Source organism: Rhinoraja longicauda, chromosome 42 (assembly GCF_053455715.1).
Source record: "Rhinoraja longicauda isolate Sanriku21f chromosome 42, sRhiLon1.1, whole genome shotgun sequence".
NCBI lineage: Eukaryota > Metazoa > Chordata > Chondrichthyes > Rajiformes > Arhynchobatidae > Rhinoraja > Rhinoraja longicauda.
The window spans coordinates 5,641,665-5,785,843 of NC_135994.1; the positions used below are offsets into that span (position 1 = coordinate 5,641,665).

At 45.9% G+C, this 144,179-nt stretch overlaps 2 protein-coding genes across 12 annotated transcripts in view; both read right to left on the reverse strand.

Annotated features, from left to right (window-relative positions):
- Positions 1-429: 429 nt before the first annotated feature.
- racgap1 (Rac GTPase activating protein 1) lies at positions 430-110,210 on the reverse strand. 5 transcript variants are annotated; one of them, XM_078431417.1, is made up of 21 exons: positions 110,021-110,210; positions 105,866-106,204; positions 92,554-92,775; positions 77,541-77,624; positions 64,758-64,876; positions 28,242-28,330; positions 26,810-27,012; positions 21,296-21,435; positions 19,453-19,522; positions 16,797-16,850; positions 15,163-15,228; positions 12,723-12,840; positions 11,497-11,636; positions 10,987-11,151; positions 10,434-10,529; positions 9,652-9,850; positions 8,619-8,724; positions 7,060-7,192; positions 6,339-6,465; positions 4,340-4,451; positions 430-2,491 (listed from the first exon to the last, which is right to left on the reverse strand). In XM_078431417.1, the coding sequence occupies exons 2-21, from the start codon at positions 106,190-106,192 to the stop codon at positions 2,416-2,418; spliced, it is 2,646 nt and encodes an 881-aa protein (XP_078287543.1). In that variant the 5' UTR covers positions 106,193-106,204; positions 110,021-110,210; the 3' UTR covers positions 430-2,415. The 5 variants fall into 5 exon arrangements, with proteins under 5 accessions (XP_078287543.1, XP_078287547.1, XP_078287544.1 ...); XM_078431421.1 differs by lacking the exons at positions 64,758-64,876; positions 77,541-77,624; positions 92,554-92,775; positions 105,866-106,204; positions 110,021-110,210 and adding an exon at positions 32,519-32,572; XM_078431418.1 differs by lacking the exons at positions 430-2,491; positions 4,340-4,451; positions 6,339-6,465; ... (11 more) ...; positions 26,810-27,012; positions 28,242-28,330 and adding exons at positions 53,509-55,247; positions 84,811-84,934.
- A 6,278-nt stretch (positions 110,211-116,488) lies between these two features.
- Positions 116,489-144,179, reverse strand: part of csad (cysteine sulfinic acid decarboxylase) — a 49,624-nt gene continuing 21,933 nt past the window's right edge. For all 7 annotated transcript variants that reach the window (XM_078431575.1, XM_078431574.1, XM_078431572.1 and 4 more), the window contains 12 exons: positions 143,295-143,385; positions 141,938-142,044; positions 138,479-138,594; positions 136,116-136,195; positions 133,585-133,639; positions 129,310-129,426; positions 128,249-128,313; positions 124,552-124,633; positions 122,161-122,360; positions 120,875-120,926; positions 118,400-118,489; positions 116,489-116,840 (listed from right to left, as the gene is read on the reverse strand). In XM_078431575.1, the coding sequence (XP_078287701.1) occupies positions 116,652-116,840; positions 118,400-118,489; positions 120,875-120,926; positions 122,161-122,360; positions 124,552-124,633; positions 128,249-128,313; positions 129,310-129,426; positions 133,585-133,639; positions 136,116-136,195; positions 138,479-138,594; positions 141,938-142,044; positions 143,295-143,385 (1,244 nt within the window). In that variant the 3' untranslated portion in view covers positions 116,489-116,651. The remainder of the gene's footprint in view (positions 116,841-118,399; positions 118,490-120,874; positions 120,927-122,160; positions 122,361-124,551; positions 124,634-128,248; positions 128,314-129,309; positions 129,427-133,584; positions 133,640-136,115; positions 136,196-138,478; positions 138,595-141,937; positions 142,045-143,294; positions 143,386-144,179) is intronic.

Consider the following 144,179-nt stretch of genomic DNA (forward strand, 5'->3'; position numbering starts at 1 on the left):
AGCTGGAATCTAGAACAAACACAAAATGCTGGAGGAATTCTGTGGTTCAGGCAGCATCTGGGAAGGGAATGGACAGGTGATGTTTCAGGTCAAGACCCTTCTTCAGACTGAGTTGTGTGGAATAAGTGACTAGAGGTGAAAGAGAGACAAGAAAATATCAGATGAGAGGAGTGAAATGTAAAGCTGGAGGGAGGGGATGTGGGTGGAAGGGGAGAAAACAGCATTTGGAAGTTTGGCAGAATAACATGCAGATTCTAGAGCAGGACAGACCAGACCCCATGTTCAGCAGAGTGGATTTCCACACAACTCAACATTGGGATATTGACAATTCCCAGCAAGCATTCAAATTCTATATATACACCAGCAATTTATTTTTTTTTAATCAAAATAACACATACCATTGTGAAAATGCACTGGTCAGTGCTCCAATTTATTGAAGCAGAGGAACTTCAGGCAGAATTTAGTTCATTTACACGAGAAGACATATATCCCAGTTAGGATGAAGTGATCCCACAATAAATGGAACAAATAAAAGCAAATGCAAGAGTTCATCGCTGCAGTTATTTAACCAAAGTTTTTGAAACATCAGGGAATACATTACACAGGACCACAATGAAAATGACCTACAAAGCATTTTACTATTTAAGATGGCATTCAATTTGAAGTACTGTATTAATCAATAAAGCTGCAACAATCTCTCACAGATATCCTCAATTGGTTATGAGCACTTCAAAGACAAAAGCCTTTTCACTTTCACAGAATCCTATGGCTTCTGTTGCAAGCAAAATGAAAATGCAAACAAAAACATTTGCAGCATGCCAAATACAAAGTTATTTAACAGGGTGACTCTCAAAGTTTGCAAAGGACAAAAGTTTGCACAGTTCCAAAAAATGGGTTATTGACAAAGGATTGCACTGCCAGGGCAAATTTGAAGTGGACAAGAAATCTTTGGTGCAGGTCATTTTATAATTAATATCAAATAACCATAAGAGCTATTTAAAACAAGCAATACAGATGAGATGTTTACATGTTGTATAAAATCGACATTAATGTTACGCCATAATCTAGTTTAGAATTTCGACATATATATAACATGAGCCAAAGGGCTTTTGGTTAGAGTATTCTATTCTAGGCAAATGTGTTTGACAATGGTGCACAATATATTGCAGATGTATATTGCTGCATATTACTTAAGTATATCAATGTATATTTCAAGTCATAAAGATAAACAGAATTCTGTGCACAAATGCTGCACTTCAATAGAGACAATGTTAGAATGTTCACATACATACAGTCATTATAGCACAGACTGAATATATATATAATGGATACAAACAATTTCTTCACCAAAAACCTTTGGTTACTAATGGATTAGAAAGTATTTGGATGAATGAGAATTAAATTTGCTACATCAAACATAGCATCATACAATTAGAAATCAAAGGTTTTGCAAGCCAACTACTGTTAAATGGTAGGGTAATCTTAAATTTGAAGACTTTTGGATCCAGCAAGACTGAGAGTGGTGTAAAAGTGCATTTATGAGACATTTCTCCCCTTTGATAGTTCAAAAATATATATTGTTACATCCAAATTGTTAGCACCTCATGCACCTGTAGCCACTGATGATTCAATTGGCTTGACAGCTACCGATTCAAAGCTACAGCTTTGTAACAACGAATAGACTTAAAACAAGGATGTTTTTGTAAATGGATAAAAACTGCCAGAAGTCAGTGCTTGCCTGCAATAGATTGAAAGCCTGCAGGTAACAAACTCAATTCAATGGCAGTTTGCCTTGTGGTACACTCCCACTAAGGTACAGAGGAAAGACATAACCCAAGTCAAAGACAAGGAACAGCTAACTGTGTGCAATTGCACATAATTACCCTCAAAATGCCTTTAACCTTCAGAGCTGCTAAAAATGCAAGCACTCACGATATTTTGTATGCACTCTGAGCTACAAGCAGCACTTTTGAAAAAAGGTTCTATTTATTATCTTCACAAGCTGAAAAGAAAATTCTGGCAGACCTAGACAAATGCGCAGCCAGCAGCAAAAATTTGGGATTATAGTAATCTTTTGATTTACCTGCAAATATCTAGTTGTGCATTTAACAGCTCCCACAACCTTGGACTGAGAAACAAGCTTTTACTCTGACCGTTTAATTAATTTCCTCCCATAGCATCGGTTTGCACAAGTTTCATGTCCATTTAAAGTCTTTTTAAAAAAAGTACCAACGCTAACTACATCAACAACATTTAAAGGATTTCCAACTATACATTATCAACATCATATGGAAAGTATAAACTAATGTATTAGAATAGCTGTATTATGCAGCAGATTATGAAAACTGCAGTTAACACAATTGGTTAAAGTGATGTTCCTAGGAACGTGACTGAGCGCTTTTGGTTACTTTAGAATTATTTCAACATTGGAGATGCAAAAAAGGTTCCAGTTCGATTGAAGTTGATTGACGCTTTGCTTTTGCTTCCAAACCTGCAAGAAATGGAATTGCATTAATATGGGTAAGGACCTTTCCTAGCAACTGTTTATGGTTTTTCCAATAACATTTACAGCCTTGAAATCTAATCGCAGACCTTTATAGATCAGAGTTTTAATCCCCTTAAAAGAGCAGGACTGTTACAAAACTGCATACGTATACTGAATCATTGGTCACTTCTGCTAGGAAGAAACCATTGAGCCATGCTCAGAACATCAGGTCAGGCCCCAATGATCTACAGGGCTCTCTGGGTTGCAAAGGCGCCATTTGCAGATATCCAACTTCTTGTGAATTCTACCATACACTTTTAAAGCACTTTCCAAGCTAGTCAAGAAGGATTCTATGAATTCATTAATGATTGGATACTACATACTCCATTTATTATGTGTTTGGGTGATTATTTAATGATATTAAAGAATGATGGCACACCCATGCAGAGCAATATGATAGAGTTTCACATAAAACTGACATTCCCAACTTGCGGAGAAATGAGCTTATGGATATTTCTCAGGAACAGAATCCATAACCTGGGGACTGCGTACACGTTTTAAACAGCAATTCAGAACATGGATTTTGTTTTGAATGCGGCGTTAAAATATCATTCTTGCTATTGAGGGCGTGCAGCGTAGGTTTACTAGGTTAATTCCCGGAATGGCAGGAATGTCGTATGTTGAAAGACTGGAGCGACTAGGCTTGTATACACTGGAATTTAGAAGGATGAGAGGTGATCTTATCGAAACGTACAAGATTATTAAGGGGTTGGACACGTTAGAGGCAGGAAACATGTTCCCAATGTTTGGGGAGTCCAGAACCAGGGGCCACAGTTTAAGAGTAAGGGGTAGGCCATTTAGAACGGAGATGAGGAAAAACCTTTTCAGTCAGAGAGTCGTAAATCTGTGGAATTCTCTGCCTCAGAAGGCAGTGGAGGCCAATCCTCTGAATGCATTGAAAAGAGAGCTTGATAGAGCTCTTGAGGATAGCAGAGTCAGGGGGTATGGGGAGAAGGGGTACTGATTGAGAATGATCAGCCATGATCACATTGAATGGTGGTGCTGGCTCGAAGGGCCGAATGGCCTCCTCCTACACCTAATGTCTATTGGGAGAGAGATCAAGGATCCTTTGCTCATCTCTAGCTTTGGGAGATAAATTGCTGGGACAGTGCTCAAATTCATTGGATGCATCGAGGGAACAAAGATTCACTTGGAAAAGTGATCAAGAAACAAAAACAATATCAACGGGGGTTGACAATGATCTACCTGCATGCCAGTGAGCAGGTTTATCTTCGTTCCAACACCTTATTTAGGGTGTGGCGAAGAAAATGAGCTGGTGTTTGGTAATAGGAGATAGCAGATCAACCCATCATTGTAATTACACTATAAGATTTGATATATATTATTCAGTATTTGAACCAATTGACCAACCAACAATTTTTTTAAACAGAAAATACCATATTTAAAGCCTGAAATGGAGTTGTGCAGATTTTTTAAAAAATCGTTCAGAAGGGAGAAGTGGCCTTGGTCTTGCAATATTGCCAATTCCAACTGTTACTACAGAACATAACCAAATGGAAGTCAACAATGCCGCAAAATTCAGATGTGCAGTGGAAGGTAGGCCAAGGGAGAGGAAAGAAGCTTGTGTGCAAATACATGCAAGACATTCAAAGGAGAACACTATAAAGATCATCTCAAATCACTTGGATGCAACACAGGCAGAGCCATTTGAGTGCAAGCCAACCATTCCTTGCCCAAGAAGTGCCCCAAAGCAGGCATATTATATGACAAGAAAATACCAAGCTCCAATTACCATTTCTCCATGGACTCCAAAATACAGGAGTGGAAACTTACTTGGGAGTGGTCTTGGTCAGACTGGATTTCACTCGTGCTGATAAAGAGCTGGATGAGGGAGTCTTGCCAATCATTTGGTGTTCAGGAGTGGTTAGTGGTCCAAGCATGCTCACTAAGGAAGTAAAAGATGAATTAGAAGATGCAAAGATCAGGCCCAAAGTAAAAGCTATAGGCTGAAATTTGAATGAGTTTAAGTTAGTTACTTTTATTACTCTCTGGAAATTTAATATCACATGTCTGCATTAAAAGCAGGATCTGCTCACAGACAACCACTATACCATGGGTCAGCTCCATCAGGTTAATCCTCTGTACTTTAGTAGAGTCTTGGTCTGGAAAATCTGCAGTGCCTGCACACTTCCCGTGCATTACTGGAGCAATTCCAGAGGCAAGCAAATTTGAGATCAAATGTGAAATAAATGATGAGGCAAACATATAATTTTACTATCAGACACTTTTGGCAGCAAATTAAGATGCGAGTCAATGTGCATTTGAAATGATCTTTTCAATCCACCCACTTGGCAGATACTACCAAACCAGACTGGGATGCATCCCGATAAAATGCCTTCTACGGCGCATTTGTAGAAGATGGTGAGGGTTGTTGGGGACATGCTGAACTTCGTAAGTATTCTAAGTAGAGGCGTTGGTGTGCTTTCTTGGCCATAGCTTCAATGTGGCTGGTCCAGGACAAATTGCTGGTGATATTTATTCCAAGTAACTTGAAGCTTTTGAACATCTACTTCGGCACCATCAATGTACACCAGGGTATGTGTACTGCTACGATTCAAAAAAATCAATCCCCGTCTCCTTTGTCTTGCTGACATTGAGAGATTGTTGTCTTGGCACCAGATTACAAGGTTATCAACCTCTTTTCTGTACTGCGTGTCATCATTATTTATTATCCGGCCCAGCACAATGGTGTCGTCTGCAAACTTGTTTTGGCTCCACAGTCGTGAGTGTATGAGCATTGTAGGGGGGCTAAGAACACACCCTTGCAGGGCATCAGTACCAAGAACTATCATAGAGGATGATTTGTCACCTATTCTCGCTGAGTGTGGTCTGTTGATCAGGAAGCCAGGGATCCGGTTGCACAGGGAGTGCTGACTCCAAGTTCCACGAGCTAGGAGATGAGCTTGCTTGGTTGTTCACTTCAATCAAATCTCCTCTCAACCTTGCTTGCCCCGAGTCTCTCCAGTCTAACCGTACAGCTGAAATCCCTCATCGATGGAACAAGTCCAGGAAATGTCTTTTGCATTCTCTCACTTTCATACCTTTCCTAATGTGTGCCGACTAGCATTGTACAATATTCTGGTTTCACCACAGCTGAGTCACCAGGCCAGCAAGTGGTCTGCCTTGCTTCAATGTAACTTAATTGTTTTTGCACTCAGTCAAATGTCTGCTGCGACTTCTGTCCATTCAGCCTGTCTCTCTCTGCCCAATCCAATCGAGTTCAGTCAAGTTATGCCATAGTTGTCATGTGGGTACCCCCAGAACTGCTGTTAAATGACAGCCTCATAATGAATTGGATGAATAATTTCTAATAGAATGAGGCCATTCACATTACAGACGAAAATTAGAACATCCCTTCTCATCTTTAGGAGACAAGCGATGTGAACATTTCCTCTCAAATACAGAATAAATCAGTTCACCAACTAATGGTTACTTAATTTGGCAGAAAATAATAAAACTGCTAACACAACCAGCTGCCTATCAAGATGGAAAACGCAGATTACGATAGCAACATGTCAAGTCAAGGGTTTGAAGACATCACACTTGAAGACCCCCACCCCCACATTGGTGAACAGCAGATATTATGCATACAAAATTCCACAAACAAGCCGATTGATCATGGTACAAGATTGATACTTGATCAGTCGGTGTATAGTGCCACGAGATCATTTAAGCATCCCACAAATTATTTCAACCATTAAAAGATGTACTCAAATGCACACTATAAAACAATGCAGAAATCCATTCTATCAGAATAAACATTAAGTGGTACCTTTTACTTCAGGAGTGCTGTAAGCATTGGAATTTTCAATGATATGATTTGGATGCATGTTCTCCTGCTCCACCATTGTAAACTGGTTCCAGTATTCCACTGGCAAAGACAGCAAACGTTCAACCACCTAACAAAAAAAAAAAGGATCTTCAAGGGTCCTGACTAGAATTGTGGTCTTTCTCATTCTTCCCCCCCCCCCCACCCACCCCACCAGATGTTGCCTCCAGTATTTATTTATTTTTAAATATGCTTTTGATCGGCCAAGTTCTAAAAGAGATGCACTCACAGTGCCTACTTGCGATCATTTTGTCAAACCTTTTGGCTATGATTAACGATCGCACCAATAAAACTGCTAAATTAAATTCTGGTCAAAAGATTTTGCTCGAGTAATTCCATTAGCCCATAGCAAAAAGGCAATGTTCACAACAATTTTTTATTTTATTTTTACAAAAACCAGCATCATTCCCAAGAATATTGCATGCGGCACTATGCACAAAGTGGCAACGTTAGATGGATTTCCAACAAGACGACCCAGAATGTCATCAGCCTTGTGCCGAGAGTGCACACTGAAACGGTGATGGCAAAATGTTGGAAAGTTAGCAGTGCAGAGAATTTCAGATTTTGTCTCCTGCACGCTTTGTTCAAGACCAAATTCAAAAGCACAATCATTTTATTTCCCTCTTCCTGAACCGTTGTTGAAAAAGCACGATAATTTATGTACCTTTGGTTGCTGCTTGGTTTCCTGCAGCATCAACATGGGAGCTGGATCAGGTGTGGAAAACCCCACAATTGTAGGACCAAAGACCCTGGCCAGGTTGGATATGTCCATCTTGCAGTGCGGACTATTGGCTACTCTAGAGGAAGAAAATGGAGTTTGGATTTTCATATCAAAGGTGAACAAAAATTGGCTTCTTTACAACACGACACAGGTCTGGAGGCACTTAGCCAGTTAAGAGATACATACAACTAATTAAGATAAGTTTTCTGCTGACTTTTAAAAACAACTTCAATTAAAATGACGCACAATGGACCTCAGGATAAAAGGCTCTGAATATGCAGACAACACATTTCTGATGAAAAAAGTTATAAATGCATTAAAAAAATGTTTCAAGCACATTATTTCAAAGCAGTGAAACTGTCCAAATCTGCACAACTTTATCTAAAAAAACATCATTCCAAGAAATCCGAATAGACAGAAAAGATTCAATATAGACTGCATAAAATATCCAAATCAAACTATAGAGGTTGGAGAATTAGAACAGAATAATACAGCACAACAGACCCTTCAGCCTACAATGGTAGACACAAAATACTGGACTAACTCAGCGGGTCAGGCAGCATCTCGGGAGAGAAAGAATGGGTGACGTTTCGGGTCTCGACCCAACAGGGTCTCGACCCGAAACGTCGCCCATTCTTTCTCTCCCGAGATGCTGCCTGACTCGCTGAGTTACTCCAGCATTTTGTGTCTACCTTCCATTTAAACCAGCATCTGCAGTTTTTTTCCTACACTTCAGCCTACAATGTCTGTGCCGAGCAGGATGCCACGTTAAATTGATTTCCTGTGATCTGCCTGTGCATGATCCATATCCCTCTAATCCTTGCACTTCCATGTGTCTACCTAAAAGTCTCTTAAACGCCACCATTGAATCGGCCTCCACCGCCAACCCTGGCAATGTGTTCTAGAAAAGCTTGACCCACACATCTCCATTCAACTTTCCCTCTCACCTTATAGCTATGCCCTCAAATGTTAGACATTTCCACTCTGGGAAAAAGGTTTAACTGTCTACCCTATCTATGCCTCTCACAACTTTATATATTTCTATCAAGTCTCCCCTCAACCTCTGATGTTTCAGAGAAAAGAATCCAAGTCTCTCCAGCCTCTCCCTGTAGCTGAAACCCTCTAATCCAGGCAGGAGATTTGCCACTTTAACACTCAGCCAGTGAAAGCAAGATATCAGAACACTTACAAACTACACCCTCTCACAAGCAGAGGGGATGGTGAAAAACGTCACGGGACATAGAGGCCTCCGACGCATCACTATTTCACCAAACTCTCAGTGCTGCATTCACTCCTTGCAAAGACTAAGCGACAGCAAGAGAGGAATAGAGAAAAGGCGAGGAAAAAAACATACATGGCCAAAAATGAGAATTTGGACATATCCAATTCTGTATTCTACAAATGTTTTGTTCATGAGGCTCACTCACTGGCCAAGACAGATACTGCAAAGATCTGGGGGAAATAGAGTCAATGTTCCGAACAGGTAGCAAGCCTGAACATACCTCTGCAGGTGATTGACCAGAAATGCCATCGTATCTCTATTGGGCTGTGGCAGCTCACTGATTGTCTGGTACATGGCTGCAATGCTGTTATCATCATCGGAGATTTCTGCAGAATGGGGCACAACATTGGTGAAATAATGAACACAACATCGATGCCCATGGCCACAGACCACTCAGAAATGCTGAACTCTTACTGGAGAAGTGAATTACATATGCATCTCCCAAGACCGAACACATGCAGTTTCAGTCTACATTGCACAGCTTCATCCCATCACCTCTTCAAAGGAACAGAACAAATGATGCATCACATCGCCATCTGGGATTAAAGGATCAATTTTAGGTGGGCCAAATAAACACGTGGCTCCCCAAATATAACGTGCAAGCTTGCATTTAAAAGCAGATTTGAAGATCTTTAAAATAAATGCTTAGACAGCAAGGGAAAACGGGAAGAGCTTAACGAAACACACAACTGCTTTCCATTTAGGAATTGATATTCTATATCTTTTGTACCTAATGTTAAAAATTGCAAACTAGGATGAAAGCATGCCTTTAAATCAAGTAAATAGCAGCCTAATCTGCCTTTTTTTGAACTTGAATGCCAGCTTTACTTTAATTCGCATCAAGTTTCCACGATATGCCAACCAGTCATCACTCAGTCATGCCAACTCCTCTCTGGGGTTTGAACAGAAGCAGGAGCTAGACTTTGGGTAGTTTGGCAAAAGGCTGTTTCTAAAATGCAAGCAAGCTATCCGAGCCGGATCCAACCACAGGACGCACCACAGCCAGTCAGAATATCAACACATACAGATGCTTCCCAGCAATATCAAGAATTTGCCTTGGTTGGCTATCCCTATGCTAACTGAAAAGAGGTGAAGATTAATTGCAGTCATATTAATTCACTGTAATCGAGATCTGGCAGCATTCACTCAACTTCAAACCTAAGAACTTGGTTGAAAGAGAAGTTCCATTTCTTTGAAATGACTGATGCTGTTCATTTCTCAATGATCGGCATTATAACGAAAGACCTACAAACCTGCGGCCCTCACAAATGTCGAATACAGTTTGAAAGTGACAAGAGGTTCCTTCAAATTCCTTAGGAAGTCCTTCAGAAGCCCACAGATGGCATGGATGTCATCCACTTTACTGAGCAGAGGCAAATTCTTTCCTTTCAGGTACTTCTCCTTCAGTTCTTTCACGGTGCGGTCACATCCAGAGATTCTGTACAGACCAGTCTAAAGGAGACAAGAGTTACTTGTACAATACATTGAAACCCAACCAATGCTTCAAACTTAAAATTAACTTGGAAATCTTCAACGTGCTTTTCAAAGGGTGCATTGCATTGACAAATGGCTCCATTAGCACTAAAGGTTAACAGAATGCCAATGGTATCAAAATGGAGCCAGGAACCCTGGTATCCCATAAACCCTATTGATGATGCAGGTGGTAGTTTTGAAAGGTACCAATTGTTGATCGTTCAAGCCAAGTGTCCCTTAAGATGGTAGTCCATTACAAACGTCCACGAGCTTGTACTTCCAGCACAACCCAATTATGCACAAGGTCACAACCAACGCAAGTGAAAAAGTAATTGTTTTGAAAAAGCTCCGTGGATCAGAAGTGTTCCACCAGACTCAAAAAAATTGTCCGTGCACTATAAATCAGAGTGGCAAGGGCCCATCAATGTTTCACCCCTATAAAATCTGATTTCATCAGGCTTGAAAAACTATTGCATGCAAGTGCTAAGAAAATGTAATACCAGTGTATGAAAATTCAGTTAGGAGAAACGATAAGGAAATATTTACAAAAACGTAATCCTACCTCAGACAAGCCTCTCTGTTCAATTTCATTGATACAATGCACCACAATAGAAGGTATCATGGGAGAGGTTTGAGGGGTGAAGTCAGCCAACACTCCCTAGAAGCAACACAATTTCAATGAATAATATTCCAAAATAACTACTAGAACATTAAAATATAGGACATTTGAGAGTACTTGTACATTTGAGTCAAAGGAACTGTAAATACACAGTGTAGTGTAAGAAAATAACTGCAGATCGAAGTTATTTATTCACAAAATGCTGGAGTAACTCAGCAGGTCAGGCAGCATCTCAGGAGAGAAGGAATGGGTGACTTTTCAGGTCAAGACCCTTCTTCAGACACACATCTTAATACACACACACATCTTAATTGGTAAACTATGGACATCTTTTATCGCAATGGACCATTTAAAACACCTTTATATACTGTAAATAGTTGACATCTGTGCATTTGAGAATAAGTAGGACTAAATTGGTTCTACATTATTTTTCTCTTATTGTACATTTTGATTTCAAATGGAGCATTGTTGTTGAAGTTTAGATCGTAACTCCTACCTCTCCAATTCTTACGGGCGTTCCCGACATGGTTGGGATGCAGGGGAGTGGGCAGCGATCTCTGCACTCTGGGTGAGATACAACTCTGCAGTCTCGACATTTCAAGGCCAACTTCCCAAACTTGATCCTTTTGCCACAAGGGACACATGACTCGGGCTTGATCACCTACAAAAAAAAAGCAGGTTGGCACAGGGCACTGGATACGAAGTTTAAGATCATAGCAGCAGGGTATAAATGCAAGGCCAATTTCAACTGCATTGCTGCACCGAGGAAAACTGACCATGTACACCTTCAAATGGTCTCTCCAGAGAAACATGGACAAAGGCCAGTGACAATGGAGAATGTGTTATTTATACTGATCCTCAAGAGATTAGAAAGCAGCATTGCTCACATCCAAGAAGTTAAGTCACTTCAAGATTTGATTATAGCCTTAAATCTCACAATATCCTTCAATTTTAAAATATTGCAATTAATAGTAAAAATTAACGAATAAAATAGAATTAGGAATACCGTCTTGGAGACAAACTCGTGGGTCCTCAAACCACCACCGCCAGTCTGAGGTGTACTACAGTGATCATATCTGCTGACGGTTGATGGCGTGCTCGAGGGAGTGTCTGAAATGGCTTCAAGATCTTGAGCCTTAAGATTTGCTGCAGGATAGAAATTGGAAACACAAAGTCAGAGGATCTGCATTCAAAGGGAAAGCAACATTGTCCCAGTTATTCTACAGTTCCCGCCACATAACTGTAAGCAGGAGCACAGCAACATTACCAGCAACCATGCAGGTCTGTGGGGAGTGCTGCAAGAGACAGATGACAGCTGAGCAAACAAAGCAACAGCCACCAAATTTATGTACAAATTCACACAGCAAACAACCGATTAATCAGAGGAAACTCTGCCCTTTCTCAAGCATGACGACTACACCTCAATGGGTAGATTCTAGAGTGTGTCAAGCCCACAGAGCTGAATGCCCCACCATCCAAAAGTAGATGCCAAAACAAGCAAGCAGTGCAATGATCACAGCTATTGTATCTTCTAACTGGCTCCATTAAATTAAACAAAACTACTGAGTGGGATGAATTTTATTTACACAGCAACCGTACCATTAGGAGACATGCTTCTGCGCAAATTTATGGAACGACATTTTAAAATTACCCGCAACTAAAACAAAATCAGTTGCTAAAGCTAATTATATGGGCTTCCCCAACAGTTCAACTGATTAAAAACATGACTAGCCGAGTGAGAGATAGTGAAAGCACCCAAGTCTAACAATTGGCCTGTGAAGAGCTTTCATTGGGACAAAGCAACGTGCGGAATATCTAAAGCATACACATATCACCATGTCCCCAACCATGACTTCCAACTGAAAGGACACACAGATGTCAGGAGAATTGGGCCGAAACAAAGCTCTCTTGCTTCAGTTGCTGCTTTGCACTAGCCAGAGTCACCCTGAAAAGAAAAGAAGCCACTTGGCTGAAGTTCCACAAGCCATAACCTGGCAGTTTGTTTTTGGGATGGGAGAACAGGGTCAGTAGCTATGGTGGGACAGGAGAAAAGACCAAGACACCATTATAGAAATCCCCCACCTTGCCTAATATCCAGCTCTCAGAATACCCATGACAAACACACCTATGAATCTCAGGGCAAACCCACTGCTGATAGATGAACCCTTAGAACCAATTGTTATCAGGAACACTGCCTTCCAAAACGACAAGTATTTTGTCAGTGGGATTTACCTGTTCGCCGTCTACTTCTTGTCCAGTACGGCACGGTCTCGATTGTGGCAACTGCTTCAATTGGTCCGCCATTATTAGGCAATGTCAGAGTCGTTTTAGCCACAATGGAGTCATTTCCCTGAAAAGATCAAGACAATCGCCATATTGACATTTTTACCTACAAAATGTCATCTTTCTTTATTCCCGGTCCTTCTCTCCCCACCCACATAACAGAATAGGAAATTGGAGTGATTTTTTCTCCCCTGTAAACTTTTGGGATTCGCTCCTCTAACAGTGTCTCAGGAACTTGAGTGAGATTTAGTTTCAGTCAAGTGGCAGACCAAAAAGCTTGTCAGGGCAGTCAAGGCTCAAATCCTCTGCTTGTTAGCTAGAAACAGAAATAGCCACGTTCTGATTGCAGCCAGTTGAATATTTGTCCTTTCAAAAAGTTTTTTAATTGGCCAAAACTAAAACGGCAAAAGCAATTTTACAGTGAAAGTGAGCAATATAATTGCCACTTTGAAAAAATAAAGATTTTCACAAACAAGGTGGTTTGCTTGGAGTTCAGAGTCGTGCAATGCTCAGACAAAAATTAATTGGAACGGGGGATTAGGCACTGACCAGCAACTTCTTAATGGCAGATTAAAGAACCTCAAATGCAGCAATTTCTGGATTTTAGAACATGTTGATATGCTCATGTTGATCTGCTGTTTTACCTATGGATCTGATTTCTGATGGCCAATCCAAATAAAAATGAGCAATCATTGACCAGCCAGAAATGAAACCACTCCAGTTTTAGGCGAATTAGCGCAGCGGTAGAGTTGCTGCTTTACAGCGAATGCAGCGCCGGAGACACAGGTTCGATCCTGACTACGGGTGCTGCACTGTAAGGAGTTTGTACGTTCTCCCCGTGACCTGCGTGGGTTTTCTCCGAGATCTTCGGTTTCCTCCCACACTCCAAAGACGTACAGGTATGTAGGTTAATTGGCTGGGTAAATGTAAAAATTGTCCCTAGTGGGTGTAGGATAGTGTTAATGTACGGGGATCACTGGGCGGCACGGACTTGGAGGGCCGAAAAGGCCTGTTTCCGGCTGTAGATATATGATATGATATGATATGATTTATTCAGCAAAACTAATATTGTATATAATTAACACCCTGAAGTGGTCATAGCAACATTTAATTTGGTCAATCGCAAAATTTAGAATAGATGCTCTATTCATGAAATTCAAGCTTTTTGGGTAAAAGATAGAAACTTGTATACCACTTTAAATGAACACAATTGAATTAGCAAAATGTTTCAGTTATGGTTAGCATTTGCAGGCAGAGCCCACACCCATCATTAATAACTGAATTCATTCAGCTGTATCTAAATGCAATTGCAAAACATCTGTACAAGAACTTGAGAATCTCAAATAAATGGATATTGTCCCCACATCAAGCTTTTCATGCTATTCTATTACAGACAAGCCAAGTTTAGTTTAGAGATACAGTGTGGAAGCAGGCACTTTGCCCCATACACTTGCTAGTGTAGTTAGCTAGCAATTGCCCTACCCTACACACACTAGGGACAATGTGCAGAAGAAGCCAATTGACCTACAAACCTGCACGTCTTTGGAATATGGGAGGAAAGCAGAGCGCCCGGAGAAAACCCACTCGTTCATAGGGAGAACGTACAAACTCCATACAGACTTTCCAGGCGAGACAGAGGTTCACCTGCACCTCCTCCAACCTCATCTATTGTATCTGCTGCTCTCAATGTCAACTTATTTACATCGGTGAAACCAAACGCAGGCTCGACGATCGTTTCGCTCAACACCTTCGCTCAGTCCGCCTCAACCAACCTGATCTCCCGGTGGCTGAGCACTTCAACTCCCCCTCCCACTCCCAGTCTGACCTTTCTGTCATGGGCCTCCTCCAGTGCCATAGTGAGGCCCACTGGAAATTGGAGGAACAGCACCTCATATTTCGCTTGGGCAGCGTGCAGCCCAGCGGTATGAACACTGACTTCTCCAACTTTAGATAGTTCCTCTGTCCCTCTCTTCCCCTCCCCCTTCCCAGTTCTCCCTCTATCTTCCTGTCTCCACCTATATCCTTCCTTTGTCCCGCCCACCCGACATCAGTCTGAGGAAGGGTCTCGACCCGAAACGTCACCCATTCCTTCTCTCCCGAGATGCTGCCTGACCTGCTGAGTTACTCCAGCATTTTGTGAAATAAACTCCATACAGACAGCACCCGAAGACAGGATTGAACCCGGGCCTATGACGGTTTAAGGCAGCATCTCTACTGCTGCGACATTCCAAGGATTGAAGTAGACATTTGCCCCCTGTTGTATCCCTGCTGTGTCCCATCGTAGTAATTCTCTTTTCCCACCCCCCCCAAAAAAAAAAATCAAGTAGTGGCACAACTTTTATATCGGTGCAGACAATTACACCATGTGGTGTTGGTTACTAATGCCCACCTTTTCAGTTGACCGTGACCGCTTAGCTGGTGCAGGCTGTACATCAACAAGAACTCTGGAAGAACGCTGGAAAGTAGTACAAAGTTTCTTTATACATGGCCACAATTGATTGATTAACCAGCAAATTATCTGGTACACTGCAGCACTCTACAATAGCATATTACATTTAAATCTCTTTACACAAATTAAAATGGCTTTTTTTTTTGACAGACACGAGTGGATGTAATTAAGTAGATAGAGTTTTTAATCTATATGTAAACAAATTGCCTCAATTTACAGAATTAACCAGAAATTCTTCACTGAAGAGGAAAACAGTTTATACCAAAATATTGTCATACAATGAAGAGAAAACACATGAAATGAAAATATTTTTTCTTTCGGTTTAACAGGACAGATAACATGACCCTGTACTGCCCGAAACAGGAGCTTCACAAGCCTGATTTCACACAAATGATTTTCAACAGGTGTTTATAATACACATTACCGAAGAAACAGCAACAATTGCATTATTTGCCATGGGAAACCTAATTTATTTGAAGGAAGTAAATTTATTTGAAGGAAGCTGTGAGGAGGATGCTAGGTAGCTGCAACGCGACTTGGATAGGTTAGGTGAGTGGGCAAATGCATGGCAGATGCAGTATAATGTGGATAAATGTGAGGTTATCCACTTTGGTGGCAAGAACAGGAAAGCAGACTATTATTTGAATGGTGGCCGATTAGGAAAAGGGGAGATGCAACGAGACCTGGGTGTCGTGGTGCACCAGTCATTGAAAGTAGGCATGCAGGTGCAGCAGGCAGTGAAGAAAGCGAATGGTATGTTGGCATTCATAGCAAAGGGATTTGAGTATAGGAGCAGGGAGGTTCTGCTGCAGTTGTACAGGGCATTGGTGAGACCACACCTGGAGTATTGCGTACAGTTTTGGTCTCCTAATCTGAGGAAAGACATTCTTGCCATAGAGGGAGTACAGAGAAGGTTCACCAGATTGATTCCTGGGATGGCAGGACTTTCATATGAAGAAAGACTGGATAGACTCGGCTTGTACTCACTGGAATTTAGAAGATTGAGGGGGGATCTTATAGAAACTTACAAAATTCTTAAGGGGTTGGACAGGCTAGATGCAGGATGATTGTTCCCGATGTTGGGGAAGTCCAGAACAAGGGGTCACAGTTTAAGGATAAGGGGGGAGTCTTTTAGGACCGAGATGAGAACTTTTTTTTCACACAGAGTGGTGAATCTGTGGAATTCTCTGCCACAGAAGGTAGTTGAGGTCAGTTCATTGGCTATATTTAAGAGGGAGTTAGATGTGGCCCTTGTGGCTAAAGGGATCAGGGGGTATGGAGAGAAGGCAGGTACGGGATACTGAGTTGGATGATCAGCCATGATCATATTGAATGGCGGTGCAGGCTCGAAGGGCCGAATGGCCTACTCCTGCACCAATTTTCTATGTTTCTATGCCTCAGACTGAAGGAGCGCACATGGGGACTTAGTTTCTTAACAAAAAATTAATTAGACTGACTTTTACTTGCATTGATGCACCCATGTCTATTGTTTATGGACTACTACAAATCCTACCGATTGTACAAAGGTACGCAGAGCTGAAGCATAACTTGAAGAATGAAGGTATGGAACTTACTCTCTTCTCCCTTTTCTTTAACTTGACAGTCTTAACAATGGAGGAATCCCAGTCCTGCATTAAGAAAAGAACAATTTATTCTCAGTCAACCCAAAACAAATTGATGAACGGTTCACTTATGCATTAAATTCAGATGCAAACGTCAAACTTGCGTTTTATTAAAATCGCAAATGGCCCATCAGTGATACCTGACCAGCTTGAGAGCACCAGAACAGTGTTCCCACAAGGTCAAGTTGAAGTGTGATATCGCAGATCCATTTATTTAAGGCAATTATATCCTCTAACTATAGGGTATCATCATCCATAACTTGAAGGTGTACACAAAATGCTGGGGTAACTCAGCAGGTCAGGCAGCATCTCAGGAGAGAAGGAATGGGTGACGTTTCGGGTCGAGACACTTCCTCAGACTTCAGCCTGCCTTCATCTAACCCCAACCCCCACACTTGCTGGGTGTTCACCATCCCCCCTGACCTCTCCCTTTCAGATACCAAACGGTCTGTCCCCAGCAGAGGCCACACCTTTGTCCCCCCCGCCCCCACCTCAACGAGTTCCTGGTCCGCTACGATGTGGAGCTCTTCTTCCGTAGCCTCCGCCTCCGAGCTTTTTTCCATGAGAAGGAGTCCTCACCACCCAGTGATGACCCCTTCTCCCGCGGAACCCCATCTCTTGGACTCCCCTGGCTGACCATCTACCATCACTGGACCTTTTCATTTCTAACTGCCGGCGTGACATCAACCGCCTCAAATGTTCCACTCCCCTGACTTACTCTAACCTCTCCCCTCCTGAACGTACTGCCCTCCACTCACTCTGCAGCAACCCCGACTTAGTGACCCACTGACAAGGCAGGTGCCGTGGTAGTCTGGCGCACTGATCTCTATCGGACTAAGGCCAGACGACGACTCTTAGACACCTCCTCCTACTTATCTTTGGACCATGACCCCCACTGACGAGCATCAGACCTTAATCACCAACACTAATCTCACCAATTCCAGCGCTCTGCCCTTTAATGCCTCTAACCTTATCGTTCCCCAGCCCCGCACGGCCCGATTTTACCCTCTCCCTAAAATCCACAAACAGAACTGTCCTGGCAGACCCATTGTTTCTGCCTGTTCATGTCCCACCAAATTAATTTCCACCTACCTCGACTCCATCCTATCCCCCCCCCCCCCCCCCCCCCCCGGTCAAATCCCTCCCCACCTATGTCCAAGACACCTCACATGCTCCCCGTCTCCTCAATAACTTTCTGTTTCCTGGCCCCCACTCCCTCATCTTTACCATGGATGTCCAGTCACTCTACACCTCCATCCCACACCGGGATGGTCTTGAAGCCCTCCGTTTCTTCCTCGACCGCAGAACCAGCCAATCTCCATCTATCAATACTCTCCTCCGCCTAGCAGAACTGGTTCTTAACCTCAACAACTTCTCCTTTGACTCCTCCCACTTCCTCCAAATCCGAGGCGTAGCTATGGGCACTCGCATGGGTCCTAGCTACGCCTGCCTCTTTGTAGGGTACGTCGAACAATCCCTGTTCCAGGCGTTCACCGGCCCCATCCCCAAACTCTACCTCCGCTACATTGACGACTGCATTGGTGCTACCTCTTGTACCCATGCACAACTCACTAACTTCATAAATTTCACCACTAATTTCCATCCTGCTCTTAAATATACCTGGACCATCTCCGACATCTCCCTACAGTTTCTGGATCTCACCATCTCCATCACAGGAGACAGACTAGTGACCGACATCTACAAAAGATCAGTCTGAAGAAGGGTCTCGACCCAAAACGTCACCCATTCCTTCTCTCCCGAGATGCTGCCTGACCCGCTGAGTTACTCCAGCATTTTGTGTCTACCTTCAATTTGAACCAGCATCTGCAGCTATTTTCCTACATATGAGCCATAACTTAATCTATTAGCCAGTTGATAATGGTTCAGGGAAGGAAAGATGGATTGTTCTGATTTTCTTCCTCTTGCTGGAGAGTGACATGCACGAGCTTGTTGCCTACTTATGTTGGAAAATAACTCAATGTGGAAATGCAGACAAACTCCATATTCTGCCAGTGCAGCACCTTGGAGCCGACATGCAGTGTCATTCTAATGATTATGTTTTCATTCTAATGACAATGTTAACACAGTGCAATCCAACGCACAGAGAACTGGGTCACTCTACTACCCTCTATTGGACTAATCATAGCCCTCAATCGTTTACTCATCTTGTTTCAAGATTTAAATTAAAAGCAATTAGCTGCAATCAATTTTAATAAGCCGATGGTGCGTGGAATATCAAAAACTAAAGACTAAAGTTCAGACGTTAGTTGTAAAAGTATTTCCTCATTGCACAAATAATCATAAAATAAATAAGCTGCTCTTTACACGGTACAGTGCTTCAAAGGAACTTCACCACCAGTTTTTTGTTTTTTTTAAATTCTTGCAGAAATTACCTATAACTTCGAGCCAGCCTAAATTCTGGTCGCTTCCTGCAGCTTTTTGCATACATTGGCAATTTGTTTTGAATAATTCAACAATTCATAATTTTGCAATGCAAATAAGAACTGAACAATACAACACCAAATCACTTCAGATTCACAGGCAATGCCAGATATTTCACATTAAAGTCTCACAAACATAGTTTCAAGATGATTATAAAAGGAATTACCAAGGAGTCATCAGTCTTGTCGTAGCTAATGTCAGAGTGAAATGATCCAGACTCATCAATTGTGGACAGTCTAATAAAAATAGGAAAAATATATAGTAACCATCAATACCCAAAACATTTGACCCCAATTATACACACACTGGAAGATCTTTGAAACCGCACATTCCCACTCCCCAGAGTACTTCAAACACCACCCTTTAACCCCAAATTAAACCATTAAAAACAAAGCAGTTAGACTTTGGTCTCCCACTGGGCTCAAAATAAATGTCGATGCTTTCAGCAGACTAAAAGATCTTTTATTTGCGCTTTCATCTAAGTCAAGGAATCTTTAGGATTGAATACGTTAATTGTAAGAGGATGTGCCAACTCATAGCGAGGGCCAAAGTTATGCCAAATGACAAAGCAAAGTATCGTGTCTTTCAAGAACACTTCAGATGTAGTCACAGTTGCTTTGCAGATAATTGCGGCAGTTAATTTGCGCTCAGCAAAGTCTCAAACTTTGAATGAATAATCAGTTAATTTATTCTGGCAACGAGGAAATATTGTTTTGATCAAGTCTTCCTGCCAAACAAAGCCAAGGAATATTCAATATCCAACGCAGGAGACAATAACCTTCAGTGCAAGATTGCACCTTGAGCAATGCAGCACTCCCTCAGCCTTGTAACAGCCTTGATAATAGGTTCAAGATCAGGAAAGGGGATTGAACCGATGTACACACTCAGAGGCATGTATTACGGGCACTAATGAACTAAATTAACACTAACAACTCTGGATTGCAAGTGTCTCATCTAAAACTCCAATTAGACTCTGAACCATTCATAAGCGGCCACATTGGCGCAGCGGTAGAGCTGCTGCCTTACAGCACTTGCACGGTGGAGACCTGGGTTCTGTCCCGACTACGGGTGCTGTCTGTACGGAGTTTGTACGTTCGCCCCGTGACCACGTGGGTTTTCTCCGAGATCTTCGGTTTCCTCCCACACTCCAAAGACGCATAGGTGTGTAGGTTAATTGGCTTGGTGCAAGTGTATGAGTAAATTGTCCCTAGTGTGTGTAGGATAGCGTTAATGTGCAGTCGGTGCAGACTTGGTGGGCTGAATGGTCTGTTTCCGCGCTGTATTTCTAAACTAAACAAAAAAAACATTACTTGCACAAATATCTAATTGCGCAATAATGGCTTTGCTATGGGTGTATTTTTGAGTGGATTGCCTGCTTTACATTAAAAACCTTTTAGACTAGGACAACTTGACAAATCCTGAACACTCGAAATGAACTCAGAGTGCTCCATGGCAACAATTAAATAAGCAAAACCTGAAGGACAACGTCAGCAGAAGTGAAAATAGGTTTGAGTATGCCTTTCAAAACTAAACTCAAGTAAATGGTTTTCGCTGCTGATATTAAGACGTCAACACAAAGTATGGACCTTGCCTGGGCTATTGTGACTAGTGCCACTGCAACGAGGATCTGAATGCACCCTGGAGTGGTTCTATTTGCCAGAGACAAAACTTCAAAACGAAGCTGGAGTACTGTTGTGAATAATTGATCTCAAATCCACACAGGCTGGGAAATCCACACAGCCTCCAGGGAGTGGACCGCTTGTAAACGTGACTGGATTTAAATGGTGCCTGCAGCTGTTTCAACTGTGGGGGAGGTAGGGTGCTCGTTATAACTTCAGTTACTTGAGCAGTCAAAGGAAAAGGGTGTGGCCATTGGGTGGCATCCATTACTTCAGGAAACATGGTGCTCCTTTTACAGAAAGTTTACATACACATCAATAATTTCCCCAATTCTGGTTTACCCTAAAACCAACAGTGAAAACAATTGTTGGTGATTTTAAAAGTACTACCGTCTGTTGGATGCATATCCATTAGGATTTGAGCATTTGGGGTTGAGAAAAGCAAGAGCAGACTTCTGTTCTTCATTTAACTGAATGCTGGACGAGCCTTCTGTTATGAGGAGCTCTCGGATTAGCTGAATCTGTCGTTCCTTAAATGAAAGAAAGCAATTACTACAAATAGAAGAGAACCGCTGGCTCATTAAATCAAAGTTTAATGTGGTCACAGCTTATGATTATTCTCTCCATGCACACAGGCCAGTGAGGACAACATTGCACTTGGCTACAATAGTAAAACTATCTGCCATTGCTCACACTATTTAAACTTGTGCATGAAGAATAATCATAGGGGCAAGATACCAGTTTACTCCAAGATTTCTGCTATGGGTTCACTGCCATCAGGGAAAAAAAAACAAAAAACTACATCACGTGAGGAAGCCAACAAAGCAAAGAGTCTTGTGTGACATTCATTTACATATCGCTGGCAAATAAATATATTAGTGAAGCAGGAGACTAAGTGAGGAGAAAAATCCTTGCAAATGACTACCAGGGTTTTTATTTTGAGTTTTTTTTTTTTTAAACTGTAAAAGGATTTTAAACAAAAACCTCATTCACAGGAAACAAGGTCAGCATTTGATGTCCACCCATAATTGCTCTTGGACTTGGTTTCTTTTTATTGAAAGAATTTCAATGTTCCTTTTCAGGACATTTAACGATAAAACACTCTTGACTGACAATAATATTGTAACCTCAATTCATAATGGCAAAACGTGCAGGCAGATCACAATACCAGGTCCTAAACTAGCGCCAAGCAAGAAAAAAGTCCAATGTTACAAGCAGCAAATCGAGGTGCAGTAAATGAGATCAGGATAATCCTACATAGAGTCATATGGCACAGAATAAGTCCCATCGGCCATGAAGCACTTCTCTATCCCCAAATCATGTTTTGTTTTATTAAAGCAAAGGCTTCTTCCCACAGTGCAAACATCGTCAAGGCTTGAGTGCTCACCTCCTCACCTGGGACGCAAAGACAAACTTCGATCAAGACATTTGCGCTTCAGTGCCCCTTTGGTGACATTCTGTTTGGAATATCCGCCAGAGCCACATAGCACAAATGCATATCTCAGAAGCAACGTGGTGGCAAAGTACAATATCTATATTCACTCTTCTGCAGAATTGAAGGATCAACTGCATAGTTTATGAGGTGGCATGGTTTGTAGTACATTAGAACCATGACATTGAATAAAAAGCAAGGCTTACTTTAAATTGATGTTCGGGTGGCACCTGAGCACTAGCATCATGTCAATGACTGGTACTCCTGAAGACCCCACCACTGGCCACATCTTCCCACCCCCCCCCCCCCCCTTTCTGCGTTCCGCAGAGACCATTCCCTCCGTAACTCCCTGGTCCACTCGTCCCTTCCTACCCAAACCACCCCATCCCGGGCACTTTCCCCTGCAACACCTGTCCCTTTACCTCCCCCCTCAACTCCATCCAAGGACCCAAACAGTCTTTCCAGGTGAGACAGAAGTTCACCTGCACCTCCTCCAACCTCATCTATTGTATCCGCTGCTCCAGATGTCAACTTATTTACATCGGCAAAACCAAACGCAGGCTCGGCGATCGCTTCGCTCAACACCTGCGCTCGGTCCGCGTTAAACAAACTGATCTCCCGGTGGCCGAGCACTTCAACTCCCCCTCCCAGTCTGACCTTTCTGTCATGGGCCTCCTCCAGTGCCATAGTGAGGCCCACCAGAAATTGGAGGAACAGCACCTCATATTTCGCCTGGGCAGCTTGCAGCCCAGTGGTATGAACATCGACTTCTCCAACTTTAGATAGTTCCTCTGTCCCTCTCTTCCCTCCCCCTTCCCAGATCTCCCTCTATCTTCCTGTCTCCACCTATATCCTTCCTTTGTCCCACCCCCCTGACATCAGTCTGAAGAAGGGTCTCGACCCGAAACGCCGCCCATTCCTTCTCTCCTGAGATGCTGCCTGACCTGCTGAGTTACTCAAGCATTTTGTGAATAAATACCTTCGATTTGTACCAGCATCTGCAGTTATTTTCTTATGGTACACCTGAAGAGGTCACCACTTTTTTCATGCATTGCTCCAAGGTGACACCTTTATCAGAAGCTGGACAGATGTTGCAAAATGACTACCATCTAGAACCACTAGGTACAGAGAGGAAACCCTCTGCAGCAGAGGAACACCATAGCTGTCTTGGGCACCAAGTGGTGGGGCAAATAGCTCAAATATAATTATAGAGCGTACAAGAATTCTTTGAACAAAACTTGTCAAGGCATGTGGAACAAGTCCAAAATTGAGTTTGCCCCACATTGGAAAAAGTGGTCATACTTGCTGCCTTCTTTGAGATACCAGCTTACTACTAGTGAATTTCACAGCCAGGTACTAGGGAGCCAAAAGGACTGCCCTCCATAATGTTGACACGCAGCACTGACTACACGATTTGGGACACTCTTTGGTAAATCTCCTCCTGCAAGACTTCTAACTCTGAAGAGTTGCAACGCTGCCCATCTTCCAATTCCACAATGAAGCAAAAAAAAAATTGCGCCACTGTTACCTCTGCGTTTTCAGTAAGGTGCAGTCGATTCAATTGTACAATTAATAATTATATATTCTGTACACCACTCCCTCCAGGATAGCTTCTCTTTTGCTTACATCCTCATCATGTTGGGCGTGAAGAGAAGGCAAGCAGCGATAGAAAACTGGGCACAGATTAGGGTTACACAAGACTCAAGATTGGGGTTAAAGTTGGACACACATTGTTGCAATATTTGCTGCAGGCATCAGATTTTGCAGCTGGAGAACTAGTTTGCCCATTTGTAATTGGCCCTTGCAGTACTCGTTTAGCTGGAACCCAGTTTAAAACAAAAAACCCTCCACTAATACTGCAGGGCATCTTTCATTAGATACTGCAGTGTTAGGAATTTGAGATATTCAAGATGGAGATAGAGAGATATTTCAAAAGTCAAGAAGTTGTGTTACAGGGAACTGGCACAGAAGAGAAGTTGAGGGTAGCACGGATTAGGCACGCCATGAGTTTAGGAGTATGCAAAAAGGACAGTATGACTAACTTTAAGTTTTTCAAACAAAAACTTCACATCCAAAAAATTAACCACTCGTCTGCATGATTGCTGTTTGACTTGCTTAATGCTGTCAGAAATTTCTTGCTTGTTCTGATTTCCAGCAAGTACGTTTTCTTTTCAATCTTACTATATTCCAGTGCCATCTTTGTGATGTCATTTACTTCCAGATTGGGGCAGACAAGCCAAGGTGACAACAGGAGTACAAAGACCATCTTTCCAATAATGAGCCATTAGGTAAATTAGAAAGAGAAATTGTATTCATTTAAGCAGCCCCTGGTTATATCAGGCCAGCTCGAAGGGCCGAATGGCCTACTCCTGCACCTATTGTCCATCTCCAATGCAATACTTAAATGGAACCACCGCTTTGGTAAATGCAACTTTTGACACTTTGCGCTCAGCAAATCTCCAGCAGCAAATGCAATTGGCAATCTGAAAAAACAACATTGACTGAAGATGGAACGTAGCCTGGATGTTAGAATTCTCTCTGTTCTATGAACATTACCATGGAGCTAGACAAGCAAATGGATATTTTATTTAAAAGAACGAACCTCTTCCTCAGCACTGCAATGTAGCGCCATTTCAAAGCTTCCATTTCAGTAAAATGATTGGAAGCTGGAGAGCAAACGACCGAGGCACGTGTGTAAAAGAAGCGAAATGGGCCAAGGAAATATGCAAAGTGCACTCAGCTATAATAATGAACATTTCAATAAGGTAGAACCATATTTAGCATCTGAATTTTATGAATGTTTCAAAAAAAAAATTTAAATACAAAAACCATTTTATAAAACTTGCAGCCTTATGGGGAATTGAAACTTACATTATCGACACACAAACATGCAAGAAATAGCACAAGACAGTCAGACTGTGAATCCAAGGAACCCATCAAACGTTTTGGAAAGCAAAATGTGGCTTGCCGGCATAGAAACCATGAAGACGTTCTTTCAGTGTCTGCACAACTTTTAATCTACAAGTAAACCTGGATCCAGTAGTCTTCCTGTGCACACGTTTACAAGCTGATTTTACGGTATGTAACTTCAGAGGTAATGGAAAAAAGTGGTTGGATATTCCAGTCTGTAGCTAACTCATGACCCTGCAAAGCCTTTCCACCATATACCGGGCACGCCAGGAGTATGAAAGAATCCTCTCCACTTCACTGGATGAGTGCAAGTGCAACACCCAGGCCAAAGCAGCGTGGTGAACTGAAACCACATCCACCACCCCAACATTCATTGCTTTTACCAACTACACACAAACAATAGACAATAGACAATAGGTGCAGGAGTAGGCCATTCAGCCCTTCGAGCCAGCACCGCCATTCAATGCGATCATGGCTGATCACTCTCAATCAGTACCCCGTTCCTGCCTTCTCCCCATACCCCCTCACTCCGCTATCCTTAAGAGCTCTATCCAGCTCTCTCTTGAAAGCATCCATCGAACTGGCCTCCACTGTCTTCTGAGGCAGAGAATTCCACACCTTCACCACTCTGACTGAAAAAGTTCTTCCTCATCTCCGTTCTAAATGGCCTACCCCTTATTCTTAAACTGTGGCCCCTTGTTCTGGACTCCCCCAACATTGGGAACATGTTTCCTGCCTCTAATGTGTCCAATCCCCTAATTATCTTATATGTTTCAATAAGATCCCCCCTCATCCTTCTAAATTCCAGTGTATACAAGCCTAATTGCTCCAGCCTTTCAACATACGACAGTCCCGCCATTCCGGGAATTAACCTAGTGAACCTACGCTGCACGCCCTCAATAGCAAGAATATCCTTCCTCAAATTTGGAGACCAAAACTGCACACAGTACTCCAGGTGCGGTCTCACCAGGGCCCGGTACAACTGTAGAAGGAACCGTAGAAGAATCACAATGTGCTTCATCTACAAAAAACACTGCCAATGATGCTTCAACGCTGCATCCCAAACCCATGACTTCTAACACCAAGTACAATGGCAGAAGAAACAAGAGAACTCCAGCAACTCTAATGCACATACCTCCGAGAATCAGAAACCTATTGCTGACCCTTGATCATAACTCTGTGTACATCGTGCAACTCCCTTCTCAAAAGCACTGTGGGAGCGCCATCACCAAGGAATTGCAGTGGTGGCTGCTCACCACTACATTCAAGAGGCAATTCAGGATGGAAATAAATGCTGCCCTTGCCAGTGACACCCATAATTATGGAGGGAAAAAATGCTAACTCTCAACCAATAAACTAAAGAGATGGGTTTTGCCCATGGTGGCAGGCCTACAAAAGTCAATGCAAAAAGTTCAAACTGCAACAGTGTAATGCTATGTGCACAGCAGCTTCAAATGGTACAAAGTGCCAACATGGTCTAATTGTTAATTATCCGTGTTGAGGGAAAGGAACCAGCTAGAACTGGCAGCTTAAAATGCAAATGTACAATCACCCAGACATACCAGCCTCTCGCAATCAGTTTCTGCTTTCTGACGACGTTTCATCTCAACGTCAACTTGGTTACGAGCGTGCTTCAGCTTAACATCAAGGGCACTCCGCTCTGTTTCAGCTTTGGTTAGGCACTCTGCAGCACAGGACAGTTCCCGCTGAGTTTTATGCCACTTTCGTCGGCACTCTTCAAAGTTCTTAGCCAACTGAATAAATTCTGCAAGGAAATATTCACAGATATATCAGTTTTCCTTTTTTGTTAAAAAGAGGTTTTGCCAAAATCAAGATTACTGTTCATTAATAAGAAACATCCCTATTGATACATTTTTATGTTGATGTAAATTTGACTCGAGTGCTATTTAAAATTAATTTACCATTTTATTCCCCAAAAGGAAGTTAAAATATATACAGCACTGTCAGAACTTAAACATGTTCTGTGTAAGAAGGAACTGCAGATGCTGGTTTAAACTGAAGATAGACACAAATAGCTGGAGTAACTCAGCGGGACAGGCAGCATCTCTGGAGAGAAGGAATGGGTGACGTTTCAGGCTGAGACCCTTCTTCATGTTCTGGATGGGACATAGACAATTATCCCAGTTTCATTTACATTCCACCATCTCTCGTCAATCTGCCCTTAATTCTTTTTCTGATGACTCTTTTATATCACCAATTTTTACCCCTTGAACTTTGAGCCCAACGCCTTGTAAATGGTCTACACTGGGGGCAATTCCAGCTCACCGGCACAACTCCACAGATTCAAGATGAGTCGGGTCATGAAGAGATATATTCAAGCCACAAACAATTCTAGCAGGTATGCAGGAGAAACAACTTAGGGAGTTTGGAGGAGGTGGGAAGTAAGTACTAACACAGCACGAGTCATTGATTTGAAAAACCAGCACGTGGATGAATGAGTGCACATCAGCTAGGGCTACTACATGGGGATTCTGGGACCAAGGGAGGCATTTGATTCAAACAAATGAAAAGTTGAGCATTAATAAGTGTCTATTAATTGCATTGGACTGATACAAAAGTTGTGCAATGGTAAGGGGGTCAGCTACCCTTTAGCGACCGTGGAAATTAAAGATTTGAATCAAGCAATATAGGGAAAGAGAAAGCACCGAAGGCAGAGAAAAAAATTGACGATTAATCTGCCTCAAGGCGGCTCATTTCTGCTTGTATTTAAGTTTTAAGGCACAAGTAAGTTACAGATTTGAAAAAATAAAATACAAGTTACATTCTCATTTGGTATTAAGGTGATGAGATTTGACACAAGAAACATCAATCCATACATTTCAAAAGAATTAATTACTTTAATGCTATAACTATCTTGAACACATCACTAAGCAGAGATTAACCCATCCCATTGATTTTACACCTGTATTCTCAGTGTCCAAAATTTCACTGATCACTCCCATACTTCATTATGGTCAAGGTAAACATGCTTACGAGGTTCAATTCCTTCATTTAGTACTTCCATCTGTCGGAGCATCTGCTCAAACATCCCACGTGGAGTCACCTTTGTGGATTCCATTGTCCTGAGATGAAAGCATTAGTTTTACAAAATAATGCAACAACAATTGACAGCTTTCACCATGAAATATCTCCTTGCAGATACAAGGATCATAAGGAGGGGAAAAAGGGTCAAGTCTTGGAAATAACACTGCATAAAGGGGCACTGGTGGATGTAGAATACTGAAGTTTGCCAGAAGATATTTAATAGGGCACCATATCAGTTAAATGGGATTTCATGTTATTTTTAATATCTTTATACCAACGCAGCCCTATCATCCCCGTCAAGGTGTTGTTGTATTCTTCATTAGAGATTCCAAGATTGCCCCCAAGCATTGACATCAGGTTAGATAAGAAACAAGCCATGAAGTGGACACAGTAGTGGCAAATGATATAGATGCCAAAGAAATAGAGCTGCAGATGCTGGTTTATACCAAGGCTACACACAAAGTGCTGGAGTAACTCAGTGGGTCAGGCAGCATGTCTGGTGAAAATGGATAGGGGCCATTTCAGGTCAGGACTCTTCTTCAGAATCTGAAGAAGGGGAATTCTCTGCCTCAGAAGGCAATGGAGGCCAATTCTCTGAATGCATTCAAGAGAGAGCTAGATAGAGCTCTTAAGGATAGTGGAGTCAGGGGGTATGGGGAGAAGGCAGGAACGGGGTACTGATTGAGAATGATCAGCCATGATCACATTGAATGGTGGTGCTGGCTCGAAGGGCCGAATGGCCTCCTCATGCACCTATTGTCTATTGAAACGTCACTTATCCTTTGGTATAAACCAGCATACGAGAAAGAGTGAGATTGTTTTTAGGTTTTTCCAGCCAAGAAAGGGGAATGTTATTTAAATGGTGCATAAAGGAGATGTAGAGGGATCAGGGGGTCCCAGTGTACGATCTGCAAAAGGCAAGAATGCAGGTACAGCAAGTAGGAAAGCCAACATTATGCTTATTGCTAGGGGACTCCAATGCAAGAGTAGAGAGGTTAGACTTCAGTTAGAATGGACAGTGATGAGACTATGTCTGGAGTACCATGTACAGAAGGTAGACACAAAATGCTGGAGTAACTCAGCGGGTCAGGCAGCATCTCTGGAGAGAAGGAATGGGTGATGTTTTGGGTCGAGAGCCTTCTTCAGACTACACATTTTGTCCGTACCATGTACAGAAATTGTCATAAGGAAAGGTGCGAATGCTTTGGAAGTCATTCAAATTAGGTTTACTGGACTCGTACCTAGAATGGCTGGTTACCTTATGGAGGAACAGGTTGGGTAGTCATAAGGTAGATTCAGAACATTTCTCCCCAGTATGGAAATGTCAGACTAGACGGCATTGCTTTAAGGTAAGAGGGGCAAAGTTTAAAGATGTGGGGGGGGGGGTGGGTGCCTGGAAAGCTCTGCCAGGGCAGTGTTAGAGGCAGATACAATAGTTACGTACAAGAGGCTTTTAGATAGGCACATAGATATGCAGGGAATGAAAGGATGTGGATCACGTGCAAGCAGATAAGATTAGTTTATCTTGGCATCATGTTGGACACAGATGTTGTGGGGCAAAGGGCCCGATTCCAATGCTGTACTGTTCCATGTTCTAGGCTTGAGGCCACTGCAAAGGACCTCTCTGTAACACCAGGTCATGAGGGGCTTTGAGAGTGAATGTGGAGGGAATGTTTCTTCTCATGGTACAATGTCACCCTTGATCACTTGCGATTGATCATCACAAGTTTATCAAAATGTATTTGGCTGCATCTAATCAAATTTGTCTCTTAACATGACTAAAATCTTGGCAAATGAATTGCTATTTCAGCGTTTAAAAGTGAAGACACCATGATGTTCTTGTCACCCCTTGCCTTGAGCTTAAGGGGGGGGGGGGGGAGGATCACCATTTAAAAAGGATTGCCTGTTTGAGAGGCTTTAGTTGAGGAATGGTTGATGGAATTTAATACAGACAAGTGTGAGGTCCCTTTTAGAATATTGTGTTCCGTTCTGGGCACCATGTTTTCGGAAAGATATTGTCAATTTGAAAGAGTTCAGAAAAGATTTACAAGGATGTTGCCAGGACTAGATGGTGTGAGCTATAGGGAGAGGTTGAGTAGGCTGGGTCTCTATTCCATGGAGCACAGGGGGATGGGGGATCTTACAGAGGTGTACAAAATCATGAGGAATAGATCGGATAGATGCAGAGTCTCTTGCCCAGAGTGGGGGAATTAAGGACCAGGGAACATGGGTTCAAGGTGAAGGGGAAAAGAGTTAATAGGAATCCGAGGGGTAACTTTTTCACAAAAGGGTGGTGGGTGTATGGAACAAACTGCCAGAAGAGGTAGTTGAGGCTGGGACAATCCCATCGTTTAAGAAACAGTTAGACAGGTACATGGGTAGGACAGGTTTGGAGGGATATGGACCAAATGCAGGCAAGTGAGACTAGTGTAGCTGGGACATTGTTGGCCAGTGTGGGCGAGTTGGGCTAAAGGGCCTGTATCACTCGATGACTCCATAAGATTATCTTTCAGATAATTTTTAAATTTTAAGTCGTCAGTATGATTTTTTTTTACAGCAGGTGTAAATAGATATTTGATAATCAAGAGTGTAGGAAGGAACTGCAAATGCTGGTTTAAACCGTAAACCCAAAAAGCTTGAGTAACTCAGCGGGACATGCAGCATCTCTGGAGAGAAGGAATGGGTGATGTTTTGGGTTGAGACCCTTCTTCAGACTCCAGTTGAAAGGATACCACAAGTAGGTGAGAATGCAGAGTTGCAATTACAACCGGATCAGCTATGACCTTATTACATGGTGGGGGAGACTCGAGGGTTCAAGTGGCCTATTGTTACCCTCAATGCCCATGTTATTCAAAAGGCTTAATTTTAAACTTGGCTATTCAGGTGAATGTTTACCTACTTCCCGTCTCTCCCATTGCTCAAAGGCAATAGTTGGCTGGAAATCTCAAATGCAAGATATTCAGCTTAATTGAATAAAAGAAAACTCCAGATGGTCCCTTGAAAAATATTATAAAATGGCTAACTGCCCAAAGCTGGAGATCACAGCTGTTCAGCAGCACCTTCTGCAGATCAAGGAATTCTAGCTCAAGACAAGGATGACAACGTGGAACATTAACTTTAAAACAGCAAGTCATTTCTGACAAGACTTCAACTGTAATAACACAAATTTGATTTGATGGTGAGATGAAAATAATTTCCAGTGACTAATTGGATACAGACCAACGGGATCAATGGATCTTTCATTCGACCAAAGACAATCCCAGTTCAAAAATATTCAGCCAACGCTTTGAAACTGAACAAAAGCAACTCTCTCATCTGTTCAAAAATACAACGGCGCTGAACGACAATTGGACAGAAGCCCAAGTTAAACTGTTAGCGGATGAGAAAACGCACTCGGCAAGAATGTGTAACTGGTGCCTCTCAGATGCCACATAGAAATAAAGCATGCCTGCAACAAGCTCAAACTCAGCAATTACACAAAAGTATTAAATACCAGACCTTCTCCAGTCCCCTCTGGAACCCAGTATGATGACAACCCCAGAACTAAAGTATTATAAACTGAAATTCCACACCAAGACAAGACTGCTGATTTATCATTTTGTTCCATACTGTACGGTGTCCTTTCACCACCATGTCCACCTCCCCACACACACACCTCCCCTCCCTACCCATCCTCTTTTCCCCACCACCCCCCTCACCCCTGTGAAACCCCATTCCCCTGCCACTTTGACATCAGCGCTGGGGGCGGAAGGGCAGCCGCGTCTGCACGGTCGGTGTGCTCCGGGTCAACGCGGACAGCTCCGGGCAGCTCCTCGCCCATCCCGACCTTGCAACCGCTGCCCCGGCCCGGGCGCGGCTGAGCAACGGTCGAATTGTCGCGACGATGGAAGGAAGGAAGGAAGGAAGGAGTGGGGGGGGGGAGGAGGGAAGAAGGTCGCCAAAGCCGACGAACACCGTGATTTTACCGGGATCTGGGGAAAACACAACCAAAGGAATTTAAAACGTGAGGGGGAGAGTGCAGCAGTCACAGCGGCAGCCCCCGCTCCAGGGCCAGTACTCAACTGTGGCAGCAAGGATGGAGGCGCCGATGCGATGGAAAGCCGGCGGCAGGACGGGATTTTAATTTGGGGGGGGGGGGGGGGGTAAAAAAAAAAATCCCTCATCCATCCACGGAGCTAAAGTCAACATTTGTTCCTTAGATCTGCCTCCCCGGGGCGCCCCCATACCTGGCGGGTCCGGCTGCTGTCCACTGCGCGCTCTCTCTCTGTCGCCGCGGCGCTCCGACCCAGCGGCCGTTATTTTTTTGTTGCGCGGGGCCGATTTGAAATCTCCCCCAACGGCCAATCAACGGGCGCGCTTGCGTGGAGCCCGCCTCTGCCCGACGAGTGACTTTTATCGCCCGATGCGCGGCGTCACCGCCCGCCTCTGCCTGACGCGTGGCGTGACCGCCCGACGCGTGACATCAATGCCCGCTTCTGCCCGACGCGCGGCGTCAACGAACGACACGTAACGTCTCTGCCCGACGCGTGGCGTCACCGCCCACCTCGCGACCGACGACACGTCAACGACAGGTTCACCTGAGCGCCGAGTGGGTGGTAGGCGTTGCTTGACATGTGCAGGAAGGAACTGCGGATAGTCACAGAGTGATACAGCGTGGAAACAGGCCCTTCGGCCCAACTTGCCCACACCGGCCAACAGTGTCCCATCTACACTAGTCCCACCTGCCTGCGTTTGGTCCATATCCCTCCAAACCTGTCCTATCCATGTACCTGTCCAAGTGTATCTTAAACAATGGGATAGTCCCAGCCTCAACTACTTCCTCTGGCAGCTTGTTCCATACACCCACCACCCTCTGTGTGGAAAAGTTACCCCTCGGATTCCTAGATCAGATGCTGGTTTACACCGAAGCTGGACACAAAATGCTGGAGTAGCTCAGCGGGTCAGGCAGCATCTCTGGAGAGAAGGAATGGGTGACGTTTCGTGTCGAGACCCTTCTTCAGGGTCGACTCCGAAACGTCACCCATTCCTTCTCTCCAGAGATGCTGCCTGTCCCGCTGAGTTACTCCAGCATTTTGTGTCCAGCTTGTGCTTGATATAGTGAGTCAACATTACCCCAAAATAACACTATTCTTGTTCGTTTGTGCATTTGTGAATGTTCTTGGTTTGTAATTTTTTTAAATAAACAAGGTTCCACCCCCACAAAATAAACTTTATTCAGAACAGTTCAAAAGGTCATGTTATTGTCATTGTAATTAATTTATTTCCCACGTTTCGGGTGAATAAATACCTTCGATTTGTACCAGCATCCGCAGTTATTTTCTTACACTAATTTATTTGCCAAGTATAGGAGCAGAATTAGGTCATCCAACCCATCGAGCCCACTCCGCCATTCAATCATGGCTGATCTATCTCTCCTTCCTAACCCCATTCTCCTGCCTTCTCCCCATAACTCCTGACACCCGCACTAATCAAGAATCTATCTATCTCTGCCTTAAAAATATCCATTGACCACGCCAACCAATGTGCCTCATCTACAGTTGTCCTGTCTGCCTGCGTTTGGCCCATAATCCTTCTAAGTAAAACATGATGCAGGTCTATAGTTCTTTGGTTCGGCTGCATTTGGAGCATTGAGTGCAGTTCTGGTCGCCGCATTACAGGAGGAATGGAGGATTTGGCGAGGGTACAGAAGAGATACTTGAGAGGGGCCGATACTTGAGCGAGGAGCAGAATGAGCGAGGAGTGCACGCTGGGAGTATCCCGGGGAGCACCGAGGACCCGCCCGGAAGTTCCAGCTCTTCCATCGGAGACCGGGGACTTACCCAGTAGGCCCGCCCCACCCGCTGTGGCGTTGGCCCGCGTTGCAGAGCACAACCCGCCCTGTAGAAGCATAGAAAATAGGTGGAGGACAAGGCCACCAGCGGGCCACAGCGGGGGGGGGCGGGCCTACTGGGTAAGTCCCCGGTCTCCGATGGACGAGCTGGAACTTCCGGGCGGGTCCTCGGTGCTCCCCGGGATACTCCCAGCGTGCACTCCTCGCTCATGTGGTGTACCTCGACTTTCAGAAAGCCTTCGACAAGGTCCCACATAGGAGATTAGTGGGCAAAATTAGAGCACATGGTATTGGGGGTAGGGTACTGACATGGATAGAAAATTGGTTGACAGACAGAAAGCAAAGAGTGGGGATAAATGGGTCCCTTTCGGAATGGCAGGCAGTGACCAGTGGGGTACCGCAAGGTTCGGTGCTGGGACCCCAGCTATTTACGATATACATTAATGACTTAGATGAAGGGATTAAAAGTACCATTAGCAAATTTGCAGATGATACTAAGCTGGGGGGTAGTGTGAATTGTGAGGAAGATGCAATAAGGCTGCAGGGTGACTTGGACAGGTTGTGTGAGTGGGCGGATACATGGCAGATGCAGTTTAATGTAGATAAGTGTGAGGTTATTCACTTTGGAAGTAAGAATAGAAAGGCAGATTATTATCTGAATGGTGTCAAGTTAGGAAGAGGGGATGTTCAACGAGATCTGGGTGTCCTAGTGCATCAGTCACTGAAAGGAAGCATGCAGGTACAGCAGGCAGTGAAGAAAGCCAATGGAATGTTGGCCTTCGTAACAAGAGGAGTTAAGTATAGGAGCAAAGAGATCCTTTTACAGTTGTACCGGGCCCTGGTGAGACCGCACCTGGAGTACTGTGTGCAGTTTTGGTCTCCAAATTTGAGGAAGGATATTCTTGCAATTGAGGGCGTGCAGCGTAGGTTCACTAGGTTGATTCCCGGAATGGCGGGACTGTCGTATGTTGAAAGGCTGGAGCAATTAGGCTTGTATACACTGGAATTTAGAAGGATGAGGGGGGATCTTATTGAAACGTATAAGATAATTAGGGGATTGGACACATTAGAGGCAGGAAACATGTTCCCAATGTTGGGGAGTCCAGAACAAGGGGCCACAGTTTAAGAATAAGGGGTAGGCCATTTAGAACGGAGATGAGGAAGAACTTTTTCAGTCAGAGAGTGGTGAAGGTGTGGAATTCTCTGCCTCAGAAGGCAGTGGAGGCCAGTTCGTTGGATGCTTTCAAGAGAGAGCTGGATAGAGCTCTTAAGGATAGCGGAGTGAGGGGGTATGGGGAGAAGGCAGGAACGGGGTACTGATTGAGAGTGATCAGCAATGATCGCATTGAATGGCGGTGATGGCTCGTAGGGCTGAATGGCCTACTCCTGCACCTATTGTCTATTGCCATTCGGCCCTTCGAGCCAGCACTGCCATTCAATATGATCATGGCTGATCCAAAATCAGTAGCCCGTTCCTGCTTTCTCCCCATGTCCCTTGATTCCGTTAGCCCTAAGAGCTATATCTAACTCTCTCTTGAAAACATATACAGATGTCAACTTATCTATATCGGCGAAACCAAGCGCAGGCTCGGCGATCGCTTCGCTGAACACCTGCGCTCGGTCCGCATTAACTCAACTGATCTCCCGGTGGCCCAGCACTTTAACTCCCCCTCCCATTCCCAGTCTGACCTCTCTGTCATGGGCCTCCTCCAGTGCCACAGTGAGGCCCGCCGGAAATTGGAGGAGCAGCACCTCATATTTCGCCTGGGCAGTTTGCGGCCCGGTGGTATGAACGTCGACTTCTCCAACTTCAGATAGCTCCTCTGTCCCTCTCTTCCCGTCCTCCTTCCCAGATCTCCCTCTATCTTCCTGTCTCCACCTATATCCTTCCTTTGTCCCACCCCCGACATCAGTCTGAAGAAGAGTCTCGACCCGAAATGTCACCCATTCCTTCTCTCCCGAGATGCTGCCTGACCTGCTGAGTTACTCCAGCATTTTGTGAATAAATCGACATATACAGTAAATTGGCCTCCACTGCCTTAATGTAGCAGAGAATTCCACAGATTCACAACTCCCTGGGTCCTAAATGGCCTACCCCTTGTTCTGACCGCTGTTTCTGGACTCCCCCAACATCGGGAACATTTTTCCTGCAGGCCCAGGTCGGCCCAGCCCGCCCGCGGCAAACCCGGGACTCGCCCTCCGCGGATGGTGCGCCAGAACCGTGGACCAGAACCAGCCCGATTGAGGGCCCACGGGAATCCACCTGGAGGGCCGGTAAGCAGACCGGCTGAGGGAGGGAGTGCGGTGCCTCGACGGGGGAGTGGACCGCTGGTGGCCCTGCAGTTGCCTGGGGCACCGCTCGAAGAGGCCGCGCATGTGGTCCGCACGCAGCCTGCAGCGGCGGAGGACACCAACAGCTGCGCTTGGCCAGGCCGACCTTGCAACGTCGCCATGACAACGGGCCTTCATGGTCAGGTCAAGATCCCCGCACTTACAACAACTGGGACTTGGAAATGGCGCCAAACTGGCGACGCTGTACACTGTCAGTGGACTGCTGCTATACATTTGTCCCCTGTCTGAGATGCTTATCGAATATGTATCCAAGTGCTTATATATACTGATACTTGTACTGAACTGTAAGAAAATAACTGCAGATGCTGGTACAAATCGAAGGTATTTATTCACAAAATGCTGGAGTAACTCAGCAGGTCAGGCAGCATCTCAGGAGAGAAGGAATGGGTGACGTACTGAACTGTGTACAAAAATGAATTTCACTGTACCTGTACAGGTGACACATAAAGTACTTGGATCTCCAAATTTGAGGAAGGATATTCTTGCTATTGAGGGCGTGCAGCGTAGGTTCACTAGGTTAATTCCCGGAATGGCGGGACTGTCGTATGTTGAAAGGCTGGAGCGATTGGGCTTGTATAAACTGGAATTTAGAAGGATGAGGGGGGATCTTATTGAAACATATAAGATAATTAGGGGATTGGACACATTAGAGGCAGAAAACATGTTCCCAATGTTGGGGGAGTCCAGAACAAGGGGCCACAGTTTAAAAATAAGGGGTAGGCCATTTAGAACGGAGATGAGGAAGAACTTTTTCAGTCAGAGAGTGGTGAAGGTGTGGAATTCTCTGCCTCAGAAGGCAGTGGAGGCCAGTTCGTTGGATGCTTTCAAGAGAGAGCTGGATAGAGCTCTTAAGGATAGTGGAGTGAGGGGGTATGGGGAGAAGGCAGGAACGGGGTACTGATTGAGAGTGATCAGCCATGATCGCATTGAATGGCGGTGCTGGCTCGAAGGGCTGAATGGCCTACTCCTGTACCTATTGTCTATTGTCTATTGATTACAGGGTATTAGATGCAGGGAGACGTTAGGCAAAATTGAATTGTTTTCTCTGGAACATCAGAGACCTGATAGAACTGTATCAATTTGTGAGAGGCATTGGTAGGGTAGATGTTCGAAATCTTTTTACCAGTGTGGAAACATCAAAGACTGGATGAAGGGGGACCTGCTGTGTGTGTGTGTGTGGGGGGGCTGCTGCCACGTGCGGACAGAAGATAAAACTGTTCAATGAACTTTTTGTTGTAAACTACCCAAGCAGAATATGAGGTGCTGTTCCTCCAGCTTGCGTCAGGAAGAGTCTTTTGCATACGGCGACACAGTGGTGCAGCGGTAGAATCGCTGCCTCGCAGCGCCAGAGACCCGGGTCCGATCCTGACCACGGGTGCTGCCTGTACGGAGTTTGCACGCTCTCCCCGTGACCTGCGTGGCTTTTCTCCGGGTGCTCCGGTTTCCTCCCACACTCCAAAGACGTACAGGTTTGTAGGTTAATTGGCTTCTGTAAATTGTCGCTAGTGTGTGTAGGATAGTGCTGGGGTATGGGGTGATCGCTGGTCGGCACGGACTCGATGTGCCGCAAGGTTTGTTTCCATGCTGTATCTCTAAAGTCTAAAGTAAAGTTTATGGACTATTCCCTATCTGACCAGTAGCAGTGCTAAAGCAATCCCTAAAGGAGTTTAAATACTGTTAGTCCAGCTGTACACTGTTGAGACAAGACTCGATCACGTTGCATCAATAACAAAACCCGACATGGATTTTAATCTTTAGCTTGTTCTCTTTAGGAACTGAAAGATATACTGGGACAGGAAAGGAAAAAAACAAGGTTATTTTGCGGCACAATGTACTCATTGCGATCAGAAGAATCAGAATCAGAATCAGAATCACCTTTATTTGTCATCCAAAAAAACAAGTCTTTTGGACGAGATTTCGCCACCCACAGTCCAACAGTAAGAGCAATAAAATAAGCAATTACACAACCACAAACCAACACAAAAGAAACATCCATCACAGTGAGTCTCCTCCAGTCCCCTCCTCACTGTGATGGAAGGCCAGAATGTCTTTTCTCTTCCCCTGCCGTCTTCTCCCACGGTCAGGCTGTTGAAGTTGCCACGTTCCAGGCCGCGCCAGACGGTGAAAGGTCCGCAGCGGGCCGACCCAAGCCCCGCGATCCAGGGCTGGCGAACACGCTGCCGCTGCCGGAGCTTCCGATGTCGGCATCCACGCGGCCCAGGTGGAGGCCGCCAGCTCCAGGTGTTTGGCCGATGGTAGGCCGCAGCGGGAACGGAGACACGGCCCAGAAAGCAAAGGTCGGGTCTCCGTTTGGAAGAGACAAATTTACAATTTTACAGTCCCCCCCCCCCCACACATAGTACACAACCACAATAAACACCACATCACATCTAAACACTACAATTAAGACAAAAAACAACAAAAAAACACAAAGACAAACGGACTGCAGGTAAGCCGCAGCTGCTTGGGCAGCGCCGCCATTTTGCAGATATGCAGCATTTTGCAGAATAATGTGTTTACAATGCGGATAAGACATTGTACTGACATTCGTCTTCATTAGCAAGGCTTACGCGCAGATATGTGTGTCTGGGGACAAGTCTGCAGGATGTTATAAACTCAAACTGCAAAGCTTGAAAATTTGCAACCACACCTTTTGAACATTGTGTTCCAATCCCGGTCTCACCTCACATGCTGAAACATAGAAAAAAGGTGCAGGAGGAGGCCATTCGGCCCTTCGGGCCAGCACCGCCATTCAATATGATCATGGCTGATCATCCACAATCAGTACCCCGTTCCTGCTTTCTCCCCATATCCCTTGATACCCTCAGCCCGAAGAGCTCTATCTAGCTCTCTCTTGAAAACATCCAGTGAATTGGCCTCCACTGCCTTCTGTGGCAGGGAATTCCACAGATTCACAACTCTGGGTGAAAAAGATTTTCTTCATCTCACTCCTAAATGGCCAAAGCCTTGTTCTTAAACTGGGACCCCAAAAGTCGCAAAAATGTATTTTATATTTTTGCCATGGTTCAAACTTTAGAATCTACTAAACCAAGTGGACCCGTTGGGCCCAAACCTCTCCTGCATTGGTGCAGCACCCTCTCCTCCCCCCTACTCCATCCCCCTCAACTCCCCTTATCCCTCCCTCCCTCCCCCTCCCTCCATCGCCCCCTCCCTCCCTAGGAGATAGATTTAAACTTTAAAATGTGAATAACTTAAAGAATATAACACCAATTTCAATGAAACTTCTTCCATTATCACCAAAGGGACGACGGTGAGTTTTAGGTGGGCCTAAAATTGTCGCACTATCGTGTACTGTTTTAGCTTTAGTTCAGGAACAAACAAACAAGAGTTTTAGTGTATAGTTGGCAACATGGAAGACCACTCACAGGGGAACTAGTTTATGGTAGAGCAATATTACACAAAACATAAATTGTGGCCATATCGTGATTCACTGAAATAGGTGAAAGGGAGTGAAGAAAGCTCAGAGCAAACTATGGAGGTTGCCTTCAGAACCTAGCCTCAGGTTGATTAAATTTCATTGAGTGCAACTTCTAGCAAACTCAATGGCAAGTGAGTGGAAGGCCGTGTGTGTTTTCAGTAATTAAAACAAAAATGAGCAACCTGCAACCCAGTTGGTCGTGGCTTGGCATTGCACACGTGGGTGGAGTGGAGGGAGGAGAGGGTCATGAGGCTGAAGCAAGAGCCGAATGAAAATAGATTCAGTTCTCAGTTTAATTTATTGTCACGGGTACCGAGGTACAGTGAAAAGCTTTTGTTGCGTGCTAACCAGCCTGTGGAAAGACAAGATGGGCGCAAAATGCTGGAGTAACTCAGCGGGACAGGCAGCATCTCTGGAGAGAAGGAATGGGTGACGTTTCAGGTCGAGACCCTTCTTCAGACTGATGTCAGGGGAGTGGGGGGTACATAGATAAGGAAGTGTATAGATAAGGAAGTTTAAGATGTGAAAACAGGACAAAGGGAATGGAGATCAGGGAAAATGTAGAATTGGTTAGATGGGAGAAAAGGTAATACATGATTACAATTGAGCCATTTACAGCGAATGCAGCGCCGGAGACTCAGGTTCGATCCTGACTACGGGTGCTGCACTGTAAGGAGTTTGTACGCTCTCTCCGTGACCTGCGTGGGCTTTCTCCGAGATCTTCGGTTTCCTCCCACACTCCAAAGACATACAGGTATGTAGGTTAATTGGCTGGGTAAATGTAAAAATTGTCCCTAGTGGGTGTAGGATAGTGTTAATGTACGGGGATCGCTGGGCGGCACGGACTTGGTGGGCCGAAAAGGCCTGTTTCCGGCTGTATATATATGATATGATATGATATGATAAGGGAATACCGTTTAGTGCAAGGTAAAGTCAGCAAAGTCCGATCAAGGATAGTCCGAGGGTCACCAATGAGGTAGATAGTAGTTCAGCACTGCTCTCTGGTTGTGGTAGGACGATTCAGTTGCCTGATAACAGCTGGGAAGAAACTGTCCCAGAATCTGGAGGTGTGCGTTTTCACACTTCTGTACCTTTTGCCCGATGGGAGAGGGGAGAAGAGGGAGAGGCCGGGGTGAGACTGGTCCGTGATTATGCTGCTAGCCTTGTGGGGTATAATTGGAGTCAATGGAAGGGATGTTGGTTTGTGTGATGGAGAGCAGAAGAGGTTGAAGTTTTAAGATACCTGGAACGTGCTGCCAGGATTGGCGGTGGGGGCAGATACAATAGTGGCGTTTCAGAGACTTTTGGATAGGCACATGGATATGCAGGGAATGGAGGGGATATGGATTATGTGCAGGCAGATAAGAGGTGGTCTTGGCATCATGTTCGGCACAGGCATTGTGGGCTGAAGGGCCTGCTCTTGCACTGTACTGCTCTATGTTCCACGTAGCAGTAAACATGTGAGAAAACAGTAACAGTGGAACGTAGGTTGTGTGTGTTCCAAATAAATAACAGCCCCATTGTCTTGAACTTGTTGATGCCAGTCCAAGGATGACTCAGTTGTGTTCCACAGCTAGTATATGGACAACGCAGACAGGCAATTAACAGATGTCCGGAAAGTCAATGCATTAAACACACAACTGTGGATAATTGACTGCCATTGAAATGACCCCTCCACAACTACGTAGGAGCAGTATCAATGACAATATCAGGATGGAAGTGTCAAGTTGAAAGTGCACCTTCCAGTACAGTAAAACAGCAGCATCATTGGTTGTAGTGGGGTATAATTACTGTGTGATGGGTGCTTTTATAAATATGACACAGGATTTATAATGGAAATTTAAAATTAGAACCAAATGTGTGCATTTTCACCTGGTCCAATTACCCAACCTGTGCCTCGCACACCAAAGAAAGACACAGAGTGCTGGAGTAACTCAGCGGGTCAGGCAGCATCTGTGGAGAACATGGATAGGTGACGTTTCACAGAGTGCTGGAGTAACTCAGCGGGTCAGGCAGCATCTGTGGAGAACATGGATAGGTGACGTTTCACAGAGTGCTGGAATAACTCAGCGGGTCAGGCAGCATCTGTGGAGAACATGGATAGGTGACGTTTCACAGAGTGCTGGAGTAACTCAGCGGGTCAGGCAGCATCTGTGGGGAACATGGATAGGTGACGTTTCACAGAGTGCTGGAGTAACTCAGCGGGTCAGGCAGCATCTGTGGAGAACATGGATAGGTGACGTTTCACAGAGTGCTGGAATAACTCAGCGGGTCAGGCAGCATCTGTGGAGAACATGGATAGGTGACGTTTCACAGAGTGCTGGAGTAACTCAGCGGGTCAGGCAGCATCTGTGGGGAACATGGATAGGTGACGTTTCACAGAGTGCTGGAGTAACTCAGCGGGTCAGGCAGCATCTCTGGAGAACATGGATCGGTGGCGATTTGAGTCGAGACCCCTCTCAGACTGAGAGTCAGGGGAGAGGGAAACTAGAGGTATGAAAAGGTACAGAACAAAGCAGACTGCTCCGATGGTCAAAGAGCCCACAATGGTCTATTGTTGGCCGAGAAGGTGAAAACAAAGGGATAAGAACAGTGAAACTAGCAAGATGATTAGGGTGGGGGATGGTCTAAACTTGGACTTGACTCTGAGGATCGTCAGTATTAGACCAATTCATTGATTTTGGCTTTCAGCAGGCATCAGACAGATGTGGTAGACCGGTTTCTGACCTACGTTGCCTTCGAAGATGGCCCTCGGTTAACAGTCTTTAATTTACCATTGTGCCACTCACAACAGAACAAAAAACATCAGTCCAGACATTTGAATGGGGAGTGCATAAAATCTACATTCACTATTACACTAATCAAAGCCGCATTAGGGGTACTACAGCTCATCTCAGCTAGCTGAGAAACTAAAAATCGCCAGCATTCTTGATCTTTATCGCTGCCTGCCGGAAGGTGTGGGTGTGAACACTGTTCACATGTAAACAAATTGCACCCTTCTATACATGTGTGTGAATGATGTGCATTGTGCATGTGTCTCTGTGTGCTTCAGGTGATGATCGCGTTGGATATAGCTGTCTCAGATCAACCAGCTCTCAATGTATATATGCTTATCCATCTAAAAACGGATGTAGAAACATAGAAAGTAGGTGCAGGAGTAGGCCATTCAGCCCTTCGAGCCAGCACCGCCATTCAATATGATCATGGCTGTTCATTCTTAATCAGTACCCCGTTCCTGTTTTCTCCCCATATCCCTTGATTCCGTTAGCCCGAAGAGATAAATCGAACTCTCTCTTGAAAATATCCAGTGAATTGGCCTCCACTGCCTTATGTGGCAGAGAATTCACAACTCTCTGGGTGAAAAAGTTTTTCCTCATCTCAGTCCTAAATGGCCGACCCCTTATTCTTAAACTGTGACCCTTCTGTTTTAGGCGGGTCCTCAGAGGACTGGTGACCCCCAATGGAAATTTGCCTCAACGCAGGGTCTGCACGTTCAGATCAAACGATATGGAGAATGGGAGGGAGCGGCACGGTGGCGCAGCGGTAGAGTTGCCGCCTTACAGCGAATGCAGCGCCGGAGACTTGGGTTCAATCCTGACTACGGGTGCTGTCTGTACGGAGTTTGTACGCTCTCCCCGTGACCTGCGTGGGTTTTCTCCGAGATCTTCGGTTTCCTCCCACACTCCAAAGACGTACAGGTTTGTAGGTTAATTGGCTGGGCAAATGTAAAAATTGTCCCTAGTGGGTGTAGGATAGTGTTAATGTGCGGGGATCGCTGGGCGGCGCGGACCCGATGGGCCGAAGGGCCTGTTTCTGCGCTGTATCTCTAAAAAAATAAAATAATAATCTGCCCTCACTCTCCAATAGGCGTGGGTAGTCCAACCAAGTTTCGGCTCCTTGGGGATTTTGTTCAAATGTCCCCTATGGTGTGATGGTACTGTAACAAAGCCGTTAAGACGCATTTCTGGGTGTTTATGTCCAATTTCTGGCAGGGAAATTATACCTTCGCTCATGAGATGTACTGAATATAAGTGCAACTGTTAAACAAAACCACATTTTATTAGTAGATTTGTCTATTTTTAATAGTTTTTATAGGAGAGTTTACAGAGAATGGAAGGCTTAAATTGAAAGCTGGGAATTACATTTCGTGAGGGGGGGGGGGGGTCGTAAAATAGCATACTCCATCATTGTACCACTTTGGCCAGCAGGACGTCGCAGTTCACACTGGCTGACGGGAGACATTGAAATCCGAAAACTCTTCAGCATTAAATACCTGGAGGCAACTGATCTCGGTGCTTTACTGATAAAGCTCACTGGTTTATGGAACAGCCAGGCTAAAATATGCAAGGAAGATACAGTATATTGCAGATTAAGGCAATAAATGGTATTATTTCAAAAATGGATCACTCGATCGAACAGAAAATCATTGGCTTCAATGCAGACTGGAAGCCAAGTGTGCTGTTGCCACAGTGCTATGTACGTGGGTTGTACCAGCTCCCTATCCCACCCCCTTACCAATATCCACTCTCTTTTCCTTAAAGAAGCTGAGATCTTTGGTGGGGGGCACAGACTCTCCATCAGCTGGTCAGGAGCAGATCACAAACTATTTCATGCAATATCTCCGTATGAGCTCTTTGTTCAGCCAAATGTGACCCAGATCCCATAAAAGAGGCCACGTCAATGAATATTTCAGTGGATTCCCTGCCTCGCACGTTTGTGGGTTCGAACTGCTGGCTGTTTAAAAAAAAAAAAGAAAAACTGAATCCAAAATTGAAATCCCAGAAGCCTTTAAATATTGTTGCCAAAATCCACTGTTCCATTGGATACACGAATTCAACAAACACTGCAGGACTACAGCAGCCAATCAACCCACAACACATAGTGCATTCATTTATTACAGAGTGGGAAGAAACAGGAATTGGAAAGTTTTGAACATTTTAGCTACAAAACAGGTCTAAATTGTTAATGGGGGCTGGTGATTCACCTCTGATTGAAGAAAAGTACGCCGTATGAAGTGCTACGTCTAACTGCATAACACATTTTCTTACATGTATCGAAATAAAGCTACTTACAACTTCGAAAAACAAAAGATGCAACACATTTGTTTGTCCATTTTCCAAAGTAATGGTACAAAGCACGACTAAACTATTTCCTTAAGTACAATACTCAGGCTACTTTGAAATCCCAACAGAACTTTTACACAAGAACTGTATTTCTGAACTGAAGTTATTTCAGTGAAGTGTCTGTTCGACCTTAAACTGAGATTTGACTTTTGTTCTGCATGTTATCGTGGCAAAGTATTCCAAATTTTTCAAGGTCTCCAATGCTACATCTACACTTGCTTTCCTTGAATTTTAGTGGGTGTGAGACTCCTTATGGACCTCCCCTTCCTCTTGGCCCATGACCCCACCTGAAAAAAAAGTTGATCAACAGATCAAACGTTTGGAGTACCAAACGATTGAGGAGTGTGTGGCATGTGTGATACCTTCAGAAGGCAACCTATGCAACATTATTCACTGAGTAGTTAAGAGCCTTTAGACTTTAGAGATACAGTGGGGAAAACAGGCCCTTCGGCCCACCGAGTCCGCGCCGACCAGCGATCACCCCGTACACTAAACTACGCGCACTAGGGACAATTTTATAAATTACCAAAGACAATTAACCTACAAACCTGTACGTCTTTGGAGTGTGGGAGGAAACCGGAGCGCCCGGAGAAAACCCACGCAGGTCATGGGGGAACGTACAAACTCCGTACACACAGCACCCGTGGTCAGGATCGAACCCGGGTCTCTGGTGCTGTGAGGCAACAGCTCTGCCCTTGCCCAAAGGATTACAGAACGGGTACAGCAAATAAAGAGGCCAATTTGTTACTTTGAGTTCGGAGCAACTGTACATAAGAGCAACCCTCACCCCCCCAGATCCTCTCCCCAGAGGCCTGCAAAGTCTTTCCCTTCATGTAGATAAACATCTCCTGTTGAATGCTGCAATTGAATCTGCTTCCACTACTCCCACCGGTAGTGCATCCCGGACTCCAGCCACTCACTGTGTAAAAATGGTTTCACCTCGGCTCAATTTTGGTTGTTTTAACAATCACTTTCATTCCGTGTCCTCTGCTCTTGACTCCTCTGTCAATGGGAAGGGTGTCTCTCTTTACTCCGTCCATATCCTTGATGATTTAAAATTCCGACATCTGATCTTCTGGGAAACTCCTTTGTTCTAAGGAAAACAATACTAGTTTCTCTCGTCTATCTGCATAACTACCTCCTGGGGTCATTTGGGTAAATCTCCCCTGCATCCTCACCAAAGTCTTCACTTATTTCCTTAATTATCTCCTTGTTACCGTCAGGCAGACGATACAGGAGTATGGCTGCGCGTACCACCACACTTAAGAACAGTTTCTACCATCAGGCCATCAGGCTTCTGAACTCATAAACACATTTCAAATCATATATGTTGATTATTTTTAATATTGTCTTTTTAACTATTTTTAATATTGTCCTTTTACCTTACTAATGTCATTTTTTAATCTTATTTATCCTTGGAATATTACTGCTGAGGTGACCCGTTGTCTTGTCAAATACATTTCATTGTACCGTTGACCCAGTGCCAACCTACATATGACAAATAAATGTATTATTATTATTATTATTAAGTGTGGCATTCAGAATAGAAGGCAACTGGAGTTCAGTTTAGTTTGGAGATACAGCATGGGAACAATCCCTTTGGCCCACCAAGTCCACACCGACATAGCACTATCCTGCACATTAGGGACAATTTACAATTTTACTGAAGCCAATTAACCTACAAATCTGCACTTCTTTGGGGTGTGGGAAGCAACCGGAGCACCCGGAGAAAACCCACAAGGTCATAGGGAGAATGTACAAACTCCGTATGGACAGCACCCGTAGACAGGATTGAACCCGGGTCTCTGGCGCTGTCAGGCAGCAACTCTACCGCTGCGCCACCGTGCCGCACTGTGTTGTGGCCTCCATAAAATATGTACTATTTTGTACGAGGAGGTTTCCTGCTCAATGCCAATATTCACACGGGCCAAATCAGTTCTTCGCCAAATCAGTGAATCACATCAATGGAGGTGGAGAAGATAAGTGCACTGATGACGAACAGACAGTTTGCCCCTCGACAGTTGTTGGACCTCACTAGCTCTTAGAGGCGAGTTGGAAATCTGAAACATTTCGAGAAAAATGTAAAGCATCCCTTATCTTGCAAAACAAAATGTTGAATGTTACTCTCCAGTCAATGTGAGATTGTTGGAACTAAAGGCGTTTTCTGCCACAGAAGGTAGTTGAGGCCAGTTCATTGGCTATATTTAAGAGGGAGTTAGATGTGGCCCTTGTGGCTAAAGGGATCAGGGGGTATGGAAAGAAGGCAGGTATGGGATACTGAGTTGGATGATCAGCCATGATCATATTGAATGGCGGTGCGTACAGGCTCGAAGGGCCGAATGGCCTACTCATGCACCTATTTTCTATGTTTCTATGTTTCTTTGTCCAAAGGGAAAGAATGCCGTTCTGTGGTCAGGCAGCTGCAGTAGCTTCCCTCTTGTTTCCACTCATGGATTTGACCAAATATTAGTGTTCAATATGGATTTGTTGGAGAATGCTGCAATAGATTCCTTCACTAGTTTCATGGAGAAAGATTATAATCTCGGCGAATGCAAATATACATTTGGCTGCTTTCATCTTTTTCCGCAGTATGATTCTGAGCCAAACAATATGCCTACTGAACAGACACAAGAATTTACTTTCCAAAATGCAGACAGGCAGGGGCAGTCAACACAAAAATATATTATTGCTCATGGTGGTGAATCTGCGGAATTCTTTGCCACAGGCTGTGGAGGCCAAGTCAGTGGATGTTTTTAAGGCATAGATAGATTCTTGATTAGTACGGGTGTCAGGGGTTCTGGGGAGAAGGCAGGAGAATGGGGTTGGGAGGGAGAGATACATCAACCATGATTGAATGGCAGAGTGGACTTGATGGGCCGAATGGCCCAATTCTTCTCCTATCACGTATGACCTTATAACCAGAAAACACTGATAACCAGTAAACACTGATAAATTACTTACATTGTGAAGCTGTGCTAACATGACCGGGTTAATCTCTGCTCTTTCTACTTCTGCCAACTTCACAAATTATTTCACCACACACTCAAATCTGCATTCATCCTCCCTTCAGGCTGCTAAACTCTTGCTGAATTACGATTCTATGGACAGTCCATAATTCACCAGCACCCACTTTGTTGAAATTGCCATCATACAGATGCAAGGCTGTTTAATTGTGAGGGGACATGATTACTGAATCCAACCTGTTCAAACTCAATACTGATGCACAATTTGCAAGCTGCCTCACTGGATGTGATTAGGGCTGAGAACCTCAGTGAATTCCTTCCCTCACCCCCTTAATTCAAAATTATTGCTCAATTATAACACTTCTACTGTCCGTTCCGCAATTGAATTGGGTTTGTATGGATATGCAGGGAATGGAGATATATGGATGAGGTTAGTTTATCTTGGCATCATGTTCCATACAGACATTGTGGGCCAAATGGTCTATTCTTGTGCTGTTTTGTTCTATGTTCTATGACATGAACTCATTTAGCTACTACAAAAAATAGAACAGGAATAATTCTGCCATTTTCCAGGGGTTAACAGTTCTGCTCGATCCGAGGAAGGATGTGGTAGCGCTGGAGAGGGTCCAGAGAAGGTTTACGAGAATGATCCCAGGAATGAGTGGGTTAACATATGCCAGGCATTTGATGGCCTGTTTTCAATTGCCCATGCCTGCTTAACTACCTCACCCAGCTATCCTGCTACCTTCAGGGATCTATGCACGTGCACCATGATCCTTCTGTTCTTCCACACTTGTTGGTACCCTGCCATTTACTGTGTATTCTCTTGCCATCTTTGCCATGCTGGAATCCATTACCCCCTCCATCTCGTCCACCATTGAATTCCATTTGCCCCCCTAACCAGTCCATTGATATCTTCCTGTAGCCTCAAACTGTCATCCTTACTGGGGATTTTTGTGGCATCAGCGTGCGTCGTAGTTGTTGGGAATGTGTGAAAATGTCTCAATATCTTTATTGGGTGTAATTGTCAGAAGAATAGCACTGACATTACCAGGGTCATTATTGACAGTTTATCATTGCCACTGTCAGGCAAATTATTGGAAATAAATGTCCAGCCAAAAAGCGCAATATCAATGAGGTGATTTGTAAAAGCATATCAATGACTGTATTAGGGTTATTATTGGAGCTATGTCAGTGCATTCATCTCAGTATCAGGGTAGTTATTTTAAGCATTTCAACATCAACCGGGTATTCATAGGAAGTACATCAATGGTAATACCTGGATAGTTTCTAACACAATGACAACATTAGTTACTCCCAAGCTACATCGCGACCAAAAATCAGGGTGAAAATTGGAACAGAATGAACGGCAATGTCAGTTTAACCATTTTAGCTGCGTTATTAACCTGCTGTGGGGATTACAAGAGGTCCATCAATCAATCTCAGTACCAGGGTACTAACTGCAAGTGCGTCGATTCCATGGACAGATAAATGATCGCCAATGAGTCATTGGTATCAGGCAGTTACTGAAAACATCCAAATGACAATACCAGGGATATTAAAGGGCCGTATCAGCACCAGGGAAGATGCATAAATATCAGTGGTATCATTGTTTGAATGCTGGTATCAAAAGCTGTATCAGTGCCAATAACAGGCAAATTTATTGGGAGTGTATACTTCCGTAAATAGTCTAATGGGAATATCTTGGTGGTTACTGAATGTGGGAATACTAGGGTTACGGCTGGGATCATCACCACTAATGTCAGAGCAAATAATGGAAGAGATAATGATAATATCAATGTCATTATTATGCCAATGCCAAGATAAGGTTAATTATCGATCGTGCGTGTATCAGCCAATGCAAAAATAATTATTGGAGGTTAATCAAAATCAAAACCCACGTTATGACTGTACTACAATCATGCTGTTATCAGGCGAATTATTAAAACTGAAATCAATGTTGATATCAGAGCAATTATTGAAATGAATCAATCACAAAATCAAGACAACTATTATAAGTGAAACAATGTAATGTGTAATTATTGAATATGAACAAATGACAACATCAGAGTAATAACTGGGAAAAATAAATGCCCTTATCAGGCAACAACTGTAATTCAATCAACATCAATATCAAGGTAACCATTGAAACTGTATCAATGTAGATAGTAGGGAAATTGGGGTAAATGATGGTATGATAACACCATTATCAAACATTTTTGGAAGTCGAGCAAAATCAACAGAAGGATAATTATTGCAGATGTAATAATGCAATTGTGAGACAAATTATTGGAAGGCGCTCAGTAAATATCATGACAACCGTTGAAAGTGTATCGTTGCCTATATCAGGCAATTGTTTGATGTGTATCAGTTGCAGTACCATGGTTGCTGCCGGGAGCATGCCAATGGCAAAACCAGGTCTATTACTGGACTGCACCGGTACCAGAACCAAGGCAAGTACCGGAATTGAATTAATCACAATATCTGTGCAATTACAGGGTGGTATCAAAGTGAATGTCAGGATAATTATTGCTAGGCTGTGACAATGTAATAAAGCAGCAACAATTGGAGCTGTGTCATCAGCCAGAATTTGTGTACTGATAGGTGTGTCAAAGCCACAATCAGGTTAAGTCTTGGACTTGTATTGGTATCAGTATCAAAGTCATCGTTGAACTTTGTGACTGTTAATGGTGGGATAATTGGAGCAATATCAGTGCTAATATGATCAATTTCTGGAAATGAATCAAGGGCAATATGAGGATAATTACAGATGACGTTTCAGTGGCAATATTAGTCAATTACAAAGTACAGCATGCAAATATCAGTATAATTGTTGAGCTTATCTAAACCAATATCAGGATAATCACAAAGTCCATCAATGTTAATATCAGAATCTTCATCACAACCTGCATCGGAATACTTACTGGACCTGGATTGTTGAGTACATCAGGGTAATTATTCAAGCTGTGTATGAAGACCAATTTATTATACCTGCATCAATGAGCAATACCAGAGTTACTATAGGCTACGCGAATATCAATATCAGGATGAATATTGGTAGTGAATCTATGATAATATCGGTGTAATTACTGGACTGTTTTACTGTGAATATCAACATCATTAAGTAGTGAATCATATGAAAAACAGGGCAATTTTGGGTTGTATCCATGCCAATATCAGGATAACTACTGGAGCTACATCAATGGCATTATCAAAGTAATTATTAATAGCACATCTTTGGCAAACTCAAGACTATTATTGACCAATATAAATGTTGACATACTCACGAGGCCAGACCTGTATTGATATCGGGGTAATATCAACAGAAGATTTGTATCAATGCCAATATCAGATTAATTATTGGAGGTGTCCCAATGCTTCTCAGTGGGAGATGACAGTGGTAGAGAAGCTATTTGGAGAGGATTCTTCAGGATCGGATTGACTCCCATTTTTAAGGGAGTGGGCTAATTGGGGACAGTCGGCATTGCGTTGTATGTGGCAGGTCTCACGAACTTAATCGCGTTTTTTGAGGAGGTGACGAAGATGATCAATGAGGGCAGGCAGTGGATGTTGTCTACATGGGAGGTTGATCCAGAAGATTAAGATGCATGGGATTCACGGTGACTTGATCATTTGGATTCAGAACTGCTTTACTCATAGAAGACAGAGGGTTGTGGTGGAAGGGTGTTATTCTGACTGGAGGTCTGCGATCAGTGTAGTTCTGTCGGGGTCTGTGCTGGGACCTCTGTTGTTTGGGTTATATACGTCACCAAAATTGCTGGATTTGCGGACAGTGAGGAAGGCTATCAACGTATACAGTGGGATATTGATCGGCAACAGAAATGGGCCGAGAAATGGCAGATGGGGTTTAACCCGAGCAAGTGTTAAGTGTTGCAACTTGGGAGGTCGAATGCAAGAGGAAAGTATACAGTTCATGGCAAGACCCTGAGCAGCTTTCATGCACAGAGGGATCTTGGGGTCCAAGTCCACAGCTCCTGAAAATGGCAAGGTAAGTAGATATAGTGGCAAAGAATGCCTGCCTTCATTCGTCAGCGCATTGAGTACAAGAGTCAGGAAGTCATGATGGTTAGGTCGCATTTGTAATATTGCATGTAGTTCTGGTTGCCGTATTATGGGAAGGATGTGGAGATTTTGGAGAAGAAGTTTACCAGTATGCTGCCTGCATTAGCAGGTATTAGTTACAAGATTGGACTGGCTTGGTTTGTTTTCTCTGGAGAGGTCGAGGGGCAGACCTGATAGAAATATTTTAAATTATGACAGGTATAGACAGTCTGTTTTACACACTGAGAGCGGTGGGTGTCTGGAACGACCTGGTAGTGGAGGCAGATACGATAGTGGTGTTTCACAGGCTTTTAGACAGGCACGGGCTTATGCAGAGAATGTTGGAGGAAATGGATCATGTGTGGGCAGGTGAGATTACTTTAACTCAGCATCATGTTCAGCACAGACATTGTGGGCCGAATGACCTGTTCCTGTGCTGTTCTATATTCTATGACATTTTGGAAGTAATCGGACAGAGGAGTTCAGGTAGACAAATGGAATTCTAGATTTATAAATGGGGATATTGGATTTCACAGAAATCAGTGAAAGGTTTCTGTTACTATTGTAGATACTAAGGCTCTATTCGTTAAAGCAAAGATTACAAAGAGTTTTCTGGGGGCAGTATCTGTACGAAAGTATAGAAAAGAATGAAAATATAGAAAAGTGAAAGAAACTATTTCAATTGGCAAGCAAATTAGTATAGTGGGCATTAATAACAAAAAATATATATGTAAACACCAAAATGAGAAAGGTCTTGAGAATTTCAAAGAACTGCCAGAGAGATGATGCCAGAGAAATGGCATCCTAAAACGGGTCTTTTGTTGATTCCTACATTATGCCAGAATCGGGTTGACTTTTGCATCATTAGAAAATTCAGGGTAATTATGTTTGTATAGGCATTCTTGATTCATTAATGCCAATAATTATGCCGTTTATTGGAAACATACAATGTCAATATCAGGGTAAACAGCACATGCAATAAATGCCCACATTGTGGTCTTATTGGATCAATGTAGAAGTGAGTACTAGGCCAGATGTTTGAAATGTTGGCATATATAACTAGGAAATTTTTGATCCGTATTAATGTCAGTGTCAGAGTAATTATTTGTGGGTTGAAATGAAAATGTTGAAACTGATAAAATGACAGTATTGGTGTAATTATCTGGTGAATTCCAGGGTTAACATAACCAACTCCCACCCTTGACACTCTTAATGGATGGACAAATGCTTCTGGTGAATACAAAGGACTTGGAGAGAGGCATGTATATGACCCTTTCTGTGCTAGGCAGCAAGAACATATCAATGGAGAGAAGGGAAGAATGTTTCAATACTGGACTATGGAATACCCTCTGGTAAAGTCACTAATAAGAACATAAGAAATAGCAGGAGTCAACCACCCCCCCCCCCCATCCCCCTCCCCCTCCCCCTCCCCCTCCCCCCCTTGTGCCTGCTCTGTCATTCAAGAATAAGATCTCTAAATAAGATCTCTAAAAAATAAAACAGAAGATTGAAATGCTTTTCTTTTGGAGCAATTCGAAAACAGAAATATATCATGATCCCAAATATGATGAACAAATCATTTCACCGAAAAGTCTGACCCCCTGTCACTGCTGGCGAGGCACTCATTTGATCCCTTCCTTCTGGCACATTTACCAGAGAAAACTCAGAGTAGTTTGAGTTGCCCTGCCGGGCCCTGAGGTTCACCTGTCCACTGGCACTGTCATTGAATGATGGGGTCATTTCTCCTCCAGTAGCTGAGAACCTCGAGTCTTGACCAAACGTGCCCATTTGGTGATTGCTGTGAGCAGACGGCTCCTCTCGCTTTTTCTGCGAGTTAACCTGCTCTATGAAATCCGGCGGCGAAGAGATGCTGTTGGTGCTCGTTACAGTTGGCATGAACGCAAAGGGATGCTGGGATTCACCAACTAGTAAACTGTACTGGGCCTTTTGCGTTGGTAACCTCACAGAAGAGCCCGCTTCTGGTCTGAAGCCGTGTTGGGTAACCATCGTGGCAAAAACCTGCCGCTCCAGAGAAGAAAACAGAGGTGGCACCTGAAGACTCCCGGTCAGGGGCTGACTTTCAGTCTCGTATGCAAGTCCTTGCTCACCAGAGTAACTATCATTGTGGCAAGTCCTTTCCAAAGCTTGTTGGAGGAACTTTGAATATTCGTGGAGCATGTTACAGTTGTCTGCGGATGGTGGCTGTGAACTTTCGCTGACTTGCTCCAATGGAGGCACATTTGAATTATCAGTCGAGCTTACGGTTATATTTGAAGCGACTTGGGTATCACTGACAGAAAATGGAACCTGCCCATTTGCCTTGTTAGTGTAGTGGTCCAAGAGAGTCTGCAGAACTTCATCAGGAATTCCTCCTTTGTCCTGACCACTTTTCAGCTCGGTGTTGCTGGGCTGCACCAGCATGGATGTGCCACCACTGCTTTCACCTACAGTGGTGGGAGCTGCCTGTGTTACAGCTGGCTGGCTTACAATCTGGCCCACGGATACGGCAAACTCTCTGTTGGTGTTGTTAGGCCCTTGCAAGAAGCGCTTCTTCTTAACAAACTGCATCGCATCATCATAGTTGCTGTGGCCTCCTCCCGCCTTGCGCGAGGCATCATGGACCTGATCAGTGGTCTGGCCCTCGATGACCAAGAGGCTCGGGTTGCTTCCCATTGCGTAGGTGTATTTGGTGACTTTTGTGGCATCAAAGTTGGTCGTGACAGGCAAGATCTGATTCAGTTGTTCTGTAGTCTTCTGATTTTTGTTGGAGCTTATCTTCTTCAGAACAAGCTTTGGTGGATTCAGATGCTGATATGTTTCCCCTAGATGCTCACTGCCATGTGAAGGATGTGCATTTACAAGCGAGGACTGCTCCACCTTATATTCATCCTTAACCTTCAAGTTGCTGGTGTAATACTCTATACAATCTCGCTTATTCAAGCTAACACCTGTTGGACTGCCAGTCTCCTCTTTATTAGAAGTCTCCAGTTCCAACTTCTCTGTAGTTTTGATCTTTTTTGTTGTTGGATTAATGACATCCTTCTGGGGTGACAACAACCTGTGTTCTGTACTGATGGCAAGTATTATTGGCTCCGTTTTCACTGCTGGGTTTTTGTCAGGAGCTTTCCCTTGATTTTCACGGCACATTCTTCTGTGTTTAAGCAAACGATCAGTTCTAGAAAAATACTGCAAGGAAATGCATTAGAGAGAATTAATGTCATTATCGTTTATTAGGTTATGATTAAAGCAACAATGGACATGAAGGTGTACATTCATCGTGGCCACAGGCATGTTAACGTTTGGGCACGAAGCACAAGCTAAAAATTTGCAGGATGAACTAAAATCTAATTTCAAACTGTTCAACCACTAATTTAAACTAGAGCACATACATTTATGAATTTAAAGTTGGATGTTTACGATTCCAATTTATTACAGCAGATATGGAGTAATTATTAATTAGTTTAGTGGCCGATTTCAACTGCTCCTGCCAGGAGGTAGAGGGCAGGGTGGCTATTTAACTGCACCAATGTCCCAAGAAAGCAGCTTCAACTGGTGTAAACAGTTACAATTAACGCTCAGGTATAATTTTCCAACTGCGGTCTTATCGGTGGATGGCACTCTAGAAATTTGGATGTGGGTACTGTAAAATAAAACAGGCAGAAAATGAAACACCACATGCACCCAAGCTTCTGATCTGAATTTCTGGTTTTGTTGGCTTCTGCCTGGCAGCATGCTAGTGAAAAATTACAACCAATGTAAATCCCCTTCAGGAAACAAGACTGTGTTAGTTGCACAGATGGGATCAGTTTGTCATGCACTGTGTGATCTGTCATTGGATCACACAATTTATTCGGAGTTCAGGCTATGATGTGTTAATTGATCTCAGCTGTTAGCGTAGAAGCTGCAACAACTAGTCTTGTTTTCTATCCAGTGATTTTTGCTGGAAAGTACAAGCAATAGCAGGTGCAAGCAAGATTGACAGTGAGGCCATGCACTCTTAAACATTCTACTGAATCTACATAAATCATGAGAGTAATAGATCGGGTAGAAGCACAGAGTCTCGTGCCCAGAGTAGGCGAATCGAGAACCAGAGCTTATAGGTTTAAGGTGAAGGGGGAAAGATTTAATAGGAACCTGAGGGGTAACCTTTTCATACAAAGGGTGGTGGGTGTAAGGCACATGCTGCCTGAGGAGACAGTTGAGGCTGGGACTATCACAATGTTTAAGAAACAATTAAGACAGGTACATGGATAGGACAGGTTTAGAAGGATATGGGCCAAACGCAGGCAGGCAGGTGGGACATGTTGGTCGATGTGGGCAAGTTGGGCCAAAGGGCCTGTTTCCACACTGTATGACTTTATGACTCTATGGCATTATTTATCTAGGCTCACACATGAAAATGGTAATTTTAACAAGGAACCTGTGGCATCTGTGGAGACAGAATTGGAAGAGACAATACAAAGTGACACTAGTATGAACAATTTGGATGTGAAGCCTATTTTACCTTTCGGATTCCATGCATAATACTATGTGCAGTCAGCAATTTCAGAGTAGGAAAGGAAATTTACCATTGGGGTTAACGGAATAAAGTATGCCACTGATCTTAGAGAGTCAGGCAGCATCTCTGGAGAGAAGGAATGGGTGACGTTTCGACTCGAGACCCTTCTTCAGACTGAAGAAGGGTCTCGACCCGAAATGTCACCCATTCCTTCACTCCAGAGATCATCATCATCATCATCATATATATACAGCCGGAAACAGGCCTTTTCGGCCCACCAAGTCCGTGCCGCCCAGCGATCCCCGTACATTAACACTATCCTACACCCACTAGGGACAATTTTTACATTTACTCAGCCAATTAACCTACATACCTGTACGTCTTTGGATGCTGCCTGACCCACTGAGTTACTCCAGCATTTTGTGTCTACCTTTGATTTAAACCAGCATCTGCAGTTTATTTTCCTAAGCAACTGATCTTATTCATTATCTTGACTTATCCATATTGGCATTTTTACTGTGGCACCTCTGCATTATAAAGGTAGCAAATAGCGTTATTTCGATATGGCAGCCCAAATTAATATGAAGGACAATTTTAAGAAGAATATTACTTATGGTTAAGCTTCCAGAAATTGATGATTATATTTCACAGAGGTACAAGATGTTGTAAGTACTTTATGTTTTCTTTGTCTCAATTTATCTATTTTCTCCTTCTCCAATGATGCCGATGCTTGAGAAGGTGGGAGGTCCAGGAATGGTAACTGTCCTACGAGTCAAATATACTTTTGCACATTCAGTGCCTTCATTTTGTTTGGCTAACATACTTTCAGGAAAAATATTGATGTTTAACGTGCAAACACATAGTTGCTCATATTAAGAACATTTGGTATATTTTATACACCAATCAGCCAAAACATTATGACCTGATGAGCCAAAACATTATGCCCACCTGCCTAATATGCTGTTGGTTCTCCGTGTGCAGCCCCATACGCAGCAGGGTGCGATGCACTGTGTATTGTGACACATTCCTCCCGTGACCACCATTAACATTTTCTGTGACTTGTGCCACAGTCGACCTTCTGTCGGTTCGGACCAGACGGGATAGCCTTCGATGAGCCTTGCGCGCCCAACACCCTGTCTGTCGCCGGTTTGTGGTTTGTCCCTCCTCGGACCACTGTCGGTCGGTACTCACCACTGCTGACCGGGAGCACCCCACAAGCCTTGCCGTTTCAGAGATGCTCTGACCCAGTCGTCTGGCCAGAACAATTTGGCCCTTGTCAAAGTCGCTCAGGTCTTTACTCCTGCCCATTTCTCCTGCATCCAACACATCAACTTCAAGAACTGACTGTTCACTTGCTGCCTGATATATCCCACCCCTTGACAGGTTGCATTGTAACAAGATAATCAATGTCATTCACTTCACCTGTCAGTGGTCATAATGTTTTGGCTGATAGGTGTAAATCGCATGTGATTTCATATATCACATGTAGCTGGTATGGCAGCTTGACAGAACCAGTAGCACTGGATGGTCTCCAAGACTGCTGTGGAATCATAAAGCCCAATGCAATATATATATATATACACATAAATATTCTAGCGTGCATACTTGGAACAATTTTCGCCTGGTCTTAAGGGCACACAGTCACATCAACTAAATTAAAAATAACTAAAAAAATAGCTGCACTGTGTTGCCACTTTTAAAAATATGTTACATGGGAGAGAGCTTTAAACAGCTATATAGAACTTTTAACATCACATTGCTACTGTAATAGAGACTTAAGACAATACTTCTTTTGATAATGCCATACAATAACATTTGGAAGCATTTACATTGCTGCTTCATGTGATACCTTTGCACAATATTTGCATTGCTGCAATAATGCAGCACCAACTGGCAATATTTGCATTGCATCCTTTAACAATGTTTTCATTGTTGCTATGCCCTAAGCTTTTTGAAATATTTGCATTGCAGTTGTAGTAGTTTCCTTCAGCAATATTTGCACTGCCACAGCTATAGTGCACAATGTTTTGTTTTGCGGCATCTTTCCACAGTATATGCATTACTGCTGCGTTACTGTGTGTTAAGGTATTACTACATTGCTGTAGGAATACAGAATCTTTCTAAAATGTCTGCATTGCTGCGTTCAACAGTACCTTTCAGCACCATTTGCATTAATGTTGCAGTACAGTACAATTTCCTTTAGCAATAATTGCATTCCTGCTGGAATACTGCATCTTTTGACAATATTTGCTTTGCGACTGCAGAACAATAACAGTAATACTTGAATTGCTGTTGTTATAAAGTGCCTTGAGGCAACATTTTCACTGCTGTTGCAATACCCAACTGCGACAATATTTGCATGCCTGCGGTAATAAACGTTTGCCGATAACTGCATTGCTGCTGCAATGCAGAATATTCCTGCAAAAAACTGCACTGTGTTATGATAAAGTAACGTGAGGCAATATTTGCATTGCTGATGTAATGCGGCACACTGGTAATCTGCACTGGAGATGACTGAATCTACACATGGTGTGAAGCCGTACCATATGGGATTGCAGCTACAAAGTCATAGCTTTTGGCGATATTTGTGTTGCAGCTGTAATGCAGCACCTCTTGGCAATATTTGCTGCAATGAAGAATCTTGTCATTTGCACAGCCGTGTTTATATTGTAACGCTCTGCAATATTTGCGCCTGCTGCTGCAACCCCCATGCCATGCCATGCCGTCGCAGTTTAAACAAGACTGGCACTGTCGCAGTGACATAGTCTTCTCAGTGTTACGTGCAATGCTGCAGCAATACAGTAATTTTTGGTGATATTTGCATTGCACCGATAATAAAGCACTCTTTGTCATTATTTATATTTGCATTGGTGTTTTTATGTAGTCACGTTCCCTAATCATTGCAATGCTCTTGTGATTCAGTGCTGTGTGGCAAACTTTCATGGCTGTCATAATATACCATCAGCTTATAGTTGCATTTAGACTTTAATGCAATACCTTTGAGCAACATTGGCATTGCTGCAGTAAGAGTATCTATCCGCATTATTTACAGTGTTGCAGTAAATACAGTACTTCAAGGCAATACTTGCATTGCGGCTGTATTGCAGCATCTTATAGCGATATCCAGAGTGCTTCTGGACTACAGTACCGTTCATCAATATTTGCTTTGCTGCTGACATACAATGCTTTCTAGCCACTGCTGTTATTCAGTACCATTCTGCAATACTGCGCGACTGCTGTAACTGCGATACTCTTTGTTAATACTTGCGTTGCTGTTGCTATGGAATAGCCTTCCCAATGTCTGCATTGGTCCTGACAGCACATTTTGGCAATGGCGTACATGCAGTACCTCACAGCAGCTGCAGCTGCACATTGTGCTACATTCCCGCTGCAGCGTAATAAAGTACTTCCTGACTGCGTTTCCATGGAAGCACTTTTGCCATTACTTGCATTGTTACTACAGTACATTACCTTTTGGCGATCTTTGCTGCGATACTGCAATACAATTATTCTGGAACTATATCAGTCCCATATATCCTTTAGCAAATATCTGCATTGCTGCTGGAACAAAGCATCTTCCATCAATGTTTGCATTTGCCGCACTGCATTCCCGTTCAGCAATATCTGCAGTGCTGCTGCAATACCGCATCCTTTGGCATTCAATGCATTGCTGCTCTAAGATGGTACCTTTTGACAGAAGCTCACTGCAGTTTTAATGCATTTAGCCCTCAATACATTGTGGTTATACAGCACCTTATGGCTTTTTTAAATTGGTGCTGTGATACAGGACCTCTTCACTATATTTGCAGTGATCCTACAATTCAGTATCTAATGGAAATATTTTCATTGCTGTTCTAATGTGGCATCAGTCAGCAGCGGATTTATTGCTGCTACAATACAAGAGCTTTCAGCTAAAATAGTACTGTTGTGGTTGCATATTAACTTCTGCTCATATCTGCATTGCTTCCATAAAACAGCTCCTTTTGACAATGTTTCATTCTTACTGCAACACAGAACCTCTCAAGTGTTTCCACTGCTGTTTTAACATGGGCTCTTTCCAAAATATTTTCATTGTCAGTAATAGTGATATGGCATTTTGCAAATGCTGCCACAACATTGTATACTGCAGTAAAATTTACACTGGCTCTTCGGCCGATCTCAGCCTAGACGCCCATCTTTGTTAATCCCATCTCCCTCGATACCTTTCCAATCCAAGTACCTGTCCAAACACCTTTTAGGCGTTGCAATTGTATCTGCCTCCACCACCTCCTCTGGCAGATCGTTCCAGATATCCATGTCTCTGAGTGTGGAAAACCTCCACCTCACATCTCCTTTAAATCTTTCTCCTCTTACCGTCAACCTATGCCTTCTGACTCCCCGTGAAAAGGATTCATCTTTGCCTCTCAGAGAACATCGAACAGCACAGAGCAAGAACAAGCCCTTTGGCCCACAGTGTCTGTGCTGAATGTGATGGCAAGTTAGTCCCCTCTGCCTGCACGTGATCCATATCCCTCCATTCCCTGCTTATCCTTGTGCCTATCCTGCAGCATGTTAAACACCACTATCCCATCCGCTTCCACCGCCACACCTGGCAGCATGCTCCAGGCACCCACCATTCTCTGTGTCAAATATTTGGCCCGCACATCTCCTTTAAACTTTCCCCCTCTCACCTTAAGACTATGCCCTCTAGTCTTTAATATTTCTCCCTTCGGTAAAGGACTAACCTATCTATGCCTCTCATATACTACGATCAAGTCTCCCCTCAACATCTGACATACCAAACAAAACAATCCAAGTTTGTCCAATCTTTCCTTGGAGCAAATACCCTCTAATCCAGGCGCCAATCTGGCAAGCCTCTTTTGTACCCTCTCCAAAGCTTCCACACCCTTCCTGTAATGGGATGACCAAAACTGCACGCAATACTCCAAATGTGGACTAACCAACGTTAAATGGCAACATGACTTGCTGACTCTTATACTCAATGCACAGACCATGAAGGTAAGCATCCCATACGCCTTCTTTACCACTCTATCTACATGTACTGGTACTGTCCGGGAGTTATGGACTTGGACCCAAAGATTCCTCTGTACATCAATGCTGTTATTAAGACTTGCTATTCACTGCATACTTTCTCCTTATATTCGACCTTCCAAAGTGCAACACCTCACACTTGCTCTGGTTAAACTCCATCTGCCATTCTCTGCCCATATATATATCATATGAACCTCTGATAAACCTCGGTGAGGGCACCTCTCAGTCTCCTATGCTCGAGTGAGGACAAATGCAGTCTTTCCTATCTCTCCTTGTAAGTAAAGCCTTCCATTCGAGGCAATATCCTTGTGCACGTCATCTGCACTGTCTCTCATGGTGCCACATGCTTGTACTCATCGGCTTCAGGAGGTGAGAACGCCACAAAATGAGCAAACGTCACACACAAAGTAAAACATTACGCACAACGGAAGAGTAGAATGCAGTCAATATGATTATTGTGTCGGGATCACACATCATCTGGGAAACAGGGGAAGTACTCAATGAAGAAGTAGGTTGGAAATTATGACTTGCAGTCAATACTGACGTCGATCCTGTGGAACAATTGCTGTAGTGAAGGCAGAATTGGCAAAGTTCCTCGAACAGAATTCCTGAAGGTCGTGTTCACACTGCTCCAGTAATTCAAGCTGAATGAGCAGTATTCACTCAGGGCCTGTAATAGCTTCCTGTTGACACTATTGACACTGCTTCTGCCATACAGTTCTCTTTAGTGTCTGCAAACTGTTTTCACACTGCTGTTGTATAGTAAAGTTCTTGTAACTGTTCTTGTACCGATGTAGCCACCAAAAACAGAATCTGGCACCAACAGCATTGGCACCGTTCTTACAGTCTAGTTCCTGCAGACAGAATTCACAATGCTCTTGAAATACAGTTCCTGCAAGTATTGACAACACTCCTGTAATAAAAAGAGCATCTGCAGTTCCTTCCTACACATTTTTTCCGCTCCACTGCACAATCTCCTCAAGGCATGCCAACTTTGAAGACGTTCTCCTCCTCTCCCTGACGAGTTCTGCAACACCCTCTCTCGCTGTGATTCCTCCTGCTCTCTGGCTCAACGACCATGTTTGAGCCCAGACTCACGACCACAGGAATCTGAAGAGGGGTCTCGCCCCAAAATGTCACCTATTCCTTTCCTCCAGAGATGCTGCCTGACCCGCTGAGTTACTCCAGCACTCTGTGAAACGTCACCTATCCATGTTCTCCACAGATGCTGCCTGACCCGCTGAGTTACTCCAGCACTCTGTGAAACGTCACCTATCCATGTTCTCCACAGATGCTGCCTGACCCGCTGAGTTACTCCAGCACTCTGTGAAACGTCACCTATCCATGTTCCCCAGAGATGCTGCCTGACCCGCTGAGTTACTCCAGCACACTGTGAAACGTCACCTATCCATGTTCCCCAGAGATGCTGCCTGACCCGCTGAGTTACTCCAGCACTCTCTGTCTATCTTCGGTGTAAACCAGCATCAGCAGTTCCTTCCCACACTCTCCTGCAATACAGTTCTGATGCTTGCATGGTGCTTCTGTGCTTTGTATCCACATTGCACTTTAAGTATTCACACTGCACTTGTGGATAATGCTCTTTGTGGCAGCGTTCAAAACGCCCGAGAAATAAACTTTCAGAAGCAGTATCACCATGTTATAGGAAAAAAGTTGTCAAGCTGGAAAGGGTACAGAAAAGATTTACGAGGATGTTGCCAGGACTAGAGGGTCTGAGCTACAGGGAAAGGTTGAGTAGACTGGGACTCTATTCCTTGGAGCACAGGAAGATGAGGGGTGATTTTATGCTCCATTCTCCTGCCTTCTCCTCATAACCCCTAACACCTGTGCTAATCAAGAATCTATCTATGCCTTAAAAATATCCTTTAACTTGGCCTCCACAGCCTTCTGTGTCCTTTAATTCCGAGGCTGTGCCCTCTGGTCCCAGACTCTCCCACTCGTGGGAAACATCCTCTCCACATCCACTCTATCCAGGCCGCTCACTAGTCGGTTTCAATGAGGCTCCTCCTCATCTAAACTCCAGCGAGCACAGGCCCATTGCCATCAAACGCCCATCATATGTTAACCCACTCATTCCGGGGATCACAGAGAAGGGTGTCTCTCTCACCTGAAACAGGGCTGTGGCCTAAAGGCTCTCAAACAGAGCAAGGTCATCGGCCGCAATGCTCAATATTCCCTGCAATGCAGGTCAGTATTGTGCCTGCTCCTGCAACACTGTTCCGCAGGCAGTACTCACACTGCCACCATCAAGCAGTTCATTTCAGCAGCATTCACAACTCGTGGTGGTATAGCCTCTGCAAGTAGTACTGATAATGCCTGTGTTCCTGTAAGCAGTGTTCAACAACCTGTACACTGACAAGGCTCCTGTAATAGAGTCCCTGCACGCAACAGTCACAATGCTCTCCCATGAAAACTCCTCTTGCTGCCATCGACACTGTTCCTGCAGATAGTAAGCAGATTGCTCTGATAATATAAATCCCAGTGGAAAACAGTGAACCTGCGTCAATAATAGCTCTGGCAAGCAGGAATGACCCCGTTACTGTAACACAGCTCCTGTAGCCAGTATTCAGTGGTCCTGTAACACAGCTTTTTGAGGCTTTATTCACATTGTCCCTGCACACAGTTAGTTACCACAGGCAGTTTTAACATTGCTCCTGTTACACTCTCCTGGGCAATTTTCACAATTCTCCTGCAACGTCATTCATACCTGTGGGCAGCATCCGCACTGCTCCTGGAGGCAGTTTCGTTATGCAGTGCTTGGTCACAGTGCTCCTGTTCCAGTAGACAGTATTAACTTGAAGTCACCGCCCCTGCTAAAAATAAAACCCCACATTGCTCCTGCACTACAGTATTGCGGGAAGCGTTCACACCAACCCTGCAAAACGGCTCATGGAGGCAGCGTTCAGACTGCTCATGAAATACAGTTAGTGCAGGCAGTATTCACACTGCTCCTGCAATACATGTCGTGCAGGCAGCACTGACAGTGCTCCTGTTATACAAACTGTGTGGGCAGTATAGCTCTTGTAATACAGTTCTTGTTGGCACTATGAACAGTGCTGTTGCAACACAGCTTTTGACGGCAGTATTCACATGGCTCCCGTAACACAGATCTTGTAGGCAGTATTCACATGGTTCTTGTAATACAGTACCTGAAGGCAGTATTCACACTGGTACGGTTTCTCTCCACTGTGAGTCCGTTTGTGTCGTTCCATGTGGTATTTCTGAATAAACCGCATGTCACATTCATCACAGTGGAATGGCTTCTCACCTGTGAAATCAAATGAAGAATCATCTAATGCATGTGTTTTTGCAATGTACAAAATCCTGTGATCTAAAATTACTTTTAACTTGAGCTGCAAATTCCTGCCCTGGCTCAGCTCGTGAATGGAAGTTTTAATTCATATAATTGGCTGGGAATTGAATCTAAACTCCAAGGGAGATAAACTACAATTTTTCCCCTTCCAAGTTTCTCTGCTCCTCTCTGGAGTTGCACACTCTTGTGAGGGTCCATTCCTAAAAAGCCCCTTTCTGCGCTTTGATGAAGCAGTGATTCTTCTCACGTGAGCCTGGACTACGACTGCTGACCAAACAATTCAACTGCATGGTCTGTGGTGCTGGGCCCCAGGTCAGTCCTGACCTGACCGTCACGTGTACGCGCTTTACAGCAAATCATAGCCCGTAGTCTTGGCTAATTTCTCCAGGGAAACTAAGACCAATCTTTAGTCACAAATGTTGCAATGGCTGCTATTCGTGCATGAAGCCTAATCCAAGGCTCAAAACTGAGTTATCTTGGTGGCCAGGACCACCATCGAAGGGATTTACACTGACTCAAAAAGGCAGCCAGTATCATCAGAGACCCACAACACCCTGGCCACACACTCATTTCACCCCTGCCATCGGGAAGAAGGTACAGGAGCCTGAAAACTGTAATGCCCAGGTTCAGGAACAGCTTCTTCCCTACAGCCATCAGGCTATTAAACACTACAACCTCTATTAAGCTCTGAACTACAAAGACAATTATTGTTATTATTTTGTTTTTTGTGTACGTATATGTGTGCGCACATGCGTATATGTGCGTGTGTGTGTGTGTGTGTGCTTGTGTGTGTGTGTGTGTGTGTGTGTGTGTGTGTGTGTGTGTGTGCGAGTATGTGTATATATACACACACTAGACTTTTTTTCTTGTTTATTATGTTGTTTGCAGTGCTCTATGTTTACATATTCTGTTGTGCTGCTGTAAGTAATAATTTCATTGTTCTATCTAGGACATATGACAATAAAACACTGTTGACTCTTTTTTTAACAGATGATGCCATCAGAAGTTCATATATTAAGTTTGGAAAAGTACCCAAAAACTTGCCCTGGCACATTGCCATGTTGCACTGTAAACTATAGAAAATGGGCCATTGTGAAAATTGTAATGCTACAGAATATTAGCATGACACTGAGGACGCAACATTTCAATATTATTGCAAGCTGCTGGGAATCTGGTGGTGTCACAATGATCAGTTTGTACTGGTACCAAGTGAAAGTCAACAATCAGTCTATTCCACTCAGTGAAGACAGAGACAAAATGCTGGAGTTACTCAGCGAGTCAGGCAGCAGCATCTCTGGAGAAAAGGAATAGGTGACGTTTCAGGTGGAGACCCTTCTTCAGACTGAGAGTCAGGGGAGAGGGAAACTAGAGGTATGAGAAGGTACAAACAAATCAGAGCCGGCACCGATGACCCAGGAAAGGTGGAGCCCACAAAGGTCCATTGTTGGCTGTGGACGAGGTGATACGAACAAAGGGATACGAACAGTGAAACTAGCGGGTCGATTAGGGTGGGGGAGGGACGGAGACAGAGGGAATGTAAGGGTTGCTTGAAGTTAGAGAAATCAATATTCATACCGCTGGGTTGCAAGCTGCCCAAGCGAAATATGAGGTGCTGTTCCTCCAATTTGCGCTGGGCCTCACTCTGACAGTGGAGGAGGCCCAGGACAGAAAGGTCAGTGTGGGAATGGGAGGGGGAGTTAAAATGTTTGGCAACCGGGAGATCGTGTAGGCCAAGGCGAACTGAGCGTAGGTGTTCAGCGAAACGATCGCCCAATCTGCACTTGGTCTCGCCGATATACAGGAGTCCACACTGAGAACAACTAATATAGCAAATGATTTTTGAGGAGATTCCACTCTGTGGCCTGTTATATTAAAGTAAAACAGTGAGAACTAGAATATGTCAAAATAATGAGGGCCCATCTGCATGAGACTATTGCACTGAGAGCTCAGTATCTGACAGGAGCACAATGAGTTTCCAAACCAATTAATGAAGTACTGTGTCTAATACATTACCATCATCAGACTGAGACTCTCTGTAAACTTCATTACACCATCACAATGATGGAATGGAACACTTTATTGCACATGTGACTAGGCAGTGAGATTCTTTGCTGCATATCCAACGTGTACAAATAGCAGCCACCTATGGCGCTGACAAAGTTACAAAGCACGCCGGCTCCCCCTGTTGTGTGTCCCCCCCCCCCCCCCCCCACAGTGGTTCCCCCACGCTGGGTCCCCATTGTCCTTTCTTCTCCCCCCCTCCCCAATTGTCCATTGTTCTCCCCCCCCACTCACGGCGGTCCCCCCCACGCCGGGTCCTCCATTGTTCTTTCCTTCCCCCTTCATGGTGGTCCTCCACGCTGTCATTGGCCGCCAATCGACCCATGAGGCATCGCCCGCCGTCACGAGGCTTCACCGCCGCCGAGGCCCCATCGTCACGAGGCTTCACCGCCGCCGAGGCCCCATCGTCACGAGGCTTCACCGCTGCCAAGGCCCCATCGTCACGAGGCTTCACCACCGCCGAGGCCCCATCGTCACGAGGCTTCACTGCTGCCGAGGCCCCATCCTCGCGAGGCTTCACCGCTGCCGAGGCCCCATCCTCGCGAGGCTTCACCACCGCCGAGGCCCCATCGTCACGAGGCTGCCGCCGCTTCACCGCCGCCGAGGCCTCACGGCTGTCGACGCCCCACTGCACGCCTCCGTGGACCCCAGCCGCGGGCTCCGTCGGCCGCTCCGCCAACCCGGACTCCGACCCGCGAGGCCCGGTTCCTCCGTCCGACACACAAGGCCCCGGCCGGGCCCCGACCCGGGCTTCTACACTGCGATTCGGAAGGCATCAAGACCACGGCGCCTCAATGAAGGCCTCCGGCTGCATTCCCAGTCCACAGCCGCAGCCCATCGGGAAGCCTTCTGGCCGCGCACCCGTCTTCAGCGTGTCAAATTTTCATAGAGAAGAAATAATCCATGATATTGACTTTCTGCTTTAGTGATACAGCGTGGAAACTTTGTCTGTGGAACTGATGCGCTACAATGCTGAGAACTATATTCTGCACTCTGTATCTTCCCTTTTGTTTTAGTTTTTAGAGATAGTTTAGAGGTGCAGTGCGGAAACAGGCCCTTCAAGTCCGTGCCGACCAGCGATCACTAGCACTATCCTACACAGTAACGGCAATTTACAATTTTACCATTGCCCTGCAAACCTGTACATCTTTGGAGTGTGGGGGGAATCCAGAGCACCCGGAGAAAACCTACCTGGTCACAGGGAGAACATACAAACTCCGTACAGACAGCAGCCGAGGTCAGGATCCAATCTAGATCTCTGGCACTGTAAGGCGACAACTCTACCGCTGCGCCACCGTGCCGCCTCAAATAGGCCCCAAATTAACATTGAAATAGGACCAAAATTACATTTCGACCGAGTCTGGACTATGACTACTGTGTATTAGTGTCACAACGAGGATGTGGGTACATTTCAGTGGTCCCACTGAGAGACTGACATCTCAAGAGTGTCACTTCAAAAGGGCTGCTAGATTATAGTCTTGGAATGAATGCTCTGATAATTTTGGGCCACAGGTGAAATTTTCCCAAGAGGATCAAACTGCAAGTCAGAGTTTCAGATCTCTTGAAGATTTGGTGAGGGAGGTTGAGTTGTGGTAGAGGGTAGGAAAATTGCCTAGAGAGAAGTGGGAAAGCCAAGTCTGGCGATGACAAGAGCAAGAATAATTGTTGGGAGTAGCAGAGGAGGTGAGGTGGAGTAGATGGGAAACATTTGCAGAGGAATATCAGTCTTTGTGATGGAGAAGATACAAGTTGATGTGTGGTATACCCAAGCTCGAGCCAGGGAGAGAGATCAAATTGGTGGAAAGGGAACAGCACTTGGGGAAAACATGATGACTTGAGTATTCGCAATGCAGATATCTATCATTCATCCAAGACACGTTAACAACCAAGCAGTCCAGCAGCACAAACACTGATGCAATTATGAATGACGAGGTTGAGGTGGGTGTTGCCAGCGAGTGTTGACCAGACGATTCATTGCCCCTGCAGAAACATGTCCAAAACTGGTGCTGCACTGGGGCTGTGCCAGTTTGCTCCAGTGCTGTTGCCGCAGGTTATATACACTCGAAAAGGCCATTTGCATTCATTTCCATGTTAGCGCAAGTTACAAGTGAATAATTTCATGTGGAGCACACACTGTCTCCACCTCTTATAGGCGAGGTGGCACCAAATGCTAACCAGTCAGTGGGAAAGACAATGTAGGACTATAATCGAGCCATCCTCAGTGTGGAAATACACGGGAAAGGGAATAACGTTTAGTGCAAGATAAAGTCCAGTAAAGTCCGATCATAGATAGTCCGAGGGTCTCCAATGAGGTAAATAGTAGCTCAGGACCACTCTCCAGTTGGTGATAGGATGGATCAGTTGCCTGATAACAGTTGGGAAGAAACTGTCCCTGAATCCAGACGTGTGTGTTCTCACACCTCTGTGCCTCTTGCCCGATGGGAGAGGGGAGGAGAGGGAGTGGCCGGGTTGAGACTGGTCCTTGATTCTGCTGCTGGCCTTGCTGGAAAGTCAACATTTTCACTGAGGGTGGAAAGGAGTAGTAATGCACGACTTGGGAGTTAGAGAGCACAGAAACAGGCCCCTTGGCTCAACTCATCCGTACTAAGTCGCCAACCTCAGCTAGTCCCACGCAGGTCACAGGGAGAACGTACAAACTCTGCACAGACAGCGCACGTCAGCAACTCTACCGCTGCGCCACCGTGCCGCCGATGATCAAGCAGACACCAGACATGTCTTGTAGATAGCCACACACGATTATATGCAGCATTGGTGAGTCCATGCACTTTTACCTCGCCTCCGGATTTCAGCTCTTTCATCCACGTAGTCGAAGAAACCGTGACGGACCCGCCATTGATGAACACAGGGATGTTCTCGAAGCCTCTCCTTCCTGGCAGCTGTTGATCGTCCACCACCATTCACAACACGATGTGGTGGGACGAGAGAGCTTCGATGTGATCCATTAATTATGGGATCACTCGAACGTCTATTGCATGCTCCTTGTGAGGTTTAGTACACGTCGTCCTGTGTTGCTGCTTCACTGGCTGTTACCTCATCAAGTTTATGCCCAGGCATGCTCTCACCATTATTTTCTGATCTCCTACTGAATCAGCATCGGCCCTTGGCCCAGTGAGAGATATACCAGGCAATAAAGTTAAGCATTGTGGAAGATTAAAATCTCCCCTTTTGGTAAAGTTGACACCTCTTGGATGATTTGCTTTGAGCTGTTAGATCTGCTATGACTCTATCCTATTGAGTCTGTCGCAATGGAGCAAGCCCAGTTTGTGAAACACGACGTTGCCTCCACAAGCATTATCAGTACAGGTGCTCCCCGGCTTACGATGCTTCGACTCTGCGATGGTGCAAACGGCAGCAACCCGTAGCTCGCTTCCGGCCACGTGATCACGTGTATTAAATGCATTTCGACGTACAATATTTTCGGTTTGCGATGGGTTTCTTGGAACGGAACCCCATCGTAAGCTGAGGAGCACCTGTAGCCACGCCGATAAATATAATAATCGGCAGAACCATTTGCCGCGGTCGCGGGGCCTTCCATCGCCCGGTGCAGCTCGGCCGCGGGACTTAACATCGCCCGGTGCGGCTCGGCCTCTGGACTTAACAGTGCCCGGTGTGGCTCGGCCGCCGGACCTAACATCGCCCGGTGCGGCTCGGCCGCAGGACCTAACATCGCCCGGTGCGGCTCGGCCGCTGGACTTAACAGTGCCCGGTGCGTCTCGGCCGCGGGGCCTAACATCGCCCGGCGCGGCTCGGCCGCGGGACTTTTCATCGCTGGTGCGGCTCGGCTGCTGGACTTAACAGTGCCCGGTGCGGCTTGGCCGCGGGGCCTTCCATCGCCCGGTGCGGCTTGGCCGCGGGACCTAACATCGCCCGGCGCGGCTCGGCCGCGAGACTTAGCTGCGTACGGCTCGGCCGCGGGGCCTTCCATCGCCCGGCTCGGCCGCGGGACTTTTCAGCACCCGGTGCGGCTCGGCCGCGGGGACTTCCATCCCCTTGCGGGGACTGTGCGGGTTGGTCGGGGACGAGCTGTCTGTCCGTGGGCGTGGGGAAGAGAGTGGAAGTTTTGTTGCCTCCATCACAGTGAGGGGGTGTTTGGAGTCACTGTGATGGACGTCTGTGTTGGGGTCATGTGTCTTGTGGGGTTTTTTTGTGTGACTGCTATGTAATTTCGTTCGGTACCTTGGTACCGAATGACAAATAAAGCTCTGTTGACTGTTGACTGTTGATGTTGTCATGTACATTTACCTCTCAACGTAGTTCCTCTGACCAGCCTGGCAGCGATGACCTTAAGAAATTGGTCAGCTTGGTCAGCAACTGCTACAGCGGCACTCAGGTTAGGAAAAGGGAACGTACAACGAGATCTGGGTGTCCTAGTGCATCAGTCACTGAAAGGAAGCATGCAGGTACAGCAGGCAGTGAAGAAAGCCAATGGAATGTTGGCCTTCATAACAAGAGGAGTTGAGTATAGGAGCAAAGAGGTCCTTCTGCAGTTGTACAGGGCCCTAGTGAGACCGCGCCCGGAGTACTGTGTGCAGTTTTGGTCTCCAAATTTGAGGAAGGATATTCTTGCTATAGAGGGCGTGCAGCGTAGGTTTACTAGGTTAATTCCTGGAATGGCGGGACTATCATATGTTGAAAGACTGGAGCGACTAGGCTTGTATACACTGGAATTTAGAAGGATGAGAGGAGATCTTATCGAAACGTATAAAATTATTAAGGGGTTGGACACGTTAGAGGCAGGAAACATGTTCCCAATGTTGGGGGAGTCCAAAACCAGGGGCCACAGTTTAAGAATAAGGGGTAGGCCATTTAGAACTGAGATGAGGAAAAACTTTTTCAGTCAGAGAGTTGTGAATCTGTGGAATTCTCTGCCTCAGAAGGCAGTGGAGGCCAATTCTCTGAATGCATTCAAGAGAGAGCTAGATAGAGCTCTTAAGGATAGCGGAGTCAGGGGGTATGGAGAGAAGGCAGGAACGGGGTACTGATTGATAATGATCAGCCATGATCACATTGAATGGCAGTGCTGGCTTGAAGGGCCGAATGGCCTCCTCCTGCACCTATTGTCTATTGCAACGATGAACTAAAATGCCCTACCTTGCTGAACTGAACCCGTCCTCTGCCCTGACTACTTGCAATGCTTCACTCCAGTGCTGTTCATTATGGAGAAAGACCATTTCATCAGCCGAAGTGAAGGCAGTTGTGTTAATCAGCACAAGGTTACAATGCTCATGTTGATCTGATGCCACAAGCTTTGGAGTCTTGTTGAGAATTTCCAAAGACCACTGCTGTACCTAAATAAGTAAAATGGCAACACAAATTTGGAAGAAAGGATCTTGCTGGATGAACTTACAAGAGCAGTCTGATACGATGACCAATATATAAAGGCTGTGGAAATGCAATTGATGTCAACTTTGTGGATATTCAGGAATCTTTGGCAAGAGACGGCTGGGCTCAATAAGTAGTTATGGAAAAATGAGAACGTGCAGAACTGGATAGAAAATTAAGAGCAAAGATCAAAGGCAGATGCAAAATGCTGCAGGTCTTGCAGCATCTCTGGAGAAAAGGAACGGGTGACGTTTCAGGTCGAGACCCTTCTTCAGACCGAAGAATCTGAAGAAGGGTCTCGACCCGAAACGTCACCTATTCTTTTTCTCCAGAGATCCTGCCTGACACGCCGAGTTACTGCAGCGTTTTGTGTCTATCTTCAATGTAAACCAGCATCTGCAGTTCCTTCCTGCACAAAGATTAAAGGCAGTTTCTTATAGCCACTGGAGGTGAACAGTAGTACGTCATCACACGGCTCAGTTAAGGCAACAAAACTGTTTATTGATTATTTGGTCAAAGATTTGCATCAAGATTTGTGAACAATTTTAAAATGGGACTGAAAATAAATAAGTCGGAGATGGAAGAAACTGCAAAAAAGACATGACTGGAGGAGCAAAAGCTGCAACAGGTGAAGAAAAAAGTCGCATAGTTCAAGGTGATATAATCAATTAAGATGTAGATCACTAGCACTTTGAATGCATGGGGCAAAATGATGGTCCTAGAGTATTCCACTGCCACTGTGGATGTGAAAGGATAGGACGATATCACAATGCATGCAATTGGGCTTAAAAGTGCCACAGTGAATACTGTGGAGTTTTAATGTCACACTGAATACTCTGCGGTATTAAGGTGTCATAGTGAGTGCCATACCAAAGTAACAATGTGTGCTGTGCAATTACGCAGTTTCAGTGAGTCAAGTGAAGTATTACACCACTTGGTATTTCAGTGCCAAAGTTAGTGCCGCAGGATATTCCGATGTTTTAATGCGCCAAGAGATGTTAAAATGAGTGCCATGGGATATTCCAATGTCAAACTGAATGCCATGGGAAGGTACACACTAGCCGCTAGTGCCAATGAGTTCAACTATGCCCCATTGAGTATGGGATGGTGCAGTATACCAAAAGTATACCACCATACACTGTGAGATACAACAGCGTTACAAGTCTGCCATGGTTTATGTCAATGTTCCAGTACATGTGGTGTGACATTACAGCGTGATAGTGTGGTTTTCCAATCTGTTGCTGAGTGCTGAGGGTGATCTCAATATAAGAAAGGGTGTTGTGTGATATTTCAGAACCACGGGCAAATTCGGAGGGTATTACAGTACGTGTAGGAAGAAACTGCAGATAAACCGAAGATAGGCACAAAAAGCTGGAGTAACTCAGCGGGTCAGACAGCGTCTCTGGAGGGAAGGAATAGGTGACGTTGAAGAAGGGTCTCGACCCAAAACGTCACCTATTCCTTTTCTCCAGAGATGCTGTCTGACCCCGCTGAGTTACTCCAGCTTTTTGTGTCTATCTATGGTGTTACAGTACGAGTGCCCTGGGATATTTCAATGACACAGTTAGTGCTGTACAGAATGACAGTGAAACAATGAGTGCCCTAAGTATTCCAATCTCCCGGTAACTCTCATGAGGCATTGCAGCACGATACTGTGGTGTGGAATATCGTGTCCCCCTCGAGCGTTGTGGCAATTTGCATTGCAACATGGAGGGCTGTAGGATATTACAGAGCAACAATGCCCCAGTACGGACCGTGTCTGCCATGGAGTATTATAATCTAACAATGAGTCTTTAGTTTAGTTTCGAGATACGGTGCGGAAACAGGCTCTTCGGCCCACCGGGTCCGCGCCGACCAGCGATCCCCACACGCCAGCACTATCCTACACACACTAGGGACAATTTACAATTATACCAAGCCAAATCACCTACAAATCCGTACATCTTTGGAGTGTGGGAGGAAACCAGAGATGCCAGAGAAGACCCATGCAGGTCATGGGGAGAACGTACAAACTCCGTACAGACAGCACCCGTTGTCAGAGAGTGTTAAGAAAATAACTGCAGATGCTGGTACAAATCGAAGGTATTTATTCGCAAAATGCTGGAGTAACTCAGCAGGTCAGGCCGCGTGAAGAAGGGTCTCGACCCGAAACGTCACCCATTCCTTCTCTCCTGAGATGCTGCCTGACCTGCTGAGTTACTCCAGCATTTCGCGATTAAGCACCCGTAGTCAGGATTGAACCCGGGTCTCTGGCGCTGCGAGGCAGCAACTCTACCGCTGCGCCACCGTGCTGAGTGTTGTGGTGTATTCCAAAGTTCCATGGCGAGCTTTGGGATATTACAGGTAGATAATTCATGCTCCAGTGACTGTCATCAGGTGTAACAATGAGCATCCTAGGGTAGTGTAAGAAAATAACTGCAGCTGCTGGTACAAATCAAAGGTATTTATTCATAAAATGCTGGAGTAACTCAGCAGGTCAGGCAGCATCTCAGGAGAGAAAATGGGTGACGTTTCGAGTCTGAAGAAGGGTCTCGACCCGAAACACCACCCATTCCTTCTCTCCTGAGATGCTGCCTGACCTGCTGAGTTACTCCAGCATTTTGTGAATAAATAGCGTCCTAGGGTATTTCAGTGCGACACTGGGAGCCATAGAATGTTATTATCATAGTGAGTCCTGTTAAGTATAGCAACACGGTGTGCCATGACAAATCTGGGCAAGTTAAATCTGGGCAAGTTTCTGTCATGGTTCTACCATAGTTTGATTATGCTAATTCAACAAATAAAAAATCTTTGACAACGCAGAACAATAGACAGTGTTAGTTTCATGAAGTTAGCCTGAAACTGCGCAGGGTGTGTTATTTGCAAGGGTCATAACTTGCCCACGGGTACACTTTAGTAATGAGCCATTGGTCAAGAGGGAAGTGGACTTGATAAAGAGCCTCTTGGTAAGTCTACTGTAATTAAGCCAAGAATGATACAAGGGTCTTGCCAGTCAGTAAAACAGGATGTATAAAGACAACGGTATAGCTGGTTCTACTGTAATACAATAGTTGTGTACCTAAGAAACCTAGTGTTATGGAAAATCGCATTATAAAGTTAATTATGTCAATTGGGGAAAATGGCTATTTTCCGTGCAAGGTTTTCAAAAGTAGAGGTCTTTTCCATAGCAATCGGTTTACTTTTGTTACTGCAACCTAAAAATGCTGAAGACTGCATGTTATATTGTTTAATCAGTGTGAGCAGAAGCGATTGGTTGTGAATTTCAATAGCCACCGCAGTTACAGTAGCAGGTGTGTTTTTAAGAGATGATGGTGTCGGATTACTGCAGGGAGGTTACATGGAACCAGATTTTTTCCCCCTGTACTGTTTAAATCCAAGACAGTTTTTCTTTCTGCTTGGCGATTTCCAATGTAACTTTTAAGTGGTTCTCTCGTTCCAGATCAAAATCAGGTTAACCAATTCAGCCTGGATAATGCAAATAATGTTTCCATTCATCGATTGCATTATATCCAATTCGTGTTATGAAAAGACGCATTCTAGCAGAACTATCTGTACCAAGAAAGAATCAAATCATTTGGAAAGAGAGACAAAGAGGATACAAAGGGAGCAGGCATTTGGAGATGAAGCTTGTCCTGTACACCCTGATCAACTCAAAATGAAAAGTGAAAAGAACTAACCACAGCTGATGGCAAAGACCAAACTGTCCATACAATCTAAAGCCAATAAGAACTATTTCAGTCATTATGAACCATGGGGCAATTATTGCTATTCGATAAACTGCCTATTATACCTCCACGCCTTGTGTAAGGTGTGATTTACTTTAGAGATACAGCGCAGAAACAGGCCTTTCGGCCCACCGAGTCCGTGCCGACCAGCGATCACCCCGTCCACTAACACTATCCTGCACACTAGGGACAATTTATCATTTTACTGATGCTAATTAACCTACAGACTTGTATGTCTTTGGAGTGTGGGAGAAAACCGGAGCAACCGGAGAAAGCCCACGCGGGCACAGGGAGTACGTACAAACTCCGTACAGACAGCACATGCCGTCAGGTCACTGGCGCTATTGTGCCGCCCTGTGTGACCTTTGAGACCTTGATTTTACACCATGGAGTAGTACAAATGTAACAGTGAGCATCTTCCAGTATTACAATAAGTGTCATGGAATATTCCTAAGTCCCAATCTATATACTGCCTTCGAGTATATAGTTTAATAATAAATGCCGTGGTGGGGGGGGATTCCCAATGCCAGTGAATTCTGTGAAGTGTAACAGTGTAAAAATGAGTGCCATTGGAAATTCCAAAATCACTGAGTGCTGTGAGGTATTCCATTTTCACAGTGCTACTGTGGATACTGAAGTATCACTGCAAATGCTTTGGGGGTATTACAGTGGCAAAGTGAGAACCAGGGGCATTACATTACCATTATCCACAGTAGAGACTCGTATTACAATGCACAGGATGGAATGATGGTAAATGAGCAACAGAACTTAATGTGGTTAGCTAAGAAACTAAAGAGACAGTATCCCTCTTTCTTCGCTGACCCAGTTTGCATGATAAACCTCTGCCATAGTTTTTCTTCACTGATCCCATTTGGTAACCTCTAGGCAGTTAAAAGAAACGTCCCTAATGTCGAACATCAATTTATGGTGTCTATTTGTGACCTGTAGTGAGAATTTACCAATTCCTTCAAAGGTTACAAGCTAATTTCTGCATAGGTCAAAATGCGAGATGTTCTTAGAAAATGTTTTAGCTAGATTCAGCGAATAATATCGCTAGGAATTTTGTTTATTTTCTCCCCCTAAATTCCTGCTATAATACACTTGCAGAAAATGTACTTTGTGGACTTCCATGGTAGAGCAAAGGTATACCATTTAAAGGTTAAAAAAAAAGAGGATGCCTTCACTACTGAAAGGGATTCAAGTACTTGATATTTTGAAACGATTGAGATCTGAAGAAAGAATAATTGGAAAGTTATTTATAATCTCACTCTATTGTAGATTGGCAAACCAGGACATATTGCTTCCGCATGCACCTTGTATTTGCAAAGCAGGAGCAAACAACAGAGATTCTGCTTTTGTTTTGTTCAATAAATGCTTTAACGTGTGCTTTTTTACTTATTTAGATCAACAAAAGGGATAATGTCTCTTTAAGGATTTTCATAGATGGTTTATCTCGTGTCACTGGCACATGCCCCTAGCATTTCACTTACCAGTGTGTATCTTCTCATGTCTCTGCAGTAGGTACTTCTGGATAAATCGCATGCTACAATGGCTGCACTGAAATGGCTTTTCACCTAAAAGCAAAACAAAATCCAAATTTCTCCTCAGCTCACTCAGGACGTAAATGCCTATAATTATTCTTCTCAATCTAGCAGTCTAAGCTGTCAACATTGGATTTGTTTTAAAGGCAGGCTACAAGCGACCCGAGATACACTCATGCCATGAAGCTCCTCAGTTGAACACATCTCCTCAGAGAAGCAATTGACGTGGAGAGACAATATCCCATTTTGTTGCTCTAGTAAATCTCATGCTCAACTATCAAAAATATAAACAGCTTCCACAAAGCCTCTGCCTAAATAATGAGGGATTCTGATAGTAAATGTTGTGGAAATCATTCTAGACCTTTTCCAAATGTCAGCAATGGACAGCACCAAGACCGCAGGTTAATCATTCATAATCAATAGCCTCCAAGACTCCTAAAACATCTAATTCTCTATCATTAACAACCGGCCAAATTGCTGTATAACACTTGAAGGCGTTCCTGTCAACATGGGAAGCAAACTTGGAGCTTAATAGTATACGATCTGAAGTTTATACGCAATTTGAGAGCAAATACTTCCATTTGACGCCATTATAGAACCGACTTCACAGGAAAGAATTGCTTAAGAACATGAGAAATAAGTTGACCAAGTGTTCCAAAAGCCCAATACTGTACTTGACAGCCTAAGCTTCAGGGAACACAGGTTGTCTTATACAAGATCAATAGGGGGTGCCTTTGAGACATCCTTTTTCGGCTGACGGGAAAAACTAAAGATAATATAAAATCAAAGGAAGAGGCTTACAAAGTTGCCAGAAACAACAGGGGGCATGATAATTGGTAGCATTTCAGAACTGGAAATTTGAGAATGAGAGAAAATTGGCAGAGCATTCCAAGGATCAGTTCTTAACCATGAATTGTGTACAATTCAGAAGAATGAGGGGTGATCTTATTGAAACATACAGAATCCTAAGGAAGCAGGGCATGGGGCATGCTGAGATGCTTACACTGGTGGGAGAGTCTTGAACAAGGGGACAGGTGTTACATTTTGGGAAGTCAAACCAGGGCAGGATATAGTTCCCCGGAAGTGACATCACGGGTGGGCAAGAAGGCTTTTGCTGCATTGGCCTTCATCGGGCAGGGTCTCGGGTAGAGAAGTTGGGATGTTACAGTTGTACAGTACTTTGTGAGGCTATATTTGGGGGTATTGCGTTCAGTTTTGGTCACCCTGCTACAGCAAGGAGGTTAATAAGCTGGAAAGAATGCAGAGAAGATTTACAAGGATGTTGCCAGGACACAAGGGCCTGAGCTAAAGGGAAAGGATGAGCAGGCTGGAATTTTATTCTTTTGAGCACAGGAGGCTGAGGGGTGATCTTATAGAGGTGTACAAAATCATAGAGTGGTTAGGATAAGAATGTACAGAGTCTTTTACCCAGAGTAGGTAAATCAAGAGCTAGAGGACATAGGTTTAAGGTGAAAGGGGAATGGTTTAATAGGAACTTGAGGGGCAACGTTTTCACAGAGAGTGGTGGGATTATGGAACAAGCTGCCAGAGGAGGTAGTTGAGGCAGGTACTATCACAACATTTAGAAGGTACATGGATAAGAAGTTTCAGAGAGATATGGCCCAAAGGCGGCCAGGTGGGACTCGTGTACATGGGCCATCTTGGTCGACATGGACAAGTTGGGCCGAAGGGTCTCTTTCCGTGCTGTATGACTCTATGAACTGAAGAAAATTAGTATTAGTAAGAATGTAATACCAGAGAAGTTGGCGAGCTTGAAAGCCAAGATTGCCCAAGAACCTGACGATCCACATCAGGGAATTTTAATGGTGGTTTCAGAGATAGTTGGTGATCATTGTCCAGAATTCTAAAGATTTATGGATTTATGAAAGGGAATAATGTTTGGCTAATCCATTCAAGTTCTTTGAGTATAGTAGAAACGGAAGAAACGGTGCATATGTATTTAGATTTTCAGAACAATTTTGAAGGTCGACACAGGAAATTGGTCGACTTGGGTAGAGCATATGGAATTGGAACAATGTATTGGCATGAATTAAGAATGGGTTACCATTTGTCTTATTGCTAATTTTAATGATGATACAAAATTAGTTGAGATTGTGAGTTGGGAGGAGAATGCAAAAAGGCTTTAAGGGGAGAAAGAAAAAACAGAAAATGCTGGGAAAACTTAAGAGGTCAGGTAGCATCTGTGGAAAATGAAATAGTATTTTGGGTCTAAAGTAGGGTTACAGATTTAGAAACTGCTAAAACTACTAACAAAGTGAAAACATAGTCATGCAAAAATATTGAGTGTTGGATGTAGAGAGCATAAGTTTCAAATCCCAATACATTTACAGTAAAAGGCAGATAGGAACGATTTATAATTAGTTCCTTGCATGCCACAATTAACAACTCTGTTAAACCACTTAAACATACCACGTTTCAGGGTTTAAGAAAGAATCAGCAGTCTCATATATGCTCCAAGGCCCAACTTTTCTCAGCTACCAGAAGAAACAAAATCTAGATTACAAAATGTAAAGCAGAACATTGAAGATGCTGGAAATCTATAATAAAGACAGAAGGTGCTGGAAACACTCAGTAGATCAGGCAGCATCTATGGAAAGAGAAACAGAGTTAATGTTTCAATGAGATTCCACTGTCAGACATCTTTCCTCTCCTTCCCTTCCAGCATTTCAAAGGGACCGAACCCTTTGCAACTCTCCAGTCACATACATTAAATAGTACAGAACAGGCCCTTCGGCCCATGATATTTGCGCCAACCATGAAGCCAATTTAAACAGTACATCTGTATATCGCTCCATTCCCTGTATATCTATGTGCCTCATAAGCACCACTACCTCCCCGAGCAGTGTGTTCCAGGCACCTACCACTCTGGAAAAAGAAACTTGCCCCACACAACTCCTTTAAACTTTCCCTGTCTCACCTTTAAAATATGCACTTGAGTATTTGACATTTCCACCTTTGAAAAAAGACCACCTACCCTATCTATGCCTCTCAAAATGTTATAATTTTTTATCAGGTCCCCCCTCAGTCTCCAATGCTCTAGAGAAAACAATCCAGGTTTGTCCAACCTCTCCTTATAGCTAATACTCTCTTCTACCTCCACCTATCACTCCCCTTCTCACAACGCTTACTCCTACGACTGCCTTTTCACCTCTTCCCGCCCCACCATCCAGGGATACATAAACCCTCTTTCCAGCTGAAGCAGTGATTCACTTGCACTTCTTCCAGTCGTGTATTAATGCATGAATGTTCACAACATAGTCTGCTCTACATCAAGGACACCCAAATGCAGACCGGTTGACTGCTTTGTGGGGCACTTGAGTTCAGTCAGTCGGGGCACTCCCACGCATCCGGTTGCATGCCATTTTAATTCTCCAACTCATTCACACCCTGACCTGTCCCTCCGTGGCCTCCTACACCATTATAACAAGGCCCAACATAAGCTTGAAGAACAGCACCCCATCTCCTGTCTGGACATGTTGCAGACTTCCATCTCACAACTAGAGGCAAGTTGCTTTCTTTGTCTGTATAAGAAGTGGCCAGGTCATCCATCTTGTGATATTGACTCAGTGTTTCCTCTCTTCCTTAGCACAAACTCACCTGCCATGCCGCCATGTGTTTAGCAAGCCTTTCGTTCGGGTGTTCTCACTCGCTAACTGCCCTCATTAAATAGCTTTTATGAATAAAACAGCCACTGTCCCTAGCTGCCCCATTTAATCATCAACCAGATGACCTCTTTTGTAGCTTACTCCCAGGGCAAGCCTGGCCTCGTCGCTCGATCCATCTCTTCACCACCCTCCCTGCAGCTTCAAACCAACTCACTTTCTTTCCTTCCCAGATCTAACAAAACCCCTTCAACCCTTAAACATTAACGGTTTCTCTTTCCACGGATGCTGCTTGATCTGGTGAGTGTTTCCAACATTTTGTTTGCATTTAAAATCCTGTGCACATTGGCACCTCAACCGACTCTTTAGGCTCACAGGATCACACCCTGATTCCGCCCATTGTCCACATAGAGCTGAAAGACCAAAAGGAGGGGACATTACTATCCTACACAGGGGCCCACTAGTGTGTAGGCCTATCGTAATCTCCACTGTAATCTCTGGGCTGCACTACCAAATGATTTTGAAGTGGTCAGCAGAACTTGAGTAAGGTAGCAGGGGGTCATTGTTGTAGACCCCTAGTAACATGCCATTGCATCTGCACAATGCACCATCCGTTGCATTTGCACAATGCACCATCGTTTAGTCTACTTTTGCTTCATCCAAATTTTAAAGCAAGCAAGTTTACTTAGCAAAAAAGCACTAAAGTGAGATAGATTTTGTTTTAGTGGATCAACAAGCCAGAGGTCATAAGCTCAAATACCACTACTCAAATTTATGAAACTGAACACATCAAATCTAGAACATGGAACAGTGCAGCACAGGGACAAGCCCTTGGGCCCACAATGTCTGTGCCAAAAATGATACCGATCTAATCTGCCTACCTGTGATCCGTATCCCTCATACCCTGCGTATCCATGTACATATCCATGAGCCTCTTAAATGCCCCTCTCTCATCTGACTCCATATCCACCCCTGGTAACGCATTCCAGCCATTGTAAAATAGCTTGCCCCGCACACATCCTTGAAACTTTGCCCCTTCCATCTTAAATCTATGCCCTCTAGTCTTTGACATCACCCATTCCTTCTCTCCAGAGATGCAGCCTGTCCCTCTGAGTTACTCCAGCACTTTGTGTCTATCTTCAGCATTCTGGTAAATCTATTCTGCACCAATCTGTGACCAGAAAAGAACTCCAGGCAGTCGTTAAAAACCCTGTCGGTCATTAATGTCCTTGAGAGAGTCAGGCCTTAAATATCACTCCAGCCTCATATAACATGATTGATAACAAAGGATGGGAAGTGAAAGTTGCCCAGATTCGCAGAGAAAATCAAAAGAAAGCAATTGATAGCTGGGTTGGTGTTATAACTGAGACTGGTTGAATATGGTGAATCATGCTCTGAGAGGAATAAATAAATGAGTGTACTTTAAACGAGTAAGACAACTGAAATTCTCTGGCCATGGTACTGCATGACAACCATTTCTTCAGTAAAATTGTCCCCACCCACCTCAAAGCTTCCACATAATCAACTCCTGTTTTACCCTTTCGGCCCAAGCCACTGGAGTTTCAAATCTGATATTGGTGTCATTTATTATGTTTAGCAGTAATATCAATTTAGTTTCCTTGACTTAAACAGTCAATGCTACCGCAAGATTACACAAATTTTACCAGCGTACTCAAACTATTTTACATTCATCACAATTAACCACTGCACATTGTTCATTTAGCCTGCATCTATCTAACAATTCTGGTTTCAAAAAATAACTAACCTGTACCTACTTACAATGCAAGCAGAACACACATCAGTGCAAACAATTAACTACAGACTCCTTCTACAAAGTATTCAGTTTGGTGCCAAGTTATGGAAAAGGAACAAAAGCCCAAAGTGAATCCGACCAACAGTCAAACCTTGTTACAACAGAACCCTTGTTACACTTGGCACACTGAACCTTTCCCATTCACAGCTGCATCAGATTGCGATCTGCCATTGGCAGGTTGCACAGTTCGAAAAAATGTTTAGAGCCAACGTGTTATAAATGTAATAAAGAACTAAACTGATGCCGGCAATGTGAACCACAGAATATTTTGCAATGGCAAACGTGAGTACTTTGAAAATCTTACATTCCGAGATTGACACAGGAAACGGATTACACAATACCCCACTATGGTCAGCGATCGCTTTTGAAACTAAACATTAAAAACATTCACAGTTTAGAGTTTTGTTGGAAAAGTACGGTCAATTCAGCGCACAGATTACAGAAACGCAAAAGAATGCATTGAACTCCCTTTAGTCTGATTAATCGACAAATTGTCTGTTCAAAATATCACTGAGCCAAACAGATGAGAAAAGACTGATTCCTTTCACTTTTGCTGTGTTAAGGTTGACCTCAACTGGAGTGTTTTGCAGAGCCAGGCAGGGACAGGGGAAGGAGGAGGAGGAGAACAGCTGGAGTTCCCTTTCCTGATCGCAGGCCAGTAACATTTCCTGGACCTTGAACAGGCTTAGCCGCAGTGTCCCCACCTGCCCCTCGTCAAGCTGCCCATTGACACGGACTGTCTACACGTACACTTGAGGATTGACCAGTTGATGGAGGTACTGGAGGATGGTTGACACCTGTGGAACTCTACTCCCAAAATGAGGCACCAGAATCAGAAGAGGGACAAGGGAAGGCATGGCCATCTATTTCTTGCATTTTGAATATTCACTTCTAATTTGTATATAGAACACTGTCACCTGTAAAAATGGAACTAATTCAAATGGTTTACAAGATCAGACTAAAAACCACTGTAGTTGTTGCAGCAGTGTTAAAGTCAAATGGGCACATTTACAGTCATAATTTATGAATAAATCAGAGCCCATGGCCCGTGGTCACAGAAAGCTGTGCGAAGGAACACACTTCACATTCAAAAATGACAACATTTACAGCAGCAGAAAATATTTAGTGGGGTTTTCTAGAGAATCCAATTTTGGAAAATCCATTGATGGCAGAGGCACCAGGTTTCCTGAACACAATGCTGACCTCTCTGTTGGAAAGTATGAATGACTTGATGTCAAGAATGGACCAGATCACACGGTGCCGTGCTAAAATAATTTGCTGACATTAGCGCCCAGGCTCATATAGAATGGCCACTTGGATGAGGTAGCTGCGCAGAGATCATAGATATGGAACCGTACAGCACAGGAACAGGCCCTTTGGCCCACAATGTCTATGTCGAACATGATGCCAAGTTCAATTAATCTCTGCCTGCATCTGATCCCTGTCCCTTCATTCCCAGCATATCCAAAAGCCTCTTAAACGCCACTATCAGATCTATCTTTGTGATTTAATTAGTAGAAAGCGATTTGAAAATTGGACAGGAAAAAAAACTTAAGCTTGCGCTCATTTTATGATCAAAAGAAAAACATCTTATGAATACTCAATGAAAAACAATATTCAAACCTTTTAAGGAACATAGTTAGCTCTTATCAAATAGAATTAGACCTTAATTGTCTTCTCATATCTGTCACAAGAGCTTGGCTGCAGTGGTATTTTCTTGTGAAAGTAGGCAGACTCTTTATCTTACTGTGAGCTCTGTACACGTCATGGTCCTGTGTTCTACCTGTGTGGATGAGGATGTGTCTCTGCAGGTGGTAGTTAGTCCGGAAGGCTGCACTGCATTGCTCGCAGATGTGAGTCTTAGGAGATTTAACCATGAAGGTCCCATCTTCGCCGACTACCAGAATCTGAAAGGCAGAATATTAACATACAATGCTCTGCGTGTTTAGTGATAAGACACCGGACGTGTCTTCAGAAATCCTTGCTAGGCAAATCACAATATGGACGGACGTTTAGATTTTTTTTTAGAGATACAGCGCAGAAACAGGCCCTTCGGCCCACCGGGTCCGCGCCGCCCAGCGATCCCCGCACACTAACACTACCCTACACCCACTAGGGACAATTTTTACATTTGCCCAGCCAATTAACCTACATACCTGTACGTCTTTGGAGTGTGGTAGGAAACCGAAGATCTCGGAGAAAACCCACGCAGGTCATGGGGAGAACGTACAAACTCCGTATAGACGGCGCCCGTAGTCAGGATCGAACCTGAGTCTCCGGCGCTGCATTCGCTGTAAGGCAGCAACTCTACCGCTGCGCCACCGTGTTTAGGATGATTGCTACAGTGTACATATTCTACTACACACGGGCCATGTTAACTGGTACTCTCATTACAAGCAATGACAGAAAACGTTTACAATGGACAAAAATAAAGCGATTTTTACTGAATACTTATTTCAATGTAAATGGCAGTTAATAATATTCAAATATGTTACAACTATCTACCAGAATATACTTTCTTTCTCTGCCTCGCAAAAAGGCTGTCAGCGTCTTCAGAGACCCACACCACCATGGCCACGCTCTCATTTCACCCCTGCCATCGGGAAGACGATATAGGAGCCTGAAAACTGTAACGTCCAGGAACAGCTTCTTCCCTACAACCATCAGGCTATTAAACACTACAACCCCCAAATAAGCTCTGAACTACATAGACTTGTATGGGAATTGGTTTGTCATTTGGCACTATTATTGTCTGCTTGTTGTTTTTAGGTGTATGTATATGTATATAAATATATACTAGACCAAGTTGGGCCCAAACCTCTCCTGCATTGGTGCAGCACCCTGTCCTCCCCCTCTCTCCTCCCCTCTCCCTTTTCCCCCACTCCCCCCTTCCCCCCTCCTTCCCTCCTCCCTCCTCCTCCCCTCCTTTTAAACTTTAAAATGTGAATAACTTTAAAAATATAAGACCGATTTCAATACAACTACTTGCCTTATCACTAAAGTGACAATGGTGAGTAAGGTGGGCCTAACATTGTCACGCTATCGTGTACCGTTTTGGCTGAAGTTCAGTCACAAACAAGATAACAAACGAGAGTTTTAGTATATAGATAGATGTGTGTGTGTGTGTGTGTGTGTGTGTGTACTGAATTTTTTTTTCTGGTTTATTATATTCTACAGGGTACTGTGTTTACATATTCTGTTGTGCTGCTGCAGTAAACAATTTAATTGTTCATCGGACAGTAAAACACTCTTGACTCATCATTTGCCCAGCCCCATTTTCTGATCAAATATTAGGCACAGTCTCAGGTTGCTACCAACCTGCTGTAATATTCAGTAGCATCTCAGCGTTACGTGGGGCGAGCAGAACCGTGTGCAAATGGAGTCAGCACCACAGCTAGATTAAGTGCACGACTGTCGTAGCGCAGCAGAAGGTGGTGCCATGTAAAATCTATTGTGCACCACAGTAACAGGCAGTGCCAAGATAATTTCAGCACACTGACAGATGATGCTCGTGCAACAGTGCCACAGCAACAGAGCCCCATTGTGCCAATCGCGTAACAGACTATACCATTGCGACTGAGCCATAGAAACAGATGGGGCCAAGAAAACTGCAGCACAGTAACAGATGGTGTCAGAGAGACCGCATTGCAACGACAAACTACGTTGTGTAAACTGCGACACTGCAACGTGTTAACATGCTTAGGGACCTGCATTCCCACAACATGGCACTCCCCACAACGTGAGACTGCCCCACAGGAGCTGCCACTGCCAGTGAAGTGCACCAGAGGAAGATGGTGCCAATGTTGCTGTGCCACGGTGACAGATGCTGGCAGTAAAACTATACCACAGCAACAGATAATGTTAGACAAACCAGGCCACAATAACACATGGGTCCAGCAAAAATGTCCCACAGTAACAGGTAATTCCAGCTAACTCATTCCTTGTGTATAATTACAATACAATACAATACAATATATCTTTATTGTCATTGTACCCAGGGGTACAACGAGATTGGGAATGCGCCTCCCATACGATGCAATAATTTAATTAATTTAGACAACAGCAACCCAACGAAACAACTGTAACAGTTTTAGACAGGATAAAGTGCAAGTTGATCTGTGCCGGATCACTATGCATTGTGACCATCCGGCTCAGCAGGACATAGCAGCTATGGCCCTGGGGATGAAGCTGTTCCTGAGTCTGGAGGTGCGGGCGTAGAAGGCCTTGTATCGTCTGCCCGATGGAAGGAGTTCGAACAGACTGTTGCAGGGGTGTGAAGAGTCTTTGTGGATGCTGGTGGCTTTTCTGAGGCATCGTGTGTTGTAGATGCCCTCCAAGTCTGGTAGCTGTGTTAGTATTCCTTGTGACACATGAGGCCCATCAAATTTATGTTACATCTCGGAACAATCCAATCAATCTTATTTAGAGAGTCAAATACAGCATGGAAACAGGCCCTTCGGCCCAACTCGCCCATGCTGACTAAGAAGTCCCATCTCAAGTAGTTCCATTTGCCCATATTCCTCCAAACCTTTCCTATGCCTGTCCAAATGTCCTTTCAATGTTATTATAGTACTTGCCTCAACTACCACCTCGGGCAGCTCGTTCCATACACCCACCACCCTCCAAGTGCAAAGGTTGCCGCTCAGAATCCTGTTGTCTTTCCCTTCACATCTTAAAACTATGTCCTCTGGTTGTTGATGCACCTACTCTGGGGAAAAAAGACACTGCGCATTCACCCCATCGATTCCTCTCATGTTTTTAAACACCTCCATGAGATAACCCCTCAGACTCCTGCAATCCGAGGAAAAAAGTCCTGGTCCGCCCAATGTTCCTTAAATGGCGCCAGGAATACCGGCCCCACCAGTTGTTCGACATTCCCCAGCCACAGATGGTACCAGTGGAACTAAATCACAATTCCAGACACAAAATGCTGGAGTAACTCAGCGGGACAGGCAGCATCTCTGGAGAGAAGGAATGGGTGACGTTTCAGGTCGAGACCCTTCTTCAAAATCTGATTCCTTCAGAGATGCTGCCTGTCCCGCTCAGTTACTCCAGCATTTTGTGTCTATCTTTGGTGTAAACCAGCATCTGCAGTTCCATCTTATTCTGCTACACTTCCATTCCAAACGAGGATGATTTGTGGGCCTTTTCTCCTTGAACTCTTTATGCAACTAGCACTCTCACCACCACTCTCACTTGCCTGGTTGAACATGTTCCTACCTTAAAAATGCTGATGTGTCACTGACCAGCTCGATGGTCCCACTGTCTTGACCCTCATTCTAACCTAGCCCCGTTTTAAACTTGCAGTACCCCACTTGCGAAGGTCTAAGCCCAACATCACCTTCAAATCTGTGGACAAAGGCAACATTGTGCTTCGGCAATGTGATATCTCCTTCACATTCCTTTGTATCCTTACTCATAGAGTCATAGAGTGATACAGCATGGAAACAGGCCCTGCGGCCCAACTCGCCCACAGTGGCCAACAAGGTCCCAGCTACCCTAGTCCCACTTGCCTGTCCTTGTACCTGTCCAACTGTTTCTTAAACGATGGGATAGTCCCAGCCTCAACTACCTCCTCTGGCAGCTTTTTTCAATAGAACCACCACCCTTTGTATGAAAAGGTTACCCCACGGATTCCTATTAAATCTTTTCCCCTTCACCTTGAACCTATGTCCTCTGGTCCTTGATTCCCCAACTCTGGGTAAAAGACTCTGTGCATCTACCCGATCTACTCCTCTCATGATTTTGTCCACCTCTGTAAGATCTCCCCTCATCCTCCTACGCTCCATGGAATAGACACCCAGCCTTCTTAACCTCTCCCTGTAGCTCACACCCTCCAGTCCTGGCAACATCCTCGTAAATCTTTTCTGAACCCTTTCAAGCTTGACAATATCTTTCCTATAACATGGTGCCCAGAACTGAACACAATATTCTAAATGCGGTCTCACCAACGTCTTATACTCCCTGCACGAAATTGGTCGTCTCCACCCCTTCCTTCTCTGCAGCTTAAAACACGCCTGTTTATTCACTTTTGTAATTCTGATGAGTCCGTGACCGGAAGAATTAACTGCTTCTCTCTATATAGATGCCGCCTCACCAGCTGAGGTACCATCGAACAGTACAGCACAGTAACAGGCACTCCGGCCGACAATGTCTATGCCAAACATGATGCCAAGTTCAACTAATCTCCTCTGCCTGCACGAGATCCATATCCCTCCATTCCCTGCCTATCCATGTACTTATCTAACAGCCTCGTACCTGCCTCCACCTCCACCCCTGATAGCGCATTCCAGGCACCCACCACTCTATGAGTAAAAAACATGTCCTGCACATCTCCTTTAAATGTTGTGGGCAAAATTGCACCATGATGAGGGCCACCACAAGGAGGTTGTGGTACCACGGCAACAGTTGGTGGCAGTGTGACAAGGTGATGTATGTAGTGCACTGCACCAAAGGGAATGTATTGCAGATGATGGCACGAGAGGGGAAAGTGCCACTTCTGACCCGGTAGAACTGTGCCAGTGCAATGGCACCAAGGTAGCAGATGGCGGACTGCAGCACAGCATCAACAGGCACCAGGGTGACCACAGCACAGCAATAATGGACGCTGGCTGTTGAACATGTTGCCGTAAAATATACGGGCTGGGGGCGACATATGCAGAGAAAACAAACAGTGGGAGAGACAATAGTTCCATCACATCCAGCAGGAGGTGGTGACAGAAGATAAAAAGAAATGCTGAAAGAACTCCGCCAGTCAGGCAGCATCTGCAGACAGAGAAATCAGTTAATAATTCAGGTCAGCAAGCCTTCCTCAGAAGGGAGGAGAGAGTGGAAGGTTTGCAGTTCCAAAGCAGAGCTGCGGAGAGGAGAGAGGGACAAGACAAAGGGCTACATGGAGATGGGATAAGATGGATCGGGTGATAAGGGGCATTAGTATAGGTGCTCCTCAACTTACGATGGGGTTACATTCCGTGAATCCCATCGGAAACCGAAAATATCGTAAGTCGAAATGTGTTGAACACGTGATCACGTGGCCGGAAGCAAGTTGCGGCTCGCTACACGTCGCTGCCATTTGTACCATCGCAAAGTCAATAGACAATAGGTGCAGGAGGAGGCCATTCGGCCCTTCGAGCCAGCACCACCATTCAATGTGATCATGGCTGATCATTCTCAATCAGTACCCCGTCCCTGCCTTCTCCCCATACCACCTGACTCCGCTATCCTTAAGAGCTCTATCTAGCTCTGACTGCCAGCAAGGCTTCTGATGATGAGAGAGACTGTAGCGTGCGGGCATTGCGTTGGCACACGGAGCGGGTGCTTCCAGGCATGGACAATGGCTGCACCCACCATGATGTACCTGAGCCCCCACTCTGTTGTAGTGCACTCCTCTGGTAGAGCAAGGGGCTGCACCCTCACCCTGGCCCATCCAACTGCAGCCCTCACAGAGAACGTCTCCACACTCGGCCATGGGCGATTCATTGCTGAATGCACAGTGGCAGGGAGGGCAGGGGTTCATGCTGGATCCTCGGCAACGCAGGAGCTGTCAGTAATGCGTATCTAGAGAGGCAATGCTACAATGACCGCTTTTAGCGCCGAGTCCATTCGCGCTCTTATTGTTGGCAAGGTATCTCAAACGTGAAGCAAGGTATGAGTGTGGCAAAATGGCGAAGCATTTCTACTGAACAATGAGATGGCCAGAAATCTAACATAATCACATTTTCACTTTTGCATTGGGGGAATCTAAAATACCCCCAAATGGTCTCATCCGTACAAAATAATTGATGTGATGGTATTTTTTTTCAAACATCCCATTGTTCCAAACAAATTATATTGATGGACAATCTGAGTTGGTTGGCAACACAATCACATCATGGCATTTGGCATTTGGCACTGCGTTCATTCGGCAAAATTCATACAAACCTCAACACTCCCACTTGTGCCATCGTGACAGAATACCAAGAGCTATTCACAAAATGGTGGAGTAACTCAGCAGGTCAGGCAGCATCTCAGGAGAAAAGGAATGGGCAACATTTCGGGTCGAGACCCTTCTTCAGACTTAGAATACCAAGAGCTAATCATTTTCCATTCACCCTCGCTGTGCAAAAGGGCAATGCACCCATACCTGTTCCTGGTGGGCTGCCTCTTACAACCCACCAGCCTGCCTGTGTTCATCCTATTACGTCTGAAAAATATGAATCAATTCATCAAGGTACCCGAAAGCTGCTGGTGCCTCTGGAACAGTATTCGGCGTGAGGGAGAAAAACACAAGTAAACTAGACGGAGGAATGGGAAGTCCCCAACACTATATGAAGTGCATTTAATCCTTTCCAGATATACAAGCAGCTATCCATAATATAACTGTAAATTGATTATGGGATGAACACAATCGTGACCACACCGAACATCGATCGCCCATTCATGCTAGTTCTAAGAAAGGGTGGAGCCCACGATAGTCCATTGTTGGCTGTGGATGAGTGGTAACCAAGGGATGCGAACAGTGGAACTAGCAGGACGGCTAGGGTGGGGGAGGGTCGGAGAGAGAGGGAAAGCAAGGGTTACTTGAAGTTAGAGAAGTCAATGTTCGTACCGCTGGGCTGTAAGCTGCCCAAGTGAAATATGAGGTGCTGTTCCTCCAATTTGCAGGTGGCCTCACTCTAACAGTGGAGGTCCATTGTGAGCTCCACCTTTCCTGAGTTATCGGAGCCAGCACTGATTTGTTCTGTACCTCCAATTTTTCCTTCTCACCTGACTCTCGGTCTGAAGACGCGAAACGTCACCTTTACCTTTTCTCCAAAGATGCTGCCTGACATAAATTTGGGCCAGGTATTTCCAACACGATAGCTGTCCAGATAATTGAACTGACGTAGAATGAAAGCTCAAGCTTTCATTTAAATTTTAAGCATCTTATGGCCAGAAACTGCCACTATATAATCAGTCTGAAGAAGGGTCTCGACCCGAAGCGTCACCCATTCCTTTATTCCAGAGATGCTGCCTGACCCGCTGAGTTACACCAGCATTTTGTGTCTACTATATAATGAAATTTGGACAAATCATTATATACTTTCACACATCTTTTTACCAGAATCACCCCCACCCACAGCAAGGCAAGCTTCTGCCAATTGTGCCATCTGAAATGGGTTGAGTATATTACACCCAGAATCCTGGGTAGGCTGGCCTGTGTAGCTACACAAATCTATTAATAACAGCCTGACTTGCCATGACCAGCATTGACTGAAGCCTTCACTTAAGTTTATTTCTCATCCTGATGCTATAGCTGAAACCAAAAATTTGCTTGTATTTTCGAACACACTGATTATTGGAACAAGTTTTCAATTATGCGCTAAAATGCAGCTTTCGTACATTTATTAAAGGGGGCGTTTTATACTTGGCCACGTACAATTGATTTGAGCAAAGATTTGGACATAATGCTACCTGACAGCACCAGCAGGTTTCAGTTCATTTTCCAATTGTATCCCTTGTGGAAACTCCAAGCCACAATCTTTTAAGAAAATCATTGCAAACTTACTTTGGAAGTAGTGCGGACTTTTTTGCTCCTTTGTTTCTTCAGCAGTTCTTCATGCTCTCGAAGCTTCATCAATTCTTCATGCTGCCTGAGCTTCAACAAATCTTCATTCTCTCCCAGCTTCAGTAGGTTTTCATTTACCCGCAGCTTTTCCAGATCTTCCTGCTGTCTCTGCTTTTCATTAAGCTGAACAACTCCCTCCAGAACCATGTTTTTCCCCAGTACCTTCAATGGAGAGAAATTGTGCGTGAGGCGGGTCTTTTTGAAAATGAGTACAGAGTAGATTCAAACAACAAATGCTGCTTCCATGACCTTTTTGTTCTATTTTATTAAAATGATTATGGCCTTTGGCAACTGTGAATCATTAACTCCAGGTGAGGAAGCTGCGGGTTCAAGACTCACTTCATCAACCTCAACCGTGTTACCTGTGTGCTGCATGGTAGAAAATGGTGACCTTGAGACGAGATGCTAACCTCATCTGCAAGTAGTTGTAAAAGATCTAATCCAATGGTATGGATCTAAAACCTTACCCAGGCTGAGTGCACAAGCGATTCCAGACTTGAATTCCTGAACTGACCTGACTCTTGCCTCAAGCATAATAACGTTAAACAGACCATTCACATGCTGGTAACATGAAGCAAGTCATTCTGACCCGGACAAAGTAATGAGCTGGACACCACGCTGTGGCCCAACGGGACCCGACCACTGGGGTTTCATGAGTATAGACACCCAAACCCACATCGTCAGCTTCCGCTATCGAGTAGCCCACAACCACATCAAAACTGGATAACCGGGTCATTTATTTCATTGCAGCCCTGCGGTGCAGAAACTGGCACCCTATTTCCTGCACTAGAACAATCACTCCAGTTCAAAAGTAAACCATTGTCCCACCAGGGCTCTAGTCCCACCAGGGGCCAGGACACCCTCGACCACTGCTACACATCAATAAAAAACACCTCGGCCACATTTTGGGAAATCTGATCACCTTGCTGTGCTTCTAGTCCCTGCCTACAACATAAACTGAAGCAGGAGGATCCGGTAGAGAATTGCTGGACGCTGGTTGGTGGTCATGGATGACATCTGACGCGACTGCTTTGAGTCAGTGGACTGGTCCATATTCAGGGATCTTGCATCTAACCTGAATGAGTACCCCACTGTCCTGACCCACTTCATCATCAAGTGCTTAAAGGAGTGCGTGCCGAAGAAGACAATCCGAGTGTTTCCCAACTGGAAACCATGGATGAACTGAGAGGTACATTCACAGGTGAAGGCTAGGTCTACTGCATACAAGTCAAACGATCCCAAGCAGTACAAGAAGGCCCGCTATGATCTGCGCAAAGCTATCAAGGAAGCCAAGAGATAATACCGGGACAAACCTGAGTCCCGGTATAATCATTCGGACACACGCAGAATGTGGCATGGTCTGAATATTTTACCTTGCTGTAAAATGAAGTCAGGCAACATCACTGGTGATAGTGCGGCCCTACCTGATGAACTTAATGCTTTCTATGCTAGCTTTGAGCAGAAAGCCAACGGGGCAATAACATCCGTCCCCTCAGACTCAAGTGTGCCTCTTCCCAGAGTCACTGTTGCAGAGGTTAGATCGGCCATCCTGAGGGTGAACTTGTGTCTGGCCCGGATCTTGTTACACAACTAATGTACCTCTTGAACTGGGCTTAAGATTTTAAGGATTTTTTAAAAAAGTGTATTTCAAAATAACTAGGAAATTGATGCACTAAAATGATCTTCAGTGCCTTTTATTAAAATGTTATCTGAAAACATATTTGAAGACACCAGTTTGTGTCAGGAATTAGGCCTTCAACTAAACACTTTTCTCTCTACAATTGGTCAGAACTTTCACCACAGCTGTGCTTCCTGAACACACCGATCAGCCAAAACATTATGACCACTGACAGGTGAAGTGAATAACATTGATTATCTTGTTACAATGGCACTTGTCAAGGGGTGGGATATATTAGGCAGCGTGAACAGTCAGTTCTTGAAGTTGATGTGTTGGATGCAGGAGAAATGGGCAGTAGTAAAGACCTGAGCGATTTTGACAAGGGCCAAATTGTTATGGCCAGACGACCGGGTCAGAGCATCTCTGAAACGGCAAGGCTTGTGGGGTGCTCCCGGTCAGCAGTGGTGAGTACCTACCGACAGTGGTCTGAGGAGGGACAAACCACAAATCAGCGACAGGAGTATTGGGCGCCCAAGGCTCATCGATGCGCGAGGGCAACAAAGGCTATCCCGTCTGGTCCGAACCGACCGGTCGACTGTGGCACAAGTCACAGTAAATGTTAATGGTGGTCACGGGAGGAATGTGTCACAATACACAGTACATCGCACCCTGCTGCGTATGGGGCTGCACACGGAGGACCAACAGCATATTAGGCAGGTGGTCATAATGTTTTGGCTCATCAGGTCAGAATGTCTTGGCTGATTAGTGTAGATGTATTTGACAACCTTCTCCCAAACATAATCTGCCCATTCAGAACAGATGCAATTTGGATATTTTACAAGAATATAATTTGTGCATTGCAGGAGCTAAAGAATAGAGGGGTCTATCTCCTTAACTTGTGACAATCCAGGTTCCTTTACTGCTTCCGAACGATGATAAAAAGAAACCACAGAACAAACTTTCAACGATCATATCAGTGAGACGTGTTCTTTGATCAATTACTTTGAAAACTGTAATCACTGCCACTTGCAATTCCGGTTGCTTTGTTGATTGTTAGTTATCCACAGCGCTTTGTCGAGTATGCTTTTTCCTTTCATCATTCACATCTTCATTCTGGTCATACTCTTGGTTAATTTAATCTTGTTCTTCTTGATTATTATTTTGGGGCTTAATTTTGTTTTTTAACCGATTAAATGTTGGTTAAATGCGAACGACGAGTTTTGTGCATTTTATCGGACGTTTTTCCCTGCTACCATCTCAACGACAACTTTGATGTAGGCAAACAACGCACGAAACGCCACCGGGCATTACTAAGCAAGATTAGACAATGTGCCAGCCACATAAATAGATATCAGAACAAGCATATTCAAAGAATTGAATTTAAGGAACTACTTAAAGGAGATAACGAACGAGATGCTTTGAGTGTGAATTCCAGAACCTGGGAAAATGCAGCTGTTGTAGAGACAAATGCTAGGATGTGCAAGAGGCCAGAAGACTACTGAGATTTCGGAGGGTTGTTGCAGCATGTTGCAGTAATAGGAAGGGGCAAGACTATGAAACAGGTTGAAACACGAATGAATACTTTTGATGAACCAAGATCCAAAGTCGATCAATAGCCAAATAAACTGGAATCGGCACTTGTGATTCTGGTTTCTTTGCTCAGTCACCCAACAGCCTTTAACAGGTGGGCAGTACGGTGGCGCAGCGGTAGAGTTGCTGCCTTACGGCACCAGAGACTCGGGTTCGATCCTGACTCGGGTTCGATCCTGACTACGGGTGTTGTCTGTATGGAGTTTGCACGTTCTCTCCGTGGCAGCGTGGGTTTTCTCCGGGTGCTCCGGTTTTCTCTCGAACTCCAAAGACGCACAGGTGCACCTCACCCAGAGAGTTGTGAATCTGTGGAATTCTCTGCCACAGAAGGCAGTGGAGGCCAATTCATTGGATGTTTTCAAGAGAGAGTTAGATTTAACTCTTATCCTACACACACTAGGGACAATTTTTACATTTACCCAGTCAATTAACCTACATACCTGTACGTCTTTGGAGTGTGGGAGGAAACCGAAGATCTCGGAGAAAACCCACGCAGGTCACGGGGAGAACGTACAAACTCCTTACAGTACAGCACCCGTAGTCAGGATCGAACCTGAGTCTCCGGCGCTGCATTCGCTGTAAAGCAGCAACTCTACTGTTGCGCCACCGTGCCGAGATCTCCGGTTTCCTCCCACAGTCCAAAGACGTGCAGGTATGTAGGTTAATTGGCTTGGTAAATGTAAAAATTGTCTCTAGTGGGTATAGGATAGTGTTAATGTGCGGGGATCGCTGGCCGGCACGGACCTGCTGGGCCGAAAGGGCCTGTTTCCACGCTGTATCTCTAAACTTTCCAAGTTGTATCTCTAAAGTCCCAATCCCCCACTCTTACTTGCTATGACCCCTAGTTTAATTTAGTAGTTTAATTCCCATGTAAAGGAGCTCATATTGCAGAACCTTCCATAGTACTTGCACCATCATTGAGGAGTCAATGGAAAGTCACATGCGGACAGTAATGCCACAGTTGACTATATGTAAAGGCACCTTGGTGGTGATGCCATCAATGATGATTGGGCTGAAGGAACACCAGTTTGCACTGTCCATCAGCACATGTAAAATTACATGCAGCCAATTCAGATCAAAAGCATTTATTCTCTGCACAAAGGCACACAATGAATAGACTCCTAGCGACCTCCCATAGCAGTCTTGCGGGGACTCTCGACTCTGCCTTGCTCCAATACACACAGGAGTGACCTATTTGCATCATTGTGGGCTCAATTATGAATCGGTAACAGCTGGCTTCTTCCACAGAGTTTAAATATGGCAAACATAAATAGTCATTCCAATACAACTGAGTCACCATTGTGCATTGCCAGAGTGCTCTTGCGTAGTTGCTGGCACACTGTTAGTAGCAATCCTCACTCACAGTTAATCTGGGTTGTATAACAGTGGGGTTATTGTCTGGCGACTCCAGTCTATTGTTGATACTATATATTTTGGCACAACCAAATGAGAAGTAGAAGGGAGTTTAATACATTAAGCAATAACCATACCTGATGGATCTCCATCCATTTTGGACCACAGGTCAGGATTGAGAATTTTTGAATGGTGACCGACTAAGCAAAAATGGCAGTGTAAAAAGTTCTAGAGTCCATGCACAAAGATCACTAAAACAGTCGGGTACAACATTTTAAAATTGTAACGTTAATCTTTACATCTCAAAGGCTGGAATGATAAAAGCTCCAGGATTTTACCCCACTGATGAAGGATGAAAAACATATTGCACAACTGCATATTGTCTGCATACATGTTAGACACAAAAAGCTGGAGTAACTCAGTGGATCAGACAGGATCTCTGGAGAAAAGGAATAGGTGACATTTCAGGTCAAGAAGGTCTGAAGAAGGGGCTCAACTCAAAACGTCACCTATTCCTTTTCTCCAGAGATGCTGGCTGTCCCACTGAGTTACTCCAGCATTTTGGGTCTATCTTCAGTGTAAACCAGCATCTACAGTTCCTTCCTATGCATACAAGTATGATGTTTCCATTACGCTCGGTAGTATGACAAGTTTCGGCAGTATATGTTGTGGCTCGTACACAATGTTGGTAGTGGAAGGAGGTAGTGGTCAAACAAGTTAAAAAAACAAAGCTCGAGAGGAGCTCAGCAGGTCAAACAGCATCTGTGGAAATGGAAGGATAGCCAACATTTCAGGTCAAGACCCTTCTTCGGGGACAAGGGGGTCAGTGGATAGGGATGAGTGAAGCAGGGAATCGTAGAGGAAATGGTCGCTGCAGAAAGGGGAAGATGTGGGAGAATATTAAAGGTAAGCAGAGGATTACTGAAGCCAGCTGAAACCAGCTAACTAGAGAGGCAGGACAATTTAAAGGTAACCAGTGGATTGGGTGTGTGATCCACACTGGCTAATAGAGCAGCAAATTAAAACAAGCCAAGTGCAATGTGGCAGCTGTATGGAAGAAAAGGGTTGGGTCTTTACCACAGTATGTGAATACAGAGGAGGATAAGGTAGAGTCTGCTCTTGTGTGTGAGTCTTGTGATGTTTTTTTCTTCTTTCTTGGCTCAGTGCAGTGGTGATGGCAGGTAAATTGGTACAGTGCCCCTCCTGCAGGATGTGGGAAGTCAGGGGAACTGTTGGTGTAGGGGGGGACTGCAGATGTTGGTTTAAACTGAAAATAAGACACAAAAAGCTGGAGTAACTCAGCAGGACAGGCAGCATCTCTGGAGAGAAGGAATGGGTGATGTTTCGGGTTGAGACCCTACTTCTATTGGTGTCCCTGATGCCATTACCTGTGGGAATTGTGTCCAGGTGCTGTTCCTTAAGGACTGTATGTAAACATAGTACAGTTACCAATATGATAAACATGAGAGAAAAAAGTTTGGTGTGTGTGTGCGCACACGCACACGTATAATAATAGTCTATTGAAGTTCAGCGCATATTTGAGGTTGTAGTGTTTAAATAACCTGATGGCTGTAGGGAAGAAGCTGTTCCTGAACCTGGACGTTGCAGTTTTCAGGCTCCTGTACCTTCTTCCTGATGGTAGGGGTGAAATGAGTGTGTGGCCAGGGTGGTGTGGGTCTCTGATGATGTTGGCTGCCTTTTTGAGGCAGCGACTCCGATAAGTCCCTTCGATGGTGGGGAGGACAGTACCCGTGATGGACTGGGCAGCGTACACAACGTTTTGCAGTCTTTTCCGCTCCTGGGCGTTCAAGTTGCCGAACCAGGCCATGATGCAACCAGTCAATATGCTCTCTACTGTACACCTGTAGAAGTCCAAGAGAATCCTCTCTGACGTACCGAATCTCTGTAATCTTCTCGGGAAGTGTGCCCTCATTTGCAAAATTCTTCCACAGTGAAGAACTGTAGGTATGTGGATAGAGTGGAAATGCCTGATTTGTTCTCTGAATCAGAGTCAGAGCATAGAATTGGGCCCTTCATCCCACCAAGTCTGCATCTGGCACCCATTTAAACTGATTCCATTTTATTTTCCCCACATTCCCATTGACTACCCCCAGATTCCACTTGTCCACACTCAAGGAAATTTAGTGGCCAACTGGCAGGAATACAGAACGCCCAAGGGAAAACCACAGTGGATTTCTTCCAGTTGGATGGTTGCATCATGGCCTGGTTCGGCACCTTGAACGCCCAGGAGCGGAAAAGACTATCCTACACGTTAGGGACAATTTACAATTTATTAAAGCCAATTAAGCTACAAACCTATGAATCTTTGAAGTGTGGGAGCAAACCGGAGCACTGAGAAAACACGCCGTCACAGGGGGAATGAACAAACTCCGTACAGGCAGCACCCGTAGTCAGGATCGAACCTGGGTCTCTGGCACTGTGAGGCAGCAGCTGCACCAGCATGTTCTTAGGACAGAGGAGGGTGCAAGTGGTCCCGACAGTGGGCATTTCAAATCAAGGACAGGGTCGAGAAAACTGGTCCCATTGGCAGGAAACTGAAGAACCAGGGGTATTAAATGAAGGCGATTGACAACAAAAATGACAACCAGAAAAGTATTTTATTTTAAAACTTAGTGAGGTTTTAGTTTATAGTTTTAGAGATACAGCAAAAAAACAGGCCCTACGAGTCTGCACCGACCAGCGATCCCTGCACATTAACACTATCCTACACACCAGGGACAATTTACACATATACCAAGCCAATTAACCTACAAACCTGCACGACTTTGGAGTGTGGGAGAAGACCGAAGATCTCGGAGAAACCCCACGCAGGTCACGGGGAAAACGTGCAAACTCTGTGCAGACAGCACCCGTAGTCGGGATTGAACCAGGGTCTCTGGCGCTGTAAGGCAGCAACTCTACTGCTGTGCTACCGTGCCGTCCCAGTTTTGGGAACTGGAATGCAAACGTCAGGGGGAGTAGTAGATATAGATTTGATTGATGCATTTGAAGGTGGGGGATATTGTCTCAAAGAAAATAATTTGAAGGGCTGTGGGGAGCCGACGGTAGAAGAGCTCAGCAAGGCCATTGACAGCCTGGCCTCAGGCAAGGCCCCAGGCAACGACGGGATCCCCCCTGACCTGATCAAGCACTGCAAGACTACCTTAATGCTTCCTTTGCATGAAGTCCTCTGCCAGTGCTGGCAAGGAGCTGTACCGCAGGACATGAGGGATGCCACGATCATTACCCACTACAAGAACAAGGGCGAGAGAAGCCACTGCAACAACTACGGAGGCATCTCCCTCCTCAACATCGTCGGCAAGGTCTTTGCTCGGGTCATCTTGAGCCGCCTGCAGAAGCTGGCAGAACGTGTCTACCCAGAGTCACACTGCGGTTTCCGAGCTGGAAGGTCAACAGTAGACATGGACTTCGCCCTTCGCCAGCTCCAGGAGAAGTGCAGAGAGAAGCGGATGCCCCTGTATATTGCTTTCATTGACCTCACCAAGGCGTTCGACTTCGTCAGCAGACATGGCCTATTCAAGGCTCTCCCAAAGATCGGCTGCCCACCAAAACTGGAGCATGATAGAATCCTTCCACATCAATACGAAGGGGACAGTGCAGTTCAATGGCAGTTTCTCGGAGCCCTTCGTCATCCGCAGTGGCGTCAAATAAGGCTGCATCCTCGCTCCCACACTCTTTGGGATTTTCTTCGGCACCGCAACAGAGGGGATCTACCTGCGTACTAGATCAGACGGCAGGCTCTTCAACCTCACCCGCCTCCGAGCCAAGACAAAAGTACGTGAAGCTCCCATCAGAGACATGTTGTTCGCCGATGACGCAGCAGTTGTGTCCCACACCCAGCAGGAACTACAGTCACCGGTGGACAGCTTCTATCGGGCTTGCAAGGACTTTGGGCTGACCATCAGCCTGAAGAAGACGAACATCTCAAAACTGGGGAAGAGAAACTGATGAACGCAGAGGCAGAAAAGCGGGCACGCAGAAAGGAGCGCGGCAACTTCAACAGACCAGAGTCCACACACAAATGTGACCTTTGCCACAGAGACTGTCACTCCTGCATTGGTCTCTTCAGCCACAAGCGACGCTGCCCTAGCCTAGGTGTGGAGCAAGCAGCCATGACCGAGGGGGGCCTAAGGATGTGGGGAGAGGGCAGGGGATTGAATTAGCTGGATTGCTCTCAATAAAGTTGGTATGGTCTTGACGGGCCAAACACAACCCTGCCCCATCTCTGTTGTAAACATTGTGCATCACAAGAAATTCAGAACAATGTAGACTGAAATTTCTGCAAATGGTATGTGGTCAGAGTGCAGAGATCTGGCACAAAACAGAATGTAAAATTGAAGTTGGAGCCCAAGCTGTTTGACAGTTTTTGAACTTGAAATTACAGTTAAAAGATGGGTATTAAAAAGACACAAGTGGGTCAATTCAATCGATTTTAGATTTCCAATTACTTCTGCATACCTTGACCATTCAGACAGTGAGTTTCAGAGTTGAAGAGGATGCGTTTATAGGACTTTGGTTAGGCTGCATTTGGAATATTGCGTACAGTTCTGGTCGTTCCATTACAGGAAGGATGTGGAGGCTTTGGAGAGGGTGCAGAGGTTTATCAGAATGATTAGAGTGCATTAGCTACAGAGAGTGGTTGGACAGACTTGGATTAGTTTTTTCTGGAACGTCAAGAGGTCGCAGAGACCTGCTAGAACTACATGTGCATCTTTGCATCTCTCTACGGAGAGAAGCCAGCGGGGACGGAAGAGTGGACCAGAGAGTTGCAAAGGGAGCCTTCATTTTTCCTCCTCACCACGTCAGGCCCATTTGAATTTAGCTCAATTCCACATTATGAGAGCCATCTAGGAAAAGCAGGAGATAGGCACTGAAACAAAACTTGAGTAACAGCAACAGAGATAAATACAAAAAGCTGGAGTAACTCAGCGGGACAGGCAGCATCTCTGGAGAGAAGGAATGGGTGACGTTTCGGGTCGACACCCTTCTTCAGACTCAAGAAAGGACTCGAGTCTGAAGAAAGGTCGCGACCCGCAACGTCACCTATTCCTTCGCTCCAGATATGCTGCCTGTCCCGCTGAGTTACTCCAGCTTTTTGTGTCCATCTTCGGTTTCGAATGTCTTTTATGTGTACCAATTAAGGTACAATGATATGCGAATTACTGGTTTAAACTAGCATCTGCAGTTCCTTCTTACAAATAGAGATAAATAGTCGCATACAAGCAAGAGGAAGATTGAAAGATTCAGATCCATCTGAAGAAGGGTCCCAACCTGAAACGTCACCTATCCATGTTCTCCAGAGATGTTGCCCGACCTGCTGAGTTACTCCAGCACTTTGTGAAGCGTCACCTATCCATGTTCTCCAGAGATGCTGCCTGACCCGCTGAGTTACTCCAACACTCTGTGAAACGTCACCTATCCATGTTCTCCAGAGATGTTACCCGACCTGCTGAGTTGCTCCAACACTTTGTGCTTTTAAGAGAAAGATTGGCTGCATGCAATGCCATTTGATTTGTGTAATATTGTTGAAACATCTTGTGTATTTTGGGTACATGTGGTAGTTATTACACTTCATTCATCCATACTTTGAACAAAAGCACAACTCAAAACTGAGGAGAAAAGAATTTGTGTTCAAAGCAGAGAAACCAATTAGAAACTGCCAGATAAGATATCACCACATTATTATGATCAGTGACCAGAATCTTCCAATAAAAGTAAGGTGACCAATCAACTCGATTAATATTTTTTTACAACAAATTAACTGTTATGCACAACCATTCCCTGCATCTCAGCAACTAAAACTTACACGATCTTTGATCGACTTTAGTGGCTTTTCTTGCACTAAACGCTATTCCCTTTTCATGTATCTAAACTCTGAATTGTTCGATTGTAACCATGTATTGTCTTTCCGCTGACTGGTTAGCACGCCACAAGCTTTTCACTGTACCTCGAAGGTAGACACACAATGCTGGAGTAACTCAGCGGGTCAGGCAGCATCTCGGGAGAGAAGTCTGAAGAAGGGTCTCGACCCGAAACGTCACCCATTCCTTCTCTCCAGAGATGCTGCCTGACCCGCTGAGTTACTCCAGCATTTTGTCTACCTTCGATTTAAACCAGCATCTGCAGTTTTTTTTCCTACACATTTCACTGTACCTCGGTACACGTGACAATAAACTAAATTAAAACAGTCCAAGCACAGTTTGAAAAAGAGACCACGACAACTTGAATGCAGATTCACAACATCAAACAAATTCACTGTCAACCTGTCTTAATCCATAATTATTACAAACCTGCCAACACAAATGGGTCAAATTGTAAGCCAACATCAAAAGATTTGCTTCCTCCCACACTCCAAAGACGTACAGGTTTAGCTAATTGGCATGGTAAAATTGTAAATTATCCTGTTGTTGTTGGTCCTTCGGGTTTGAAGATGACTGTGACTTCACTTTCAGTCTTATTATTTCGGCCGCTGATTGGGATCGCCGCCAGCCGCGGTACGCTGGCCGAGGTTGAAGTCAAGACTTGCGCTTGACTTGGATTTAAGTGAGGGGGAGTTGCACAGATCGTCGGCCTCACTCTCTCGTCCCGGCCTATCGGGCTCCAGCAGCAAGACATAGTCGGGACGGCTGGGGACAGGTCAGGATGCAGTGGATGGTCAGAAGTGCCCTACGTATCTCACTCTGCCCTGTTTGAGCTCCACGACGCTTTGCTGGAATCGTCTTTCTGCCCGTTGAACCTTCTGGTGGTTTCCTCTGCGCAATCCGCCGAACCCAGGCTTCAAGTGCTATGCAGACAAGGCCCAAGCCGCTGGAACCAACGACTTGCCGACTGTACATGTGGCATGCACACAAGACAGTGGAGACATCGTGGGGTAGCTGATCCCACGGCTTGGGGGGACGGTCGAGACCGGGGCGGTTCTCTCCGGGCGGTGGTCCGCAGCCCCATGGGCGGGGAGGGGAGCGCCGTCCGCCGGCTGCTGCTGCTGCTTCTCGGGCCCCGGGTATAGGCTCCAGGCCGCCGGCTCCAGTCTCCCCGGGGCGCTGGCGAGGCTTCTGTCCCGGCCCGGGAGACCCGGCCTCCAGTCGCCTCCAACCCGGCCGTGCTGCCCCCAGGAGGCAGGGTCGCCCTGGCCCTGCCCCCCGCGTTGTACGAGGGGTGGCGGCCGTAGCAGCGCGGCGGGGCGAAGGCTCCGGCGGCCCGCGGTAAGATGGCGGCGCCCACTGTTGGAAATTATCCTAGCGTGTGTAGGATAGTGTTAGTGTATGGGGATTGCTGGTCAGCGCAGACCTGTTGGGCCGAGGTGCCTGTTTCCACACTGTATCTCTAAACTAAACTAAATTCAGTGTGGGTGAAGATTACAGGGAAGACTAGACATTAGCACCATGCGGCAGATTCAACAGACAAGTTTTTATTTTGGATTGCAAGCTGCAGGTTTTACAAGGAGGACCTGTGCAGGAGTAGAAAATATCAATATTGTCTTTTCATCGTCACAGTCGAGCAAAGGGATGAAGGTGTAGAGACAAGGAACAATGCAAGGGACGATGCAAAATGCCGGAGTAACCCGCTGAGTTACTCCAGCATTTTGTGTCTTTCCAAAGTGATGAGGCTGATAGCTCACTGATTTGAAATCTGCCTTTCAATGTTGTTTTAAATATAAAACACCTGGACTACTTTTGTTCCGCTTGCACTGAATGGAATAAGTACCAAAAAAAAATTATACACCATTGAAGAATCAGGCATGGATGGTAGCATTCTCGGCCCCTGAGTCAGAAAGTCTCGGGTTGCAGTACAACGCCAAGGGAGCACATAATCCTGGCCAACATCCACAACAGAAGAGCTGGTGGCGCCATCAGTTATCCTCCATCTCAGATAGACCAGGCCAGGACAACCCTCTCAAAAAAAACATGTCAGCGTGTTATTTGACAATCGAAGGAGTTCCTCCAGTGTCCTGATAGCAACAGGTGTAGATCACTTTGCCCCTCAAGGTACTGCCTCAATCAACTGTTCAGTGGCTAATATGTCCTTAGGTTCTATGTATCCATCTTAGCTCTCTCGATATATCTCTCGACTAACTTATCTGACTGATCGTAGTCCTGGAGTTCCTATTATACTTGGCACCTTGGGACAGTTCCAGATTTTGACTACATTTTGCTGCTTGATCTCCCTTGTCTATTGAACGAGGTACTGATTGAGAATGAACCGCCATGATCACATTGAATGGTGGTGCTGGCTCGAAGGGCCGAATGGTCTACTCCTGCACCTATTGTCTATTGTGTTACCTGGCGTGATCTTAGCATTACATGCGTTGTTCTTGGCTCGCCCTGTAGAAATCCTTTAACATTAGAGCATTCCTCGTCATTCTGTGCTCAAGGCAACATTTTAAGTCGCTAAGTCCTGCTATCCTTCTTGGTGAATCTGCTCCTGCACACCCTGCAAAGCCAATACATCTTTCAAGAGCTGTAGTGCCCAAGAAGTTAATGCAGTATTCCACATGGAATGTAACTGAGGCTCTTTACAATTGAAGCTCTTCCTTTCTGTAAATCCACCTTTCTTGGGATAAAAGCCAGCATTACTTTAGAGTTTTTTGAATTCACCTTTGAATACGATTTGTATACCTGGAGCTCCAAGATGTCTACGTGAAAATGTTTCTTTTTAAATCAAGCTACTTACCTGGGATGCACAGGGTAGACCCTGTGTTACTGTAACAGCAACACGATTGTCTGTTTGCTCCGCATTTCCCAAAGCGTTTTGAGTCGCCGGATTGCGGTCGAGTACTGGCTGATGATTGATTGTGCCACTCTGCAGGAGACTGTGGGAGCCCACAATCACATGACTGACAGAGCTGCTCGGTAAGATTCCAACTTGTGTGGTGTTGTCTTGTAACATGACATTGTCTACTAGAGCCGTCTGCTGCGGAGTTCTCCTGTACTCGAGGAGGGGCTGTTGTCCACCTGTGGGGACACTGGGATGATCTGGAATTCCATCCACCCTGCTCATCTGGCTGGAATACTGTGAACAGATACAATCGTTAGAAGTCACTCTGGCGGCTTCAATAAATGTCTGAGAAAAATATGTTAATATGCAAAGGAAGGGTTATTCTAATCTACAATAAAGCCTCTACAAAGGAAAATTAATGTACACGAGAACACCAAACTATGAAGTACTTACTGTCATCTGTGACTCTGCTATTTTGAAGGACACATTTATTGTTGTCCTCTCAATTCCCCCCCCCCCCCCCCAAAGTACCAATTCTTGTTGAATACTGCTCCGCTTTGACAAGGTTCCGCATGTTAGGCTGCTTGGGAAAGTTAGATCACATGGGAGCCAGGGAAAGCTAGCCGACTGGATAAGAGAATTGGCCGCATAGAAGGAAGGAGAGAGGGTGATGGTGGAAGTAGGGTCTCTGAAGAAGGGTCTCGACCTAAAACGTCACACGTTCCTTCTCTCCAGAGATGCTGCCTGTCCCGCTGAGTTACTCCAGCTTCAGGTGATGGTGGAAGATTGTTTTTTTCAGATTGGAGGCCTGTGAATGGTGGTGTGCCTCGGGGATTGGTGCTCAGCTTTATGGGACATTGAAAAGGCTGCATTTGGAGTACTGGAAAAAATCAAACCATTAGAGGGCATGGCTTTGAGGCCAGGGGGGCAAAGTTTAAAGGACATGTGTGGGACAACTTTTTTTTTCACGGTGGAAAGTGTCTGGAACATGCTTCTGGGGGATAGTGGCCCCTGGCAAGACTCTTTTGGATAGGCAGAGAGATATCCATGGTTTGGGTTATATACAGGTAGATCGGAGATGGTCTTGGCACCTTGTTTGGCACACACATTGTGGGCCTTAAGACCCGGTCCTGTGCTGTACTGTTCGGTGTTCCTGCCTCAACCTGCATGCTGGGGGGGGGAACGACACTGCAAATAATTCTCTCCCCTCAGGCACGAGTGTCACCACCAACATCCCCACCACAATTCAAGATAATCTCCTCACTGTTCCTGCAAATGTTCTATTTCTAACTAACCCTTTCAAGACCCCGATACCCATGTTTCCCACAATTCAAAACAAATTGCTTGTCTTTGCTGTAATGTTTTAGGTAGCCATTTCTACCCAAAACCATACTGACATTTTGACTTGGTTGTGAGCCACTCTCATGACTGCAGTTAAATTTTATATAACTGACTGGCATAATACAGGTCAATTGGCCCAAACGGTAAACTCCCAATTTCAAATTGACAACTTGAATTTATCAGAAATTTTTAAAAGACTGATGAGGATTTCCACTGACCTTTTATGACCTTGAGGCACTGTAATATAGTCTATATATATATAACTGTAATATATATATACAACCAATGAAATTCTTTTGGACTATACTGCAGGAAATCCAGCAGCCAATATGATTTTAGTTATTTTTTGTTGAGTTTATTTATTTATTGTCACGTGTACCGAGGTACAGTGAAGTGTAAGAAAATAACTGCAGATGCTGGTACAAATCGAAGGTATTTATTCACAAAATACTGGAGTAACTCAGCAGGTCAGGCAGCATCTCGGGAGAGAAGGAATGGGCGACGTTTCGGGTCGAGACCCTTCTTCAGACTGATGTCAGGGGGGCGGGACAAAGGAAGGATATAGGTGGAGACAGGAAGACAGTGGGAGATCTGGGAAGGGGAAGAGAGGGACAGAGAGGTACAGTGAAAAGCATTTGTTGCCTGCTAACCAGTCAGTGGAAAGACGGTACATGATTACAATCGAGCCACGCATGGTGTACAGATACATGATAAAGGGAATAACGTGAATAACTTTAGTGCAAGTTAAAGCTAGCCATGATCACAAAGCTCCCGCAAGCAACAATGTGTCGGGAATTCACTGTCACCAAAATACCTTTAAAATGAAGTCACCAATGTAGTGCAATAATGCAACAACGTTACACAAAATCTTCAAATCCACCCAATTTGTTTAGTTAAAAAATACAATGTGATAATGGCCAAAATATGTTTTATATTAATTACGAGATTAATATTGGCCAGGAAGAACTCCTCCCTGCTCTTCCTCAACGTGATGCTGTGGTCAATTCCAAAGCAAAGCATCCCATATTACCATGGGACGGTGGAAATAATAATTTAAAAAATGCTAAATGTTGCTAATCCAGGACTAATCCACAGAGAGGTCAAAAGGGTGAGCGACATAATCCGTCAGCAAGATGGTTCAGAGAACAAGGTTCTGCACAACCTTTGATGTGAGATGATGAGAGAGATTATGGAGGTGACAATGGAGAGTTTGGTTTAGCAATGTCTTTTTGGCATTTAAAAGACATTTTGACAGCTACGTGGATAGGAAAGGTTTAGAGGGATGAGGGCCAAACGCAGGCAGATGGGACAAGCATAGATGGGCATCTTGGTAAGCAGGACCAGTTTCGCATTGTCTGGCTCTATGACTCTACGACTCTAACGTAGACCCAAGACGGAGGCACAAAATCAGACTGCTGTGGGCAGTTGCCAAGTGGGAGAAAGAACACATCGCCAGAGGTGGTTGAAAGCAGATAAAATGGTGGTGTTTAAGAGGATTTTAGATGGTGCACAGATATTCAGTGAATGGAGGGATACGAATCACATGCAGGCAGAGGAGATGAACTGGGCATTGTGTCTGGCACGGACATTATAGGCTGAAGAACTTGCTCCTGTGCTGTATTGTTTTATCTTCCTGCATCCAAACAGGACTGCAAACAGAGATCGGTGGATAAGAAAGTCTTGAGTCACAGGACAAATCAGTAGCAAAGAGCTCCTGAGTAACAATGAACGTAAGCGATGCAGAATCATAACCTCGGTATTACGATATACTAATATCCCTTTAAAAATACTTGCCAGAAAGTTAATTCCAAACATTTCTGGTGATCTGTTCTTGCCACAAGATCCAGAGTGGGGAGAGGCTTTCTTTGACCTGATGCTGATGTCATCTCAAATTCTGAAGACTGGGATCAGTCCCCAGGATTGTGCTTCCCCAGTATGTCTCATGTAGAGCTGCACTTTGCATTCCATTGTGGGTCTGGACTGCACTGAAAAGCATTTTTAAAAAGGTGCCAGTAACATCTTGGCTGGTTTCCCATCATGAGAGGCACCAATTTTGTATTGTCCTATTTTATCTCAGTAACAGGAAAAAGAGTTCATTGATGGTGTTTTTATTGGGTGTGTCATATAAATGAGTACATGGAGGTGTCTTTTGAAGCTGAATTAAACTCACGGCGGTTTAGGTTTAAGCCTGTGGCTGTGTTGCTCTGGGGGTTGGGGTTCGGTTTTGTTTTTGGATTGGGAAAATCTGTGAGCAGTGTTTACATAGATGCCGAAAATAAAAACTCCAGCTTTAGGACTGGATCTTTATTGAAGATAATCCTTCTGTTCGTGAAAGGCAGGGCGGGCGGGCGGGCGGGCGGGAAGGCCCGGGCGGCAGTAGTGAGCAGCTGCGGGAAAATGTCTCACAGTCCGCCTTTCATCTTCTAATTCCTCTGAAATTAACGTTTATAAGTCATGGTGAGAGCGGATGCGGGGTGTTTTTTTTGGGTGTGTGTGTGTGTGTGTGTGAGGGATTCGGCAGGCGTCTGTTGAGTGTGGAGTGCTGAGGCGCTGCCCGCTGCCTGTGTGGAGAGCGGGACGCGGCAGCCCGCCCGGGCCCGGCCTAGGAGCGCAGGCGAAGCCTCCGGGCCGGGCCTTCCCCCTCCCCCCCCACTCTCCTCCTCCTTCCCCCCCCACCTCCCCCCCCACCCTCTCGCCCCCGCCCCCTCCCCCGGATCCAGGCTCCGGGCGCCCACTCCCTCGGCTCCAAGTGAGGATCGAGTGACTCACCGGGAGAGGCGCTCCTCACAGCATTCGATTAGCTCCGGCTCCGTCCCGGCGACAAAAATTAACAACAACAACAACACACACACACAAAAAAAAAGACAGCGGCCGCAGCGGAAAAGAACACACAAGAGCTAGCGAGCACGCCGGGAAATGCCGCGTCCCTCTCACGGCGGGATCTGAAGCCCGCGCCGCCATGACACTCGCTGGCAAATGCCGCCCGGCCGCCCGCACTTGCGCGCCGCCGCCATCTTTGTTGCTGGCGGGCTCTGTCGATCAAGTTCCCAGGAGCACCTTCAGGCCACTCGGCCCATCAAGTCTACCCCATCATGGCTGATCGATCTCACCCTCCTAACCCCATTCTCCTCATAACCCCTGACACCCGTACTCATCAAGAATCTGTCCATCTCTGGATCATTGAAACATATAAGATTATTAAGGGGTTGGACACGCTAGAGGCAGGAAACATGTTCCCAATGTTGGGGGAGTCCAGAACAAGGGGCCACAGTTTAAGAATAAGGGGTCGGCCATTTAGAACTGAGATGAGGACAAACTTTTTCACTCAGAGAGTTGTGAATCTGTGGAATTCACTGCCTCAGAAGGCAGTGGAGGCCAATTCTCTGAATGCATTCAAGAGAGAGCTAGATAGAGCTCTTAAGGGTAGCGGAGTGAGGGGGTATGGGGTGAAGGCAGGAACGGGGTACTGATTGTGCATGATCAGCCATGATCACGGTGAATGGTGGTGCTGGCTCGAAGGGCCGAATGGCCTCCTCGTGCACCTATTGTCTATTAAAATATCCATTGACTTGGCCTCCACAGCCGTCTGTGACAATGAATTCCACAGATTCACCACCCTCTGACTAAAGAAATTCCTCCTCATCTCCTTTCTAAAGGTACATCCTTTTATTCTTCTTCCTTCATGTCCATCATCCATGTTTCAAATGTTACATCACTCATCGTCCGTCCTGAAAAGGGCGCAAGTTTCCGGCGACAATCAGTGGGAGCCATCACTTGTACAATAGATGATGGTGGTAGCAGAATTAGCTCAGGACACTTCCAGTTTCCAGCCCCGCGACATGGACGCTTCTGCTATGGGGCCTCCTTTTATCCTGAGACTATGGCTTCTTTTATCCTTAGCATTTAGCATTACATCCCTGATTTTGTATTCTAGCCCTTTCAAAATAAGAAATTCCACAGATTCACCACCCTTAGACTAAAGAAATTCATCCTCATCTTTCTGAAGGTACCTCCTTTTAGTGCTTGACTTTCTGAAGATCCTTAAAGTATGATCATTGTTAACATGTTAAGAAATACAGCAGTGTTTTGTGCACATCAAGATATCACAACCATATTATTATGACCAGATAATGTTGGTTTCAGTGATGCTGATTGAGAGTTGTGTTGGCCTGGCTACCAGGGATAACTGCCCTGCTCTTCAAAATTGTCCCATGGCATCTTTTGTCACTCGCTTAGCAGAGAATAGATGAGGCGGTACCTACCTCAGAATTAAAGGATGTTCCTTTCGGAAGGAGATGAGGAGGAATTTCTTTAATCAGAGGGTGGTGAATCTGTGGAATTCTCTGCCAAAGGCAGCTGTCGAGACCAAGTCAATGGATATTTTTAAGGCAGAGATAGATAGATGCTTGATTAGTACGGATGTCAGGGATTATGGGAGGAAGACACGGTACGGTAGCGCAGCGGTAGAGTTGCTGCTTTACAGCGAATGCAGCGCCGGAGACTCAGGTTCGATCCTGACTACGGGTGCTGCACTGTAAGGAGTTTGTACGTTCTCCCCGTGACCTGCGTGGGTTTTCTCCGAGATCTTCGGTTTCCTCCCACACTCCAAAGACGTACAGGTATGTAGGTTAATTGGCTGGGTAAATGTAAAAAATTGTCCCTAGTGGGTGTAGGATAGTGTTAATGTACGGGGATCGCTGGGCGGCACGGACTTGGAGGGCCGAAAAGGCCTGTTTCCGGCTGTATATATATGATATATGATGATAAGACAGGAGAATGGGGTTAGGAGGAAGTGCACCAAGGCAAATTCCTTGTATGTATACATACTTGGCTAATAACATTTATTCAATTCAATCAGCCATGGTTGAATGGCAGAGTAGACCTGATGGGCCAAATGGCCTAATTCTGCTCCTATCACTTATGACCATATGAGAGCCTTATCTGCACAGCTAATAGCCGGCATGGCCGAGATGTGTTGCCCATTAGAGATTAGCGATCTTGAGGAGCGTTTTAAATCATGTTTTGCCCTTTTTAATAACAAGGCAGCTATTAATAGACGTGCCATGACTACCTCAGGCCAATAACACCAATCTTTTATCTGATTTGAAGATTTTAAAAGCTATTGATGGTTTTAAAAAGTCATTGTGGTGTGCGTGCATGCGTGCATGGGCTATCTCCAGACAACATTCTCAGGATGAACATCAATGTTAGCGAGGGTGATTTCTTCTAGGGTTCGATGTGGTAAGGATCCCGACCGCACTGAGAACTGCTGCATGGTCCTTATTGCAAATTTGGATCATCCAATTAAACTGCAGAAAACGGATAATTGGAGACCAATTAAAATTGGGCCAATTTTATTGAAGAATGTACACAAAAACATTGGCGAAATTATGCCTTGACCTCAGGGCCCATCCAGGGCACTTGGGGAAGACGGTGGCGGGACAGTGGCCAGCTTTCGAGGAATGCAAATATTCACACAAGAACTTAAGGCCGAAGTGGAGAAGGGTTCCATGTTCCATACGAAGGTATCACAAAATGCTGGAGTAACTCAGCGGGTCAGGTAGCATCTCAGGAGAGAAGGAATGGGTGACGTTTCGGGTCGAGACCCTTCTTCAGACTGAAGTCTGAATCAGTCTGACGAAGGGTCTCGACCCGAAACGTCACCCATTCCTTCTCTCCCGAGATGCTGCCTGACCCGCTGAGTTACCCCAGCATTTTGTGATACCTTTGATTTGTACCAGCATCTGCAGTTATTTTCCTGCAGCAGTTGAATACGAGTTAGTTGAACAAATGCCATTCCGACAGGACGGGCAATGGCCCCTGCTGCCCCTTAGCCCATGGAAAGGGAGTCACGGTCAGATTCCCAAATCTGGAGTGGCGGAGATGGGCGCCTCTGGTTGTCGAGTGTGGTAACGCAAACGATCCCGGAGAAGCCAGCGGGAGCCCTGGGACGAGTTCTCTTTTCTTTGTGAAGGGCAGGACACTACATGCAAGAAGGTCAGCCCTGGTCCACTCAATCGCCCCTCACTTGACACATCCACCCTTCCCTTGAACCAGTCCCGTGCACCTTCGCTGCGCTCACACTCTCTCTCTTTCTCTCTCTCTCTCTCTCTCTGTACATCCTTTCTCAGATCAGGAGACCAAACCTGTACACAACACCACGGGTGCGGTCTCACACATTTGACGGCCAACATTGTAGGTGTAGCATGCGATTAGGAAGCCTTTATGGTGGGTACGTTGTCCTTGTGACTGTGGGTTTTCTCCAGGTGCTCCGGTTTCCTCCCACACTCCAAAGACGCGCAGGTCTGTAGGTTCATTGGCTCCTGTAAATTGTCCCTAGTGCGCAAGATAGAAAACGAGTGTACGGGGATCGCTGGTCGGCGTGGACTCTGGGCTGAAGGTCCCATTTCCACACTGCATCTCAAAATAAAAACTGAACACATACACACATGTATGTGCAGCAGAACCTGGTTCTTAATCATCTGTCATTTCTCTGCTGTCAGACCAAGATCTCATTGTGTCAACCCCACATGGTAGCGAACGTGCAAAGACACCTAAACGGAGGAATTCACACACATACATTGCTCACTGGTTAGAAGCAAGCTAACCTTGGCCAAGGGACTACTCAAGGAGGAAAAAATCCAAACATAAACAACTACCTCATTGGAGACCCTCGGACTGTCTTTAATCGGACTTCACTGGCTTTACCTTGCACTAAACATTGTTCACGTTATTCCCTTTATCGTGTATCTGTAACACTGTGGACGGCTCGAATGTAATCATGTCTTTCCACTGACTGGTTAGCACGCAACAGCAGCTTTTCACTGTACCTGTCCTAAACTAAACTGGTCTAAACTAAACCAGCTGAACAGCACTTCATCGCTCACCTGCAGTAGCTGTGTCATTTAGCTGTTCAAAGCACTGAGTTCTATTCATTTCTCTACACTTCAAAGCAACACCTAGCCTATTGAAGGAGCAGAGCAGTTTGATGTTCTGGTAAACGCAAGGCACTGCATCTGTGCAGAGAGGGAAAGACTGAGAATTTTGGAGACCTGACAGGAACAAGGAGTGCACAGATACATTGGGTCAGTAACCATTTGAAAGGCAGGTTCATTGTGTACAGAGCCTTGGTGACATGGCTGTTCCACGTGTTCTTTTGTTCTTTTAATTCTTTAACTGTCCTGATTCAGTCATGGGACCAGTCACAGAACAACACAGCACAGGAACAGTCCCTTCGGCCTACCATAACCTATGCCGACCATGATAATAAATATAGACACAAAAAGCTGGAGTAACTCAGCAGGTCAGGCAGCATCTAAGGAGAAAAAACGAGATATTTGGAGAGGAACATGGACGGAAGAGGTTTTTGGAGGACAATAGACAATAGGTGCAGGTGGAGGCCATTCGGCCCTTCGAGCCATCACCACTATTCAATGTGATCATGGCTGATCATTCTCAATCAGTACCCCGTTCCTGCCTTCTCCCCATACCCCCTGACTCCGCTGTCCTTAAGAGCTCTATCTCGCTCTCTCTTGAATGCATTCAGAGAATTGGCCTCCACTGCCTTCTGAGGCAGAGAATTCCACAGATTTACAACTCTCTGAGTGAAAACGTTTTTCCTCATCTCCGTTCTAAATGGCCTACCCCTTATTGTTAAACTAAATGGCCCCTGGTTCTGGACTCCCCCAACATTGGGAACATGTTTCCTGCCTCTAACGTGTCCAATCCCTTAATAATCCTATATGTTTCAATAAGATCCCCTCTCATCCTTCTAAATTCCAGTGTATACAAGCCGAGTCGCTCCAGTCTTTCAACATACGACAGTCCCGCCATTCCGGGAATTAACCTAGTAAACCTACGCTGCACGCCCTCAATAGCAAGAATATCCTTCCTCAAATTTGGAGACCAAACCTGCACACAGTACTCCAGGTGCAGTCTCACTAGGGCCCTGTACAACTGCAGAAGGACCTCTTTGCTCCTGTACTCAACTCCTCTTGTTATGAAGGCCAACATTCCATTGGCTTTCTTCACTGCCTGCTGCACCTGCATGCTTCCTTTCAGTGACTGATGCACTAGGACACCCAGACCTCGTTGTACGTCCCCTTATATATGGGTCAAACATAGACAAATGGGACTAGCTTAGATCGGGCATTTTCGTCAGCATGGACAAGTTGGGCCGAAGGGCCTGTTTCCATGCCTTATGACTCTATGGCCTAGTAACAAGACAGATCCAGATCCTGCTCCTGATGGAACCTTAGGTGGAATTTAGAAAATAATACATGTTACCTACAACTTGACTAATGGAAATGTGACTTCACACAAATTTCCCGTATATTTTTTAAAGCATTTTGTAAGATAACAGTAATATAGTTTTGTGGAATTCAACAATGGTAGTGTCAGGGTGAATATTGAATTACATTGAAAGAATGATAGCAAGTATACGTAGAATGATACATAGTGGATTTCCAACTTAGAAAAGAATTATCTTTCAGATAGTTCCAGAACCAGGGGCCACAATCTAAGAATAAAAGGGAGGCCATAGATGAGAGAAAAAAAAATAATCACCCAGAGTTGTGAATTTGTGGAGTTCTCTGCCACAGAAGGCAGTGGAGGCCAATTCACTGGATGAATTTAAAAGAGTTAGATAGAGCTCTAGGGGCTAGTGGAATCAAGGGATATGGGGAGAAGGCAGGCACGGGTTACTGATTGTGGATGATCAGCCATGATCAAAATGAATGGCGGTGCTAGCTCGAAGGGCCAAATGGCCTCCTCCTGCACCTATTTTCCATGTTTCTAAAAGGAATAGGTGACGTTTCGGGTCGAGATCCTTCTTCACAACCTGCTGCCTGGATAAGTTCATGTCTGCCCCTCCCCTGACATCAGTCTGAAGAAGGGTTTCGACCCGAAACGTCACCCATTCCTTCTCTCCCGAGATGCTGCCTGACCCGCTGAGTTACTCCAGCCATTTTGTGTCTACCTTCGATTTAAACCAGCATCTGCAGTTTTTTCCCCCTGCAGGTCTGTAGGTCATTTGGCTTGGTATAATTGCAAATTGTCCCTAGTGTGCAGGGATCGCTGGTCATCGTGGACTCGGTGGGTCGAAGGGCCCGTTTCCGTGTGGCACCTCTAAACTAAACTAGATTAGTCACATCTATGCGAGACAAAGAGAGCCAGCTCTGGTCCTGGGCTCCGATCCACCAAAACCTTTCCAACCACATCCAACTCTTACAACCAACCTTTAAACTCACCTGGTATTTATTCAGCAAAACAGCAACAAAAATACAATACTTTGCCAAGCTAAACCACTTAATCAAGTGGTGTAGAAAGAAATAAGCTGACAGGTTCTGCGAGGGTTCAAGGGGCAACTAGTGGAGGGTGATCTAAACCTAGTCCAAACTCTTCAGACAACAGACATCTGGAAGTCCCTCCCCAGGTGCTCGATTTCGTCCAGGAAAAACTCCAGGTCATCTAGGCTGATCTGCGGGCTGATCAGGATCTGCCGGAAGAAGTTCACGTAGGTTCCTTGTTGCTGGTAACCCACCATCATGGTACCTTGCTTCACCATCCGCTCCTTGATGAATGGAGCCACCTGAAAAAAAACCAAATGAGGCCATTGGCAGTGAACAGAATGGACGATAGAAGACAACCATCCTTTGTTAAATTCCCCTCTCTGCCTACAAAAGCCATGGCTCCAGCCACCCCACCTCATCGCACATCAGGCGGCACGGTGGCACAGCGGTAGAGTTGCTGCCTTACAGCGAATGCAGCGCCAGAGACTCGGGTTCGATCCTGACTACGGGCGCCGTCTGTACAGTTTGTACGTTCTCCACGTGACCTGCATGGGTTTTCTCCGAGATCTTCGGTTTCCTCCCACACTCCAAAGACGTGCAGGACTGGGTAAATGTAAAAATTGCCCCTAGTGTGTGTAGGATAGTGTTAGTGTGTGCGGGGATCGCTGGGCGGCGCGGACCCGGTGGGCCGAAGGGCCCGTTTCCGCGCTGTATCTCTAAATCTAAAGGATCAGCTTCAAGTGCGATCCTTACTGTGACCTACCACACAGGGTCAACGTTTGTACCACAGTCCGTGAAGAATTATTTTGCATTTAGTGTCAGAGATAGAGTAGGGCTGAAACGTCATGCTGACCAAGATGCCCCTCCTAAGCTAGTCCAATTTACCCGCATTTGGCCTTTCCTATCCATACACCTGTCCAAGTGGCTTTTCTAGTACCTTCCTCGACTACCTCCTCTGGCATCATGTTCCATATGCCCACTACCCTGTGAAACAGTTTGTATTAAATCTTGCCCCCCTCGCCTTCAACCTACACCGATCAGCCAAAACATTACGACCTGATGAGCCAAAACATTATGCCCACCTGCCTAATGTGCTGTTGGTCCTCCGTGTGCAGCCCCATACGCAGCAGGGTGCGATGCCCTGTGTATTGTGACACATTCCTCCCGTGACCACCATTAACATTTTCTGTGACTTGTGCCACAGTCGACCTTCTGTCGGTTCGGACCAGACGGGATAGCCTTCGTTGCCCTCGCGCATCGATGAGCCTTGGGCGCCCAACACCCTGTCTGTCGCCGGTTTGTGGTTTGTCCCTCCTCGGACCACTGTCGGTCGGTACTCACCACTGCTGACCGGGAGCACCCCACAAGCCTTGCCGTTTCAGAGATGCTCTGACCCGGGCGTCTGGCCATAACAATTTGGCCCTTGTCAAAGTCGCTCAGGTCTTTACTCCTGCCCATTTCTCCTGCATCCAACACGTCAACTTCAAGAACTGACTGTTCACTTGCTGCCTAATATATCCCACCCCTTGACAGGTGCCATTGTAACAATATAATCAATGTCATTCACTTCGCCAGTCAGTGGTCATAACGTTTTGGCTAATCGGTGTATGTCCACTTGTTGTTGATTCCTCTATCCTGGGTAAACATTCCCCCCACCTTGGGTAAAGTCTTACAGCACGAGTCTTGCTGCAGAAAACCTTGTGGGAGTTGTACCAGCAAGTAATCTGACAGTGAACAGAATCTCTCTGGAGATGTCCGTGTACAAAAAGCACTGAAGTCCTCATTCAACTCCCACAATGTACTTTCTTTAGGAGGGTTAGATTGCTGCTAGCAAGGCCAAGTCCTAGTACAGCCTTACCTTTCCCAGGTTTTTCCAGAAGTCAGGACTCTCCTCTTTCCCTCGCAAGCTGGGAGGGATGTACCAGAAGCAAACATTAACACACTGAGGCTGCAAGAGAGGAGATTTTACGTGATCAAAGCTCCAGTTCGAGGAAGAGAAAGAAAAAAAATCACACTTAAAATAAAACCAGACACATCCAAAAAGAATGGCCCAACGAGAAGACGCACATGAAAATAAGTCACGTACATAAGTGATAGTAGAATTAGGCCATTCGGCCCATCAAGTCTACTCCGCCATTCAATCATGGCTGATCTATCTCTCCCTCTCAACCCCATTCTCCTGCCTTCTCCCCATAACCCCCGACACCCGCACTAATCAACAATCTGTCAATCTCCGCCTTAAATATATCCATTGACTTGTGGCCTCCACAGCCGTCTGTGGCAATGAATTCCACAGATTCACCACCCTCTGACTAAAGAAATTCCTCCTCACCTCCTTCCTAAAGGTACGTCCTTTAATTCTCAGGCTGTGCCCTCTGGTCCTAGACTCTCCCACTAGTGGAAATATCCTCTCCTGGGGGTCAGGCTGGTTGGTTGGCTGGTGGGGGGGGATATGTTCTAAGCAGATAATGTGAGACACGAGGGCCAAAGGTCAGTGAGCGTGTTATACGAGAATTTTCCCAAACAATCTGTGACCCATAGTGTTATGTTTAAAGCCCACAGTGCTGTGCCAATAGCGCTGTCTGGTGCCCACGGCACTGTGCTTAAAGCCCACAGCGTTGTGCCATAGAGCTGTGCCCACGGCTGTGTTTAGTGCTCACAGCGCTGTGCCCATAGCATTGTGCCCACAGCGCTGTGCCTAAAGCCCATAGCGCTGCGTTTAAAGCCCAGAGCGCTGCGTTTAAAGCCCACAGCGCTGCGTTTAAAGCCCACAGCGCTGCGTTTAAAGCCCACAGCGCTGCGTTTAAAGCCCACAGCGCTGCGTTTAAAGCCCACAGCGCTGCGTTTAAAGCCCACAGCGCTGCGTTTAAAGCCCACAGCGCTGCGTTTAAAGCCCACAGCGCTGCGTTTAAAGCCCACAGCGCTGCGTTTAAAGCCCACAGCGCTGCGTTTAAAGCCCACAGCGCTGCGTTTAAAGCCCAGAGCGCTGCGTTTAAAGCCCAGAGCGCTGCGTTTAAAGCCCACAGCGCTGCGTTTAAAGCCCACAGCGCTGCGTTTAAAGCCCACAGCGCTGCGTTTAAAGCCCACAGCGCTGCGTTTAAAGCCCAGAGCGATGTTTAAAGCCCAGAGCGCTGCGTTTAAAGCCCAGAGCGCTGCGTTTAAAGCCCAGAGCGATGTTTAAAGCCCACAGCGCTGCGTTTAAAGCCCAGAGCGCTGCGTTTAAAGCCCAGAGCGCTGCGTTTAAAGCCCACAGCGCTGCGTTTAAAGCCCACAGCGCTGCGTTTAAAGCCCACAGCGCTGCGTTTAAAGCCCACAGCGCTGCGTTTAAAGCCCATAGCCTGCAGACGACAGCTCGTTGTGTAAATTCCCAAGCATTAAGCTAACAGCATTTGTTAAACCTTTGCGCGCCAAACCGGCAGGGCTGTGTTGATTTACACGCCAGTCTGTAGCGCTGTGTGTGTTGATTTACGTGCCAGTCTGTAGTGCTGTGTGTATTACTTTACACACCAAGTCTGTAACGCTGTGTGTATTACTTTACACACCATCTGTAGCGCTGTGTGTGTTGATTTACGCGCCAGTCTGCGGTTGAAAGCGCTTTGTTCCCGGGGTGGGGGTCGCTCGGATGCCGTCCCCGGCCATTGGTTCTAGTTTGAATTTGGGAGCAGCGCTGTTGGCCTGGACTTAGCGGCGGTTATTTCAACAGCTGATTTGTTACCTGTATAAAGGCAAGCACCAGGAAGCCGGTTCATGTACGAGACAGGTTTACCATCGTGCTGAGTCGCAGACGCAGACGCAGACGCAGACGCAGACAGAGACAGAGAGACAGAGAGACAGAGAGAGAGAGAGAGAGAGAGAGAGAGAGAGAGAGAGAGAGAGAGAGAGAGAGAGAGAGAGAGAGAGAGAGAGAGAGAGAGAGAGAGAGAGAGAGATGTGCTGCTGTAAAACGGACCCCGAGCATACCAAGACAAGTATTGTTTTTGTTCTCTCTTGCCAATAAAGCTGATTTGCAACTTAAACAGACACGTGAGACTTTTTCTGTTCTACCCGTCAGATCCTTTAACCCGTTCCCTTGTCACAGCATGAAGCTCAGTTACTCAGAGGAGAATAGGACAACGTTGGGCCTCAATCAAGCGCGGTAAGGGTGCAGGCATTTTCCAGTCATTCCTTGAAGCTGGGGGAACAAATTCAGCGTGGACATTTCAGTACATTATATTCCTCCACATGGAGTGGAGGGTCACTCGTTACAGTTGAAATGCCCCAAATTGTCAATGCTGTTATAGAAAAAAAAAATCATAAATCAAGGAATACCTGTATAAAAGTTGAGTCACTTTACCTCCATCAGTAGTCGAAACCCTTCCCTCTGCTTCATCTCATTGACCAAGTACCTAAAAAATTCAAAAGCACAATAAAGGTCCTTGATATACAGGAGACAGTAGGTCAGTTCTGACAGGCGAGTGTAAAATGTTGCACATGCTAGAGTCAGAGCCACAGTGTGGAAACAGGCCTTGTCCCATCCACACTAGTCCCACCTGCCTGCATTTGGCCCATATCCCTCCAAACCTGTCCTATCCATGCACCTGTCTAAATGTTTCTTAAACATTGCAATAGTCCCTGTCTCAACTACCTCCTCCGGCAACTCATTATATACACCTGCTACCCTTTGTTAAAAAGTTACTCCTCAAGTTCCCAGTAAACCTTTCCCCCCCCCCCCCCTCACCTTAAACTTGTCCTCCGGTTCTCGATTCCCCTACTCCGGGCGAGAGAATGTGCGTCCAACTGATCTATTCCTCAGATGATGTTGTGCACCCCTCATCCTCCTGTGCTCCAAGGAAGAGAGTCCAAGCCTGCTCAACCTCTCCCTGTAGCTCAGTTTGTGGGGGTAGGCTGTGCATAAACCGGCATCTACCTCATTAGAGACCCTTGGACTTTGATTGGACTTTACCTCGCACTAAACGTTATTCCCTTTATCATTTATCTACACTGTGGACGGCTCGATTGTAATCATGTATTGTCTTTTTATTTTTATTTTATTTTTATTCAAAATAGGTGCAGGAGTAGGCCATTCGGCCCTTCGAGCCAGCACCGCCATTCAATATGATCATGGCTGATCATCCAACTCAGTATCCTGTACCTGCCTTCTCTCCATACCCCCTGACCCCTTTAGCCACAAGGGCCACATCTAACTCCCTCTTAAATATAGCCAATGAACTGGCCTCAACTACCTTCTGTGGCGGAGAATTCCACAGATTCACCACTCTCTGTGTGAAAAAAAACTTTCTCATCTCGGTCCTAAAAGACTTCCCCCTTATCCTTAAACTGTGACCCCTTGTTCTGGACTTCCCCAACATCGGGAACAATCTTCCTGCATCTAGCCTGTCCAACCCCTTAAGAATTTCCGCTGACAGGTTAGCACGCAACTAAGCTTTTCACTGTAGCTCGGTACACGTGACAATAAACCAAACTCATAACTCAATTCCTACACGAAGAAGGGACTCGATCAGAAACGTCACCCATCCCTTCTCTCCAGAGATGCTGCCTGTCCCACTGAGTTACTCCAGCACTCTGTCTATATTGGATTGGTTATGTCTGGATGGGCTTGGCCCCGACCTCCACACCAACCTCGTGCAGGCAAAGGCACGGTCAACTCTTTGCTCCAGTCCTCGAGTGCCAACAGCTTTCCACATCAGCCACAGCTTGAAGCAATCCACCTTCCGGCCACACTGAAGCGACTTGTCCCCAGTGTCGTAGCCGACGTCGTAGAACTTGTCCGGCTGGAAGAGGTAGCCCGCGTTGGCAGAGTGACACTTCTTCAGCAGGCCCTGGAGAGAGGCAAAACCCAATGGTTGAGTAAGAGTGTTACAGGTAGGGTTGCCAACTTCCTCACTCCCAAATAAGGGACAAAGGGTGAAGCCACCGGCCCGCGCCCCACGTGACCTCACCCAGCCGGCGGCCACGTGCTCCTGCTCCACCAATGGCGGGCGCCCGGGCCGGGAGGCGGGTTCCTATGCAACTTCCGTCAGGCGGCGCCCGCCATTGGTGGAGCACCCCTACACTGTCCGGGACCACAGCGCCTCCCAGGACCATAGCGCCCCCCCGGGCCTACAGTGTCCGGGCCTACAGTGTCCGGGCCTACAGTGTCCGGGCCTACAGTGTCCGGGCCTACAGTGTCCGGGCCTACAGTGTCCGGGCCTACAGTGTCCGGGCCTACAGTGTCCGGGCCTACAGTGTCCGGGCCTACAGTGTCCGGGCCTACAGTGTCCGGGCCTACAGTGTCCGGGCCTACAGTGTCCGGGCCTACAGTGTCCGGGCCTACAGTGTCCGGGCCTACAGTGTCCGGGCCTACAGTGACCGGGCCTACAGTGACCGGGCCTACAGTGACCGGGCCTACAGTGACCGGGCCTACAGTGACCGGGCCTACAGTGACCGGGCCTACAGTGACCGGGCCTACAGTGACCGGGCCTACAGTGTCCGGGCCTACAGTGCCCGGGCCTACAGTGTCCGGGCCTACAGTGTCCGGGCCTAATACGGGACAAGGGCGGTCCCGTAAGGGACAAACCAATTTAGCCCAAAATATGGAATGTCCCGGCTAATACAGGACAGTTGGCAACCCTAGTTACAGGTATGATCTTGTGGAGATAGAAACTCCAGCTATTAACTATACAGTTGAAGGAACATGACATCGAGCCAAAAGATTCCTCCGTGCTTTATAGAAGACAAGCAGGGTGTCTCAAATGCAACAACTGCAGAGGTAGCGAGTCAATTGTTCCCTGATAGCCAAAGGCAAGAAGTCAACTTTAGCTCGGACTTGGATGGGAAGGTCGTCTTCACTGGCCAGCCTTACAATGTATTGCATGGAGACCCAGGGTCTTTAGTTGTATTTTACACCGTTGTGGTGGTATAGGACAGTGTGTGGAATCTGTACAATGGTGCACTGGAGTGACATGGTTAAGGTGGCAAGGGAGATGAATTACTGCACTGTACGCAGAAGACTGCAGTGTTGAATTCACTGCAGTGTCCGATGGACATTGTGGGAATTAAAGATAGACACAAAAAGTCACTCAGCAGGACAGGCAGCAACTCTGAGGAGAAGGAATGGCCGATGTTTCGGGTCGAGACCCTTCTTCAGACCTAAAAATGGGAATTAAAATGGACTCGCCTGGGCACAAGCATGGACCAATCGACAGGGCCGACTACTTTGTTTGACCACCAGGGAGGTTAATGTTCAAAAATGGGTTGGAGCTGAGGTAACAAGTGTGGTTAAGTTTGCTTAGTGATACAGCGTGGAAAAGGGCCCTTCAGCCCACCGAGTCCACGCCAACCAGCGATCCCCATACACTAGTTCTATCCAAAGATAGAGCAGAGCAAGACAGACCACTCGACCCTAAAAACTGTAGTACGTCACGGCGGCCATTTTAGTCGGCAGAAACTTGCAGAAACATTTTAAAAGAAAAATAAGAACAATCTGTGAATTGATAGATGAGATATACTCTGCATTTTAATGGTATCATCATACATACTGTTCCCCCAAAACACTGATTACACTGCGAGAGGCATGACGAACGGCGGGTTTTGCCTACTAAAATGGCGGCCGTTACGCTCCTTTGCGTACTACACTTCAGTATAGGCGATTTCAACGGAGTGGTCCATCTTGTTCCTCTAGTATCTTTGGTTGCCTACTAAAATGGCGGACATTACGCTCCTTTGCGTACTACGTTTCAGTGTAGGTGATTTAGACGGAGTGGTCCATCTCGTTCCTCCAGTATCTTTGGTTGCCTACTAAAATGGCGGCCGTTACGCTCCTTTGCGTACTACGTTTCAGTGTAGGCGATTTCAACAGAGTGGTCCATCTTGCTCCTCGAGTATCTTGGGTTCTATCCTACACACCGGGGACAATTTACAGAAGCCAAATAACCTACACGTCTATGGAATGTGGGAGGAAACGGGAGAGAAAAAACGAGAAACGTTCCACGCGGTCACAGGAGGAAAGCGCTGCAACTCCGTACAACCTACTGTGTCATCGTTGAGCACGAAGGCAGAACACTGCAGCCCCACCTGGAGCATTTTGTGCGGGTTCCAGGCAACAGAATTGGCCCTAGGAAGACAGCAACACATCGGTGTCAACATGTCCAGGGTGCTCGGCCCTCAGTCATCTCATCAAAACAGGCTATTGAACATTTACACAAGACCACACATCTTCATTGTCTTTGGGCGAGATTACCTGCAGTGCCGGAAGATCACACTAAACATTACATTCACCTCAGTCTGAAGACTGAAGACTGAAGGGGCTTGACCCGAAACGTCACCTGTTCCTTTTCTCCACAGATGCCTCCTCACCCACCGAGTTACCCCAGCTTTTTGTGTCCATCTTCGACCTAAACCAGCATCTGCAGTTCCTCCCAACACATTCACCTCATGGTACCTTCAGATGAAAAGGCCACGAGACACTTGAACTTCCTTTTCCCCCCCACAGAATTCAAACATTCACAGCTGCACAAGTTCATAAGTCATAGGAGCAGAATTAGGCCATTTGGCCCATGGAGCCTACACCACCATTCAATCATAGCTGGTCTATCTTCCCCTCTCAACCCCATTCTCCTACCTTCTCCCAATAACCCCATCATCTTCCATTGTCGCCACCCCTACTGTGTACCATTTCTTGGCTAAGGCAGCATTGAACAGCCAAGGACAATAGGCAATAGACAATAGGTGCAGGAGTAGGCCATTCGGCCCTTCGAGCCAGCACCGCCATTCACTGTGATCATGGCCACAATCAGTACCCCGTTCCTGCCTTCTCCCCATACCCCCTGACTCCGCTATCTTTAAGAGCTCTATATAACTCTCTCTTGAAAGCATCCAGAGAATTGGCCTCCACTGCCTTCTGAGGCAGAGAATTCCACAGATTCACAACTCTCCGGGTGAAAAAGTTTTTCTTCATCTCCGTTCTAAATGGCCTACCCCTTATTCTTAAACTAAATGGCCCCTGGTTCTGGACTCCCCCAACATCGGGAACATGTTTCCTGCCTCTAGCGTGTCCAATCCCTTAATAATCTTATATGTTTCAATAAGATCCCCTCTCATCCTTCTAAATTCCAGTGTATACAAGCGCAGTCGCTCCATTCTTTCAACATAGGACAGTCCCGCCATTCCGGGAATTAACCTAGTAAACCTACGCTGCACGCCCTCAATAGCAAGAATGTCCTTCCACAAATTTGGAGACCAAAACTGCACACAGTACTGCAGGTGCGGTCTCACTAGGGCCCTGTACAACATGCGAGGAACCTGCTTCGATAACTACAAAGCAGTAACTCAAGCTGTAATCCAGCAGAGTGCTGAAGCACTTAGATTATCGGACTATTAAATGTGTAGGTTTGACTTACTGAACAATAAACAGCAGTTGCCAGAAATCAAACAGAAAAGGACTGAAATTGCTGAACAGGTTAGGCAGCAACGATGTAGAGAGAAGCAGAGTTAATGTTTCAGGGTGATGACCCTTCGTTTGGAGATACAGCGCGGAAACAGGCCCTTCGGCCCACCGGGTCCGCGCCGACCAGCGATCCCCGCACACTAACACTATCCCACACCCACCAAGGACAATTTTTACATTCACCAAGCCAATTAACCTGCAAACCTGTACGTTTTTGGAGTGTGGGAGGAAACCGAAGATCTCGGGGAAACCCCACGATGGTCAAGGGGAGAACGTACAAACTCCGTACAGACGGCGCCCGTAGTCAGGATGGAATCCGTGTCTCCGGCGCTGCATTCGCTGTAAGGCAGCAACTCTACCGCTGCGCCACCGTGCGGCCATTTGTTAGAAGTGGGGAACAAGTTCTGATCAAGGGTTCCTGAGCTGCAATGTTGACCCTCTTGACCCCCCAACACTTTCTGCTCATGGACCGAATCTGGTTCCCGGAAGCCCCTGGACCCACCTCACACGCCGATGGGACCCTCGAGCAACTGGCGAGAGCGAGGAGGACCGTGAGAGAGGGGGTCGTTGGAGAGTGAGGTGGGCCGCCGAGAAGGAAGGAAGACCCAGCTGGGGGCCACTGCCACTTGCGGCAGCTAGCAGTAGATAGGGCCCAAAGTGCTGGAGTAACTCAGCGGGTCAGGCAGCATCTCTGGAGAGAAGGAATGGGTGACGTTTCGGGCCGAGACCCTTCTTCAGACTCGTCACCCGTTCCTTCTCTCCAGAGATGCTGCCTGTCCCGCTGAGTTACTCCAGCATTTTGTGTCGATCTTCGATTTATACCAGCATCTGCAGTTCCTTCCTGCACAGTAGATAGGGCAGTTGGGTGAACTTTCATAACATGGTGACACCCTATGCACTGCCTAGATGAGTTCTGCTACATGTTTCTACCAGGTTGTGTGCAAAACAAAGCTTTTCACTGTACTTAAGTACATGTGACAATAAGGTATCAATGAATTAAACGGCGCCCCATCTTGAATCCCACTACATCTGTTATTGTTCAACATCGTTTTGATCGCTGTTCAGGATCATTTGGACAGTGTCAATTCTAATGGTCTCTTTCAGCTTCATCCATCAATTGATACACCTTTTCTCTTTCTCTTCAAAATTCTTTGTCTGTATACTAAAACTCTCGTTTGTTTGTTTGTTTGTTCCTGCACTACAGTCAAACCGGTACACGATAGCGCGACAGTTTTAGGCCCACCTTACTCACCGTCGTCCCTTTGGTGCTAATGGAAGAAGTTTCATTGAAATCGGTGTTACATTTTAAAAGTTATTCACATTTTAACGTTTAAATCTATCTCCTAGGGAGGGAGGGAGGGAGGGGGGAGGAGGGAGGGTGGGAGGGGGAGGAAAGGAGGGGGAGCAAGGGGAGGGGAAGGAGAAGGGAGGGGGGAGGGAGGGGGAGAGGGGGAGGGAGGGGGGAGGGGAGGGGGGAGGGGGGAGGGGAGGAGGTAGGGGAGGGGGGAGGGAGGAGGGGGGAGGGAGGAGGGGGGGGAGGAGGGAGGGATGGGGACGGGGAAGGGGGGAGGAGGAGGAGAGGATGCTGCACCAATGCCGGAAAGGTTGGGGCCCAACAGGTCCACTTGGTCTAGTACCCAATAACAGTGATCATCTTCAAAAGCAAATTTATTCCTCGCAGAGAATACACTCATTCGAAAGCTGTAAAACATCCTAACAACACCACGTTTCTGTCTGAAGAAGGGTCTCGACCTGAAACGTCGCCCGTTCCTTCTCTCCAGAGATGCTGCCTGTCCCGCTGAGTTACTCCAGCATTTTGTGTCTGTCCAAGACCACCCACAGCCGTGCTGTTGAAAGCTTCACTTGAGGGAATGTTCTTCTGTGCAGATGCTGGACTGAGCCAACACTGCCTGTCCCGCTGAGTTACTCGACAGCTTTTTGTGTCGATCTCCGGTTTAAACCAGCATCTGAAGTTCCTTCCCACACAGAGCAACAAGGTGCAAATACATAGGAAGGAACTGCAGATGCTGGTTTATACCGAAGATGGACACAAAACGCTGGAGTAACTCAGCGGGACAGGCAGCATCTCTGGAGAGAAGGAATGGGTGACGTTTCGGGTCGGGACCCTTCAGAAGAAGAAGAGACCCGCTGAGTTGCTCAAGATACAAAGTGGACAACACTTCTGAAGTGGGGAGAGCTAAACAAACAAAAGCAAAATATACCAGTACATGCTTCAGGATGAGCTCAACAGTGGGACACAGTTGTCCCTGTGGCAGTCCCTACCTTTCAATCCCAGTCAACAGGTGCCGGTGTTTCCTGGAAAACAAGACACTTCCACCCCAGGCTGCCTGTTGGAGAGAGGGAAGAGCGGAAAATTGCAATGGCCGCCCAAGGCACGACCTTCAGCGTAATATTCAACTCCATTTACGGGCGGCACGGTGGCGCAGCGGTAGAGTTGCTGCCTTACAGCGAATGCAGCGCCGGAGACTCGGGTTCGATCCTGACTACGGGCGCCGTCTGTACGGAGTTTGTACGTTCTCCCTGTGACCTGTGTGGGTTTTCTCCGAGATCTTCGGTTTCCTCCCACACTCCAAAGACGTGCAGGTCTGTAGGTTAATTGACTGGGTAAATGTTTTAAAAAAATTGTCCCTAGTGTGTGTAGGATAGTGTTAGTGTGCGGGGATCGCTGGGCGGCACGGACTCGGTGGGCCGAAGGGCCTGTTTCCGCGCTGTATCTCTAAAATCTAAATCTAAACTAAACTCACATCCTTGAACAAAGAAGTCCACACATCCTTAACACAGCTGTTTCAAAGCAGTTTGTAATCTATGTCTGAAGTAAAGAACTATTAAAGTCATAAAGTGTCATCCTACACTGTAGCCCTCCTCCTTGGAAATATACCATACAGATGTTCAAAATATTGCATAAAAACAGAAAATACTGAACAGGTCAGACCACATCTGTGGGAAGCAAAACAAAATGAGATCTTTGAGCTTTTAACAAATGAGCTAACATTTCAGGTCGAAGGCCTTCATCACAACCTTTTGTACTCCTGCAGAACTCCACATCTCCAGTACTTTTACTTTAGTTTGGAGATACAGCGCGGAAACAGGCCCTTCGGCCCATTGAGTCCGTGTCGACCAGCGATCCCCGCACACTGACACTACCCGACACACACGAGGGACAATTTAACCAAGCTAATCAGCCCACAAATCTGTGAGTCTTTGGCGTGTGGGAGGAAACAGGAGGAAACCCACGCAGGTCATAGGGAGAACGTTCAAACGTCACCCGGGTCTCTGGAGCTGCAAGGCAGCAACCCCACCATCACCCATCACCATCAACTTACATCAACATGAAACCAGATTCCTTCCTTTTCGCAGATATCCGCAATTTCCGGCAGAGGATCAAATGCTCCAAAGACTGTTGTTCCAGATGTAGCATTCACCAGGAATGGAACTGCACCCTGAAACCAGAGTACAATCAACTTTAGGCAGACTGTGGACATCTTCATATTAGAAACCACATGCAAGTCAATGCGTTCCTGAGCTGATGCTGCCCCCTGCTGGTGTTGCACTTGCATTGCTGGCTGGATTCCATGAAACCACAAAGATCATATCATATCGTATCATATATATACAGCCGGAAACAGGCCTTTTCGGCCCTCCAAGTCCGTGCCGCCCAGCGATCCCCGTACATTAACACTATCCTACACCCACTAGGGACAATTTTTACATTTACCCAGCCAATTAACCTACATACCTGTATGTCTTTGGAGTGTGGGAGGAAACCGAAGATCTCGGAGAAAACCCACGCAGGTCACGGGGAGAACGTACAAACTCCTTACAGTGCAGCACCCGTAGTCAGGATCGAACCTGAGTCTCCGGCGCTGCATTCGCTGTAAAGCAGCAACTCTACCGCTGCGCTACCGTGCCGCCCATCTCGTCGTCACACCACCCTTGACCAGCTTTGCAAACATCAGACCGCAACACTCTCCCCCTCAGAAACAGCCACACGCGCACACACACACACAAACTCCCCAGAATTAGAACTCTTCCACTCTCGAGGAGAATCATAGCAATCCTTCTTCTTCTTCTGTTGTGTGTCTTTTAGACCTGCAGCTCCGTTGAGGCGAGCCAGGCCAACGTGTCATCGTCCGGGTCAATCAGACCTCGGTCACCATTCGGTGGGCGGTATTTGGGGCAACTGGTGACCATGTGCTCCACTGTCTGTGTGTTGGGTCCCCACACTCACAGGAGGCACTGTCCACGAGACCCCACCTCTTCATCGCTACTCCATAGGGGAAGACAAAGACAGCCTCTATGCGGCCTTCCCCACGAGCAGCTTACAGGCTCATAAGCCCTTAAAGCAAAACTAATGTCTTTGCCACGTCTGCAGACCGCAAAACGCCATGCCTCCCCAGGCCAGGCGGCACCGTCAAATGCCGCCAACTGTCGAGGTTTAGCGCTACTGCAGCTCAACGTTGAACGCCTTACCACCGCCAAGCTCAACGTTATCCAACAGACTGCCATCATAGCAATCCCATACAACAGAACAGCACAGCACAGAACTAGGCCCTTCAGCCACAATGTCCACGATGCCAAGTGAAAGTAATCTCTGCCTGCATGTGCTCCATACGCACGTGCCTATGCAAAAGCCTCTTAAAGGCCCTGTCCCAGTTCGGCCATTTTGTAGGCGACTACAGGCGACTAGGCCGTTGCCGCACGGTCGCCAGGGTGTCGCGGACATGGTTGTGAGTCGTCTCCAGAGACATAGCGTTTTTCTGGTCGTCGCTGGAATTTGTGAAGGCATGAAATTTTTCGGCAACGGTTGGTTTGACGCCAGTGAGCGTAGCTTGACGTCTCCTGACGTGGGCGCTGTCGTAGGTTGTCGCCAGGTGACATAGGTTGTCGCAAGGTTGTCGCCATTTGACGTTGGTCGTCGCCAGGTGACGTTGGTCGTCGCCAGGTGACGTTGGTCGTCGCCAGGTGACGTAGGTCGTCGCCAGGTGACGTAGGTCGTCGCCAGGTGACGTTGGTCGTCGCCAGGTGACGTAGGTCGTCGGCAGGTGACGTTGGTCGTCGCCAGGTGACGTTGGTCGTCGCCAGGTGACGTAGGTCGTCGCCAGGTGACGTTGGTCGTCGCCAGGTGACGTTGGTCGTCGCCAGGTGACGTTGGTCGTCGCCAGGTGACGTAGGTCGTCGCCAGGTGACGTAGGTCGTCGCCAGGTGACGTAGGTCGTCGCCAGGTGACGTAGGTCGTCACCGGTGCTGACTTCAGCTAATTCCAAGTGTGGGCTTGATCTCATCATCCATCAGTGTAATGTGTCCATAAATGATGTTAGGTTTTGTATGTTTTTGTACTTGTAATCTGTTTAAAGTTTGAATTTTAAAGTTTGAAATTTATTGAAATTTATTGAAGTTTATTACAATATCTTTGTATGCACTGTTCTTGTCAAACCTTTTAAAAAATGTTGTTTGTATATCAATAAAGGAAATTCTTGACATTTTGTCAGAAAATTGATGTATTAATTAATTGATGAAGCTATTGTATTTCAGAGTAGTTCCTCATGGCATCACCTTCAAATAGTCATGATGCAGAATGATTGGAAACCCAAACGTATACAATACAATACAATACAATATATCTTTATTGTCATTGTACCCAGGGGTACAACGAGATTGGGAATGCGCCTCCCATACGATGCAATAATTTAGGTAATTTAGACAGCAGCAACCCAACGAAACGAAACAGTTGTAACAGTTTTGGACAGGGTAAAGTGCAAGTTGATCTATGCGTTGTGGCCATCCGGCTCAGCAGGACCGGTTCATAGCAGCTATGGCCCTGGGGATGAAGCTGTTCCTGAGTCTGGAGGTGCGGGCGTAGAAGGCCTTGTATCGTCTGCCCGATGGAAGGAGTTCGAACAGACTGTTGCAGGGGTGTGAAGAGTCTTTGTGGATGCTGGTGGCTTTTCTGAGGCATCGTGTGTTGTAGATGCCCTCCAAGTCTGGTAGCTGTGTTCCGATGGCCCTCTGAGCTCTATGGCTCCATCATTTATAGGGAAAGTGGGTGAAACGTGAATTGTCTTCAGTCTTCAGGCTTGTCGTAGCTTGTCGCGGGTGGACGTAGGTTGACTTCGGTTGCCGCCTGTGTGGCCGTAGGTTGTCGTAGGTGCGGTCGTAGGTGGACGTCCTACTCGCGACGATCGGGTCGCCGGTTGTCGGTAGCTTGACGTTGACTAGGTGGTAGGTTGTTGTCGCTTGTCGTAGACATTGTCGTTGGGGGAGGGGGGGTCCAGGCCCCGGTTTTTCGGCGACCTGCTACGACTATGACAGTCGCCGGCAGTCGCCTTAAAAAACTGGGACAGACCCTTAAACACACTCATTCCACCACTTCCATCGGGAAGAAGGTACAGGAGCCGGAAAACTGTAACGTCCAGGTTCAGGAACAGCTTCTTCCCTACACCCATCAGGCTCTTAAACACCACAACCTCAAATAAGCTCCGAACTGCAATAGACTATTATTATTATTATTATTATCAACAGTGTACTATGTTTACATATTCTGCTGTGCTGCAGCAGGTACGAGTTCCATCGTTCTATCTGGACATAGGACAAATAAACACCCTTGACTTGCCTCCATCACGACTCCTGGCAGCATGTTCCAGACACCCACCACTGTTTAAAGAAAACTTGCCCCACGCATCTCCTTTAAACTTTGCCCCTCTCATCTTGAAGCTATGCCCTCTAACCTTTGACATTTCCATCCTGGTACTGCCTGCTGTACCTGCATGCTTCCTTTCAGCGACTGAAAAGCCATTTTATGTCGTCCGAAGAAATGGTCTTGACCCGAAACGTCACCTATCCATGTTCTCCACCGATGCTGCCTGACCCGCCGAGTTACTCCAGCACTCTGTGAAACGTCACCTACCCATGTTCTCCACAGATGCTGCCTGACCCGCTGAGTTACTCCAGCACTCTGTGAAACGTCACCTATCCATGTTCTCCACAGATGCTGCCTGACCCGCTGAGTTACTCCAGCACTCTGTGAAACGTCACCTATCCATGTTCTCCGCAGATGTTGCCTGACCCGCTGAGTTACTCCAACACTCTGTGAAACGTCACCTATCCGTGTTCTCCACAGATGCTGCCTGACCCGCTGAGTTACTCCAGCACTCTGTGAAACGTCACCTATCCATGTTCTCCACAGATGCTGCCTGACCCACTGAGTTACTCCAGCACTCTGTGAAACGTCACCTACCCATGTTCTCCACAGATGCTGCCTGACCCGCTGAGTTACTCCAGCACTCTGTGAAACGTCACCTATCCATGTTCTCCACAGATGCTGCCTGACCCGCTGAGTTACTCCAGCACTCTGTGAAACGTCACCTATCCATGTTCTCCACAGATGCTGCCTGACCCGCTGGGTTACTCCAGCATCTTGTGTCTACCTGTCATTTTATGCATGTAGCATCAAAGTATAAAGTTCACCGTTAATGAGTGTTAAATTACTTATTCTGTTATTGTTATGGTTCTGGCAATACTTTACAGGCAGGAAGTGGGGAGGGGTGATTAAACCCACATTGCAAGTGGACCAACATCACTGTCTAATACATGTTATTTACCTTGGACCTTGCAATGGAAATTTGCTCTTCCAGATCTTTTGGAATCATCCTCCCTCTGTTCAACAGAAAGGAAATGTTAGTTCAAGTCAGACCCCGATGGAGAAATGCTCGAACAGACAGATAAATAGCATTTTAAAAACATGTACTGTAACAAGCCATCATCCTTTGTCATTTGTCACGAGTCTATAGTGCTTTGTCGTACAGTATGTGCTGAAATGGAACAGTGACATTCTTACCAGCAACAGGACAGCAGGCTAATGAACAGGACTCAATAGACTGCTCTGGTGTATTTCCACCCACACGTTTAGACCGTAATGTTGTACCGTTACTGTTTTGATGTGGTTTTTCTTTATTCGTAATAGTTAACTGTGTGTTTGTGTTGTCATTTGTGAGCGGAGCACCAAGGCACATTCCTTGTATGTGCACATACTTGGCCAATAAACATATTCATTCATTCATTCAATAAAATTCAAAAGTTCAGATTTTTTTTTTTTTTTTTTTTTTTTTAAGAGATACAGCGCGGAAACAGGCCCTTCGGCCCACCGGGTCCGCGCCGCCCAGCGATCCCCGCACACTAACACTATCCTACACACGCTAGGGACAATTTTTACATTTGCCCAGCCAATTAACCTACGTCTTTGGAGTGTGGGAGGAAACCGAAGATCTCGGAGAAAACCCACGCAGGTCACGGGGAGAACGTACAAACTCCGTACAGACGGCGCCCGTAGTCAAGATCGAACCCGGGTCTCCGGCGCTGCATTCGCTGTAAGGCGGCAACTCTACCGCTGCGCCACCGTGACCGCCCTAAATATCCCCGCAATAAATGAAAAACCCAATATTGTGTAAAAAAACAATAAACGCCTGAAGTCCCTGGTCCAACCAAGGCACCTTGCAGTTCAGTTGGAGTTTGTAATGTTCAACAGCTGGATGGTTGTTGGGGAGAAACTTTTTCCTGAACCTGGATGTTTCAGTGTTCAGGCTCCCGATGGAAGGTGGCCAGGGTGGTGTAGGCCTCTGATGATGCTGGCATTGCCGCCTGTCGATCCCTTCGATGGTGGGGAGGTTAAGTGTGGGTGTCCACCACACGCCATAATCTCCTTCATTCCCTGGCGTTTGAATTGCCATACCAGGCCGTGATGCAACCAGTCAATATGCTCCCTGTCGTGCACTTGCAGAAGTTCAAGAGATTATTCGTCAACATACCGAATCTCCTCAGTCTTCGAATCAAGCAGAGATGCTGGCGTGTTTTGTGACTGCATCAATGTGCTGGGTCCAGGACAGATCTTCAGAGAGATGCACGCCCAGGAACCTGCAGTTTCAGTTTAGTTTATTGTCACGTGTACCGAGGTACAGTGAAAAGCTTTTGTTGTTCGCTAACCAGTCAGCGGAAAGACAACACACGATTACAATCGAGCCGTCCACAGTGTACAGATGCAGGATAAAGGGAATAACGTTTAGTGCAAGGTAAAGCCAGCAAAGTCCGATCAAAGATAGTCCGAGGGTCACCAATGAGGTAGATAGTAGTTCAGCACTGCTCTCTGGTTGTGGTAGGACGGTTCAGTTGCCTGATAACAGCCGGGAAGAAACTGTCCCTGAATTTGAAGGTGTGCGTTTTCACACTTCTGTGTCTCTTACCCGATGGGAGGGGGGAGAAGAGGGAGTAGGCCATTCGGCCCTTCGCGCCTGTACACACCGCCATTCAATATGATCATGGCTGATCATTCAACTCAGTATCCCGTACCTGCCTTCTCTCCATACCCCCTGAACCCTTTAGCCACAAGGGCCACATCTAACTCCCTCTTAAATATAGCCAATGAACTGGCCTCAACTACCTTCTGTGGCAGAGAATTCCACAGACTCACCACTCTCTGTGTGAAAAAAAACTTTCTCATCTCGGTCCTAAAAGACTTCCCCCTTATCCTTAAACTGTGACCCCCTTGTTCTGGACTTCCCCAACATCGGGAACAATCTTCCTGCATCTAGCCTGTCCAACCCCTTAAGAATTTTGTACGTTTCTATAAGATCCCCCCTCAATCTTCTAAATTCCAGCGAGTACAAGCCGAGTCTATCCAGTCTTTCTTCATATGAAAGTCCCGCCATCCCAGGGATCAATCTGGTGAACCTTCTCTGTACTCCCTCTATGGCAAGAATGTCTTTCCTCAGATTAGGAGACCAAAACTGTACGCAATACTCCAGGTGTGGTCTCACCAATGCCCTGTACAACTGCAGCAGAACCTCCCTGCTCCTATACTCAAATCCCCTCGCTATGAATGCCAACATACCATTCGCTTTCTTCACTGCCTGCTGCACCTGCATGCCTACTTTCAATGACTGGTGTACCACGACACCCAGGTCTCGTTGCATCTCCCCTTCTCCTAATCGGCCACCATCCAGATAATAGTCTGCTTTCCTGTTCTTGCCACCAAAGTGGATAACCTCACATTTATCCACATTATACTGCATCTGCCATGCATCTTGGCTCCCATTGAAGAGCACCCAGTGACTGCAGTGTCAACACACTCCAAACTCACCTTTCATCTGCTTTTACGACATACACACTGTCCGTGCCCAGGCCCTGGAAGGCAGCCCCTTTAGCGACTGAGTAGTGACACTGGGGGGTGGAGAAAGTACACAGTTACTCTACAAATTGTTTATTATCACAGAATCCAACAGCACAAAACAGGTCCACCTTGTTGTTACTGACCGCCAATCCTATCAAGGCTAACCCCATTAGCCTTTCCCAGCTGAGCACCTCCGCTCAGTCCGCCTTAACCAACCTGATCTCCCGGTGGCTCAGCACTTCAACTCCCCCTCCCACTCCCAGCCTGACCTTTCTGTCCTGGGCCTCCTCCAGTGCCAGAGTGAGGCCCAGCGCAAATTGGAGGATCAGCACCTCATATTTCGCTTGGGCAGCTCACACACGAGCGGTACGAACATTGAAGGCTTTTATTCACAAAATGCTGGGGTAACTCAGCAGGACAGGCAGCATCTCGGGAGAGAAGGAATGGGTGATGTTTCGGGTCGAGACCCTTCTTCAGACATTGAACATAGCCTAGATAGGATTGAACAGTATGAACATTGATTTCTCCAACTTCAGATAGTCCCTACTTTCCCTCTCCTCCCCCAATTGTGGCCCTCAGATGACTTTCACTAAGACTCTTTTTTACAAAAATGTAGTTTCAACCTATCCTAGCCATCAAGTTTAATCCCAACAGTGCTGGGGGAACTCAGCAGGCCAGGCAGCATCTGTGGAGGGAAATGGCAGACAGCATTTGATGAGCTCATAAGTTATAGAGGCAGAATTAGGCCACTCGGCCCATTCAGTCGACTCCGCCATTCAATCATGGCTGGTCTATCTCTCCCTCTCAACCCCATTCTCCTGCCTTCTCCCCATAACCTGCGATTTCAGATTAGGTCAGTCGAAAGAAGGGGCCCAACCCAAAAAGTCACCCATCCATTCCCTCCACAGATGCTGCTTAACCCACAGAGTTCCTCCAGCACTTTGCTGTTTGCTCAAGGATCCAGCATCTGCGGTTCCTTATGTCTGTTAATCCCAATGCGATTGTTTTCTTTAATATTTCATCTGCAAAAGCTCCACAAGTAACTTCCCCACCCCAGCAACAGGTTGCAACCTTAATCCGACGTCACCAATGAGGTAGATAGTAGTTCAGGACAACCAGAGAGCAATGCTGAACTACTATCTATCTCATTGTGAGGCAGTGTGAGGAGGATGCTACGAGGATGCAGGGTGACTTGGACAGGTTGTGTGAGTGGGCGGATGCATGGCAGATGCAGTTTAATGTGGATAAATGTGAGGTTATCCACTTTGGTGGTAAGAACAGGAAGGCAGATTATTATCTGAATGGTGTCAAGTTAGGAAATGGGGACGTACAACGAGATCTGGGTGTCCTAGTGCATCAGTCACCGAAAGGAAGCATGCAGGTACAGCAGGCAGTGAAGAAAGCCAATGGAATGTTGGCCTTCATAACAAGAGGAGTTGAGTATAGGAGCAAAGAGGTCCTTCTGCAGTTGTACAGGGCCCTAGTGAGACCGCGCCTGGAGTACTGTGTGCAGTTTTGGTCTCCAAATTTGAGGAAGGACATTCTTGCTATTGAGGGAGTGCAGCGTAGGTTCACCAGGTTAATTCCCGGAATGGCGGGACTGTCGTACATTGAAAGACTGGAGCGACTAGGCTTGTATACACTTGAATTTAGAAGGATGAGAGGGGATCTTATTGAAACATAAGATTATTAAGGGATTGGACACGTTAGAGGCAGGAAACATGTTCCCAATGTGGGGGGAGTCCAGAACCAGGGGCCACACAGTTTAAGAATAAGGGGTAGGCCATTTAGAACGGAGATGAGGAAAACCTTTTTCACTCAGAGAGTTGTGAATCTGTGGAATTCTCTGCCTCAGAAGGCAGTGGAGGCCAATTCTCTGAATGCATTCAAGAGAGAGCTAGATAGAGCTCTTAATGATAGCGGAGTCAGGGGGTATGGGGAGAAGGCAGGAACGGGGTACTGATTGTGAATGATCACATTGATTGGCGGTGCTGGCTCAAAGGGCCGAATGGCCTACTCCTGCACCTATTGTCTATTGTCATTGGTGACCCTTGGACTCTCCTTGATTGGACTTTACTGGCTTGACCTTGCACTAAACGTTAGTCCTTTATCATGTATCTGTACACTGTGGACGGCTCGATTGTAATCGTGTATTGTCTTTCCGCTGGCTGGATAACACGCAACAAAAGCTTTTCACTGTACCTCGGTACACGTGACAATAGACTAAGCTGTAAAAATGAAAGGGCTCTTGAGCAGAGGCAAACACTCAGGCAGAGCTTAAACAGTTTTCAAACAAAAACTACCCCTTCAATAAATGGTCCATCCCGACTCACCTCTTCAGAGGCAAAGATTGCCAGTCGCGGAAATTCCCACAAGCCTCGTTTTTTTATTTCAGGGAAAAGCTTGTACCTAGCCACGTTCATGGCATACAGATTAGACATGGAGCCTCCTGAATGTAGACAAACCACATAATAACACCAGATATCTCCATTCAGCTCCTGCTTCAATGATTTGAAAGTTACATACATACACCGATCAGCCAAAACATGACCACTGACAGGCGAAGTGAGTAACATTGATTATCTTGTTACAATGGCACCTGTCAAGGGGTGGGATATATTAGGCAGCAAGTGAACAGTCAGTTCTTGAAGTTGACGTGTTGGATGCAGGAGAAATGGGCAGGAGTAAAGACCTGAGCGACTTTGACAAGGGCCAAATTGTTCTGGCCAGACGACTGGGTCAGAGCATCTCTGAAACGGCAAGGCTTGTGGGGTGCTCCCGGTCAGCAGTGGTGAGTACCGACCGACAGTGGTCCGAGGAGGGACAAACCACAAACCGGCGACAGGCAGGGTGTTGGGCGCCCAAGGCTCATCGATGCGCGAGGGCAACGAAGGCTATCCCGTCTGGTCCGAACCGACAGAAGGTCGACTGTGGCACAAGTCACAGAAAACGTTAATGGTGGTCACGGGAGGAATGTGTCACAATACACAGTGCATCGCACCCTGCTGCGTATGGGGCTGCACACGGAGGACCAACAGCATATCAGGCAGGTGGGCATAATGTTTAGGCTCATCAGGTCATAATGTTTTGGCTGATCGGTGTAGATTTACAGTCTAACAGACATATCTTCAGGAGATAGAGACAAAGTGCTGGAGAACATGGATAGGTGACGTTTCACAGAGTGTTGGAGTAACTCAGCGGGTCAGGCAGCATCTGTGGAGAACATGGACAGGTGACGTTTCACAGAGTGCTGGAGTAACTCAGCGGGTCAGGCAGCATCTGTGGAGAACATGGATAGGTGACGTTTCACAGAGTGCTGGAGTAACTCAGCGGGTCAGGCAGCATCTGTGGAGAACATGGATAGGCGACGTTTCACAGAGTGTTGAAGTAACTCAGCGGGTCAGGCAGCATCTGTGGAGAACATGGATAGGTGACGTTTCACAAAGTGCTGGAGTAACTCAGCGGGTCAGGCAGCATCTGTGGAGAACATGGATAGGTGACGTTTCACAGAGTGCTGGAGTAACTCAGCGGGTCAGGCAGCATCTCTGGAGAGAAGGAATGGGGGCCATTTCGAGTTGAGAGCCTTCTTCAGACTGCAAGTCAGGGGAGAGAGAAACTAGAGGTGTGAAAAGGTACAAAGAATGAAAGGTATGAAAAGAGCCAATCACGGCCAGCGAGGATGATCAAGGAAAGGCGGAGCCCACAATGGTCCATTGTTGGCTGTGGAAGAGGGGTGAACGAGGGAGTGCGGACCGCAAAACTACGCGGGACGACAGCAAAACCAACAGGACGACTAAAGTGGGGGAGGGACGGAGAGAGAGGGAATGCAAGGGTTACTTAAAATTAGAGAAATCAATATCATACCGCTGGGTTGAAAGCTGCCCAAGCGAAATATGAGGGCATGTTCCAAGAGCAGGATTTAGACTTCCAGCCTGTTTCTGGACCTGAATTCCTAAACAAATCCAATCCAAAGTAGTGATCGAGGGGAAAGAACACATAAAGAAGGGAGAGGTCGAACTTTTTTTTTTTTTTCACCTTCCATCACAGTGAGGAATGTGGAGGAGTCATTGTGGTGGATATTCATGTTAAAATGGATTTTGTGCGTCCTGTTGCTTTTTATTGTTATGACTGTATGGCAAATGAAGTTCCTCGTATGTTGCAAAACATACTTGGCTAATAAAGTATGATGATTATGATTATGATAAGTGGGAATTTAGAGTGCACAGCCACTTCCTCTGAAGGCTGGCACTTATCCAGAGGACAGGGCCACCTGCATGGCGGCCATTTTGTTCAGGAGCCAGCACCAAAGATACTAGAGGAACAAGATAGCCAACTCGACCCTAAAAACCATAGTGCGTCACGGCGCCATTTTAGTAGGCAGAAACTTGCAGAAACATTTAAAAAGAAAAATAGGGTGCATCAGTCACTGAAAGGAAGCATGCAGGTACAGCAGGCAGTGAAGAAAGCCAATGGAATGTTGGCATTCATAACAAGAGGAGTTGAGTATAGGAGCAAAGAGGTCCTTCTGCAGTTGTACAGGGCCCTGGTGAGACCGCACCTGGAGTACTGTGTGCAGTTTTGGTCTCCAAATTTGAGGCAGCGTAGGTTTACTAGGTTAATTCCCAGAATGGCAGGACTGTCATATGTTGAAAGGCTGGAGCGACTAGGCTTGTATACACTGGAATTTAGAAGGATGAGAGGGGATCTTATCGAAACATAAGATTATTAAGGGGTTGGACACGTTAGAGGCAGGAAACATGTTCCCAATGTTGGGGGAGTCCAGAACCAGGGGCCACAGTTTAAGAATAAGGGGTAGGCCATTTAGAACGGAGACGAGGAAAACGTTTTTCAGTCAGAGAGTTGTAAATCTGTGGAATTCTCTGCCTCAGAAGGCAGTGGAGGCCAATTCTCTGAATGCATTCAAGAGAGAGCTAGATAGAGTTCTTAAGGATAGCGGAGTCGGGGGTATGGGGAAAAGGCAGGAACGGGGTACTGATTGAGAATGATCAGCCATGATCACATTGAATGGTGGTGCTGGCTCGAAGGGCCGAATGGCCTACTCCTGCACCTATTGTCTATAACAAAAATCTGTGAACTGATAGATGAGATATATTCTGAATTTTAATGGTATCATCGCACATACTGTTCCCCCAAACATTGATTACACTGCGAGAGGCAGAGCGAACAGCGGGTTTTGCTTACTAAAATGGCTCCTTTGCGTACTACACTTCTGTATACGCGATTTCAACAGAGTGGTCCATCTTGTTCCTCTAGTATCTTTGGCCAACACCTTACGCATACTGGAAAAGGGTGAGTACAAGAGCAGGATTTAGATAACCAGGCAAGCTCTAGGTTTGTGTTACGATTCTCGTGGGGCGCACCACTGTGCACTGGAGTTTAGAAGGATGAGGGGGGGGGGGGGGGTGGGGTGGGGAACCTCATTGAAACTTGCCTGGATAGAGTGGACGTGGAGAGGATGTTTCCACTAGTGGGAGAGTCTGGGACCAGAGGGCACAGCCTGAAGAATAAAAGGACGTTCCTTTAGGAAGGAGATGAGAAGGAATTTCTTTAATCAGAGGGTGGTGAATCTGCGGAATTAATTGCCACAGACGGCTGTGGAGGCCACCAATGGGTATTTTTAAGGTGGTATTCTTGATTGGTGCGGGTGTCAGGGCTTATGGGGAATGGGGTTAGGAGGGAGAGATAGATCGGCCACGATTGAATGGTGGGGTAGACTTGATGGGCCGAATGGCCAAATTCTGCCCCTCGAACTGACAACCTTGCGAACCAACCTGGGCAGAACAGTCCATCGCAGTGCTTCCACCCGATCAACTCACTAAGTTTGTTCAAGACGATTTCTTCCATCAGCACAAAAACTGGTGCAATCTCATAGGTGTACCTGGATCATCGAGCAAGGGGCAAAACAGCAGAAAGAGTCAGTTGGCATGAAATGGGGAGGGAAGGGCAAACGGTGGGAAGTGGGCGAGAGGGGGAGACGAGAGCTGGTTTATTGAAATTTCTACCCGCGTTCAAGGGGTGGGGAACCATGCAAACTCCACACAGACCAGAGATTAGTAGGTTAATTGGCTGGGTAAATGTAAAAATTGTCCCTAGTGGGTGTAGGATAGTGTTAATGTACGGGGATCGCTGGGCGGCACGGACTTGGTGGGCCGAAAAAAGGGCTGTTTCCGGCTGTATATATATGATATGATATGATATGATATGATGATTAGGATCAAAGCCATGGACACTGATGGGCAGGGATCTGCTGCTGTGTTACTGAGCACAGCAGAAACTCCTCAGGGTAAATGTACCCTCAGTGTCAAGTCAAGTCAAGTTTATTTGTCACATACATATATAAGATGTGCAGTGAAATGAAAGTGGCAACGCCTGCGGATTGTGCTAAACTACAAAACACAATAGAAAAAAAAATTTAACACACAAAAAAATAAATTAATACAGTAAATTAAATAAGTCCCTGGTGATATGAGAGTTAACAGTCCTGATGGCCTGTGGGAAGAAACTCCGTCTCATCCTCTCTGTTTTCACAGCGTGACAGCGGAGGGGTTTGCCTGACCGTAGCAGCTGGAACAGTCCGTTGCTGGGGTGGTAGGGGTCCCCCATAATGTTGCTGGCTCTGGATCTGCACACACAGCCTACGATGATGTGGAATCTATCTGATAAACAAATGGGCACACTGAAGCCCGTAGCCTTCTCGTCTGATGGAGGCCAGATGACACTTAGATCCATGAAAGTCAACTTTAAAAAAAAAAGAGAAACAGGCCCTTCGGCCCACCGAGTCCGTGCCGACTAGCGATCCCCGCACACTAACACGATCACACACACACGGGACAATTTACTATTTGACCAAGCCAATCAGCCTACAAACCTGCACGCCTTTGGAGTGTGGGAGGAAACCGGAGCACCCGGGGAAAACCCACGCGGGTCACGGGGAGAACGTACAGGCAGCACCCGTGGACGGGATGGAACGCGGGTCTCCGGCGCGGTGAGGCAGCGACTCTGACCGCTGCGCCACCGTGCCGGGACGCTGTCAAGCAGTGAAAAAGAAAAGCATTGTCTGCTTTCCATTTCCAATACGGCGCTGTGTGTAAGACTCGGCGGATCGTTTGACCAGTAAAAGCTGCTCACTGGCTTGTGTTCAGAGTCTCGGTGATATAGCGGCCAACCAAGGAATGGTGATCCAGCCCGGCAAACAGCTGGTTGTAGAATCGCGGGTGGACTGGAAGGAAAAAAACGGTACAATTCAGCATTCAGGAGAGAGAGAGAGAGAGAGAGAGAGAGAGAGAGAGAGAGAGAGAGAGAGAGAGAGAGAGAGAGAGCATCTCTTGGTCAATTTTCTCTGCTGGGCGGGGGCTTCAATGTCGGGAGCCACGACCGCCCTGACGTGCAGCAACAGCTTGGGTCGGCCCGCTGCGGACCGTCCGGCACGGCCTGCAACCACAACAACCTGACCGCGGGAGAAGACGGCAGGGGAAGGGAAAAGACATTGTGGCCTTCCATCACAGTGAGGAGAGGACTGGAGGAGACTCACTGTGCTGGATGTTTCTTTTGTTCGTGTGTTTTGGGGTTGTGTAATTTGCCTATTTTAATGCTTTTATTGTGTAATTTGCCTATTTTAATGCTTTTATTGTTGGACTGTGGGTGACTGAATTTCGTCCAAAAAACTTGTTTTTTGGATGAGAAATAAAGATATCTTGAATCTTGAATGAACCACACATGCTTCAAAGGGATTGAAGTTAACCTCACTTCACAAGTTGCAAGGTTGGAAGTGCTCCCTGCAGTTCAGAAGGATGAGGGGGGACTTCGTTGAAACTTTACCGAATCGTGAAAGGCCTGGATAGAGTGGATGTGGAGAGGCTGTTTCCACTAGTGGGAGAGTCTAGGACCAGAGGGCACAGCCTCAGAATTAAAGGACGTTCCTTTAGAAAGGAGACGAGGAGGAATTTCTTTAGTCAGAGGGCGGTGAATCTGTGGAATAAATTGCCACAGACGGCTGTGGAGGCCAAGTCAGTG

What these genes read in the sequence shown, in the direction of transcription:
- racgap1 (XM_078431417.1), bottom strand. Translation starts at nt 106,192, where the DNA reads ATGAGCAGGGTGGATGGAATTCCAGATCATCCCAGTGTCCCCACAGGT. An exon ending in ACATGAGAAGATACACACTG is followed by an intron (nt 64,877 to 77,540) that starts GTAAGTGAAATG and finishes TTGATTTCACAG; the next exon opens with GTGAGAAGCCATTCCACTGT. An exon ending in CAGCACTCCTGAAGTAAAAG is followed by an intron (nt 4,452 to 6,338) that starts GTACCACTTAAT and finishes TTACTTCCTTAG; the next exon opens with TGAGCATGCTTGGACCACTA.